Below are 109,977 nucleotides of genomic sequence, written 5' to 3' on the forward strand. Positions count from 1 at the left end.
CACATTATAACCATCTGAATGAGGAGAATTTCTCATTCATCTAAAAATGTATCAGTTTGAGAAATATAAAATATCTGAGAAATGATCTGGAAAAAGGGATAAATAATGAGGTGGCAAGGTTTGTAGACGATACAAAATTACTCAAGATAGTCAAGTCCAAAGCAGACTGTGAAGAGTTACAAAGGAATCTCACAAAACTGGGTGACTGGGAACAAAATGGCAGATGAAATTCAATGTTAATAAATGCAAAGTAATGCACTGGAAAACATAATTCCAACTATACATACAAAATGATGGGGTCTAAATTAGCTGTTATCACTCAAGAAAGATCTTGGAGTCATCATGGATCATTTTCTAAAAACATCTATTCAATGGGAGAAGCAGCTGAAAAAACTAAATGTTAGGAACCATTAGAAAAGGGATAGAGAAGATAAAAATATCATAATGCCACTATATAAATCCATGATATGCCCACACTTTGAATATGGCGTGCAGTTCTGGTCATCCCAGCTCAAAAAGATATATTAGAAATGGAAAAGAAAAAAGAGAAGGGGAACAAAAATGATTAAGGGTACGGAACAGCTTCCATAGGAGGAAAGATGAAAAACTCTGGGACTCTTCAGGTTGGGGAAAAAAGACGACTAAGGGGGATCTGACAGAGGGCTGTAAAATCATGAATGGGGTGGAGAAAATGAATAAGGAAGTGTTATTTACCCCTTCACATAAAACACAAGAACCCAGGGTCATCTAATGAAATTAACAGACAGCAGGTTGAAAACAAACAAAAGGAAGTACTTCTTCACACAACACACAGTCAACTTGTTGCCAGGGTATATTGTGATGGCCAAAAGTTAAAACTATAACTGGTCTAAAAAAAAGAATCAGATAAGTTCATGGAAGATAGCCATTGATGGACCTATTAGCCAAGATGGTCAGGGAAGCAACCCCATGCACTGGATGTCCCCAAGTCTTTGACTGCCATAAACTGGGACTGAATGATCACTTGATAATTGCCCTCTTCTATTTATTCCTTTTGAAGCATCTGGCATTGGCCACTGTTGGAAGACAACATACTTGGCTAGATGGACCATTGGTCTAACCCAGTATGGCCATTCTTATGTTATAATGTTTCTACAGCTGACTGACTTACAACAGGTTTTGCAAAAGGAGTATTTAAAAGTTAAGTGTATAATGATTTAATTTGATAAATAAAAACTACATGATATATTAATGTAAAGCAAGCACAACTAAACATCAGCAACCTTTTAGAAATGCAGTCTTAAGAGGGCAAGGGCATGCTAAAATTGCTTGCCTGAAATAATGAGAGACACACAATATTTTTATGGTACATTATGTGCTTTCAATACAATACTGAAGGGACTTTTCATACCTGCATCAGCTGGCAAACTTGTTTGGTCTTCTACAATTAAGGTGGTAGAAAGTAGTCATAAGCAAGCTGGGCTAAAGGATTGGGCTATGTATTAAATATGTTGATATTCTGTGCTAGCACAAGTGCATAGTTGCAACGTAATGCACTATCAAATGAGACTTGGTTTGGAGACCAGACTCAGATACTTGTGCCAGTACAGGCTAACCGCTCAATCTAAAGCATGAAGCCTGCCTCATAGCTTTCCAAGTACCTCTATAACACCAATGACCGCTCTGGAGAAACAGCTTGTTCTCCTTCATGGTTATTAGGTACTATAAAATGGTGATTATCAAGTAGTAGTAACTGTAGTTGGAAATAGGATTTACAGAAAGTGGTATAACACTGCATTATACACAGCACAAATATGCAGGTAGTTATTTACATACATGGCAACTATTGAAGGTAACTTTTACTTGGTAAATACAATGTAGCTACAGCAGAGCATGCATACATGTTACTAGGTACTTACAATGAGTAAGTTCAAAAGTAATGATCATGTATTCTGCACGCTTGTTCTGAAGACTGAGCTGAACATGTTGGCAGTGTATTTATCATGTATTGTAACTGATGATTAATATGGTAGTGTTACAACATCAGTGAGGAATACTTTTCAGAAAATGTGGGCACTACAAAATAAAGCATCACACATTTTTAAAATAATTAAGCATGTGAAAACTGGTGGTCAATGTAATGTTGCTATCTCCCCCTAAAGAAAAGAATAGCTACATGATTAGCAGCATCTTAGGAAAGAGGTATTATTCAATGAAAGCTGATCCAAAAAGACCAAACGTGGGTCAAGATGTATTTCGCATGTAACATTAAGAGTAAACTGTAGCTCTTGACATTTTAAAACCTTCTGCTTAGGGTAGCATCCCCTTATTCTTTTGAAGGGGGATTGGTAGGTGCTTTGAAATTACCCTCTAAAGGTCTAATCATATTTCCATTCAATAATAAAATAAAATATAATAATAATAATAATGAAGTCAAGAGAATTTTTCAATTTACTTCAGTGGAAACAGGATGGAGTCCTCACTGCCCCTCGTTAACTCTGACAAGATGGCAGATGTGAGTGTCTGGAGCGATGCAGAAAACTCCCACAAAAAGGTATATTTATCCTTTCCACCTAGGTAAATATCATGGTAGGCTTGCTCTTGGAAATGAGAAAGGTTGAGGGATGTCTGCAGGCAGGCAAACCCAAACCTGTCTCCCAAAGATTGAAAGTGTCTTCTCCACCTCCAATGCTGCAGGGTGGTAGGAAAAAGAACTTGCACATAGAACCTTTGATACTTTATACATAAAACCCACTTTCTGGTGTGTAGCTGCTGTGAATGAGTGTGTAACATTTTCTGAAATTTCTAGAACTTCAAACCATGAGCCAGAAGTCATGACTCCAAGGTGGAGATATTTTCTTTACAGAGCCAAAGTTACTGTGTTGCCTGTGAAACATAAGATCAGCCAATCCAAATATACCTTCTGACATACAGCATATCCCAATGGATTCCATTCCCTATATATTTCATGTAGTATATTTGCCATATCCATTTTCTTATTTAAAAAAAAAAAAAAAGTGTAGCTTTGGACCAGGATGAACTAAGTGCCATGTTTAGGGCATTTACAAAGATACCTACACCTCCATATACAGGACTGTACACTATACATTTTATGTGGAACTATTTTTGTAAGCTATTTGCTATACATCTTGTAATCTATATCCATAGATATATTAAATTAGTGAATGCCAACAGCTAAAAAGCATTGGATCTCCTTAAAGTAAATTGTGGGATCCTTCAATGTATTACAGAATTTTGTGGGGGACTTCTACAGAAATTAAGATACTGTACAGAGTCAACAGAGTGTTAATAACCATACTTTTACACAAGTTTGCCATACTTTTCATCTAATTGCAGTGGTAGTATATAATTCTGTGTGTGTGTAAGAGAAATACTGGCCCCAGAATGTTACCTAGGACAGTGCTGAAATTATAGACCACTTCAAAAACAAATTATATTTTCAAAACCTAATTGGACCAGGTACTATAAATAGCAGAAAAAAATGAGCACTGTATTGCTTATGCAATAAATTCATTTAAAATTCACTAGAGTAATTAAAAAGATTAAAAAAATATCAACTTACTATAAACAATTTAAAATATGTATAATACAACTTTGTATGCTCTTCGTAACATTTTGAATATTCTATGTAAACAGATTTGCAGAATTTACTTCACTCTTGCTAGTTTCAGTGCATCATTTTTGTCTGCCTCTCCCAAGTTTTCTTTAAAAGGACTGTAAAATGTTGTCCCCCGTTAGAGAACTGATTTAGTTTAGAGTCCCCTATTCCACAAAATGATTTGCAGGGAGAAGCAAGGAGAGGAAAGTAATATTTGGCCCCTTCTTTGCTCATTGTCCATTTTTGTAACTGTACATGGGCCCAATTTTTCCCAGTCTGACACAGTACATTTGTAAATATGTTTTTAAACACTGAAGACCAAGATGTTCTTTGTGACTTTACAGATGTATACAATTCATTAAAATAAATATATATATATTAAAGATATGGTTCTCCAAAAATCTTTCGGCATTCCATCACTCCAGTACTTGGTGGTCTATCGCAGTTGTGAGTGCTCTTCACCTGATTAGCTGTGAGACGATCATAGGCCATTTTGTATTCTCTGTCAAAAGCATCTGCAGAAATAAAAAGAAAATCTACGTATTGTACCATACTTATATAGATGCTAAGATACCAACCACCATAAGATGCTAACCACCTTTCTAGTTGCTGGTAACCAGATCCCTTAGGCCCCGCCCCTGCTCTGCCCCTTCCCCCAAGGCCTCGCCCCATCGCTAGCTCCTCCCCGCCCCATCGCTCTTTCCTTTTCCTCCTCACCCCCTGTCACTTGCTGCCTCCTCTCAAGGAGCCTGCCTGCAGGTAGGAGGCGGCCCCAGCTGAGCAGGGGCTGGCAGGGGTTAATGACCCAGTGCTTCCCCATGCCCCATGGTAACCAGACTTTTGGTTTGGGTACTATTTAGAGTTGCCAGGTCCCCTTTTTGACTGGACTTTCTGGTAGAAAACCAGGCACCTGGCAACCCTAAATCACACCCAGACATGGAAGCCAGAAACTGGACTGTCCAGGTAAAACCTGGACAGGTGGCAACCCTATGCCAATAGTATAGTTGTGCCTATTTTCATGAAATAGCTGAAGAGTCCTTGTAACAGTACTTATTTTTTTTTTTTATATATATATATATATATATATATATATATATATATATTTATTTATTTATTTATTTATTTATATTATTTATTTTTAAAAAGACACATACTAGGAAAGCATATTATCAGCAGTTTTCATGAACACTGCGCACATTCAAATATACCAAAAGAGATATTTTTTTCTTGAAAGCTGAAATAATGGTTTGTATAAATGATTAATCTACATATACCTAAATACAGTTTATAACTTACCTATATCAATGTTCTCTCTTCCTAGAGCAACAAGTGAAAGAAATAATATTTCTCTATAGAGGCTCCTAAAAATGTAAAAAAAAAAAAAAAAGTCATTACTTTTAATTCTGAAAGATGGTACCATTTGAAATCAATATTAGACAATCCAAAATCAGGCCAAAACATAAGTAAACAAACAGTACTTATTTTAACACACTGCTGAAAAAAATGCCACCTTGAAAATCATTATTTGTTGAGCCCCTATACTGTGTTTGGTGCTCCAACATGGAAAATGACAAGGTCCCTTTACCTAGGAGTTTATAGGCTAAGGGCCTGATCCAACTCCCAATGAAGTCAGTGGAGTCTGGATCAGGCCTTAACTGGAACATGCACATATGGGACAGACACAAAATATACTAGTGATAAAAGATATTAGAGAAGATTAAAAAAAATTTTTGTTACAAACTTCTTTCTGAAAAGTGATTTTTTTGAGAGAATTAAAGATTTTCCATGGAAACATTTTGATTCTCTAGATATGTCGACATTTTTTCCTAAATAAAACAAAATCTCATTTCTTTTCCCCCCCTTCTCCTTTTCTCTCACTTTTTTACCTTTTCCCACTGGAAAAGTGAAGGAAAAAAGTTTAAAATGTGAAATTAAGTAACATTTTTCTCCCTTCTTGAGACTCCTACTCCTATATACTTTATGAGGACAAAAAATGGGAAGGAAGGAAGGAAATAAAAGAAAGTGAGGAAAAACCCACCCCAAAATGAAAATAAAAATTCTTGAATTTTGTCCAAACCCCGCCCCGCCCAAAAAAACCAAAACCCAACCAACCAACCAACTTCCTGGAAAATTTGGAATGAAATAAAAAAAAACGAAGTATTTTTAAAATAAAGCTTTTGCAATAATAATTTTTAAAAAACACTGACCAGATTTAGTAGGTACTCTTTGAAGAACATTGCTGAACACCTTGAAAGGTTGTAAACCTCTGAACATACTGTTCATACTGCGATACCATGCTCATTGCAAAAGCCTGCTTCAATTTGATACAGGAGTATTCCTACCTCTGTCTTTTAATCTGTGGCCATTTGTTCAATCGCTCTAAGATTTGACTCATTGGTCCATAGACATCATTCATCTTAATACTTTTCACCATGCTTCTCAAGAGCTCCTGGTTAAAGGAGTCATCATCTTTTTGCAATAAATGGACCACTGGATACTTTTGGGCTGCCAAAGAACAGAAACACCGTAAGAAGAAATATGCTTTTTGTACAGCAGTATGGTATGAGAAAACCAAAAACAATGGAAGGCTATAAAAATGTGGATACACCCAATACATCATCAAAAATAATAATAAAGAAACAAGCGTCAAGTCAGAACAGCATCAGGGTAAAGAAAGAGAACAGGAATATATGAGACAAGCACAAATAAACAGCCATAAATGGGTCTACTGACCATTTGCAGGTCTTTTAGTAGCAATTAAGTACTTAGTAAAAAAACTAAAATTCTAAAACAAGAAAAAGAGGCTAAATGGATGGATTTATTGAAATGTTTTGTACAAACTACTGTATAAGTTTTGTGAATCACCAAGCACAATCCTACTATTCCTCACTCTCTCTCTCTCTCATAAAGAAAACACTGACAAGAAATGGTGGCCTACTTATACTGGAAAACAAAACTTGTTGAAGCAGTATGCTGGAAGCTAAAATCTACTTGTAAAACACTCCCCCCCCCCAAAAATAAATAAATAAATATCACAAAAAAGTTAGCAATAGCAGCAACAAACATAACACTCACTCTCAAACAAAAGAGTACGATTTTGACCTGCAAGACAAAAAGTGGTTTGATCAAAAAATCAGTTGTATATCTATATAGGATAACTAAAATGAAAAAAGATCTCTTTTCAAACTATGTTCTTTAGTTGCTGAAAATCAACGCTACTTTGGTTTTTAAATAGACAACTTACTCTGTGCATTCCACAGAATATATAGGGGCTGTCCTGGATCCTGATGCAACTTCATATTGTCCCATAGCATCTGAATGAGAACATATTTACTGTCCTCTGACATGCAGTTTCGTGGAATCTGAATTGGAAGATTAATACATAAGCCTTTGAATACAGAGAGAGTGTATGACTGTTGTAACAGCTGACTTTCCCAGTTTAACTGATACACACATCAGACCAGTAGGTCAGAAGATAACAGCTTTAACCTAAGCCGCTGTAAACTGGGTTGTTCATAGCAAAACCACTATTTCCCATTATAGTCTGGATCCTGGTAATGATGAAAGCCCAGGGCTCTGCAACAAGGCCTAAAGGGTTTCTTCTCCTCCTCACCTTTCCACAAACAAACACCTACACCCCCCCATTCCATTCAGCTCCTTTTTTTCTGCCATGAAATAATAAAGTCAAAAATTTTAGTTGTGAAGTCCCTTGTAGTTAGAATAGCACACTAAACTTCATTGAGGCTGCCACCCGTAGCTTACTACATCCAGCACAGGCACCACTGGGTCTAAGTTCAAGAGTTAAGGTATGGAAATACACTGGGCCAATTAAAGTAAATGGAGTTATAACAATTTACACTAGCTGAGGATTGGGTCCAGTTACTTGTAAGCACTAGCACAAGAGCTACTTCTACATACGGACTGTAGAATCAGATCAATCACTGAAAGACAAACATTCAAGTCCTCAGAATTCAATACTGCCCTATCTTTTTCCATACCTTTGAGTTTTTATTACAGTGCTCAGAAGAAAGTATTAGTCCTGGTAAGTTACTGGGCAAGTCCAGACGCCTGAAATACCACACCAGATTCCAAAACACGATAGGATGATGGTCTACAAAATCTGCCACTGTTATCACACGATCCCCTTCATTTTCAAGCAAGCTTTCAAGCTCTTTCCATACCACTAGAGGACTTAGGTAAGGAACAGTGATGGGGTCAGGACTACATAAACGCCATTCTAGTCCCAAAGACTCCTATTGTACAAAAAGGAAGAAAATAAATCACATGAAATGTAGCTCTCTTTATAAAAAAAAAAACAAAAAACAAAACACTCTTGTGACTGTTAATTGTTCCCTTCCAGGAATACCAAAGTCTACACACTGAAATTAATTTTAGTTCAAATTAAAATCATGAGATCTATTACTGCTTGTGACTTGGGAAGGTGATTTCAGCTGACATTAATACTATTCTGCATGCTGAAGTCTACTGCATATTTAAAACACTGTTGCTTAAATTATAAGCAAACCACTACACACCGTTGTGCCTTGCAAAGTGGTTGGCAGGCTGCCAGTGGGCACAATATGGCTGAGCTTCCAGCTTCCCTTCTCATCCTCTTCCAGTGGACCATAAGTACTGACACTTCTTGCTACAGCGTGACTTGGACATTCTGACCCAGCAATATTTTGTCTTCTTCCTGAAGGGATTTGGATACTTCTGGCACAAGAGCTGTCCTGTTGTTTAGATTTGCTGAAAAACATATGGTTACAAACAAGACCAGCTTTCACATTTTTCTTTTAGTGTTCAGACATACTGGGTGTTAAATAAGCAAAGATGTAAAACAAAAACCTAACTGGACCACTACTCATTGGCTCTCGACCCTCATTATGACTGAACCCCAGGCCCAAAGTAGCACCTCAAACGCCGCCCAGCCAACCACACTGTCCATGTCACAAGGAAAAGAGACACTCCTCGCAAAGAACAGAAACACCATAAGAAGAAATATGCTTGTTGTACAGCAGCATGCTATGAGAAAACCATGATGGACATGGGCCCCAGTCAGGGACTACAGCCAATGTTGCAGCATTATGGATGTGACTTTCTGCTACAGAGAGGGAATGGAAACAGTTAACACAGCAAACCTGCCAAATGTCCAACTCACACGGGGCAGTGAGGAACAGTAAGGAGGTCCTCATGTTAAACAGACTTTTCTTCTATCTTTTCACATTTTAATCGCTTTGTAATGAAATTTATTTCCATTAGTTATGAACTTACTCATGCCACTGAATTATTTCAGGTGAAGTATCGGTCAATAGAAAATGCACATTTACCATTTTGAATTAAAATCATCTTGAACAGGCATTACGGATGTAGCAAGACATGATGTGGGAGTAGAGATACAGGACTTTCCTGTCTGATTTGAAAAAGGTGATGGAAGCTGCATATTCTCTGTAGATGGACTGGACTTCAGAAAGTACCTATGAGGAAATGAAGTGTTAATGTGATGTAAGAAACTCTTAAATTAAAATTTGAGCATATAAAACCTTGAGTGAGAAATCATATAACAAATTACCTCCCAGGTCGCCGCAGATCTCGGATTTCAATATTCAAAAAAGGCAGGAATAGGTTGCCACAGAAGGGACATGTGGTATTGAGATTTGAATCATCTGCAGTCCATCCTGCCATGATTTCTTCATCATGAACCAGACAGTCACAAGTTCGACATCGCGAACAGCTTGAGATGAGTACCTGCGTATAGTACTTAAGTAAGAGGAGTTCTATAGGGGCTTCAGAACTTCTTTGCTCTTTGTTACAAAGAAAATGCACAGACGAGAACAGACTAAGGCCAACATGTTCATGCTTAGGTGCCGAAAAGCTTAGTACCTAAATCTATATCTAGGTACCTAAAAGTAACATAACTGCCGAACTTCAAGCATTCAAGATTGAACTTTTTGGCCTCAATACATCAATATTAAGCTTCAATCCAAAGTACATTAGTGTTCAGTTGATGCTTCCATGGACCCATCAGTGTCATAGGGTGAAACAGAAGTGAATGATGGAATGAATGATATATCTCAGAGAAATTAATTACCTACAAGAATGAGTTTGTGAAGACTCAGATCTATTGTAATGTAAACAGATTAAGGCCTGAATTAATTTGCTCATGCAGTACACAAATATATTGTAGCTGAATTGGTTGGCTTCCCTTCTTACTGGTCTACCAGGATAGCTCAAACCTTACAAACACTGATGTATCTAGAATAATAATGTGGGCTTTGTTATCAGTTTGCTCAAGGGACATTGTAAGTTGTTTAGGCCTAAAATGTAGGATTTATTAACCAAACCAAAAACCCAAACACCCTAATAGTAGACAAATTATTTTAACTAAACAACAAAATAAATAACTGCTTGAATTTAAACACTCCTCTGTAAAGATGGCTAGTACATGAGAACTAAAACCTAACTGAATACAGAAAAGTAACTACCGGTAGTCTATTTCATTGTCCAAATTAAATAAAATGTAAAAAGTACATAAACAGCATTAGAGATAAAAATAAATCACATCTTAAATATTCTTTCAGTATCAATAAAGAGAAGTTACTTATCTCAAAGAACTCCAGTTACTAAAGGGACTATTGGCCACATGGATCTTACTGTAGGTGTGTGCGCCCCACCTGTGCAAACCTGGAACATTTTAGCCAGCAGTGTCTGTGGGGGCTGTACATGCTCTCTGCACATCCTTGTGCCCCGAAGTATAAATGGTGCAGCAGCCTTAATTACCATTCAGTTCCTTCACTAATAGAGAAATCCAAATAAAGGACCCGTATCAGTGAGGAAGGAGGGTGGGTGGCTTGTGAGAACTGCATAAACTAAAAGCCTCTCAAAGAACTCCAGTTACTGTAAGGGAAATAACCATCTTCTTTGAGCATTTGTCCACAAAGATTGCATGGTAAGTGACTGACTAACAGTTACCCCTCAGAGAGGTGGGTGACAGCAGTCCTATCTAAAGAACAACTTTAGGACAGCCCTGCCAAATAGATCTAGAAGCTGCCACAATGGAGCAGTGTCTGGTAAACATATGAACTAAATTCCAAGGAGTCATCCCACAGATCTGAGAAATAAGGTCTCCCCTAGACAAGCTACAGACGTCAACTGAGCCCCAGTAGAGCATGCCCTAACTCAAGAGGGAGGAGGTGTGAATGAGTAGAAAATCTTAAGACACTGGGCGGCGGGTGGCAACAAAATACCCTGGGCAGCGAGAAGGAACTGAATGGTCCTTGGGGCTGCTTCGCCTTTCATACCCTCCCTATAGGAGGTGCGAGGGTGTGAAGGATGCGTGTACAGCCCCAACAGGCACTGCTGGCTAAAAGTTCCAGACTCACGTGCATGGGGCATACACACCCATAGCAGGTTCTGTGTGGACAAAGACCCAAGGAAGAAACTAAAATTAATCACACAGTTACCATTTAAAAAAAAAGTATATTTTTTAAACTGACAGAGTTGTTTAAGATGTGTCACTGTTGCTTTTAGATGCCCCAAATCCCATGGCAACTAATTTCCTCCTGGATCCTTTGAAAATCCCAGCCTTATTCTAAACTAAGGGATTGCAAGAATAATCAAGACATTTTTAGAGCAGGATTTCAACCTCTGTTATTGAAAGCATTTACCTATTTACTGATTTCCATATACGGAGTCTAACTTGGAGTTTTAACTGAGTTTAAAGTGGCATTTCGTCTTTACTTGGAATATGTTCTTTTGTTTTTATTTGGAATATGTCTAAGAAATACATGAAGAAAAGTTGTTTCTTTTCTATCCAAATTAAGATGCTATAGCAAGACACATCATACTATACCTCCATAGCATAGTTCTGAAACATACTGGTGCTGCTTGTGCTGCAAGAAGACATCAACTCTGATTTGTCAGGCAAGGGGAACTTTGAAAGGGAACCTATTAATTGATGATAAGCAAATAAAAAAAAGTATTTGTTACTACAGAATATAAATTTACAGTAGAATCTACATTGGTCTTTGACCAAGTGACTTTACACAGTAAAGTATGTTTAGGGAGCTACAGCAGGTCAATTATTATGCTGGAGATGCCTTGGAACAGAGTGAGTTGCTAAGACAGGGCCTGAGGCTGCTGCCAACACAGGGATAACAGTGAGTTGCCAAGCATGGAAACCCAGTATATGTAGATTCTGTGAAAGGAACATGTTAATAGCTAGGAACAGGTTCTAGTGGTTCCTGCATGAATCAAAGCTAAGGAGGGATGAAAGATACTGCTACGGAAGCAGCTAGACAGAACCACAATTACAGATGGGAAAAATGAAGTACAAGGTGGTTAAAATCTCTCTCACACCAAACACCCACCCTGATAATTCACTAAGGGAGAACTTGATGATTACTAATGACATCTTACGTGTGCGTACCTGCATGTGCACATACAGGAAAGTGGTAGAGTGGGAAGAGGTTTAACTTGTTTTGGTCTAAATCCAGTTTTTTTCAATTCTTACTAAGAAAGCCCAGCACGGTCGCCCCTAATAGAATGCAAATAACCCTAAGAGTATGCCGTCCAGCTTTCACGTCCTGCAGCCTCGGTATGCCTGTCATCCATGCACAGACACTACTCAAACAGTTACGCTGCTGTTTACCTCTTTACCTCTTAAACAAGAAATTACTTCCTGCTATAAACCCATTTCCCTTCCATGCTCCAGTCCCCTCCTTGCCCCATATTCACACACCACCACTCCAGAAACACTCCCCATTCCAGCAGCAAAATGAAATTCTGTCCCCTAGGTCCATTCCTGTGAGACCAGCAGCAGGGCTCCGTGAAAGATATTTGAAGTTTTCCTACGGTCTGCTGTCCAGAAAGAGACAGACATTTCTCATCAGAAGGGGTTAAATGAATGGAATTTGTTTTTTGCAGGAAAAAAAAATGGTGATACTAAATGACTTGTTCAACATCAGACAGTCTGTGGCACAGCCCCAAAGAGAACACAGCACTCCTGATTCCCAGTCCCATACTTTCCTCACTAAACCATGCTTCCTCTCACTCTGGTTGTAGTTAAAATGGGATTCTCTGTCATGACATTTATGCGGAAATCTGTATGTTACACAAAAAACAACCATTTAATCTCCTCTAAAGATTAGAGACAATTCAGTAAAATACCTGTCTTGCTCTCTACATGGAAACACGTTACTTTTATTAAGGATTTTTATTATTACTATTAAGAAGAAAAACAAAAAAGCCAGGAACAATAAAATGAGATACCAAAAAGCAAGCCTTGTAAAAGACATTAGCAGGTTATATAATCCTCTCTTAGCAGAAAAGAGCAGTTGTCTATTAGCCACTGAAGAAATTGGGGCCATACAAGATCAACTCCAGTAACAGTAAGGTGGAATATAAAGATGTTCATGAGATCATCATCATCATCATCATCATCACCATCACCACCACCACCACTATTTGTACTCCCCAGTCATGGATCAGAACCCCATTGTACTAGGGGCTGTGTAAACGGAACAAAAAGATGGTCCCTTTCCCAAGGAGCTAGTAATAAGAACACACATTGGTGGGGACATGCATGCAGTGTGGTAGTAGTTTGCATACATTTGCTTCCCCTCACAAAAAAGGCTAATCTATCTACTGTGATCCCAAATTATGAACTAAAATTATGAAAAAAGAGGCCACAGCTTTCAACACTATGGTTTTGAGCAAGTGATTGCAAATTTAATGAAAATATAAAAAAACCTCTTACCACAGTGATAGAATTGCTTGGATGAGCCATCATGAGAAGCTGAACTTTCTAGGCTTGTCCTACTTAGACCAATTCCCTTCATTACTGAGGTGTCATTGTTCTCTTGAGGAGAAGAAGTACCTTCAAAGTCATTGCAGACATCTTCATCAGTTAGAGAGGTAGATTCTGAATCCAGAACTCCAAGAGATGAAACACTTGCTCGGTCTGAATTTTGATCCTACAAAGAAACAGTGATATTGTCATTTTCTATGCTCAGAAAATTAAAGGCAAATGGAAACATTTCTGAAAGATAAAAATATTATTTTTATTTTATTATGAGAAGTTGGACGCCCAAGAATTTCTCCCTGATAGATAGTTCAGCTCAGATTTGTATTGAGAACCTGGAAATGACTAAAACATAAGCCAGTCTTTATTCAGTATTTAGTAGAGCTCTATGAGCTCCTTTTAAAAAAATCTTTGGGTTAGATCCCCAACATCCACTGGGAGCCTGTCTACGCTAGCATTTCCACTGTTTCTATGACTGATACAAGTTGAACCAGTGGCAGCGTTGGTGGGAATTCAAACAAAACAATTTAACGCAGTCACAGCTTTAGATCAGCAAATTATTGAATATAAGATGACTTCCATTTTTCAAATTAACGCTGGAACAATTTTTCTTCAAATTGTTTCTGTTCATTTTAAGACAGACAGAAGTGTCTGTTAAACGGACATATACAAAAAGATACTTGCTACATAAAAAATACTGCATCATTCAGACTATTTGAAAAAGCATTTTCCCAGGTGCACACTATTTAAGATAGTTTATATAAAAAGTAAAGGGTCTAATAGCTGTAATACTGTTCATACATGAAATGTACATTTCGAAGTTAAGTTGCATTTATCTGAGAATTTCTTGCTTATGATGGACAAGCTTTCATTTACTTCTCTAAAGTAAAGACCAAAGACACTTTTCCTAGTCTCAGTAACCACTATCCTGCTCCATAAAGACATATGTTAAATAAAAGCTGCACATATTCTAGTCCGGTACTGGAAAACACAACACATCTAGTTCCCAAATATAATTAGTAAAAGATTTACACGACAAAGGAAAGATATCTGTTGGGAGCCATAACCACCAAATTTTTTTCTGTCCTTGTGCCAGCTAAGCCTAACTGAAAATGTTCAAGAATCCCCTATTTTTCTTCACATTACATTCCCCCACATATTCACAGCAACCGCTTAAAGACACCATCCTTCTGGTAGCTGAACAAATCAGATGCCCTTCCAAATCCATCAATATTGCTTCCTAATTGACAAGAGTTATCCAATCTGCTCCCTCTCCAGGGCACAACATACTATCTTTATTGCATCTCCAGACACTTCTGGTACAGAAAGTGAGAAACGAGTACAGCTAAATACTAGAATTCCTTGAATACATACTGAATCTGTAGATCTGCTGTTGACTTTCTAGTCAAACTTTCTAGGACCTTCAATTGCTTTGAAACTGTCAGTCACTGCATTTAATTGAATAATGGTCTGATCCAGTACAGTAAATCAGGTTCTAGCAAATCCCATTTCATCACTAATGGATGTTGTGCATATACTCTGCCCTGATGTATGTTAGCCAACTAGGCCTTTTCCGCACACAAGGTTCACTGTTTCAGCCTCTACAGAATTATGTCCTTTCTTCATAAGAATGTATCTTTTGAAAAATCTCAAAGTAATTGTGAAAGTTTACCTTTGAGGATGCAGCATACATAGTAAACTTTGAATACCACTTGCTAGCCTTCTCAGCAACCCCTTTCCCAGCAGAAAACATGCTGCTTTTCAGAACATCAAATGTAGGTGTTAATAGCGTATCTAAGTTGAACGAAGGTGGAGACACTAGAGTTAATGCACCAGCCATGTCCTGTGACTGTTCCCTTGCTGGACTGTTTGGAGTGTATGATGGAGAGGACCAAAGCCTGTCCCTTGGCCTTTCTTCATTTTTTATGTGATAACTTTTGGATTTGGTAAGACTCACTGGCCTGGGGGAGTATGGGGGAAGGCTGGATCTTCTGCATGGCTGGGTGACTGCTGGACTCTTTTTACTAACATTTTTGTCATCGTATGTTTTTTGCAAGTCAATGCTTGGTGCACGGCTTGTTAAAGGGCTACTCATGTTGTTCATGTACATCACTATTTCTTCAGCTAAGTCTCGCCTTGCAGATGGTGTTGAAACACTTTTGTCATCATCGTCTTCATCATCTTCTTTCTGTTGCTCTGTCTCAGCAACCAGCATTGAGAGGGGATCAAATCCAGTTTCCACATCTATTTTTTCAACTGGTTTTATTAGAAAGCTGCTAATACGCTGTAACTTCTTAGGCTTTTCATTAGCTGTGTCAGGTTCAGCATCCAAGTCTTCTAAATCAAAGATAACAGGAGACTCTGTTTTATCTGCAAAACTGCCATAGAAAGGTACCTCTTCATCACTAGATTCCTTCTCCATACTTTCTCTCTTAGACCCTAAAGATGACTTCCTGATGTCAAGACTATTTGGCCTGATGCTCTTCTGGAATACATTAGATAGTATTTTTGCATCAGCTCCTAATTTTTCAACAATGTCTTCAGGGCTTGCATTCTGGTTAATTCTATTTATCATGAGTCCCATCAGGGCATCTCCACTCAGATTACGGTTCCTGCTTCCCCATGCCATCTGTTTTAGGTCAGGTTCCACAGCACTTTTATGTCTCTTTCTTAAGGTTTTACTTTGAATAACTCCTGCTTCATTGGTATCCTCAAAAGTGGATGTGAACAGCAGCCCTGCTGGGCTTTCTGAAAAAACAGAAATGAGTTACTTTACTTTTGTCAAACAACAAGAAATGAAAAAATGTCAAAATTAGCAAAAAAATTAAAATGTAAATCTGCTTCATCTTTCAAACTGGTAATGTATCAGCTTGTGGATACTAGGGCTGGGTTGGCTTGACTGCACAGAGAGAACAGGCACAGCCCATAAAATGCACAGATGTCCAGAGATATTCAGGGAGATCCTGCATATCACTGGGTACACCCAATGTGACGGTCAGCTTCTTTGTGCCAATGCCTGGGCTTCCCCCATGTGGCAGTATGGCTCCTTCAGGTGTTGTGCAGCCATTGCCTCCCTTCTAACAACAATCCCTCCCCTCTAAGTTAGGGGATATTGGGGAAGAAGGGGAAGGAAGCAAAATCATGGAGTGGCTAATATGGTACTTGACTATTAAAGAATTAAAGGAGGGTAATGTAATTAATGCAAAATCAACATGGCTTTACGGAAACTAGATCCCGTCAAACAAACTCGTTATATTTTTGGATGAGATTACCATTTTGGTTGCTAAAGGAGTAGTGCTGATGTAATAGATTTAGACTTCTCTAAGGCTTTTGACTTGGTATAATACAACATTTTGATTAAAAAGCTAGAACAATATAAAATTGACAAGTATGCATTAAATGGATTAAAAACTGGCTAACTGATAAGTCTCAAAATGTCACTGTAAACGGGGAATTGTCATTGAGTGGGTGTGTTGTCAGTGGGGCCCTACGCTATTCAACATTTTTACCAATGACCTGGATGAAAACAAAATCTTCACTGATAATTTTGCAGATGACAAAAAAATTGGGGGAATGGTAAATAATGAAGACAGGTCACTGATTCAGAGTGATCTTGACTGCTTGGTAAACTGCGCAAGCAAACAATATGCTTTTTAATGCAGCTAAATGTAAACGTAGATACATCTGGGAACAAAGAATGTAGGCCGTACTTATTGGAAGGGGAACTCTATCCTGGCAAGTGGTGACTCTCAAAAAGATTTGGGGGTCATGGTGGATAATCAGCTGAACATGAGCTCCCAGGGTTACCCTTTACCCAGAAGACCTAATGTGATTCAGGGGTGCATTAAGAGGGAAAGTAGAGAGGTATTTTACTTCTATATTTGGCAAGGGTCTGAATGCTGCGGGAATACTGGGTCTAGTTCTGGTGCCCACAGTTCAAGAAGAATGTTGATAAATTGGAGAAGGCTCAGAGAAGAGCCATGAGAATGATTAAAGGATTAGAAAATATGTCTCATAGTGCGATTTACAGACCTCAATCTATTTAGCTTCCCAAAGAGAAGGTTAAGGGCTTACAGTAGCTACATGGGAAACAAATAGGCTCTTCAATCTGACAGAGAAAATGCATAACATGATCCAATGGCTCAAAGTTGAAACTTGGCTAATGCAGACTGGAAAAAAGGCATGAATTTTTAAGGGTGAGAGTAATTAACCATTGGAACGATTTACTAAGGATTGTGGTAGAGTCTCCATTACTCACAATTTTAAAAATCAAGACTGGATGTTCTTCTAAAAGATCTGCTCTAGGAATTTCTGGGGGGAAGTTCTATGGCCTGTGTTTTACAGGAGGTCAGACCAGATGATTACAATGGTCCCCACTTTTGGCCTTGGAATCTACGAAGGGGAGAAAAGGGGAGCTCTCCCTCTGATTTTAGCAGGAGGAGGAAGGAAAGGAGTTATGTTCTCCAGAAGAACGCACACAGCTTCCCCGGTACACTCTAACCCATGGATGTCAATACACCATAAAAGGGGTTGAAATCTGAACTGAAAGAGAGCTGCCCGTAAAATGATTTTTAGAAAAACAGCAGCATCTGTCAGAGGGCCTCTAAGTCACAGCATCCAAGAGTATTCTGAAAGCAGCAGCAAGAAATTTCAGACTCGTGAAATTAGGTTCCCATTTTACGGAAATGGTCATTCACTAAGAGATTTGATAGCTGGGGTCAACAAATAGAACTGTTTCTGAGGGCAAAAAAACACAATATTTTTAAAAGTCATTAACTAGAGCCAAAGAAAGATGTCTGAATGTTAAAGCAGATTCCTTAGTTTTGTCACTACATTAAAATCCACAGACCTGAAAACATGACACATCACACTATTTCAACCACAGCCAACAGTGTTAGAACAATTAGATTTGACATTACCAAAGGGCATGTAAAAACAGTTGGAAGCTTCATTTAATTATACTGGTTAGACACCTCTACTCTGACCTGAAAGAATTTGATAGTTGCAGGAGGTCACATGTGAGAGACAGAAGAAAAATGCCATTTGTTCAGTTTTGGGTGTTTCGGAGCACATGCAAAAACACGAACAGAAAAGAAAAGAAAATTCTGGAAATCCAACCACAATATTCACAAAGTTGTCTCCTTGACACAAGCACTTACAGATGATACACCCAATCTAACTCCTGACATTACTGAAAAGAGTTTCATTTACTTCATCTGCCATTGGATAAGCCCCTATTTTTTTTTTTTAATTATTTTTTAAAATACAAGTGGTGGAGGCTACAGAGTTGCTACCATGATTCAAGACAAGAGTTCAGGTACAACCCCACCACTTTTACTTTTCAGACTAATGAAGAATACATTGTCATGACGGTAACATAGGTGATGTGCAGACGAAACAAAGACCCTCGTGGTTCAAGCCCAAAGCAGTATTATCATGACCTTGGAAAGCAGTATACAATTATGTACAAGTCAGTTGCTATAACAGCAGCCAGAAACTTTGGTGGTTAAGGGGGGAAAATAAAAGGAAACAAAAACTAAAACCAGCGCAAACAAACATAAAAAGTTGGCCCAGAGAAAAGAGAATTGTTTAAACTCCAATACTTTTCCCCCCTTCACCATACTGGTGTACATAAAAACTAAAACCTAGCAGAGACGCAGCTCCATGACAAATAATGCAAGTTATGCTCAGATTAAAAAAAAACAAAACAAATACCGTTAAATAAAGATGAAATATAACTATTAACTCACCAGTGCTGACTTCCCCAGCTGTACTGTCAGCATTATCAATGGTACCATTGAGTCGTACTATGTTAGAAGTGGCTTTTGCTACTTGAATTGAAGTGCTACTTGAATTTTGATAATTTAGCTTGGAAAGACAGTCACCACTCCCTTTTGCACTCTCTGTTTCAGACACTGTGTGCATAAAAGAATACATGCAAAATTTCATTAGGACTGAGGTAACTCTTAGAACAAGTTTCAAATTCCCATGATCTATAGGTTATCTATAGGCAATTTTTTTTTTTACAGAATTAGTTAAGTAACTGAATGACAGCATGTAGTGATACTGACCAATTATACCAAAAGTAAGCTGAGATGTCCCGTGGCAATATTAGCAAACATTACTGTACCAAAGAATGGCTAACTGAATTGTTAAATGATACACTTCTAGAAGAGCTCAGTGGAGAAAACACCATCCAAATATAATTTGTAATCTTCAAGATTCCAAAATGCAATGACATTATAATGCTACTAGGAGAAACTCTATGGCTTGTGTTATGCAGGAGGTCAGACTAGGTGATCAAAATGGTCCCTTCTGGCCTTAAGATCTATTAATATGAAACAAGACTTTCTAGTGACCAACTACAGTCTCTCTTTTTTTAAATATAATTTTATAAAATTTTCTAAATGAGAGTTGCTGTTTTTTAAAAAGAACAAACATTTCAAACATCAGATCTCACAACAGCAATAAAATTTTAATGTCAGACTTATTGAACTCACAAGCACACATTTTAATGCAGCAGTATTACATGTTTCATCTCATTTGGAACCAGTTACATATATTATTAAGTAATGCTTAATTTAAACTAACTCATATCTGTGTTTCAAGGAAAACAAATACAAGAGAGGTTCCAACCACATCCTCACTCAGCAAAAACTGGAACACACCTATTAACTTGGGGCAGCTGATAATTCAGTGAACACTTCCACTAAGAGCAGTAGTTAACAATATATTTGTCTAAAATATATTTAGTTGTAAGAGCATTAGCGCCTGATTTTCAGAATTGCTGAACACCTACAACCCAAATTTAAGTCAAAGGGAGCTACAGAGGTTTAATCACCACTAAAAGGGCATGTCTACACCATAAATTAAGATGTAACTGTGGTGTAGGTAGGCATACCACACTAACTTTAATCTAGCTAATAAGGGTGATAGTAGTGAAAATGCAGTGGCACTGGCTTCAGCAAAAGGCTAGCCAGTCATGTACAAGCCCACCTGGGACCCAGGGTACTTACTCTGATTGCTAGACTGTATCAGTATTCTCATTTTCACTTATCAGGATAAACAAAATTATTCCGATATATTCATCAGCAAAAACTGAAATGTCTTGTTACTTAATTAGCTCTGAAAGTTGAGTTACCAATTCTTGGAAATTTTCCAGGTGCAGACCATTTAAGTCTTGAGCGAAACTGCAAGTTTTTACTTTTATTAATTTTTGGGTTAGGTAACATAAAACTGATTTGTCCACAAGGGATTTTAAAATAACGTAAATTCAAAAGACTAGGATATTAACCACTTGCACAAGCTAAAAGATTTTGATGTTTCTGTGCTAGTGCACATTTGCTCCACTGAACATTTCATCTCAGTTTGTTTGATAATAAAAAGGGTTGACAAAGAAACAACACTGTGTTAAACAACAATTGTCTCTCTTCCATACCCCTCCACACACACACAGTCAGAGAAACCAGGTTTTGTGTGATGGAATAAATGGTGTTTGGAGAGGGTAAAATGGAATTAATCCATTCAATCCAAAGAGAGGACTAGGAGCCAGAATACAGGCTGCTACCCTTTCATATCTTTGTGCCACTGGATCTGCCTCAATGCAGATCCAGCTACTTCCAATGTCCCTCAAGAGGTAACTAATGCCAGATCTACGCTAGAAAGTTAGGTCGACCCAGCTACATCACTCAGACAGGCCTATGAAAAATCCATACCCCTGAGCGATATAGTTAAGCCAACCTAACGCCTGGTGTAGAAACTGCTAGGTCGACAGAAGAATTCTTCCGTCAACCTAGTTACATCCTCTCAGGGCGGTGGACTAACTACAGCGATGAGAACCTCTCCCATCACTGTAGTGAGTGTCTACACTGAAGTACTATAAGCAGTGTAGCTGTACCATACAGCATTTCCACTCAACTCAAAGCCTAACCAATTATGTAATGCTGCAGTACTTACAAGCACAGAATCTGTATTTGTTTTAGAACTGATTTTTCCAAAAAGACGTATCAGAATTAAATGCACAGAGCAGGCAACTGCACATCTAACCAGGAGCTCAAGTGCACATGCGAGCAACTGACCATTTTCAACAAGTGGTACTTACAAGTGTAAAACATTTTCCGCAAAGCTACTGGTGATATTATGTTTCTAAAACTAATGTAAGTGATGAACTTCAGGTGACCCATCTTAACTGTGCATTTTCAGAGCTGGCATTTCTGTTTTGTTTTTTCTGAAATTCAATCTTAACTCAGAATTTCCTGGATGTCTAATGCTTTGGCTTAAAAATACAACACTCTTAATTTTTTTCTTTAAGTAACTGATACCTTTCCTTTAACTTAATTTCAGCTTAAATGTTTCTTATTTAAAAAATATAACAAGAGCTCTTGCTTTATTTGGACCGTCACTTCCCCAGATCCTGTGAATGATCAGCAGAAGAGAGTCCCTGACTTCACCACTTGAGTGCTTTCTAGGAAATATAGGATGGCAATGAGGAAGCATCTTGTGATGGAGGGTTTCAGAAATCCCCTCCTTGGAATCCTTTCCGAGTCTGGAGGACATATACATATGAGGACATATTACTCCTTTTTTGTATGTGGATAAGCAGGGGGTCTCTAGAGCTTGCAAACTGGATAGGTACTCCTGCAGAGATTATAAAGTATGCATGGACTCCTGCAAAGAATGCAAGTTCTGTTCTTTACAAGCCCTCTTGCAAGCTCTGCAAGAAATCCTGTGGACCTTATTTCTGGCTTGACATTTGCTGCTTAGGAATCATGTAGCCTTTACTTATGAGCTATCTAAACAGCACAGGGCACGGATGGAAGCATGTAGCAGACCAGTATGCATTGTCCAAACAAGTACAAGTGGACATGTGATGTACAGAACATACATTGAAAGTGCTATTAATAAAATAATAATTCACTATAAAATTAGTCAAAGGTACTCAGTAGGGACATATTAAACTAAGTCCAGAGCCTGTAGGCGTAGCCAAGTTATGACATTATTAAATAATTAGAAAACATGCAAGAAGTGAGATCACCTTGGTATCTTGGGCCCCCCATCTCTCTAAACCCTTTGTCCAATTTGCGTGAACATTGCCATGCAAGTTCTACCCTGGCATATAAAATGGTAGGCCAATTCCTTTAGGTTTGATGAAAGTATGTAGATGGAGAGGAACAGCAAAACTGTACTTACTACAGAAGGGACTAATAGGCTCCCCACAATGCATCCCCCTACTGGATATCAAAGCATCACCATTTATACACAATGAACTGGACATCAATATTTATAAAGGTACATACAAGAACTGGAATCACTCTCTCTCTTGTCCTCTTTTTGTTTGTTTATATCTTGAACAGACGTTTCCCCTTGCCTAAATTCTTCTTTAGATAACAAGTTACTGCCAAGATCTGAAAGTCCTCCTATTATAACAGGAGGATTGACAGGATAAAGAAAATTAACTCTATATTTCCATACAATGAAATACTGTGTAGAAGAACAAATGAAATATCCATAATAATATAATAATTTCTTTTACTAGGTAAATTCCACCTAAAAATATTGAACACTTTACCACATAAAAATTGCCACAGAATGTCAGGACAAGTATAGATTAATTTAATACAACACTGGTGCCACCAAATGTACATAAAATTTCAAATTATGTCAATGAAGTTCAAAATAAGCCAACCAAAAGCTAACCAAAACTTATCTCAACATTCTATTTCAGTTCATTTCCTTAGAAGACTGGGTGTTAGGTTTTGTGCTCAACCAATCCAAATGTCACTCTCTTAAAAAGTTAAAGAGGTATTCCACTGTACAGTAAAAACAGTTACCTACCTTTCGTAACTGTTGTTCTTTGAGATGTGTTGCTCATGTCCATTCCATTGTAGGTGTGCGCACGCCTACGTGAGCAGTTGTCAGACTTTTGCCTTAGCGGTATCCGTAGGGACAGCCATGGCACCCCCTGGAGTGCTGTACTCATGTGTCGGTATATCAGGAGCCACCGTCCCTATACCCTCTCAGTTCCTTCTTGCCGACAACTCCAAGAGAGGGGTAGGAGGGTGGGTAATGAAATGGACAGGAGCAACACATCTCTAAGATGTTATGAAAGGTAGGTAACCATTTTTTCTTCTTCAAGTGCTTGCTCATGTCGATTCCATTGTAGGTGACTCACAAGCAGAATCCTTGGAGGTGGGCTTGGAGTTCACAGCTTTGCAGGCAACTGCACATCTAACCAGGAGCTCTGCAGATTGGAGCACTGCTCTGCCGAAGCCAGCGTCATCTCAAGCTTGCTAGGTCAGCGCATAACGTGAAGCGAACATGTGGACGGACGACCAGGTCGTAGCCTGACAAGTTTCCTGGATTGGTACCTGAGCGAGGAAGGCTGCCAAGGAAGCTTGCACCCTAGTTGAGTGAGCCAGCACGACCACTGGCAGGGGTACCTTTCCCAGCTCATAGCAGTAGCGGATGCAGGCCGTGGTCCAGAATGAGAGGCTCTGGGCTGACACCGCGCAAACTTTCATCCTGTCAGCAACAGCCACGAACAACTGCATTGACTTACAGAACAGCTTTGTTCTATCAATGTAGAAGGCCAGCACCCACCTGACGTCCAGGGTATGCAGCCTGGCCTTTCTGGCCCCCAGGGTGTTTAGAGGGTCCAGGCTGCGTAGACTGGGTGATGAAGAAGAGGGGTGATGCCGACTGAAGCTACTGTCCCTTCTTCCAGAACCTTGGCAGGGCTGCCAAGGTCCTGGTGGCGGGGACAGCCGGAAGGGCTTCGGAGCAGGCTGTGGCATATGTATGCCAACGAACGAAGGGTGGCCTTCGTATCCTTCACCCCATACAGCGTGGCATCCATCTGCTTGGAGAAGAGACCAACCCCGTCGAAAGGGAGGTCTTGGATTGAAGTCTGCATCTCCTGCGAGAGGCCCGCCGTTTGTAGCCACGAGCTACGCCTCATTACTACCGCCAATGCAACTACCCGAGCCACAGAGTTTGCCGCATCCCAAGCCATTTGTAGGGTGCACTGGGCTGCTGCTGTGCCTTCCTCAACCAGGGTGCTGAATTCCTAGGCTAACCCTTGTGGGAGGGACTCCTGGAACTTGAGGAGGGTATCCCACAAATTAAAGTTGTAACTTTCCAGGAGAGCTTGGTGGTTTGCCACCCAGAATTGTAGGCTGGCGGTCGAATAAATCTTTCTCCCAAAGAGATCCAGCCTTTTGCCCTCTTTATTCTTAGGAGTCAAGGAGGTATGGAGCGGTTTGTCCTTTTCATTGGCCGCGGAGACGACCAATGAGCCCGAGGGCGGGTGGGTGTATAAATACTTGAACCCTTTAGCTGGCTCAGAGTCTAATATCCCACTCTTTCCGAGTTCATGGCTGAAAGTGCTTAAAAATACGGCACTTCTTCTTGACGTGCAATTCGCCCAAGCACTTGAGACAGCTGCTGTGGGGCTCACTAACAGGAATAGGCCCGCTACAGTCCGTGCAAGGTTTGAACCCGGGGGACCGGGGCATGCCCCTCCTGGGGCAAAGTCCCACTAGTGACTATCAACTAACTACAACTATCCTACTAGAAGAAACAATTAAAACCCTAAGGCTGAAGAGCTCTTAACGAGGCAAGAACAACCGCTAACCACTTGCAAAGAAAGGGAGAGAGGTGCTCCGACTAACCACCAGGGGTGGTAAGAAGGAACTGAGAGGGCGCAAGGACAGCAGTGCCTGATATACCACGCCATGAGTGCGGCACTCCAGGGGGCGCCATGGCTGTCCCAATGGATACCGCTAAGGCTAAAGTCTCCGATGACTGTGCACCTGGGCGCGCGCACACCTACAATGGAATCGACATGAGCAAGCACTGGAAGAAGAAGAAGAATTTTTTTAAAAAAGACGAAACATGTAAAAGTCTCCTGGTTTTGTTTTTAAATTGAAAATGGACTTTTAAAATAATGCAGCATCAACTGAGATTTTCTTTACATGAAAAGTCTTTAGTCAGCAATACCCAGTAAAATCACATGAAAGCCCATATAGTTGGCAATTCTTGACAGTCATCCTCAGGTCAGGGATGCCAAGTATAGCTCTGGCTGAATGAGTTAAAAAAACAACAAACAAGGGATAACATTTCAACACAGTTCTTCTACTCCCCCCCCCCCCCCCGACAGCTTGTCTTTTACCAACAGTAGTTGGCCCAATAAAAGATATTGCCTCACCCACTTTGTCTCTCTTACTTATGGAAAGCGATGCCCTATACTAAACATAATAAGACCCCATTAAAACCTAGTTATTAAAAATAAATCTTTTAATTTCAATGTGTGCCTTCATCCATAATTCTTTCATTATAATAATCAGTCCCACAAATGTCAAGGTCATACGTCAAATGAAATGAATGTGACGGTTTCAGTAGCACAGAGACCCTGCAAATACTGGTCCGAGGTAGAGAGCGGGGCCCATGACACATTTAAAATGAGTAGTCTCATGGACCATCAGGGCTTAAATCAAATGCATCACTCCCTAGGGTTAGAAGCTCTGTGACAGACTTTTCAAAGCAATGGTCCTGGACCAGTGACTAATAAGAAAAAATTGATTCCTGGAAACATTATCCAAGTGCTATGGTTTTCTAACATAACATGCTTAGTTGCAGAGTTGTCGTCTTTTTTACTTAGAGTTGTAGGCAGTAACTAATGATTCGTGAATTTTGAAGAGTTAAGGTAAAGAATTGTAAAATATAACTGCTTTAATGACTCTTCAATACTTAGTTAAAATAACACATTTTACATTTAATTTAATCCAAATACTCAGACTGGATGTAACAGTGTAATTCACCTCTAATAGGTAATGTATAAAGTTAAAAGCAAAATAACAGTTAATAAGACACCATGTCAGATGAAATAAAGTACAAAGAAAGAATGCATTAGCATAACCTTATATATATATATATCATATCTATCATGCACACATAAATCTATACCAGTTAGCAGCAGCGATACTTTGACTAAATGAATACTGAAGTGCATCTGTTCCACAACGTTTATGTCACTAAAACTAACTATGCTCCCATGACTAACAGCATCCAGATCTCTTTAAGAACACAGCATGGTAACATTTTACCAGTCATAAAGACATAAAAAACCAAAACCAATAGTCTGTCAATACATATTTGTTCAAGCTAATAATTTAGAAGTACATTATTGGATTGACTGGCTGTGGAGCCTCAGCCCAGTCTTGTGACTATACAATTTTACACACTCCATCCTGCGTACATGCTTTTTAAACACAAAAGCATGCATACAATAGTTATGGGTTCTATGTGTACAAATTCTAACACTTGGTTTCTAAATTGTGCATACGCATCACCTAGCTATGCAACTGTTAGCATGTTAAAAGTATGCGTACAAACTGACATTGCCTGCCAAATATCTGACCTTAAGATCTGAAAAAAGTGAGTCACATAATAAAATATATGCTACATTGAGAAGTGTCCTAGTAACATGAATGAAGTAAAGACAGATGAGCATTTGGCATTTTAATTGTAAGACAGGAAACAAATTTTTTTATTTAAAAATATTTATGTTCATGTAATTTCTATTAAATAACTAATATATAAGTAATTCAATTCTTTGACAGATTTTTTTAAAAAATACAACTTGCTTATCAACGTAAGGTAATATAAAAATGTATGAATACTCTACCGGAAAGAGCTGCTTGTGGTGTGTTGACAGATAGTTTTTTTAAAGCTTTTTTAAACTGCACTATTCCTAATACAACATTTCTTATCTTCGTCCATAGGAAATAGCCACTTCTGTTACTTGAAGGCCAGGTGCTTTCCAAAACAGCCTATTCAATGAACAAAGTCAGATTAAATGATTGTAAGAAGTCCTTGCTTTCTATTACAGATTTGCTTAAGATTTTTAAATGCAAGGATGTTCAAAAAGTAGTTCGCTGACTTAAAATCAAACTGGCAAGAAACATGCTACATTAGTAAGTAAATCTTAGAATGTGAAAAAAAAACCCACAGCAATTTTCTAACTTATTTCTATAAAAAAATATTCCTTCAGTAATTTTTGCTTGCTATTTAGTTATGTACAATGATAAGAATATATCAGCCTTCTTTCTGTCCTCCGCACAAAACACTTACCTTATTATAGTAACCATATGTAATGGCATTAGGGTCAACACCGGCTTTTTTCATTTCAAAAAGGACTCTCACTGCAAGCACAGGCTGGCCATATTGCCCACATAGCTGCATAAGCACCCGATAACATACCTGAAAACAGACATTTTTAGCGTTTCGTTTTATAACAGAATTTATACAAAATTCAAAACAAAACTCCCAGATTTCACTTTTTTACCTCATCAGGGGGATCTATCTTTTTGGTATGCATTTTTCGCAGCACATCATATGCAGTTCTCAGAGCCCTGACTTTTGAATGGCATACTTTCACATACGCAGGAAGGCAGATAAACCATAGGCCATAGCAGTGACGCAGCAAACACCTGGACCACATCTGAGGAATGGAGGAGTACCTCTTAGCTATCTTATGGGCTGACTTTATTTCCTGTAAAGAGGCATTCAGTTAGCATCTTTAATATACATATTCGATTTTTTAGAAATGAATCAGTTGCTCATAAAAGACACACTGAAATTTATGCCAGAAGATGGATGACAGACAGGCAGGAGAAGCAGCACCACACGAGGGGCTCAGTTCTCACCGGAGATAAGCAGAGATGCTTCTTGTAGAATCAGCTCTTGTGGAATTAATAGCTGCACACAAAAAGGTTACTTACTTCTCAAAGACTTTATACTAAATTACTGAAGCCTTCTGCTTGCATAAACAAATAATTGACTCTCCCCCAGCCCTCTCTCTCTCTCTCACACACACACACTGAGAATAATTGAGAATGTGATTCAAGGTGGTTAGCTGTCCTTATATATATATATATATATATATTATATTGCATATTAGGTCTTGGAAATTACTCAGTTGTCAGCACAGGCCTCCAAGTCAACCCAGTTTTCAATAGTTTTCCTTTGTCCATTCAGATAAAAAAAATAAAAAGTTCATCATCTATACAATGATAGCTTCTCTTTCCCTCCCCCTCATTTCTACCTTCATCATTTGAGTAGTGTCATGGAAAAGTACTCATGATTCTAATCAAAAGCATCTGATTTATAATCAAATATTAACATACATTTGTGAGACTAATTCAGAATACTGACAGGTACCAAAAAGGAATTGTCCAATTCCAAATGGTGACAACATTCAAAGTAAAGAAAACAAAAACCAACCAAACAGAAGATCCTAAATCTTGTGCTTCTTTCTAAACAAGTTTCAAGCATCCACTATATTTTGTAGATGTTTGCACACTCAAAAGTTAGGTGGATGGGGTATGCCAGCAGCCATGTCATTTTGCTATGATCTTGTCAGATTTCATGAATTAAGCATAATTAGATTAGGTCTAAATTTGGAAGGAGGTCTCAAAAGACCATTTAGCTGCTTTACCTGGATCCTAGGAAACAGCATTATCAATTTGACATAAGATTTTTTTTTTTTTGAATCAGTACTGAGTCAAACACCCACCATGGTCAAAGAGCACCATACCACAAATGGTGACTTCTTTCAAAGGAAATATAGACCCTAAGTTCTGTCCACTTGTGGTTATTATAGATCCTAGGGTGTTTTCTTGCCAGATTACAACTCAGGTATTGTATTCTGCCTACTTACAACCCCCAGGCACTTCCACAGTTGTATACCGTATTCTTTACTTACTATCAAACTACTATGAAGTATTGCCATATACTATTTACATTGTTAGAACATAGAATCCTAGAATATCAAGGTTGGAAGGGACCTCAGGAGGTCATTCAGTCCAACCCCCTGCTCAAAGCAGGACCAATCCCCAACTAAATCATCCTAGCCAGGGCTTTGTCAAGCCTGACCTTAAAAACTTCGAAGGAAGGAGATTCCACCAACTCCCTAGGTAATGCATTCCAGTGTTTCACCACCCACCTAGTGAAAAAGTTTTTCCTAATATCCAACCTAAACCTCCCCCACTGCAACTTGAGACCATTACTCCTCATTCTGTCATCAGCTACCACTGAGAACAGTCTAGATCCATCCTCTTTGGAACCCCCTTTCAGGTAGTTGAAAGCAGCTATCAAATCTCCCCTCATTCTTCTATTCCGCAGACTAAACAAACCCCATTCCCTCAGCCTCTCCTCATAAGTCATGTGTTCCAGTCCCCTAATCATTTTTGTTGCCCTCTGCTGGACGTTTTCCAATTTTTCCACATCCTTCTTGTAGCGTGGGGCCCAAAACTGGACACAGTACTCCAGATGAGCCCTCACCAATGTCGACTAGAGGGGAACGATCACGTCCCTCAATCTGCTGGCAATGCCCCTACTTATACATCCTACTTATACAACAGCTGCCGTTCTCTACACCAGAGAGTCTTACATTGTGATGTTTAATTACTAATACTCCTACAGTAAAGTGCTTTGAAGTACTCAGAGGGAAGATACTGTAAAAGTACAGAATCTTATTATCACAAAGTTTTTGTTGTTGGTGGTGGGTTTTTTTAAACCTTTTTTTTTTTTTTTTGGTGTCCTTTAGGTTTCAGTCACCAGGAACAAGGAGGAAGGAAGCCCTGTTTTCATCCAGTTTCTCGGAAAAGTCATGAAAGCCAGCCTGGAATAATTTTAAAACCTCTACATGCTAAATTAGGTGAAAAATCATAAATGGGTTCCAAAGATGAAAGATTCCTAATACCAAATGAGTTCTTATTAGCAGTGCTCTTGAATATTCCAGTTTAATTCTCTCTTTCTTAATGATTCATGCAGATCAGGAAACATGGGGACAAACCAGTAATTCCTTTTATCTGACAAGACAACCAAGCTTTGTAGAAGAATACTATGAAGGCCAGTGAAAGCACAAATACTTTCAGCTTTTTTACACTCTGGATGCTACTACACTATGATCTAGCACTTACTGTGATTTTAAGACCAGACCATTGCAGAGGTTTGGTTCTTCAAGATGTCAGAGCTTAGAATATTGGTGAAAGTCCAGCAAACTGTTTTTTGTTACCAATAATTCAGTTAGATCTCTGTGAAAAGAGACTATCCATCAACCAGCTACAAACTGAAAATTCTGAACATGTTATCTTCGGATGCTGTCTATATAGGTAGAAGAAAATGGACAGTATTATATAGCAAGGGTAAGAAGGAGGCTGTTCTGTCAAGGCATTTTTAGGACCAAAAAAAGAGGCAAAAGTCCTGGAAATAAAAAGTCAAGAGGCCTGGCACTGTTTTATACCTCAAGAAACCGCAAGTTGTAGCCGGAAGTGGGAAAAAAGCATGTATAAATATAGTAGGGTCAGAATTCTACATTTCCAAGGATAAACTATTTGTACTGCCAAATGTTAATGATTTTAAAAGACATTTCATTACTACAAATACAGAATGTAAATATTCATCTGAAATGTAATTCTCAGCACTGTCCATTAGAGGGGAAAATAAGCTACTTAAAATACTTGTTTAAGTCAGGAGCATGACAGATCATAAAAATCAAGACACAGTGAACTGAATAGTGATCAAGCGAGCTCTGTAGCAGTAACGACTGCAAGTGCTCACTCATTAAGCAAAAGTTGATTACATGACCAAATACTCAAAAGAAATTTTCATTAATTAAATTAAGTACAATGTGTGCATGCCCCTGTACATCCAATTTAGTGCTCATCAGTAATTTGTAGAGCAAGAAACAAGTGATTAGGTGATTTATCAATACTGTCAGACTGTAAAACCTACTAGAGAAAATCTGTTTTTAAAAACTTGTATTACGATTTGAAAAGGCCTGGACATTTCTTTTTCAGATGTTTGTGAACAAGCCCAGAGAAGAAATGTTGAGCCATCTATAGCAATAGGTGGGGAGGGAAGAAGAAATAAGGTACTTCAATAAAGCTGTGAAAATGGTCACCACCTACTATAAGGAACACAGCCCAATCCGCCCAGGAATTTAAGGATATCATCAAATCCTTCCCCAAACAACTCCAAGAGAAACTCTACAACCTCATCTCCCACAAACTGACCCCACTCTTCCTGAGCTGGTCCCTGAGACTGCCACCCTCTCAGTGGAAATCCCTCCTGAAGGCCCACTTCTATCAGGCCTAGAAGAAATTAGCTGACATTCGTCTAGTTATCTCAGTTATTTATCTGATCACTGGACCGCACCTTTATGTGGAGGGAAGAGATTTACAGGTGGGAGAAAGGGGTGTGTAAAATCACTAGAACTGTAATAAGGGGAAGATAAGCAGGGCAGAGAGAAAAAGGGAGGGGAATTTACTGAGTCTGAACATGCACATGTAATAAAAAAAAAATGCGTACCCGTTACCACTCTCATCACTTTGCTTGTAATTCTTTCCCCCAACCTCCCATTTAAGTTTGTGTATTTGTAGACTGTACACTCTTTGGGAGAGGAACTGTATCTCCCTGTGTGTTTGGAACTCATTTACCCATCTGTAGGTGCTATAGCAATCTAAATAATGAATACTAATAGAATGGAGATTGCCCTAAAAAGAGAGTGTAAAAGTTTGCTTGGTCATCCGATTTGATGACACAGGTGGCACAAGGCAGAAAGCAGAAAAAATGTCCACTTCTTAAACAACTATGGGAGAGGAAGGTGAGAAAGGTCCTCGTGCCCTTAAGTAGAAAAAAAAAGAATTGTTTAGAGATAACAACTCCAAGTCTAGCGGTCTCTACAGGAAATTATGAGCTACAACTGGTATATATAGTGGGGGAAAAAGGAAATATGGGATTCCTATACTAGTGCCATGTCTCCAGGATGGCTGAAATCCTCTTTACTTTTCAGTGTGGGACTCATCCTTTCAAGAATCGGGAGCATAGGGACACTCAGGGCTCTCAGTGGATATGGCTGGCCAACAGAATCCAAACTCACACGACAACAGAATATATGTCAGGGGTAGGCAACCTATGGCACGCGTGCCAAAGGCGGCATGCAAGCTGACTGTCAGTGGCACACACACTGCCTGGGTCCTGGCCACCGGTCCGGGGGGCTCTGCATTTTAAATGAAGCTTCTTCACATTTTAAAAACCTTATTTACTTTACATACAACAATAGTTTAGTTATATATTATAGACTTATAGAAAGAGACCTTCTAAAAACGTTAAAATGTATTACTGGCACGCGAAACCTTAAATTAGAGTGAATAAATGAAGACTCGACACACCACTTCTGAAAGGCTGCCGACCTCTGATATATGTGCACAAGGAGTTGAAGAAGAATCAATGTTGCCCAAGTTAAGTTTCTTGGTGACGAAAATTATTTTTAGTTGCATCTACAACCATGGTAACCAAGGGTATTGATGGCTAAGCGTGGAAGCACAAGGCCCTTATAAACTTTTAAAACTTCTCTAGTAATTGAAATATTTCAAAGTACCTGTTTTGTTCTCCTGAACATTGGGGATGGGCTGTTGGGACTATTGGCTTTTGAAGACAATTTGTTATTTGGTGTAGTCAGGAACCCCTCAGGTGGGTCAAACAAATCTAGTTTCAGCACAGGAAATCCACTATAGCTATAAAAGAAAAAAATGCCATAATCTAACCTTTATAAAGACAGTTTCAATCAGAAGTGAACATAAGGTCTAAGAATGTCAGTCATACTTTCCTCAGGTAAAAGGAACAGAGTTTTTTTTACTGAAAGTTCTGGATGACTTGCATAAACACACAAGCTCTCAACTTGTTGCATCCACTTATGTAACCAATTTTGAGTCTTAAGTAACAGTTTTTCTTTATTAGTATTCCAATAAATTAGCACAAGTCAAATGTATTAGTATTGACTGTACTTAGTAGAAGAAACTCATGTGCTGATTTAGTCTCTAATGAACAAAGCAGAACACAGAGGTCCATAAAAATCAATATACGTACTACAAACCCTTCTGAAAGATAAAATTAGATTACTAAAAGTCCATTTTAATCTAGCAATGTAACAAAGATCCCAATAGAAATAATCTAATTTGACATGTAATTACTAAATTAATAACCTCAGTTTTCACCCAAGGGCCTGATTCTGAGACATACAGTAGCTCCTGCAAAGAAATAAGCATCCTCAGCTTGTACTGAAATCAATGGGAGCTGACAGACACTGAGTATTTTACAAGAGGTTTTCTGTAAATTGCAGACTGTGACCCTGAATGTTCAATTTTAAAATTTAGATATCAATATTAACAGACTAAGATTAAAATACTGAATAAAGTAATTTGATGTCCACACAAATGAAAGTCATTAAAGCTTCAGTTCAGCTGGCACAGCAGGCTTTTCACATGTAAGCTTTTTTACAGAATGAAAAATTGTGGGACTGGAAAGTTGTATTCTATAGGTATCACAATACAGCTCTATAAATTAGCTGCAGAAAGGCAACAGGGCACTTTTTTGTTGTTGCTGGCAATTATTTTATGCTGCTCCCTTGAGTACCTGTACTGCAAAGGGTGCTCTTCGCCATTAGGTAGGTGAGGGATCTCAGGTGGTGTTATGAAAACTGTGTGTTCACTCTTGTAGGACTCATCCAACTCTATAAGCCGTGTTTCACCACTCTTGTCCATATCTATCTGCAGAAATTTAATTACAAGAAAAGTGTGTGTTAAAGTTATGTTTGGTTACAGGAAATTAACGTTAAGTCTACTGCACAGCACAGGCAAACACTATGCAATGTTAGCATAGAAGGATTGTATTTGGGAGCTAGGAACTCCTGGCAAGGTGATGATTAAGAGGCACAGTTGTTGGGGGGAGGTTAAATGAGGACTAGCTATGTAAAGTTGATGTGTCTTTTTGCTAAAGCTTTTTTCCAGTCTAAATTTAAATGACAGCCCCCAAACCAAGGAAGGAACGCTGCTAAGAAAACACCTTTTGACACTTGGATGCTTTATTTGTAACTATTTTTAGCACTTCAAGACCAACCTGATGGTCAGCTTTGAGATATCTATCTCAGAACATTTATCTGTTTAGTGACATATTTGTTTTTCATTCATATAATAAGCTCATAGCCATTTTGTTTCCTCATGGATCCCTTTAACTGTCCAGAGGAGTTGTTTTTGTGAGGACCACCACCTTTCAGAGGTAAGCCACTCTAAACTTGTGTGCAAACAGAAGAAATTGCTTCAACTTAATTTTCCAATATGAATATTTACAGCTATTCTTCTATTCCAACTTGATCGCTGACTGGACTAGTAACAGAAGCCTGATCCAAATGGTGTAATTTAGTGAAATCACACAGCTCTGCACAGCAATTTCAGTTCCTTACATAGTAATTAACTTCTGTAATTGATATAAACTAGCAAACCTTTCTGTCTGCTTAGTGTTCACATATTTAAAGAGATGCCAGATTTAAGGCATCTGACCTATCCAAAGTAATGGATGTTGCTCAAACTTTCTGCTCCCTGTTAGACAGGAAGAATTGGGCTCAGTTGTAACATTCAATTAGGCAAAACAAAAATTGCTGTTCTCCTCAAGAACCAAAAGGAAGTAGAGGCTGCCTAGCAATATTACCAAAAGCTTCTCTTTCCATTCCTTGAGCCACAGAAACAAAGTGTGATTGTTTCACTGGAGAGAAGAGAAGAAGAACAAAAGAAGAGAATTTTTACCACATACCAACAGATCTTCCTAGCATTATAGTTTGAATCATTTGTGTGCATCAGCAGCAGTTGCGCTGGAAACTGTAGAATTTCAGATGGTTCTCAAAACAACCTACTCAATTACTATTTCTCACGTGGGACACATTTTATTAGCCCACACCAACATTTAAATTCCATGAATGGCCGTGTGGCTGTGAAACGAACTACTGCGATAAGAACGAGCAGGGGACTGGACTTGAAATTAAAGTCATGCCACGTGCCTTCATCACGTATGTCAAGTATATGGCAGGCTCCCTTGGCTGTAAGGCAATGAACAGTACTGGATTTTTACCCTCAGTCTTTTCTCCTTGAAAGACAGTTATTGAGCACATACCTAAACTTAGCCTCCTACTGTGTAAGCTTTCAGCTGCTTTTAATAAGCTTATTACACATAACGGATCTGTAGGAGGATATATTCTTTTCCTTTAAGCATGCATTTCTCTATGAGCACAGCACAAGAAGGATGGTAAATCTACCCACTTCAGGGAGAGACGAAAGCTTCATTAAGTCACTATGGGCTGATTTTCAGATGCACTCAGCATCCCCAACTCCCGTTAAAGTCAATGGGAGTTACAGATGCTCAGCAGCCCTTCTGAAATTCGTACAGTTTGCAGTGAGGATCCTAATGGCCAAGTGCGTCACGTTTATACAAAATACAGGGAAGAATGTTGAAAGGAAAACTGGAAGAAATACATTGTGGATAAAAGCACCAACAACTCATCTGAAATGAGTCTGACTGCACTTTGAGGGCATAACACCAGCAACCTATACACATTGTGACACTTACTAAGTCTCTCAATCCTATCACTAGTGCCCTACCAAATTCAAGGTCCATTTTGGTCAATTTCATGCTCATAGGATTTTAAAAATTGTAAATTTCATGATTTCAGGTATTTAAATCTGAAATTTCAGGGTCTTGTTAACTGTAGGGGTCCTGACCCAAAATGGGGCGGGGGGGGGGGTTGCAAGGTTATTATAGGTATGTCATAGTATTGGCACCCTTACTTCTGTGCTTCTGCCTTCAGAGCTGAGCCCTCAGCCAGCAGCTGCTATTCTCCAGCCACCCAGCTCTCAAGGCAGCAGCACAGAAGTAAGGGTGGCATGGTACAGTATTGCCACCTTTACTCTGTGCTGCTGGTGGGGTGCTGCCTTCAGAGCTGGGCGCCTGGCCCGCAGCTGCCACTCTCTGGCCACCCAGCTCTGAAGGCAGCACAGAAGTAAGGGTGGCAATTCTGTGACCCTCCCCCTACAATAACCTTGCAACCCCCTGGAAACCCCATTTTGGGTCAGGACCCCCAGTTTGAGAAACACTGGTCTTCCCGATGAAATATGTATAATATAGGGTAAAATTACACAAGAGACCAGATTTCATGCGTTTTTCAGGGCTGTGAATTTGGTAGGGCTCTACCTATCACAGACACAGAAGGGAACTGCACTTTTACTGTGTTTGGATGGCAAGCTCTCTTGCAAGAAATGCTGACTGGTCAGATGAACCACACCTCTGCCACGCTCTCTTCTGTAAAAATTAATTATCCTGTTGGATCCAACATCACTCCTGGCTTATTGTCCCTGCAACGTTTTTTTCTGCTGGTAATGTGATGTACCTCTCCAACATCAATTAACTGACATCAGGGGAAGTCTGCCTCCTTCCTAGGACATCGAAAATGCTCAATTTTTGCAGCGGCTGTGTTCTACTCAGATACCATGGCACCTACTTCACATTCATCACAATGATCTAAAAATGTGCTCTTGCTCTCTTTTGGAAGAGTAAACGGCATGGTCTTCAAGTCCACTTTAAGCATCGTAGTATCAGAAACTGCAAGGGCACATTATGTAATTCAGATTCAGAGTTATCTGTAGAAATTTCAGAATATTCGGACATGTTCTCTGATTGTTTCTGATATAACTTGCTACAGACACATCTTCTACATCATAGCCAGCAAATATAGAGTGAGCTGTACCTGGCTGAAACAAAGTGCAAATGTTTTTCTCCATTAACTCCCCTAAAAAAGGAATCTCAAGTGTAAATATGTATCAGCAGCTAATGGCACTATGCTTATATAGATTTTAAATAAATAAAAACTGCACTAAAATTCAGGAAGATTCACACTAATTATAATTGTTATATTTTAAAAGTACATTTAAAACCAAAAATTTAGTGCCGGTCAAAAGTGCCAAACTGAAGGGCCTACAGACTGAAGTCTTCTGTTTATGCACACAAGCATACCATGAGCAGCAGTAGTATAGGCTTCCCTAAACTGCTGCATGCCTGACCTCGAGGGACCTCTCCAAGGGATGAGTAGGCAGTCTATCCTCTGCAAAGAAGCTAATGAGTCACTCGCAATGGAGACTATACAGGTAATATGTCCCCTAGAAACTGGACTCAGACACTATTCTGATGAATTTACAATTTGGTATGGTCTTGGTCTTCCTATATATTGTGGTCAACACCATAATACCAATAAAACAACTACTGAGTCACTTCACATAGGCTGTCAATTACTAGCCTGAGCTGGATTTCAACTGGAGATCACTGAAACAATTTGTCCATGCATCCTATAAGTCAAAACACCTACCATTCTAAATATACAACACTAGGAAAATGATACCCTCTGAACCTGGGCTTTATTTGTACTAAATTGTCACCTACTACAATGCCTGCTTTTTAAAAGCTTAGCAAAAGGCATTTTTTCTATAGAAAAATACTTTGCTGAACTTGAACTACGAAACCTACAGATTGACACTTGATTCCTGGAAGTTTAGCAACTGTAGATTCAGGTACAGAAAAAGCTGATTCCTCCAGCAACATAAAATTAAAATAATTTCATAGTTTCTCTCTTTACTGTGTAACAGATACATACATAATATAGTTTTGAAAGGATCCTTGAAAAACACATTTAACATTTTATAAACACAGCTTTTTTGGTACACAGAGATGCTCTTAATTATGTATTTTACTGCATGAGACAAATTGAGAGGATTAGCTATTTAATCATCTGAACAGCAAACATTTCTCTTTAAAAAGCAGAAATAAATTAAACTTTACTTGATAATTTAAATATTTCTAAAGATTTAAAGAAACAAGTTTTTATTTTTGGTTTCAGCAACAAAGTATGTTAAACTCAGAAGTTTATATGGATTGAAGTATTTCTGAATTATTTCAGGAAAAATGAGATCTTGTGAAAAAATTTAGCAATGTCTAAGGCCTTACTTGTATTGCAAGCTAATAGTAAAATATTGTAGCCGAGTTGTGGACAAGCCATGGAAAATTGCAGAAAAATAATAATGGACCTTATTATTTGTGGTAATAAAGTTCATTATTACTTTTCTGTGATTTTCTGCAGTTGGCTGCCTGGGGCTCAGAGTGGGGGCTTCTGCTGTTGGCTGCCTGGGATTCCCACTGTCAACCCCTCACACAGTGGGGCTCCCGCTGTCAAAACTACAGTGGAAGCCTAATATTGTGGAATCCATAATTTCCGCAATACCGCAAGTTAAGTAGCAATATCCTTTTATTATACAAAATAGATAATCAATAAAGAACTGCTTCTGTGTAGGGGAAATTGAGATGAACAAGAGACTACGCCTTGGCTTGAGATGCTCCCATGGTGGGGCTTTGGAACAGGGCCATCATACTGGCTCCAGTTGTACATACCATAAAATTGGTTATCTTAAAGATGAACAAGATGGTGGTAGGCAACCTCATCGTTCAGTTGTGTTCAAAGACAACCACACAGACACCTTTGTACTGTTCCAGTCATGGACAGATGGCCAATATAAATATCTGGTTATCGGAGGGGAAGGAGGAGAATGACCCAGCTAACTGTTGATTTTCCTATAGTATAGTTCTTGCATTTTTAATTTTAGTAAGCCTTATATCATAAGCCCAAAAACAATGTCAGGGGTACAGGGGCCAAGAAATACAGTGTGAAAGGACCTTACTATTGCTCTGACGTTGAAGAAATCCCTTTGTGAGGATCTATTCATCCTACTGAGAAAAGTCTGGCTGGGGGAAATTACTCCATGGAGATCAGCAAATCCTAGGTGCGTAATAGAGTTTTTATGTGCCTCAGTTTCCCTATCTTTAGGAGTAGCTGCCCACTTTTGTAAAGTTCATGGAGATTCTTAGACAAAAAGCACAATGCAAGGATTATTATAAAGCATTGTATAAGACTTTTATTCTCACAACATCCTGGTGAGACAGTAAGTATTATCCCCATTTTAGAGACTGGAAACAGACATACTGTAGACAGGTTTCCCACAGAATGAAGCGGAGAAAGAACCAGGACAGGAATAAATAAGTTCCAGGCTCTCAGCCTTATACTCAAACACACTGCCATTTTCTTCTTTTCTAAAAGTAGAACCTCTTGCTTTGTCTTAAGACCTGCATAGACTATTTGCTGACTGTATAGTGGCAGCATCAACAGAAGAGTTACTCCTTCCGAGTATTGCTTGAACTCCCAGAACAAATAATAATTTTAGCTAAGACACTGATTTATGTGCACACTGAAACCATTCAATAAAATAAAATGAAATGTAACAGAGTGAACTTGGCATTTGTATAATAAACTCATTTTGAATAAAAGCCCTATTTAACATTAAGAGACACAATTAGTCTGCACTGCAATTATATCTGAATGCTGCTCAGCAGTGTTAGCCACTAGAGTACATTCTTGTCTGTCTGCAATTTTCCTTTTTTAAAAAGTTTAACATGGGTCACATGCTTCACTAGAAAGCCAGTTCAAGATTTTTTCTGTTAAATTGTGAAGATATCTTGAATGTTTAATTAAATGAATTCATGGTCTACGAACATATACAATTATGCTTTCTTTTATTAATTTGTTTTTGGATAACTATGAAAACCGACCTAAGGCTGGAAAAGCAGATAAGGAGAATTGTGCAAAATTACAACACTTTATAAAATACCAATCAAATCTTTCTGCACAATAAGTCAGATCTGTTCTCAGATTTTTTTTTTCCCCCCAAAGCACGGATTCTTCAGTCAGACTTTCCTTTGCTTTGCCCCCTAACAAGTAACTATTCTAATAATCTTCAACATTAATTCCTGTGGAACAAACAGCAGGTGACCTACTTTACAGGAAATCCTAGACAACAGCACGCATTGCTTATACATCAATGTCCCAGAACAGAATGTTCCAGGTACCTAGCAAGACAACAAACAGATCTTATATTTCCACCACTATTAACAGGAACTTTTTGTTACTTTAGAATATGGCCAAATAATATTAAAAATTGTGGGTTGCAATTTAATCCTTCCTAAACAGATACACACACTTCTAGCATAATGCAGAAAATAAGAGGTAGACTTTTCAGTCAAGATCAAGCCAATTTTGTGTACTCACTTTTGCACATGGAACTAGCTTCATCAGTAAAAGTGCATACATAAGTGGTTTGCCTGTACCAAAGCCATAACATGGCAATTGAGTGCATGTGCATTATTTTGGGCACTATCAACCGTATGCACTAAAACAGAAATTGGGCTTAAAGTCTGGGTGAACAAATTTACAAACTGGCTAAACAAATTTACTTCTGCAAATGATGCACAAACAAACCTACTTTGACATGGGAAGCTCAGCATTCTGGCTGTAAAATGACCTGCCACTATGAGCTGAATCCAGCAAAGCATTCAGACCTTGCCAAAAAGCTAACGTTAGGGCTTGTCTACATGGGGAACTCAGAAAAATCAATCTAATTAAAAGGTGTGAATTTAAAGTGGATTGGTTAAACCACATTAAATATCTAGGTGGACACTCTTATTCAGACGTAAAGTGGCCTTAATTCAGTTTAGTTTAATTCACTTTGGAAATGAATTACGATTAAACTGAATTAAGGCTACTTTAATTCTGAATAAGAATGTTCACGTAGGGGCTTAATGCGGTTTAACTAATCCACTTTAAATTCATAATTTGAGTTGATTTGGATTATTTGCTTCCTGAGTGCTTCTGTGTAGACAAGTTCTTAGTTACTGGTCAATAACCTGCTGAAAGACACCACTCATAATCCTGGAGTACTCCCACATGCCCTTGACAGAATTATCTTTCCTCTTCTGTGTGTGTTACAGATATCGAAACTGCCTGGCAGTAAAGAAACTAGAGCAGCAGAGAGTATTCCATTAAATGCAGTATGAAGCCATGATGCTAAATTAATGCTACCCACAAAAATGTCATAAGAAAACTTGATAAAGATTTTTCAAAATATATAATAATGTATTGTGCTAGCTGAAGAATTCCATGCAAGATACCCAAGACATTTGATAGCAAGTCTGTTAGGAAATATCCACAGGTAAAAGTAGAATATTCATAAAAGAATTAGATTTAAAACAGCTACAAGAGGAAGAAGGCCTATGTTTTATGGGAATCATATATAATTGTTGTTGCCTAGGAGTGTAAAGAGTAACGATACATATAAATGTTTGCTCATTATACATCAGAGGGTCTATACTAAAACAACTTTTTAAAATTAATAAATTAGAAAAGCTGCAAGTGCTGAGGTAGAATTGATTAAAAGAAATCAACCTAATGTTAGCAAAGATCAAGTGGATCTTATGTTTACTATATAAAAAGCATAAAAAGTAATTAATTGATACTATTCAGTTTCTTATGATGCTCATATTCAGTTCCAAACAATTACATAAAACATCACACATCCTATGAAAACTAAACTGCTCTTTAAGGAATGTGGTATTGTCCTGGTGAACTGTAGGAAGAACTACAACTCAAATGATAAGGAATATCATATTTCCTAATATGGATCAAAACTTTCAAAATGTCGATGTACGTGCATGTACAAATCACAACCTGCGTGCATGCACTATGCATTGCGGATGCATATTTGAATACTTGGGCTATCTAGCTATTCACTTTACCAGAATTTGCACTTCAACATCGGTAGAAAGTGACTCTAGAGTAACAGTTACACTAAGGCACCAGAAAACAGAAGTGAAACAGGAAAGAAAAAGCAGAAATGGAAATAAATTTATAATGAAGCTATATCAAGCTTATTACAATTATATAACAAACATATTACACTATCTACAGTACCTGTGGAAGTGAGCAACGGAAAAAGATAAATCAAGTACTACAAACGTACTAAAAACACACTTACTTTATTTACACAATCATCAAAAAATGCAAGGCTTGCATCCTTATCACTAACAAAGGAACATTCCTCAATGAAGCGAATAAACATTTGAGTTTTGGTCATTGATGTGTAGAATTTTTGATGCGACCGATCTCGACTTTTTAAGAACCCTTAAAACAAAGTATATGCATGTAAGAACACTTTGAAGCGAAGGAAACAGCACATATTTCACTAACAAATAGGATAATAATTACAGAAGTTATACAAAAAGTTATCTTTAAAAACTAGCAACTGTTATGAAACATCTCTATTATTGTGTTAACAAATACTATCAATTAGACACATTTTACCTTTTCAATACTGTTTTGCCAGTGGCATCATATCATTTTTACCCACTACCATTACATGGTATTTTGATTTTTTCCGTACAGCACAGTAACAAGAAAATGGTTTCTTCTTCTTCATCACCACCCCGGTGAAAAATAGTTTTTGCATATTTTATTAGCTTATGATTAAAAATCAAGAATATGAACCTTTACCTTGTAGTTCAAAGAGGGAACTTGCATCTGTGGCGGTCTCAGAAGGTGCCTCTGTTATTGGCCTTAGGTATGACCTATAACCTTTTAATAATGAAGCCATGAAACAAAGAAATGCCTCCTGGATCTCCATATCTAACAAATGCAACTTCTTCCCCGAATTAAAATCATAGTCATTCATTGCTAATTCCATTAATGCATCTTCTCTTGGTCTTTGCTGCACTGTGAACAACAACAGTGTCAAAGCACTCTCCTAGATCAAAAAAATTCTCAGTGTTGACCAAAGCTATGATTTCCTTCTTATCTTATTTGGTGATAAGTGAACTCAATAAGATAAGCAGCCAATATTATAATTGTCTATATCTGGTTTAAACAGAATAGTGAACTATGATGATTAATTCAGCATGACAGCACACAAATTACTAGTCTGTGGGTTTTACAAGAGGCAGAGACACAAACACACTTACCTTTTCAGTACAGTTACTATGGCAACAAAGACAGAATTGGTATGGACACTGCTTGGTGACATGCTAATAAAAAGGGTAGTTTATGGAATCTGTTGAAATTTATACAATTAGTTGGCAAAATAAATGAGTTTTTAAGAATATGTTAATCACACATATGGGATGCATATATATTTTATAACGCCTTCTTTCCCAAAGTGCCAACAAGAGGCTTATTGACACTATATATACACACACAAAACCACTGAAATGCATATGGCAATCAGCAGCAGCACAGTACAGTGCACAATGAGGGCAGGGAGAAATGGGGGCACTTTGGTAAAGGAAACTAGCACAAATCCCTACTCTTATGAAATGTGTCTTTAGTGTCCATACAAAGCCATTACGACCCTGATTCCCAAGGCTTCTCTGCTTTTCTCTCCCCTACTCACAGAGTGGAAACATGCTAATGATGCCCACATAGAACAGAAATATGGTTTTATTATTGTGTTCCACTGTTCCAACACATTATGGTTGCAGCCATAGCCTCCATTAGAAACTATGCTTATATGAATTTAGACTTTGGTGACAATTCAAGAAGGAATCCATTTTATTCTATATTATATAGACTATACATATTTTAGAAATTGCTAAGAAAATCCTTTTCCGACTGCAAGGTTATATGTAGCCATTAGGAAACTATATGATCTTCATAAAAGTTTAATCTTAAATAATACATACTGCCAGTTATGCAGCATGCTGTTTTTAGTAAGTTCTGAACAATACAAGACATTATTAATTTCAGATATCCTCAATGGTCACGACTGTCAAAAATGGATGCCTAAAATTAGGAACCTAATATTCTATTTAGGCCCCAAAGTAAGTGGCCTGATTTTCAGAAGTGCTGAGCACCCACCCTAACTTTAGATGCCCATTTTTAAAGATTTTGGCTAAGGTATATTAACTTCTACAACATATTAAACATGCCTGCTTTGGACCGACTCCATCCCCTTCCTATTCTAATCCATGGCTTAACCACTTGTTATATCTGCCAGTGCAATTTAGTCTTGTATGACTTTCAGACACTTCTACTTTTTAAGGCCCTCATCCAAAGCCCATTAAAGTCAACTGAAAGACTCCCACTGACTTTAATGGGATTTGGATCCGGTTCTAATTGCCAGGAACTTCAAAATGCTGCTAAGATTTCCCTCTCTTTATGGAACAGGGTCATATTACCTCCATCACATCAACTGGTTTCCTAACAGTCTACAAGTCCCATTAAAAATTGCCCTCCTGATTTTCAAAACTGTGGATTTGGTCCATATTACTACTCTAACCTCATCTCCTGCTTGTACACGTCAGTCCTCTAAAAACGTTAGTTTTCAATGTACAAAACATAGCTATCACAGACCCCAGCAGCAAAGCTTTATGCAGTCCCACTCATGGCCTTTGGCACTGGCTGCATGGGAGGAGATCGAGGGAGGAGAGTGGCAACAGTGTACACTGGATTTCAGCTATTCTAGTTTCACCGCCACTACCAGCCTCACGACAGCAGCCCTGGCATAACCCTCCGACTGGAGCTGCCCCAAGAATACAAAAAAAAAAAAAAAATGTAAATGTCACAGTAAAACCGTGCACAGGAATGGCACAATGGAGAATCAGGATAGTAAGCTGGTGTGCCCAAAACTACCTCAACTGTCAAATAAAGGCATGAGGAAAATTGGGTGGTCTGTAATGCACAATCTGTCAAGATTTTTATAGGTCTTGGCCTACTTTTTGCTCTTCTGTCCCCCCTCCTCATGACGCTTCACTTAAGAGATGTCCTTTCCCTAGTGCTTCATCTCTATTGATGTTCCCCCACCCTAAAAGGCAGTTACAGTAGAACCAAAAAGATACAAGCACCAGAGTTATGGACTGACCCATCAACCGGACACCATGTGAAACCAGAAGTAACCGATCAGGCAGCAGCAGAGACCCAAAACACCCCCCCCCCCCAAAAAAAATTCTGTACTGTGCCTCTATTGCATCTTAAAGATAGGTACATCTGGGCTGCCTGTCCCCACCCCACCCCACCCCCATGCACGGGGCAGCCACTTACAGCAAGACACTGGAGCTGCGGGCCCAAGACAGCTGGAGCCAGCCAGCCAGAGTAGGAGTGGCACTGGGGTCTGCTGTACCACTTTTACCCCTCCCCCCGCCAGGAAGGGGATGGGCTGTTTTTACCCCCCACCCATCCTCCAGGAGGGGAACATGCTGTTTTCATGCTCTCTCACTACTCTTCCCCCCCACAGTCTTGCAAACTCAAGCAGGCACTGAGTAGGAAGCTCAGCTGCTGCTGAAACCTGGCCTGCAGCGTTAGCTGCTGGATCTGGAGCCCAAACCGTGCTTTGTTCAGAGTTACAACATTTCAGAGTTTTGGACAACGTCCATTCCTGAGGTGCCTAAATTTGATTACAGTGATTATTTCTAATCTTTAATTTTATGCAAAACTTCTCCTTTCTGTAAAACATTTTGTGATATTTATCACGAAGGATGCCTTCAGCAAACTGGTAGATTTTAGTTACAGTACAATCTGTTAACATTAGCTACAATGCACCACAGTTAGTGAAAATCTTGTTTTATACTTCCCCCACTCACATTCTGCCAGTTGTTGATACAAGTTATTTAAAGTGTTCATCAGATTTTTGCAAGGTTTCTTTGGTAAGATCTTCCATGAAATAGTTTTCTTATCTCCAGTTCTAAAAAGGGAAGAAGAAAAGTATTACTATTCAGAGACCATCTTTTTGTTCTATGTTTGTATAGCAACTAGCTCAATAGGGTCCTGGTCCATTATACCAATAAATAAAAATAATAAATGGAAAATATAGTTCTACACAGGGTCTTCTCCAGAAGGACGTAATCCTATATGTATAAAATAAAAATGGGTGTGCATTAGCAATTCACTATATGAAGAACGGTCTTGAGCAAGGGAGGGAAAAGTAGGGATTTAATTTACTGTATGGAAATGTGGTCATAGTCATCCAACGGGTTACCCATACATTCTGATAATGATTCTGCAGCCAAACCCAAGAGTGACGGGAGAAATTATGCTTTAAAAGATAGAAATAGTAATGCATTTAGAGCCCATGAAAACAGAGTATTAGTAACAATACCTAATGCCAACCATAGTGTGGGCAGAGATTAAATATATTTCCCCAGAAATTTTCACCGGTGCACCTCAATCTTCTTGTTATTTTACTCCTGGGTCACTGTAGTACTGACTGCCAATGATGCACAGTAGGGCGTAAACATTTTACTTCAAACGATCTAGCTCAAGGACCGAGCCTAAAAACCATGGCAAAAAACCAGCTAATGAAAAAACCTCCATTGCCATGCCGCATTGGCAGCCACAACCTTTGCCGTTTAAAGAGGCAAAAAGGTTGCATACTATTTATTGTGCTCTGTATTTATCAACTTTCTATTTCATAAAGTTTAAACGTGGTTTTTCTGCACAGAACAGGAATGGTTTAAACCAGGGATCGGCAACTTTTGGCGCACGGCCTGTCAGAGTAAGCCCCCTGGTTGGCCGGGCTAGTTTGTTTACCTAACGCATCAACAGGTTCGGCTGATCGCGGCTTCCACTGGCTGCGGTTTGCCACTCCAGGCCAATTGGGGCTGCGGGAAGCGGCGCGGGCTGAAAGGTTGCCGATCCCTGGTTTAAGTATTATGAAATATGGCAACTATATATGGTATTTCTAAACTGTGGTGACTTAGATTTGGAAGGTGGGAATGACTGGAATTATGCAATGACTGGAGTTACGCAATGACCTGGATAAATTAACACATGAGGTGAACTCCACTTTGCTGGAGAGCTGAGGTAAATGTGACCTCAGACAACATGTTGTTGAAGTGATATAAAAGTTACACAGTTTCACCATCAACAGAGGGCAGTGGCAAGTCTTTTAGACCATATCAAAAGGCACAAAAACCACAAAAATCTCAACCATTTGTCCATCTGCTTTTTGCCAAACGGTTTATGCATATGATATCCACAGACTTCACATGCTCAAAAAAAAATGCATCTGAAACTAGTCATTGCCAGGAGAAGCATGAGGACAGCAATAATGAGAAGCAGAAAATAAGAACCTGAATCAACAAGCATGAAAGTAAAGAAAACTTAAAATATTAACATAAAAAGACAGCAGTGGGAAAAAAAATGCTGCTTTCTATGGAACCCTTCCTTCCCCCAGAAAAAGAAAAAACCCCCACAACAAAAACAGATCACCACAGTCCAGTCTCAACTGACTGCCAAAAATGCAGAGTAGAAGAGAGTTGTACAAAATCTCCGAGATCAGCATAGGTGCCTTAACACAATCTTTTTTCACAAAGATTTTTTTTAATTGTGGCCATAAATTTGCACACAAAAATTAGACAGAATTAGACAGAACCATCCTATAATTATTAATGATAAATTAAAAACAAAGAAAGGTTAATGAACTCACCAGCTTCTTTAGTTAAAAATAAATGAGAATGATACTGACAAGAAAAGCTATCAGTCAGAAAACATTAAAATAAACTTGAATTAGACTTTTGGTATAAAAAAAAAAGACTATTCTTAGAATTTATGAGCTACAGATATATTTAACTGATCTTGAAGAATACTGCTTCCTTCTGATTTTTGGTGTCTTAATACTTTTATATTATATAAAGTTTTATTAAGTGCACAATAGTTCCAAAGGTCTTTTTAGAGTAACTTAGTATTAGTTTGTTTCAACTCTGAATCATTTTATTCAAATTCTCTCCTTAGGACAATATTGCTCAAATGGTGTGTCTCATCTTTATGGGTTACCACAGAGCAGTGTACCAGGCTTAATTTTTTCAGTGCAAAAGTTCTCGCTGGTGGACAATACGTGGACACTGGATTTATACACAAAAAGATACACAGACCTATTTGTTTCAGCAACATCCAAATTATCTCTCTAGCCTGTCTGGGCCCCACTTAGCCTGCAAATGTCTAAAACCAAACTCCAGACCAAAGAGTGTTCACCTCATGCCTTGTGTCCAGCCTATAATCATTATGCCTATAAATTACGCCTACATTATTTCAAAAATTGACTACTGAAGTTGATATCACCTCCCATAGTTAGAAATTCTCTGTGCAAGGCTTCATTCCCCCACCCCTTAAAAACAGCCCAGTTTATGTATTGTTTGACTATTCTTTTGTGGACCATGTAACCATGATGGAATGAACAGCTACATTCTCATTTGAAGAACACAGGAAGAATTAAATCAATATTATTTACCCAAGAACTGGAATGGCTGATATGTATTCTTGCAGTTTTATCCACTTACCAAGTCTTCCCTTTGGGTAACCTGCTAAAAATACACTATGGGTATGTCTATACAGGAAAGAAAAAACAATGTCTGGCCCATGACAGCTGAGTTGGGCTCACAGGGCTTGGGATGCAGGGTTGTTTCACTGCTTGTAAACTTCTGGACTCGGGCTGGAGCCCAAGTTTTGGGACCCTCCCACCACACAGGGTCCTAGAGCCTGGGCTCCAGCCCAAAAGTCTACACAGCAATGAAACAGCCCCATGGTCTGAGCCTCTGTGAGCCGGAGAGTTTTTCTTTGCTGTGCAGACGTACCCTGTCTGCACTCATCCCCTTGGCTCCCAGTACTGTTCCCTAATGGTTTTAAAAGTGCACTGCTATCACTTAAATCTCTTCAGCAGCTGGCTTCTGATTATTTTTGAGATCTGCTAATAACAAATTCCAAAAGCTTTTAAAAAAACCTTAGAAATAACCAGTTCCTGAATAACTTCTGAATATATGTTAAAAAAATCCCACAAGGCTCCACACAATACTTAAAAATCATTAAGTGAGTTATGTTTATTTTTGGCATATCTTATGGAAACGGAAACCCTTGCGCCCTCCTCCTTGGCACTATAAATGGCTTCTACTTAGCTTTTATCAGGCACACAGAAACTACAAAGATAAACAACCTTGTTCTACTGAGTGATAGTCTTATGGGTTGTGAGTAGTTACAATAGAATCTCCGATCTGCATTTGAGCTTTATTCTTCTGGTTTAGCTTTCTTTATTTTGCAGAGAATTTTCTACATTCAAAGCTTTTTCACATTAGAGACAATGCGGACTAGTCAACAGAACACGGGATTTCAAGGTAGGGACTTTTGAGTCCTAATGCCATCTCTTGCCCTGACTCACCACATGATCTTGAGCAAGTCACTTAAACTCTCTCTCTCAGTGTGCCAGCTGAAAAACTGCACTAATACGCATTGACCTTACAAGCAGGGCTGTGCAGATTAGTTTGGTAATATTTGTACTGAGCACTCAACTTGACAGCAATCTACCTGCTAAATATTAAGAGGAGAAACAAGTTGGGTGACGTAATGTCTTTTATTGGCCCAACTTCTGTTGGTGAGAGAGACAAGCTTTTGAGCAACACAGAGCTCTTCTTCAGGTCTGGGAAAGGTACTCCAAGAGTCACAGCTAAATGGAAAGTGGAACAGATTGTTTAGCATAAGTAGTTAGCATATATTCTAAGGGACCATTCCAGGCAAACTGGCCCATTAAGACCTTTGCAGTTATAGGAAAAAAGAAGGGGTTAGTGGGTTACAGATTGTTGTAATAAGCCATAAATCCAGTGTCTGTTTTCAGTCCAAAATTTTTAGGGTGTAGCAGAGTTTTGAATTTAATTACTTATGCTATATATAGACAGACAGATAGATGATGCCTGGTGATGATGGTAAAGGAAGACTCTGCCTCCTTTCTGCTGAATAGGACAGCAAATATCAATGAGCTGTTGCTTCTGGCCAGAGAAGCAGATCCATCATGGAAGAAATAGTGTTAAGATGCTGCTACACAATTGAAACATAATGGGTAAAAAACAAAACTTCAAATGGAATCTCTCAGGTTTTTGCCATAGGAAATAAAACAAATATCACAAACATACAAGAACATCAGTAATAAATACTTACTGAGAAATGGTGTTGGTATCTAGGTCAACACAGCTAACATCTGGAGGGGGATCATACAGATCAAAGTATCTTGAATCAATTCCTACTATGAATGGACATGGTGCACTTAACACATCTGCCAGTGCCAAGGGGCAAAGAGGAATGTATGGGCATGGCCAGTGGAAAGGAAATATCATCTTAAAAAACAAAACAAAACACAATATTCAAATGACATTTATAGAAGGATACAATCTAGAACTGTTTTCCACATTATAAAAACATTTAACATGAAAAGTAACAGCATATGATTGAAACTGTAAACTCTAGTATTAAATAGCTGCTGTCAATTAAAAAGGCAATTTAATTTTTCTTAATTTTTAGTTTACTTAATCTGTAAAAACAGAAATCTTCTGCATACTAGCCGTTTCTCAGTAGACACACTAACATTGGTCTGTGAGAGGAAAGACATATAAAAATAATATACATCTACAAGCCCTCTGAGAGCAAAACCGAAGAATATAGTCCTACCGGGGGCATTTAGGAAATTAAAGAGTTCCTGCATTTACTGCCTACATACGATAGTGACTGGCACAATATTGTAAATAAGCAAAAGTCAAAGATAGGCTTAAATTCTACCCTCAACTCATTTAACCTCACTTACTTCTGTGGTATCTCAGAGGGGAAATCTGGTCCCTATTTTCTAAATAACACTTAAACCCAGAAGTAGTACTATATATTTGTTTTACAGTTTATTTGAACAATATTCTTTTTCACTAAAAGATATGATTAGGAAGAGATAATGCTACTTACCGAGACTAATGCCTCTGTCACACTAGTAAGGACAGACGGTCGTAAGGAATGGATGAGAATTTTATGTTCTGTTACAGCAAATACAAGTAAAGTTACTGCATTCTCGGGCCCTAGGTTCTGAAGCAGTGTAGAAAACTTGCCACCACTGTTACAAAAAATAAAACATTGGTGAGTATCAAACAATTAGGCAGAAAAACATTATAATATACTGCACCGAAAATATGAACACACATGAATGAAGAATTCATAACTGAATTTAAGCTGGGGTGTTGTAAAACACATTGCAAACTTAGTTTTCCATTTGTTTCTATTTTTTGCATTCTTGTTAATAAGAAAAACTCAGCAATTTCATTTAGTTTCACTATGCAGTAAAAAACACCTACTTATCCTACAGTACTTGTGGTTGAGATGTTGTAGTCAGTGTGGATCTCACTGTAAGTGTACATACACTTCAAGCAGATGAGATGGGGGGAATCTTTTGAATACTCATGTCAGTCCAGGCCACACATGCATCTTGTGCTCCTACAGAATGGCATAAAAGGTGGGGCATCCACAACCCCCCTCTCAGTTCCCTCATGATTCAAAGCTGTTGCTGCTGAGGACTCCACAAAGTGGGGATGAAGGACTGGGCAGAGGATCCGCACCCACTACATCATCTCAAAAAACCACAGTTGTTGGGTTAGTAACTGTCCTTTCTCCAAATGTGTCAGCGTGCATCCCAACCTAGGCGATTAGTAAGCAGTATCCTCATTGGCTGGTGGTAATGACGAGTTCTAGCTGAATCTAATAATGATTGAAGCACCACTATCCCAAACTTGGCATCTGTCCTACCCGCTAAGTCAAGGGCATAAAGTTTGACTAAGGTTAGTGGGTTACTCCGTGTTGCTGCCTTGCAGATCTCAGATACTGGCACAATCCTGAAGCAGGCTGATCCTGCGGCCTGTGCTCCGGCAGTATGCACCTAGACGTTTGGAGGAAGAGGTTTGCCAGCTATCTGATAACAGGTGAAAATACACCATATGATCCACTTAGAGATTCTCTGTGACAAGATAACTTGACCTTTTACAAGGCTGGAAATGGCCACAAAGAGATGAGGAAACAGTCTGAAAGGCTTGGTCCTGTCAGTGTACGAGTAGAGCCTGGGGAAATGCAGTGTGTGTAGCTTCTGTTCCTTCTTGTAAGCAAACTTAACCCAGAAGAAGATAAGCAGATCAATCAATTGGTTCAGGTGGAATTTTGAAATCACTTTAGGGATGAATTTGGGATGGTGTCACAGCACCATCATGTCCCTGTGAAAGGAGGTACAGGGAGGACAGGTCATGAGGGTACAGAGTTCACTGACCCTTCTGGCTGAGGCAATAGCAACCAGAAAGACTCTTTCAGGATAAAACTGTATAAACGGCAATTTGACAGCAGTTCAAAAAGAGGCTCCATGAGCTGTAGGAAGATGAAGATGATGTTGAGATCCCCTGCAGGAGTCAGATGTCTAATTGGTGGGTAGGTACGCAGAAGGCCTTTAAGGGACTTGAATATCTTTGGGTGAGAGATGACCAAACACAACGGTGTCAGAGCGTGACCCATCAATATTATTGCAAGATAGAGAGCTAAATGTTAGGCAACATCCCTCAAGTGTAGCATGTAGTCAAGGATCTTTGATAACAGAGCCTCTGCTGGGTCTAGATTCTGCTGAGCGGTCCATGTGGAAAACTGTTTCTATAACTTTCTGTTTTATATGAGAATTTCCTGTGCTTGTCAGTAGCTGTCTCTTTTGGCAGTGATTAACCGATGAAAGTCCAAGCAGCCAGGTGCAATGACTGACTATGGGTCTGGCTGCAGTACCTGACATGATTCTGAGCTTTTGAGTCTGAGCAGGATGTGAAATGAATCGGGGGGGGGGGGGGAGGTAGGGTGCAAGGCTGACCAAACATCTGCAGTAGATGCAACAGCCAAAACTGCATTGGCCAGTAAGGAACACTGAGGACCAACACGGCCCTTGTCCCATGTGATCTTGGATATCAACCTGGGGGGTTAGATGATAGGAGGAAAGGCACATAAGGAGGGCTTAAGTCCCTTATAGCAGGAAGGCATCTGGCTACAAACCCAGGTTCATGCTGCCTCTGGAGCAGAAGTTCGAATAGTTGCTGTTGTCTTTGGTGGAGTAAAGGCTTTTTGCAGGACTCTCTCCACTGATCAAATATTCTTCTATGATGGACTTCGGCAGGGACTACTCATAGTTGGTGACTGAAAGTCTGCTCAAGTCTGCCAGGCAATTTGTGACTCCTGGAAGGTTCCGAGTCAATGGGGCTATGCCATGGTGACGACCCCATATCCATCAGCTGATGGCAGATGGGTGATGACTGAGCATCTGCTTGCTTATGTAGTGCATTGCAGATGTATTGTCAATTGAGATCTGCACCTTGGAGTTCCACAGAACAGGCAGGAATGCCATACAAGACAGTCTTGATAACCCTGAGCTCTGGAACGCTTATATGGAGTTTCAAGATGCCCTGCGACTAGGACTCCTGCATTTGCAGATGGCTCAGGTGGGCTCACCAAGCCATTCCTGGTGGGTCTGTGATGAGTCATTTTCAGAGAGGGAATCAAGAATGGAATTCCTTTCATGCTTTCTCAGGATCTAGCCACCATCTCAGCTTTTGCAAGACTTGGGGTGGGACTTTGACCTCTTGCTCATGTGTTGTCTGAACAGGGAGTACACTGACCTAGCCAGAGTTCAGGGGCCACAGGCAAAGTCTGACAGAATTTAGACGAAGAGACTTTTACTCCCAATATTTCCAATTGTGAAGCAGAAAGGGGGTCTTCACCTTATCCTATCCAGATAACAAAGAAGTCCGAACAGGGTGGGCATAAAAACACTCACAAGCTTTCTACAGGACTTGATACCACTTTTCTACTCTTTTTGCTGCAGCCAAGATAGTGACAGGTGTTTGCCACAGAGCTTTAGTGGGGTCATACAGTCCTTCATTTATCAAAAAAGGGCAGTTCTGGCTAGGCCCAATGTCATCAGTGTATCAAGCAATTTAGGATTTATTTTTTTTAGTAACTGATGTGCCTATTTCTAGAATGTCCACTATTCACATAAGCAGACGTTGGAATGTCTTAAAATCATCTGGCTCTGGGGCTACTGCTTTGCCTGATGATAAGGTCTTTGGGAGGCAAGGCAAGATGGCATTGGTCCTCTGGTCCCATGTTGTGCAGTTCCTGGCATTCTTCCTAGCTCGGTGCCAGTGATCTGACCATGGATGACACTGGGAGTGCAATCTCCTCTTCCTGGAATTGGACAGGCATCAGCTCCTGAAAATGCACAAAGGAGAATCCCAGTAAGCCCAATACAGCATGATGGCATGCCACCGGATTGGCTTGTCTGATGATGGCCAGTCTTGGTGCAGTTGTGGTGGCATCCTGTTAGGAGAACCATTTGGTCTTTCCATAATCTCAAGAGAGCCAGTTCCCTGCTTGCGGAAGATAAGAATGTATATCCTGCTGACAGGGAGGAAGAATAGATTTCCTCTAAGAGTAGCATTGAGAAATATGGTGCTCTCAGTACTAGGATCCACATCAGTGCTGGTTGTTGCCTGGGTGCTGAGGTAATTTCTGACACTGGTCCAGATTCCTCAAAGGATGCATCAGCAGTACCATCAGCGACAATACTGCTGGGGTCAATGCTGATGGTTATATCATCACCAGTGGAGTCGGTGCTGGGATAAATTTTGTGGATTATCACTAGCCCTAGGTTCAGTGTGGGGTTTCACAAGTTTTTTCCAAGGAGGCTTTATGTGGCCTTTCCCTATGGGAAGATACCAACCTCTGCCTACAGTCTCTGCCATGATTTCTCTCGGTGGTAAGCTTCAGTACCAGCAGTATTGGAATCAGCGCCAGTGGCACTGGCTTCAGTGTCAGGGTTTTTCCTGTGCTGGCTTGAGAACCGCATATCTACCTAAGGCGGGGCGGCACTCATGGATATAATATTCTCCAGTACATGGTTGGATTTGTTACCTGACTCCTCAAGGTCCGAAGACACACTTATAGACTGCTCTAGCAAGCAGCACTTCAGTTGAGTGTTGCAAGACTTGAGAATCTTGGAAAAAAGTGTTGTCATAGCAAGCGTCTGTCTGGTATTCTGAAACCTGTCTGGTATATGGCTCTCACCAAAGGAGAAGAGGCATCTGATATGTACATCTGTTAAAAGGTTAGTCCATCACAGAAAGGATAGGTCTTGAAGACTGAGGACTTAGAGTTCATCACGAGGTGGAAGTGGATGAACCACCCTACACAGGTGGGGGGAAGGAAGGTGGTCTGACTGCCAAGAATAAGTCTTGATGGGTCATGTTTGTTTGTTTAGTTTCCTAGAGCAAACAGATGAGAGTTCGGAAGATTTCTGAAGAGTTTAGCCAGAATGAACGACAAGTGGGTTGAATATTCACTAAGTTCTATCTCTGCCAGTGGCAGCAAGAGGTAACGGAGGGAGGGTCAAGGCTGCACTGCCTTTTATGCCCAGACATGGGCACATGATGCAGCACAGGGCAAACGTGGGCCCTGACACACAGGGCTGTTCAAAAGATTCTTATCTCATGCATTCTTATCTCATGAGGCACGTGCACACCTACAGTGGGATCCACACTGACACATACTCAAAGATTTAAAATTATTTCACTAAAAAGCTGAAACAATAAAAGCTGCTTTATACATAATATAGTCTTATTTAATTGAATACAAATCTAACCAATGTCTTCAGTTACAGAGTACTTTAAAATGTGTGACTAATACTTTGAATTAGTGCGTTGATATTTCCCAGACATTAAAGAAAACTTTAATACCCAGACACAGTGACATTTATGAAACAGTTCTGTAATTCTCTAACGAATGCCAGAGGGTCTAGTGATTTTCCCTCAATATAATGGGAAATGCTCAGTTCCTCAGGTTTGTGCTGCAAATCACACAGCGATTATGTGAATGCTATTCTACTAGAAAGAAAGTTATCACATTGCTAACTGAGCGTCATGGATTATACAACAATATACATCTTTATCTCCGCCAGTCAAAAATGAATTCCTCATGTGAGTTAACATTCAATATTAACAGCATCTGTACTCTTCATACAGAAAGTATGGAGTATTTTTGTTTAAATGAATATTTAGAAAATATTATAGATGTTACATAAAATATATGAATTAGTAAATACATAGGTTTCAGAGTAAATACATATAACTTTGTTGTGAAGCAGTTAGGGTTCACATACACACACACACTCACTTGACATAAACCCACAAAAGCAAGGAAGTGAAAAAGTTAAACTACCTAAGAGTACATACACTCGAGTTCTCCACACACAAGCAAACACCTTTACCATTACTGCAACTATAACACAAATCTCTCTTTGCATCCTGAACTCTACCTCATTTTGCTCCTTCTGTACACATTTTACCAGATTATTCCTCCCACACTAGTAGTTGGTGATATTTGATCAAAGCTGGAGGGGGGGGCGGAGGAGGAGGGACCAAAATGCAGCTGCTGCTGGAGAATATTTTATTTGTCAGCAACTGCGCACAAAACCTCCTTTCATTTTAGGAGAAAATCTGCCAGAAAAGTCATTACTGATGGAAAAGTATTGGATGTGTCTGACTCCCTATCAAAACAGGCTTGTGTTTATATGGCTCCCTATCATTCAGGTTTGCGTACACAGCACAAACTTTCTGTTACAGCAACATGGAGAATAGCTAAATAATGATCCTAAATCCAACATTAAAAAAAACAACCACCACCAAAAACCCAAAAGCCCACAGACAATACTCAGAATCCAGCTCTCTACCAAGTTTTGTGTAGGCAAAATGTTTTTTAAGAGATTATTGGTCAAAAATGAAAAGCTAGGATTGCAATGGACACATCAGATAGGAAGACTTTTGAATTTTGGCCTTATTAAATATTATGAAGAGAAACCAATCAAGAACAACACAGAAAATTCAATGTGCAAAAAAGTTAACCTTCTGTGTTCTTTTCAGACTAATTGGCCACCTACTTTTTGACTAAATCAGGAACTTATGCCTGATATTAAGCCCATTTAAGAACTCTATCCTGACTATGGAGTCACTACCAAGGATTTCCATAATTTATATATATTACATATGATTTTCATAAGCTATATGGACTATGAGGTTTCTGCAGTAGCAAGTGAGATTTTAAAAAAATAAGGCAAACTATTAAATATGAAGTACCAAAATACCTTTTTGTTATTGTTGCAAGAGTGACTTACAGTATTTCAGATAGTTATAAAATATAAAGACTTAAAATTAATACCGCTATAAGACAGCCAATTGGTTAAAAAGGAAAAAAAATCGTATCACTTCCAGATACATCAATTACAAAATATAGTAGATGTTAAAATTACTTCATATTTCAAAGCTTTAAAGCTTCATGTCACTAATGGATCAAGGTACGTTTCACAATTAAAACAGAACTGTTGTTCTACTTGCCTCAGTGGTAGAGGTGATGACACTGGCTGACTAAGAATCAGGTTATCATGTGGCGATAGCTATAAAAAAAAATTTCATATATACTTTTTATTTTGGACCTTAAAAATATTTAACAGAAATTGTACAACAGTCAATCAATTATAATGTGAACTTTTTAAAAAAGTCTATATTAAACATTATGTAGCTCAGGCATATGTGAAATAATGAAGCAATAAAATGCAAAATCATCATTCAGATATTTTACTTATAGATAAGTTATAGGTGACACTTTCTCTCCTCCTTCTGCACTTAAACAGAAAGATGATCCACCATATTACCTATCTTAAAAAGGGATTAAAACTAACATTGATTAACCCTCCAGTTAATTAATATTCTGGGATAAGTGAGGAGCCACAGCTCAGCTACAACATTTTTTCTCTCAAGTAACATCTTCTCTATAAGAAAAGAGAACCAGATCCTCAGCTAGTGTAAACCAGTTCAACTCCATTTATTTTACTGGAACTAAGGGCAGATTACACCAGCTGAGGATCTGGCCCAATAATGTATTAATACATTTATCCTCTTTTCAAAGACTTCAACAATGGCATCAAGAGAGACCATACATGTACTCGAAATGAAGATAGGAAGATTATTTTCATTATTATATTACACTTCATATTTTATATATAGGGTATCTTTCAGTAATCAAACTCAGGAACTACACTGCCAGAAAAGAACAATTACTTACCTACAGTAACTGCAGATCTTTGAGATGATGTTGTCAGTGTGGATCCCACTGTAGGTGCATATGCAAACAAAATCAGAATTTGTTTTGCATTGGGGCCAGACATGTTCTATGCCTCCTCAGGTTCCCATGTAAGGGTATAAAGGGCAGAGTGGCTGCGACCTTGCCTCAGTTACTTCACAAATCAAAGACTAACTGAGGACTCCTAAAGTGGAGAGGGGCAGGTCACAAAATCCACACTGACAACATATCAAAGAACCAGTTACTGTAGGGCAAGTAACTATTTTTCCTTTTTCTAGTATGTGTCAGTGTGGATCCCACTGTAGGTGACAGGCAAGCAATATCCCCTCTGGATGGTGGGAATTAGGAATATCAGCTGAATCAGTCAAACAACGATTGAAGTACTGCTCTCCCAAACTTGGCATCCCATGTCAAGGGCATGGTGTTTCACACAAGCCAGTAGGTTACTCCACATTGCAGCCCTGCAGATCTCAGAGATCAGAATGTTTTTGAGGCAGGCGGTAGATGCAGATTGTGTTGTGGTACTATGTATCTTGATATTCGAAGGGAGAAGCTTGCCACCCAGCTGGTAGCAGGTGGAAATGTACTGTGATATCTATTTGGAAATTCTCTGCAAAGAGAGGAGTTGGCTTTTAAATGGACCAGAAATGGCAACAAAGAGCAGAGAGACTAATGAAAAGGCTTGGTCCATTTAAGGTAATACATCAAAGATCTGGATACATCCAAGTCATGCAGTTTCTTCTCTCCCTGCATCAAGTGTGAGAAGAAGATTAGCAAGGAAGTCACCTAGTTCAGGTGAAAATCCAAGACCTCTTTGGAGACAAAACTGGGGTGTGGTCTCAACACCACTGTCTCTATGGAAGGATGTATAAGACAGTCCTGCCATGAAAGTCTGGAGCTCACTGACTGAGCTAACGTGATGGCCACAAGACCACCTTGATAGTAAGGCAGTATATGAAACAATATGACAGTGGCCCAAATGGAGGCTCTGTGAGCTTCAGAAGGACAATATTAAGGTCTCATGAGGGAGCCAAGTCTCTGACTGGAAATTAAAATATGGAGGCAGCCCTTAAGGAATTTTGATAACCACTGGGTGCAAAAAGACTGAGTGAGAACGCACAAGTGCATACCACGTTGATATTGCTGTAAGGTGGATCTTGAGAGATTTGAATGCCAGGCCTGCTTGTTTCAGGAGTAGCACAATCTTTGATATCAGTGTTTCCACTTGGATCCAGATCATTCTGAGCTGCTGTGATGGGGTGTACAAGCCCCACTCTGGTGCGGGATGGTTAAGGAGCAGCTCTGGGCCCAGAAAGCCACACCCAGCTGCTCCTGCACACAATGGAGGTTGAGCTCAAAGGGGAGCAGCTCAGCTTGGCGGACAGAGAAGGAGAGCAGTTGTGTGGTGTAGGCTCCTGCCAAGAAGCTGCTGGGGCCCCGCATGGCTGGGACCAGGCCCCACTGCCAAGCCACCACAGGCCCTTCAACCATGGCGGATAGCAATGACGAGCCCCAACTGAGAGAGGAAGACCGTCCAGATCACGACCAGAGAGAACACTTGGAGGGAACTCGGCAGTAAATCAATGGCACCAGCAGAGGAACCAAAGCCAGAGTAGGAAATAGCCCAGGGAGCAAGCATAGGGGTGCCCACCCCCTACGCCACACATTTTGAATTATTGTTTCACTGGGCCCTGGGTGGGAACCCAGTGGAGCAGGGAGGGTCCGGGTTCGCCTACCCTGGCCATTGACCCTTGCCACTGAATGAGACGGCCACAGACTCGCACTGCTAGGCGGTATTGCTGGACACGGACACCAAAACACGCCCCCTCCCTCGACAGATGTCCAAACGGAAAATTTCTTCTACTTTAAGCACAAGTCTTCCTAGTGGAGGATTTTCTGCTTTGTATGAGGAGATCAGAATTTGATTCTGAGATATTATGTCCGGGCAGGCCAGGAGGTGAATGGGAGGTCGCGTGGACAGCTGCAGCAGGACCAAAAGATAAAACTGCCTCAGCCAGCAAGGGACTATTATGATGACTGTAGCTTTGTCCCTCTTGAATCCTGGACAGTATCCTGGGGACCAGGGAAATCTGTGGAAAAACAGGAGCCCTCAAGACCACTCATGGAGAAAAGGCCAGGGAGGGAACATAATATTTACCTTCGGCTCTTCTTGAGGTGGGAGAAAGGGACGAACGAGTTTGTCATATTGACTTAACAGGCTCCAAAATTGCCTTATTAATTGGTAAGGCCACCTGCAATGGCCTGGTAGTAGCCAAAATGTCAATGAGGCAATGGGAGGACTCCCTAACCACCTCCATCTGGATCCCCAAAACCTGAGGCAACCCTCTTCAGTAGCTCTTGGTGTGCTCCATAATCAGCTGGAGGGGGTGAGATGCCTCCCAAGGAAACAGACTTAACAGGGGAGGAAGACAATGAAGTCAGCAAAGTTTGAAGCTGTCCTTCCTCCGTTAGCAGTTCAGCAGACTCCTCCTGAACCACTTCTTCCTGCTCAGTGCCAGGCCCAGTACCAGACTCACAAACAGATGGCACCCGGCGAGTACAGTCCCCATGTCTCCCCTAGGGCACAAAGCAGGAATAACTTGTGTAGGACCTGGAAACTAAGGGGAATCCTCATGGCTTCCAAAAGGCCACTGGACAGGTGTTGGACCCAATGACTCCCTGGCCACATGCCCGATCTGATGCCAGCTGCAGGATCTCAAGGTAACCCTGGGTAGAAACACCTACAGGGGGAATAGTGCAGCTCCAAGGTTTGGAAACCTAGGTGCCAACCTGAGATGCCAACTTCAGAGTCAAGCTTTCCCTTTGAGGCTGCTGATGGGTGTGAAACATGAAGCACAGGAAGTTGTTGCAGTACCAACTACTGCACTGATACTGGTGCCGCTCAGTCACTGGTAGCAAGAGCACAGTGTCCTGCACTGCCAGGGATACCAGTACTGATAAATTCAGCGGATTTCTTGCCGCCACAAATGCCTCAAGTATGGTTGGTCCCAAGACAGTCTTGGGTTGCTGTGGTACCGCAGATGAAGAAAGCTCCACTTCAGGCTCCAGAGTTTCTGCACTACCTGAGAAGACATATACTTGGATTTTGGGTGCACTGTACTCTTATCCACATGCTTAATGGATTTAGGTATCAGCAATCTTCCTCTCTCAGAGTGTCTTAGGTACCAGAGAAAGAGAGTAGTGCCAGGCCTCAGGCTGCATAGGAGGCGCATTCCTAACAGAAGAAGTCAAAGTGAAAGCTATGCTCTGAAGGCAGTCTCAAGGCCACCCTCATGAGGAAAAGCTTCAGCCTGGCTTCTCTGTCTTTTTCAATCTTCGGCCTGAAGTCTTTGTAAATTTGGCAATGATCCTGTATATGAGTTTCCCCTCAAACACTTCAAGCAGTCGGAGCACAGGTCACTCAGAGGCGTCGGCCTAGAACAAAAGATGCAGGGCTTGAAGCCCAGTGACTGAGGCATCCCTCCATACCAAGAAGCAGAAATGTGAGAACCGGGGACCAAAAAAGAAAACTAATCTTACACTTACTAAGAAACTACAAAACTAGATAACTATTTACGACAAGCACACCGAAAGCACTTGCTAAGGCAAGCCAAGGAATTATAATGACCATCACAGGTGGTACGAAGATCGTGGTTCGGAGGCAGCTCGGCCCTTTAAACTGACGTGTAACAGCCCAGCATACTCAAGCCACCCTTAGTGAGTGTGTGTGCACCCAGAGTGAAATGCACATGTGCAATCACTCAAAGAAGAGTTTCCGATCTCGCATGCATGAGATACATGCCTACATCCACACTGACACATATTGAAATAAGGGCCTGTAATGCTAAACAGCTACTTAGTTAAAAGACTTAAAATACTCCTTCGGGTTTTAGATTTTCCCCCCACATTGTTAAAGAGATCTTAATTTTACCATACTTGTTAAACTAACCAATTCCAGGGAGCAAAACTTTCCCTAATAATACTTTTAGTTTATAATTGCTATGATTCAAGCATTCCCTCAGATCCACTCAGAAAAATATTTTAGATTTGAATGCATGTGATTTCACTACGGCACAGTGCTAATCACTGTGTTCTCTGTAATACCAACATACATCTAGAGTAACTCTATGAAAGTCCCTCATTAGACATCTTGTAAGAATTATCTGGCTATGGACATTAACAGTAATTTCTATTAAAGCTGATTTTGCTACTTGTGCTAAATTGGTACGTGCATAACCTTTTGCCTATATCTATGGTGTTATGTAAATTCATTTAGATGTAATGTGTATGAATGGCTCACACCACACAGATTTCTTAAAAGTTTGTTCCAGGATATTTTCATAGATTTCGGCTAATTGGGAATATTGCTTCAAATGTCTTTCTAAAATATGCTAAATTCTTCTATATGCATTTCTTTACAGATCTTATCTACAATATTTTATCAGGTGTGACTAATGGAAAAGAACAGGATTTAAATATACTGGATGTTTAATCAGACTTTAAATATTTATTGTAAAAATTGTCAAGTGTGGGATATACTATGGGATATTTGTTCTCCAACTCCTCTGCAGAAATATAGTAGCCAAATTAATAAACATGCCCTTAGACATCCTTAAGTCTCTTGGTTGAGATTTCTAAGAATGTTTAAAACACCATTTAAGGAAGTTGCCTCCATTTTTACTAGACTTTATTCACTGAGAAATCTACCCTAAAGGCTGTGGATATCACTTCAAGTCTCAAGATTGCACTGATTCCTTTGCAATGTATTTTTCAAAAGAAGTCACTGAAGATCAAATACCATTTGAAACTTGGTCAGAACAGCAGGACTTGGTTCAGTAATTTTGACTGTATGGCTATGAAATGAGTTTATCTGTTCTTTGCTCTAAGTTTCTAACTTAACATGCCTCTATCCTGTTTGCCTCCTAAAATAATAAAATTTTCCTTTTCCAGTGGGACGTAACCTAATGAGGCGGCTTAATAGCAGCTCCCTCACAAAAATCCTAAATTAGAGGTTTCCTTACCCCCACCAACTCTGCATATGATTTAAACAGAGAATACATCTTTGATTGACCTCCAACCCCGATACCACTTTTAAGGCTGGACATAGTAAAGATTACCTTACATGAGTGGACAGTAAGGCTCTGTGACTTCGGCAGCAGCTGATGCAGATGACCCAGGAGCCGCCTGAGCAGCTCTGGCAGTTGCACTGGCCGCTGCTGAGGCAGTCTCAGGCCCCCCTGGCCCCCAGCAGCAGGAGTTGGGGGGGCAGGGCTGGGGTACAGGGCGGTGCTTACCTGGGGGAGCTTCCCGGAAGGGCAACAGGAACTCCCCTCCCTCAGCTTTTAGCTCCACATGCTGCCTCTGCTCCACTCACAGGCACCGTCCCTGCAGCTCTCACTGGCCACGGTTCCCAGCCAACGGGAGCTGCAGAACCGGAGCTTGGGGCGGGGCGGAGGCAGCATGTGGAGCTAGGAGCTGGAGGTCACTGCTTCCCAGGAGCCAGGTAAGGAGTCTGCCATTAATTTTTGTTTACTGCCCGTGACCTGTCCATGACTTTTACTAAAAATACCTGTGACTAAAACGTAGCCGTAGTCATAAGTTTCATAAATTGTGCCTCTTGAATGCGCATAATTCTTGTATACTTCAGTGGAAACCATACACATGCAGAGGACAGAATAAGGCCTTTTGAAAAAAGTAGTCATGAAGAACATACTCCAGAGGTCTAGCCTACAGATCTCACTTTTGTTTAAGCTGAATAAAATAAAAAGACAAAAATATTTCACGAACTATGAGGGACTCACACAGCTATCCTGGCTTTCTGCAATATATCCCTTAACTAGCACATAGCGTTTTTTTTTTAAGTACAAAATCAAATATGCCTCATGAAATATAATGCCTAAGAAAATGTTTTAGTATACTCCTAAATTAAACTGGAAACATGCAACATCAATTATTTCTAAGTGTGAAATATTTGTGAATTTGGCTGTAGATGTTTTCTATTTTATATGAATATTTAAAGAAAACTGTACTATATTTTCACATACAAGCAGCCATATAAAATGACTGATACTGGAGATAGTTAAGAAAGATTTTAAACTTACCTGAACTAAAATTCTTGGCCTCTGAGGGGATGGAAAAGGAACTTTGTGCATAAAATGCGAAATATGTCTGAAGAAAAAGAAAATGCTAACTTTAAACATACCAGTAATAGAAATCACAACTTGAAAACTATTTGTGAAATGCTGTACATCACTTTGTGTGCTTTTTGCAAGCAACATGAAAAGTGGCCATATAAAAATGGCAGAATCTTGCTCAGTATATTTGCTTATTTTAATGATTAACATAAATTGTTGACATTTATTACTCTTGTTAGTACTACAGAGCCAACAGAGACTGAAGTAGATTCAATTTAGGTTCTTAGTATATCCTGATCATTGAGGTATTTGAACACCTTTATGCAAGAAAACTCTTGTATTAATTCCTTCTTGTTAATCAACTCACCTGGTTATAAAACTCCAACCAAAGAACCACTCTCTTACACTTGTGCAAGACCACTGAAGGCAATGGGATTACACAAGCATCCCAGAGAGTGTAATTTGGCCTTCAGAACCTATATTGCTGATGTTGGTGTGCAAGATGACAGCAACCCAGGGCATCTTTCAAATTCCAGGGTTGAGTTTGCAAGCTGGCAGTTACAAAAATCTTTCCATTTGTAAAGTAAAAATATTTGATCTTGAAATCTTTATTGTCATTTTTATGCGGTCACTTTTCAGAGACAACCGTAGAGTTGCCAACCTTCCAGGTTGCCAACCTTCCTGAAATCTCCAGGAATTAAGATTAAACTTTAATTAAAGATGGCATGTGATGAAACCTCCAGGAATACGTCCAACCAAAACTGGCAACCCGAGAGACTAAAACTATGACACTGAAATCTAGCTAATCTATTTACTTTGTTAACACCATTTGCAAATGATCCTTGCACAGTAACATTAGATAAAACCCTGAGGTTAATGAACTTCGGCTTATTTTCAAACTTTCAGACGAACTGAACTTAAAAATCAGTAACAGAAAAAAGAAGTAGGACATTATGTCTCATTCACATTGTAGTGTCAAATGCAGGACTATAAATCTATTAATTTTTTTAAACTGTAAACTGAAACTGTAAATTTTTTTAAACTTTGCAATCCTGGAAATTGTTCAAAATGGAAATAGAAAATTCTGAGGGAGCTTGTAAGAGTTTTATGTATTTCACAAATACTTGGAATTTTCAGATTCATTGATCTCTATATTGCACAAAGAACTAAAGCATATACTGTACTGGGATTTCCTCTTATTAGCAGCACTGGGAGAGCTTCATCAGTGTTATCATTCTCAGAGGCTAACACAAAGAAATGGATTTTGGCATAAAAAGGCTGCATTTAAACTGCCACAGGGCTTTCTCTCTGATCCAGCAAACAGACAGGACCTTCTGTTCAAGAGGGGCCCCGACCTTTGCAGAACAGTTGGAAATACTCTGGCTACTAGGGCCCCATAAAACTGATGGGTGACTCCTATTAGGTTTAGTGTGTATTTAAATCTGTTTATTGTTATGTTTTCTTTGTAATGATTTTACTTTAAGAATAAATGTATTTGCTTACAAAGAGCTGTGTAGTAACTTGTAAGAGCTGGCAATACTGTTAATAGCACTCTCAGAGAAAGAGAAGCACAGATACTGGCCTATAGGTAAACTGGCCTGCTGGGGCTATCACAGTGCAGGCACAGAGCTGTGCATCCTTAAAAGCCCCAGTCAGGAAGGAGAGAGACATGGGTCTCCACCCAAGACAGAAACCCAAGTGGGTGCCCTCAAGGAACCATGGAGAGGGAATACAGGTGCAGTTACCCTAAACTGTGAGAAATATATAAAATTCTTAATGTAAATAAGATTACGTTGAAGTTTAATTGGAAAAAAGAACGGTGATATACAGGCACAGACTTTAAAGGTATCTAGCATTGCTCTGCTCAGCACTGCAACACCCAACTGACTGAGGGGCTCATAAGTTCTATTTTCAAAACTGACTTAAGCAGTTAGGCGCTGAAGAGACTTCTGAGTGCCTAAGTCACTTTTGAATATAGAACTTCAGAACCTAAGTCAGCTGGATGTTGCAATGCTGAGAGGAACAATGTCTAAATATCTTTAAAAAATCTGAGACACAAGGTGGACCCATTTCTCTGGGTGAGAGACAAGTTTTTGAAAGCTTGGTCCAATAAAAGATATTACCTCACCCACCTTGCTTCTCTAATACCCTAGAGCTGACATGGCTACAACTACACTGCATTTAAAAATCTGGGCCATAGTCAGAACAAAGCAAGTATTGGCTTCGATATTTTCTGTTATGCTGTAAACTTCGCCTAGCCTAAAAGTGTCTCCTTCAGGTGTGTCTACACTATAGAGCCCATGCTAGCCTATGATGGCTATGTCAACATAGCCATGCTAGCATAGCCCCCTAGTGTGATGACAGCCTGCACCGACAGGAGTTTTTCTGTCAGTGTAGGAACACCACCTCCCCAAAAGATATTACCTACGTCAAAAGAAGCCCTCCTGCCATCGACATAGCCATGTCTACACTGGAGATTGTCAGAATAGTTATGTCAGTCAGGGATGGTTTTTTCACACCAATGACCAATGCAGCTACGGTAACATAATTTAAGTGTAGATCAAGGCTTAATCTTCATTCAGATTATAGATATTACTCTTTAGGTATAGGGAGTCATATCACACTTTAAACATAAAAGGATTATTCTCACTTGTGTTAGAATTGAGTTCAACAGATTAATCACTCCAAAGGACCAAAGATATTAGAAAACTAACTCCTAAACATGCAGAGGTGAATAGGCATTTTTATAATCTTTTTGACCAACTGTATCTGACAAAAGCACAAAGGGTTTATAATCTTTGTTCTCCTAAACAAAACATTTAAAAATCCTGGAGCCACTTAGACAATCTTAAAAAGAAATGAATGGCTTAAGAGGTACGTAGAGAGGAGATAAAATACATTTTAAAAACAAAAAGAGGTTTTTAAAGAAAGGGTACATCAAAGAGATAAAAGTTTATCCATGGGAAAAATGAGCATTTGATTCACCATAATAGCAGAATTGAAAATTAAACACAAAATACTTTAATATATCAAAAAGCCATAATCAATTATCAAAGTAACATGGAAAATTCACAACAACTTGAATTATCAGCACGAATTCTTCTGTGAAACAACTTACTTCTCAATAGGCAGGACATGAGGACCAGAGATGGAATAACGATAAAGAAAGGTAAGAAACTTCTTGAAAGCATCAAAAAAAGGCCAGTGAGAGAGCAGACAAATGCATTTGTTAGTCTGAACTGTTTTGGAGTTATCTGACTTCCCATCTCCAGTAGTTGCTAACCCTAACTGAGATTTCTGTTTTTCTGTGAGATTCTCCTCGGGATATGGTTCATAGAATTGAATAGCAGCACCATATACCTGCAAACAATAATATATTTGATTACAGCTACGTACATCTGCCTAAATCTTTAAAGCAAGCCAACATATCCTAAAGTTGCAAGCAAATCAAGAGTATTCTATAGTGGCATAAACTGGACATATGTATCTTTTGAAATTTCTTTAAAAATATTCTTATGATCACATATAAACCAAACCCTTTTAAATGAATTTAAAAAAAACAAATATAAAGCCATATGTGAAAAGGCAAGTTAAAACAACTGTTCTTAGGGTAGACAAGGAAATAATGATACAGAGTACAGCTGTCTCTGTAACTGCCATTTAAGCTACTTTTTGGGCTGCTCTATAAGCAACTCAAGGCAGTAGACATAACTCTTCAATAAAGCCCTCCTGAAATCCATTTATATTATGTGACACATACATGCATGGGACGAACAGGGTTGTTCCCATACTTTTACAATGTGAAAATCCAGGCTGCATCTATGCAAATTTACTTTTCTCTCTTTTAGATTTCTGTTTTTAATGTAGTTGGAAAAGGGGGAGGAAGGGAATTTTATTTTAGGGGCTGATCCAGAACCCATTGAGGTCAACAGAAAGACCCACTGTTGTCTTTAATAGTCTTTCAGTCAAGCCCTTAAAGAACAGGATTCAAGTTTTTTAGTTATCTGTGTGAATGTCTTATTTTCACTCGTAACAAATGTCAAATTGTGTAACAATGTTTTACTGTTGTGATGTAGTTTTCTTGTGCTTATAATCGGTTACCTTTCTGAATATTAACTATTCAAGGTTACAAAAATCAATCACAAAATTTAATATTTGTTAATTTTTTTCAATACCTTTTCAGCCGAAGCTCCAGTTAGTACAAATGTAGAAAAAACCGGAAGGGGGTATTTACTACTAGATGGCCAACACTCAATAGTTGCACCCATGGGTAGACAAAAAAGAGGCACTGATTCTGGTAATGGGAATGACTCGTAGTCTTCTTCAGGATATCTGCATATTAAACCTAATAAAGCAATTATTAAAAAGGCAGTTACAGAACAAATCCTATGTTAGAAGTGTGCGTGTATGACCTGATTTCACACAAACACATTAACTATATAAAAGTATAAATGCACGTCAGGAGACCTAGAAGAAGTTTCAAAATGTCAGGCTTACTGTATGATTGTCAGGTTAACAGCACAATTCCAAAGAACTAATAGGAATCACATGGATAAGCACAATATTGGGAATTATTTGATTCTCTAGGTACTGCACAGTAAACAATCTTATTAACTTTTCTTTTTTCATATCTACAGGCTTAAGTACATTTTCATCTATGAATACTATACTTTTTTTAATCACAGAGATCAATGAACAAATTAAATTTCAGATCCATGAAGAAAAAGAAAAAAAAACCTCTGAATGTGATGAATAAAGGTAATAAGCCTTTGAATAAAAATTACTCTTCTAGCGAGATTCAACAATGTGTTTAAAAAAATATAGGGAAAAAACTTTAATGGTAATTATATTTAAAAAAAATGACATTAAAAGTCAGAGAGCTCTTCAGAGGATATAAATGGGCATAGCTCCATTGACTTCTATAAAGTCATGCTGATCTACACTAGCTGATGATCTAAGTTTTTAAGATATATGAGACTAACCATTTTTATTTCTAGCTACAACTTCAAAATACATCAAGTTCTAGAGCAAAAGTTTTTCAACCTGGGGGTTCTGAACGAGTGTCAGGGAGTTGCAACTACCTGTCCTTTCCCTATTCCTAGGGAGTTGGGAGCGTTTGGGAGTCACAGTATGGAAACACTTGAGAACTGGTGTTCTAGAGAAATATGAAACCCTATGATACAAGGCTATTCTTAGGAGTATAATGCACTGTAAGTTATCATAAAATATTTTCCTTCAATCAAATTTAAACAGGAAAGCATTTGTGTTTTGTATATTTATTACTAGAGCCACAAAAAAGTATGTATTTTTTTACATTCGTAAGTACATATTAGCCAGAGGCCTAACCTACACGAGTATATGTGGGGCATATTCTTACCACATCCTGGTAAAAACACAAGCTTTATATGATATGGTATTGGTTTTTGCCACAGACTATTTATAACATAGGTATACTGCTGAGCCCCACTGTAAGAAAACACCACAAAAGTCAACTCTTGTTATCTTTCATAGAGTCATGTCCTAGTAACACACGAATTACCATTTTAGATCAGACCCAAGGTCCATCTAATCCAATATTCCAATTCTGACAGTGGCCAGAAGCAGATGATTTAGAGGAAGGTGTAAGAACCGCACATTTAAGACCTAGTTCTGCATGGTAAAAAGCACTCCCATCTAATGCTGACTTCAGTGGGAATCAAGGATGTTTATTCCCATGCATTATCAGGCCCTCAGTGAATTAAATTTCCTCCCCAAAACAGGAAAAATAATAATGAAGATTCAAAACATGGTATAATTAAACAGATCTCAAGCCAGTTGACCTTCAGGGAACTAGGTAAGCCTCTTCTATTCCCTTCAACTTCTGCCACAGGCAGTGTGAATGTGAAAGAAACATTTCAGAATTGAGTTCATTTATTCTGATTTGGTCAAAAAGTCTTGGAATATGCACTCAGGGTTACAGTAGGAGGGGTTCATGACAAAATGAAAAAATCAACTATATTTTATTAAATAAAATTACAAGACTATTACAAAACATCGGGTGAAATCTTGACCTCACTGAAGTCAATGGGAGTTTTGCCATTGATTTCCATGGGGCCAGGTTTTCAACCCAAAAGGTAATTATAGTACCTTTGCCATATTCTGCAGCAGAAATGGTAATTTGCAGTAAGATGATGAGAGCACTACGATGAATTAAAAAGACACACACAAAAAGACGACTAAACCTATATTTAATACAGATTTTTAAAAATGAAAGACATAATGGTACAAGACAGCAGTCTGGATGTTTTTGGGTTATTTTTATTAGAAAGCTCTTTGGGTCAGAGGCTTATTTTATTTTGTACAGTGCCAAAGGCAATGCCTGTATTTAAATAAATAATTCTCAGACAAAACTATTGCAAGATGAAGTTATGGCTGAGTGTACATATCAGTAACTTAAGAGAGCAACAAAGCTATAGAATAATTACTCACCAGCTTTATATGATATGGTATTGGTTTTTGCCACAGACTTTTTATAACATAGGTATACTGCTGAGCCCCACTGTAAAAAAAAACACAAAAGTCAACACATTCTTATTGATTTATTTGACAAGGTGTAAAAAAAGAAATGAAATACAGAGAAAAGAACTAGTTTAGGAAAGGACTCCTCACAACTCTTGTTATCTTTCATTGAGTCATGTCCTAGGAACTCAGGAATTACCATATTAGATCAGACCCGAGGTCCATCTAATCCAGTATTCCGTTTCTGCCAGTGGCCAGCAGATGATTTAGAGGAAGGTGTAAGAACCACACAGGGAGCATGTGAGATAATTTGCCCCCCATATTAGGTCTCCTCCTATCTCTTATAGTTAGAAATTGGCTTAAGATCCAAAGCATGAGGTTTAACACTCCTTCCTAATTTTGTTTAGAATTAACTATAAAACTCTAGATATTCTTGTTCCCCATATGCATGTCTAATCCCTTTTGCTAAACTCTTGTCTTCAATTATGCTACTTTACTCACACTTACAGTCATGCTGATTTCAATGGGAACTACTCACATGAGTCAGTATAATAGCATGATTTGACCCATAAAATAATAGATTTTTCTCTGCTAGCTTTTCCACTAATCACGCTGTTTCATAGTCTTTTAATGGGCTTGCTCCACTTAACCTGTAATTTCACACTCTGTGAAACATTTTTAGCACAAGTGTCATAATATTTTACAATTTTCAAACACTATATCTCTTGTTGGTAGTGATTTTTTAAGTCACAATAATTATAACTTTTCACTTAAAAGAAAGGTTTTTTGTGTCCCAATTCCTAAATGGGCATGAAAAATAAGAAAAATGGGAAGGCCTTAGAAATACAAGAGCCAGGTCTGCTAATGAATATATGCAGAACATAGAAAATTTTTCAGGGAGGAAGCATGCAAGTTAGCTCACTGGACATTTAAGTGTCAACAATCTAAAGCCGACAGAGTGACTTTGGTAGAACTAAAAGGAGCAATTTTTAAATACCTGTTCTTTAATAAACTTCAGTTGATAAGGCAACATTGAGCATTAAAAGGACAATCAATTTAAAAAAACCCAGAATTTATGTTTTTAAAAATCTGCTACTGTTAAAAGTAATACCAATAATTACTTTAGCACAGAGATCAGAAAAAATGTCTGATTTTTCAGGGTTTTTTTTTTTTTTTTTTTTTTGTGCATATGATAGCATTCAGTGTACAGAGTCAATATTTTGCGCTTGTTTGTGTGAGGTTTTTCCCCACAAACAACAGTGGAGAAGAGAAACTGAAAAAAAAACAAAAAGAAACAGGAAATCTAGTTGTAAAACCACAAAAATTGGCAATGGGCTTAGAGAAACTACTTTTAAACTTGAAACTGACAAGATTTCAAGTTGACAGTGTCCCTTTAATACCAAGAATGCATATATTGTTGCATGTATTGTATATAACGGTGCATCTAATGCACCATTGTTACTTGACCCTACATGCTGATTATTCACAAAGAAAGCCACATTATACTCAAATTTTAGCAGTCATCTTTCCTGTGAAATATTCATTGGTCCATGTTTAAGACTGTAATATGGGCACTGGTACCCGGTATTTCCTCAATCAAGAAACTAAAACTCACCTCCTCTAATAGGAGTGGAAAGTCCTGTCTTACACAGATGTGTAACCATCAGCTCTTTCAGAGTCAGTCAACTGCTTTTAAGTATTTCTTTGCTGTCATACCAACATATATCATGCAGGACAACAGCAGGATCACAATGTGACACAAAGGTCACATTTAAAAATAAAAAGCCTTTCAGCACATGAAACCCCATCTTTATGTCTCTACCCAATCTGCATGCTCAAGCATGGATTTTCATATATGCAAATTTGGAGGCATAATGTTACATTTCATTTTTGAAAATCTGATCACAGCATTCTACCTTCAGAGTAAAGAGTGGATACAGCATACAACAAAACCCAGTATGTTTGGCTCTTATACACCTGATGCTGTTTCTGCACTGTTAGCTACTATTTAAGGGCCTGAGCCTACTCCCATTGAAGTGAATGACAAAACGTCCACTGATGGGAGCAGGATCAAGCCCTGAACATCAACTTACATAAAGTCGGAGGGCTCGTCTACATGGCACAGTAAAGTGTGATAGAGGGTTGTGATTTGTAAAACGTACTAACACACTTCACTCTAATTGCCTCATGTAGACCCTGCTGGCACACTCTAAAAGCTACTCTGTTTCTGTTAATGTAGTCCTGTTTGAAATGGGACTACATGAACACAAACTAGGTATCTTTTGGAAGGCACCAACCAGGTCTACACAGGGCAGTTAGAGAGCAACACTACACTCTACAAATCAGATGCCTGGCGCTGCGTAGACAAGCCATTAGAAAGTTCTCACATGTGGAAAAAAAAGGAAAATTCTGGCCTGACCACAAGCCACAACATGAAACTGTAGAACAAGCAGCATAATGACATAGACTAATAAGGTTAACAGTCTGCTGACAGTTATTAATTTAAGCTTCAAATAGTTAAATCATCAACTATCATAACAGCAGTGTTACTCAGTTTCTGGATTAAAAGAGAGTCATTCTTTGAAGCAGCTGCCCCAAAAAGGATCAAACACTGCTCAGAGAGAACATACCTCTGCAACATTGAGCAATAAATGAGCTCATCTTTTATTAAAGAGACACTGTCAAAGTTGGTAGGCCCAGAATGACCTATTTTTCTTTTTTGCAAAGTCCATGAAATGGTTTTTTCTCTTTACTACTATCCAGAACATACACCACATACAAGATCCCCCCCAAATCAAAAGAAGTATAAATAATATATCAATAGCTATCTTTACACCATGCATATCACTGTGGTATCCGAGTGCCTTTACGGACAATAAACTAACAAGAAATAAGAAGAACTTAATAGTAACATATACCAAACTGTATTCAGTCTGTAAGTTAAAAAAAAAAAAAAAAGTATGCAGCTGTTTAGTTGCGTAACAGACACTAATAGATAGAGAAGCAGGATGCTTTCATCCCTTTATAAGTGTTCCGCATTCACCACTTGCATTATCCACAGACTCACAAACTTTGGCATTCTTTTATGCAAACACTGTCAAATTTTCACTCATCTCAGAAACAGAAGAAGATTTACTGAACTCTAAAGCAAAAAAATTAATTTTTGCCTTTAATTTTGCCAACCTGCAGTTTAAACACTAAAATAAACTATAACCATAATACTGGTGTGGTCACCAACATTATGCCAGACTTAATCATCAGTTAGTACCTATAGAGAACTTTTCATGTCTCACCTTCAAACAGAAAGGTGGCTGGCATCCATGACCAGAACCATGAATACATAATCTCCTTTTTTTAATTCAGCTAGTTACTTATTTTTTTTCTTAAATATTGGTAAACTGGCAGAAATAAAGATTCAGTTCAGTTCTTGAATTGATTAATGAATCCTGTCTTATTTAGGTAATTAAACAGAGCCTCTACCCAAATGGGGATCAAAACTGCTAATAAAAATTTTCCAACATGGTTACTCCTAGCAGTAGTCTAACATGGAACAATGTGGAACAAGATTTTCTTCTGAGGATAGTGCTAGTGAAACTGCTAGAGAGGCTACCTCCACTACCCATCCCTTAGTCTATAGCATAGTTTTGTAACATGGTTAAAAAAGTTCTCAGAGTTAGAAATCCCATTCTACATTGAGGGTAACTATGTTAGAAATCTCACTACATACCACCCTGTCTGTAGAGTTGTACACGACTGTACTCTAAGGCCTGACCTAAAGCCCACTAAAATCGACATATATAATCCAGCATTTTTAGACATTCCCACATAGGGACAAAGGGAAATGTTACCCCTTTTCAAAAACACCTTTTAATTACTTGCTAGAGGTAAATCAGTTCAATTATTCACCAGCGTCTCACAAGGCTTCTTGGTATAAATCCTCCATAAACATTAGAGCATTGAATGTTAACTGAACAAATCCAGACATGTAATCTTACCATACTGTTATTAAGATTCTTGTCAACCTTGCAGAATGTATGTGGAGGGCTTTCTCCCTTACTCGGTATAATTATACATATATCTGTGACAGCCAAGGTGTTTTGGGTCATGTTTTCGGCGGCTCTTCGGTAAGTGATGTATACTCTTTGTGATGAGGCACTGCCACTAATGTTTGCAGGACGACCATATGGAGTGGCTTGAATGATTTCACAGCCCTGTTTTAATCTCTCTTTCCCATCATATAAAACCCTAGATTTAAAAAAAAAAAAAAATCAAAGGGCAAAAGTAATTGTTTAAACACAGTGAAGATTGATCCAGAACTGTAATTTAAGACTATACATTTAAGAACAAATCCTGTCGTGCCTCTGATCAGAATATATTTTCACTGAAAAGAAAAGCTACTTCAGTTCACATTATATAAAAACATGTTCCAACAGGAAACTTCCATTCTGATGCTAGATTCCCATTTTCTTTGTGTATAATTACTTTAATGTGTATTCACATGCACTGTTTTCAATCACTAAAAGCCTCCTAAACTGTAGCTAGAGCTCTCATAATTCAACAGATCACTCTATTCATGACATATGGGAGGGAACCATCGCCCAGTGGCTTGCACATGGGTGTCAGGACTTCTTTGGTTCTATTTTCAACGCTATTACTGCTTTATTGTGTGATCCTATTATGTGAGGCACTTAGTTTGTGCCTCATTCATGTATAAAATGAAATATGATGTTTAACCTATCTAAAGAACGTGTTGTGAAGCTTAATTTTGTAAAATGCTATGAGTCCCCCCAAAAGCATAGAGGATTATTCCTGTCACTAACTAAGGGCTTGTTGACACGAGCGCCAGACTTTTACTGAACTGTAGCAGGGTCACACAGTGAGTTAGTACTGTACACAGCAAACTGGTGCACTGTAGATTCACACCTCAGCTTGCCGCACACTAACTCGCCACACAGACAAGGCCTAGGATCCAACATTTACTAAGCATGATGTTTTTTTTACAATATAGGCCAGATCTAAACCCCAACTGAAGTCAACAGGACCCCCTCTTTTGAGGGCTTTGGATCAGGTCCTACATGTATAAATAATCAAGTTCTTAGTATTGTATGTATTTTTGTAGAGCTTGTACTATTTGTTTGTTAATCATTAGTACCACTTAAAATTACTAGAATCAATAGCACTAATAAAAAAAATTACTCACCCCAGATCAGTAAGTGGAGGCTTGTCCCTTCCTCTCCTGTAGCAAAGGAATATCTGTGGACCCACAAGACTCCCATTATTGAGATCTCCTGATAGTCCTGAAGGAGTAACATCTATGCATTTATATCCCTGAGGCACTTCCTCCCCCAGAGATTTAATAATTACTGTCACATCAGTGATAGGTTCTTTTGGTTTAGCTATTTTATGGCAAGCATCATTGAAGTGGATTTCTTCTTCTAGTGGTTTTGAAATATCTGTCAATCCTGCTACAACAAAGTAGTCAGCAACACGAACGCCTTTGTCTTCCATCTTCCATAACAGAAAGTAATATCTGGTAAGTAATAAATATAGATATGTTTTTGGAAATAGAAAATTCTCAAATATGTAAGAAAGGCACATTAAGCAATAAATACCAACACTATAACTATATAGTTTAAAAAAAAAATCAAGAAGTTTGCATCATAATATGAACTACAAGCCACAATATGGAGTATACTAAAAAGAGACACACACACCTAAAAATAACTGCTGTAACATTTTTCATTTCTAATTACCAGTTTGCAACACTTACGAATTCTCACATTTTGTCTGTATTGATTTTGGCACATACTATTTGACACAGATTTTTATCTCTCTAAGGAAAGGAGAGCTCATAGGGCCTCTTTTTGTTACTTACATACTAGAGTATCAGCATCATCAGTGAAAGCAAGAATGTGCACAGTTTTGGGAATAGCTTATTAGTTAAATCCCAGAGCCAAACGTCAGTGCTCACATATTTAGCATATGCTCACATATTTCAACATATATCACACAAGTGGATTTATTTTTGTATAATCTACATCAGTTAATGTACTTTTTAAATATATATACACTCGGGCAGGAAATGTCCTCCATATTCTAAACATAGGTAGGTTAAATTATGTTTTAAGTAATATCACCTTGTACCATGAGCCCATCAGATCTTACAACGTAACCAGGATTAAGGCCAGACCTGCAAGGAATATTATGGTGTGCTAATAATTGGTACCAATTCAGTAAATGATACAGCTCCCTTGGGTCTATATTCACACAGAGTATCCAGAATACAACTAGGTTTACTGTGCAGCTGGAGAAGTGAGCCTTTGGATGACATGTAAAACCAAGAACCTGATTATCTAGCCCCTTCAACACTCAAATGGTCAGGATAGAAAAATTAAATCAAGATAACATGGAATTTTTCATAACAGTGGGGGATGCTAATCCTGCTGTTCTGGCAAGATCCCAGTTTGGGAAATTACAGTTTATCTACCTAAACTACCCCGTTATATCAATTGAATAAGGAAAACTTCACATCCAGTCCTAATTTGTTTTGCATAGTATTATTTGCAGTGTTTAAATAGCTGTCATTTTCTACCCCAGGGTGGGTAAATTTTAGTGCAGGATGAAGTGATCCCTGCAAGATGGAAGGATAGCCTTGAAATTAAGTCAGGAGACGAGATGTCTGGAGATTTAGATTCTATTCCCAGCTTTTTGCCATCGACTCCTATATGACCTTGGGCAAGTCATCTAACCTCTCTGTGTCTCAATCTGCAAAATAAAGATATTAATACTGTGTGATGGGTCATTACAGACTATTACCATAAACCTTTGGAAAACTGTCTAAAAATCATTTATCAAAGTCACACTAGAAACCACCCAATGCATGCTGAAACCTTGCTGAAGCTTGTTTCAAGAACTAGATTTCTGTCACTTTGTTCTGGGGCTGTGAGGGGAGGCATGTTCTGAAATTACTCAAGGTCCTCTTGTTTTTGAGCTATCTGTGTCAGGAATGGCACTGGAGGACTCTGTAAAGGACTGCTGTGAAGAACCTGGCAGAAGTTGGAACAGCACTGGTCTTCAGTTTATTTTTTGTCAGTTTTGTTTTGATTGCTTTGTGGTTGTCTTTTCTTTTGCTTTTCATTATTTTCTACTCCAGGTTACGGGTATCAAGCCTACTGAACCTCAGGCCGTGGTGTTTATTGGGTCTTACTCACAAACCTTAGCTAGTCCTAAATTTGTTTTGCTTGGTCATCTAGCATTGGAAAGAGAGGAGAGAGAAGTGAGATGACTCTGTCCAAAGTTGACACTGTACCTTTGATCCAGCTTTTCCAACCTGACTTCAGATGACTAGAGGAAAGAACCATAACAGCCTGAAGTTGAAAACCACCCCCACCATCCACCTGACCAGAAGAGAAATTCAAATTATTTTTTCCTTCTCCCATCATCTTTTCTGTGTTCAGGTGGAATAAATGACTTGACCTATTTATAAAGTTGCATGTAAACTGAGAATCTTGATTGTATGCAATGTTGTAGACATGTTGGAAGAGCTCTGCACAAGCTCAAAAGATACTACTTCACCCAGTTTCTCTCTCTAATCTTTTGGTTGTAATTTTCATAATTTAAAATAAGGGTTGTGAAACAAAGCTGGCTGCAACTTGCAATTTTTCCTGCATACTGAGTAAATGAAGTAGAAGAGTTTAAAGTCATGTATGGTTACTGAGAAACTAATGCCCACAACTGCAATAAAGAATCTTGAGATATGGCACTCATAGTAGAGTGCAATAGTTACATTTAACTAATCCTTAAAGTATCTAGACAGGTATTGACCTATATCAGACAATAAACATCTTTTTTTTTTTTAGTTCAACCTTCAGGACTAATCTGATAAAAATAAATCAGGTTTCCGGTATAAATAATAGAATCAGGAGAATAAGAGAGATGGTATTGCTAACAAGCTATATATGAAAGTAATGACTCTATAAACTCAGTCAGAACCTGAGGCTGAAGTAATACATCTGAGGATTTACAAGTTCAACAATAATATAATATAATATGTGCTGTATCTGACGCCCTCAATAAAACCAGCACAGGCTAGCTACAGTACTTAGAGAGATAAGGCGATTTAACACAGTGTCTCTAACCTAATTTAATGTCCAAACACTAATATTTTGCAGTTATGCAAATTCAAATCAAGTACTGTATATATTGTCACACTATTATCCTCTATAAAACTTACCTATTGTATATTAAATGTTAACTGACATGAAAACTTTCTCCCTTTACCAAGCAGCAGCCACTCTGAACCAATGAATGAATGATCACATTTTTTAAGATACAGTGCACTGCACAAACATCTGTTTCTATCAGCTTAAAAACATACAGAAGAGCTTATGCAGTTGCCTAAAAATATCAAATCATTTTTGAGAGTGCACTGAGTAATGTATCAAGAGGAAAATGCATGCTTCATAATGGAGATCACCAAGTAATAGTGGTCAAAGACAGTCTACCAGGTAAATAATAGAAAGGATTTCTTGAAGAACCAAGAAGAGCAAGGGGCGCTGTGGGTGGAAAAAACAGTATGTGATCATGAATTAATGTAAGTAATGTGATCATGTAATTACTGCATACGCACAAAGGGGCCATATTTAAGGTTGCACAGGACTTAATTCTGGCATTTTCTACTTTCGAGTGCTTGACTTTGCAATCTTAATAGCCTTTTAACATAGGGGGTTTTTGTGTGAGTAATATTATACATAGTTTGTAATGCATTTTGAGATTTACAGTGCTAAATGATATGTATGCTATATAAGGCTATTAATAAGCTAATAAAATCTCATCACCATGTCCTAGTATATTGGTGTTGCTGGATAGACTAGAATGAAGCTACATCGCACCTCACAGGCAACACATTAGACTTAGGTTACGTAGCAAAGAACATCTCCCTGAATTTATATTCCAGTGTGCACAAAATTTGGGCAGGCTGCTTCCCCAGATGCAAGGCTCCTACACTGTGCAGGAATGTGGCTATGCAGAAAGGAAAACTGTAGGATAGCTTGTGGCACCTTAGAGACTAACAAATTTATTTGAGCATAAGCTTTCGTGAGCTACAGCTCACTTCATCGGATGCATGTAGCTCACGAAAGCTTATGCTCAAATAAATTTGTTAGTCTCTAAGGTGCCACAAGTCCTCCTTTTCTTTTTGCGAATACAGACTAACACGGCTGCTACTCTGAAACCTGTAGGATAGCCGTGTGAAGAAGGGAGAACAGGCAGTTGTCAAACAGGCAAAAGCACGGAAAGAGAAGGGGGAAGTGGCTGCCAATCAGGGCTTTGGAGCAGAGCCTGCGGAGCAGCTACGGAGCAGTGGAGCTGCAGGTTTTTGCCAGGAGCTGGAGCAGAGCCAGAGCACAGCTCCAAAGCCCTGGCTGCCATCCAGGCCACACACATTTACACATGCTCATTAAATAATACAAATGACTGTTTTTCTGCAATGTACATTATAAAGTATTTTTTAAAATTCAAGAAAGAATACAAAAATAAATGTTTATTCTTTAAGATCAATCAACTTTTAAATGTAGTATAAAATTAGCATAGCTGCTGTGTTGAATAATCAGTTAAGCAGAAAAATAGAGGACACTTTCTACTATTACCATCAGTTTTATAAAAGAGGTCAATTTGTAGTTGAAAGTAATACGTAAGTTAGTGAAAGGTCTTTCATTTGGATATGCTGGGAAGTGTCACTCAAGCTATTATCAACGCAAAACAGAATTGAAGTAGCATTTCCCAAGGATTTTATGAAAATGTGGTGGTAACCATGGTCAGAGCACTGACATGAGGATCTGGGCCTGTCCTATAGAAAGGGGTTTTTTGTTTGTTTTTTTAAATGTACATTTAAGAAGCAGACATGTATTTATCAATGTTCTCCTACCTATGCTTGATTCTATATTTATATTGCCATTTGGCTGCCGGAGTTCTTGCCTAGAGCAGCTCTCTGAGCATTCTACTGCCATTGAAGTTCTCGGCTAGGGCATCTCCCTAGAGTGCTGTTGGTACCTGCAGGTGTCAAACCAAGGATTCAAGTCAGGGAAGCTGGGCCATAGGAGGATGCTGTGACGATCACAGCTATGGTCGCTGTCACTTGGGATGCAGGTTGTTCCAAGAGAATATTTTATTAATCATATTTCTTATGTTAGTGCCTAAAGGCCAACCAAGAATGGGTCCCCGCTCTGTTAGACACTGTACAGAGTAACAGAGACCCACGCCCTGAAGAGCTTACAATCTAACTAGATAAGAGAGACACAGGTTGGGGGGAAATGGCTATAACACACAAGCAGAGTAAACAATGTGTGATGGAAAATGGCATGTTAGTGCAATAATTTTGGGGGGGAAGGGAGGTTAGATAAGAGGAGAACAGCTAAATGGAAAGAAAAGTGAAGGGAGAGGGACAAGTCAGGAGAGAACAGGATGAAGGGGGCAGGTGTGGAGGGAAGGTGAGGTGAAGAGACTCTGAGGGGACAGGAGTGGAAGCGTTGGAGCAGACAGCCAATCAGCATAGGGCAGAGAAAGCCCAGTCAAAACTGCAGAAAGTTCTCTACGTCTAAGACCGAAAAGTGTTCTCTGCCTGCTTCTGCCCCTACTGACTGGAGTCTCTGCCTGGCTCCTCTCTACAGTTTTCCCCCACAAGGCCACATTTTTGGGAGGGCACCACCTGGGTCCTAGTGTCTGAAAACTGGGAAGGTGTCTGCTGCAAAGTTCTGGATCCAGAGGGGTGGCCCTGGCACTGGCAGAGCTCCATTTTATCCCCTCTGCCCCTAATGCGACAGTACCTGCTTTGGCTTCTTCTGCCCATGTCAGCTGGAGTCTCTGGCTGCTTCCTCTCAACAGGTTTCCATGTCAAGGCTTATCTCCCCCCGCCACATACTATACACCAAGTAGAGTGTGAATTTATTGCCCCCATTCAGCACAAGTAGCATATAAGACTCATTGAGACTTCTGTAATTTATCTGCAACTTTTGGAAAAATAAGGCTGTGGGATGCCCCCTAAATTGGGTGGGATCCTCCCCTGCAAAAATGAGATCGTTGAGACTTGGCTGCTACCACTGAACCTAGTGGCCAAACTGAAAACGGTGGATCTTTGTAAAGGTTAGGGATATTTTTCATTCATATTTTGTTTTAACAAAATTGGGAAGGATAGTGACCCCCCACCAGACAACCATTTTTGGAGTGAGCAGAAAGGAACGCTGAACATGTACTTCCAGAGACTGAATAAAATTAGCACAAAACTAGATTTGAACTGAAATTTAATGCTTGCTAAGGAGCTAGATTTCTGAGTTCTGTAAATTTTACGGCCTTGTGTCACCTTCAATAGCAATTTGTAGTGCTCATTTATAGTGGAAGTATTGAAATGTTGCTTTATCATATCAAACAACATACACACTATGATTGTTTCAGAGTAACAGCCGTATTAGTCTGTATTCGCAAAAAGAAAAGGAGTACTTGTGGCACCTTAGAGACTAACCAATTTATTTGAATAAATTGGTTAGTCTCTAAGGTGCCACAAGTACTCCTTTTCTTTTTATTATGCTTGTTAAAACTACAGACAGATTCAAAAAGGCAGAGGCAAACAGCTTTCCATTTATACTACACATTTTCTATATAAATCTTTTCCATGTCAAGGCTTCTCTTAACCCTCCCCCCCACACATACTGTATGCCTAGTATAGCCTGAATTTATTTCCCCAGGTCAGCACAAGTCTTGATGATTCTTATATGCTACTTCTGTAATTTAATTGCAACTTTTGGAAAATTAAAAAATAAGTCTAAGTGATGTTACAGCTCCCCTTAAGATCTTAATTTTTCTTCATACAAAGCCTTGCAGCTACTAAATATATGATAAAACAAACAATAGGTCAAAAGTTAATTCAGTGGTTGATTATTCAAACAGATTCTTACACTTCCATAGATTTGCTGAGAAGGATTCAAACGCAGTTTTTGATGTGATGAGATTACATGAATTGTACACTTCAGTCCTCAAAAAGAGGAGAGAAAAGGGTAATACTCAGCTAATGTAGAGTAAACAGTCACTGTGCAAATATCATGGTACACACACAAACAGCTGAATCTGAACAACTGTAACAACACAGCTAACAGAGTAATGAACATTTCTATAGCAAATTTCATACCAAATGACTCGAAAGTGCTTCATAACTATATACATACGATATCATTCTGCAAGTAGCTCCCAAGGAGGGGAGGAAACAAGGTACAGCACACCTCACTGCACAACACTTGTGGCTATGAGCACATTGAGACAAAGCTCTTATGACGAAAGCCATAGGGTCTTAACGGAACCTGTTACAGAGCTCTCTGGAGGTAACTATGGATTCCCACTCCATTCATGCAGCCTCTACAGCTTGAAAACAGGCCTTAATTATAAAGATTTGGGATATTTTCCTTTTAAAAAATGTTTTAAAGTGAGAATAGAGCCCAATCAGAGGTTCAACACATATACCTAAGACTATACCAATAGAGCTTCTTTTTAAGGTAAGGAAAAACTAACAGTAACAGGTGAGAACAACAAAAGGTGATATTCCCCAGTGCTAAATACCCTGCTTTATTTTTTAAATGAATCTATTTTTGGATTAACGCATAAAGACATTTTTTTATTTTATAGTTAAAAAGCAAACACTATTTCTCAAACAGAAAGCAGCAATATTATTACTGACCTGTTGGCAATTATGCAAAAGGAAGAGTCTTGAAAAGATGAAAACATTTTAAGACTCATTAAATGTATGTATCTTATTTTAGTGCTGAATACTGAAAACGGTCTACCATATGTACGGTGTGAAACATTCTGAAGTTATAAACAGATGCTTAGAGGTGTATGACAGCATAACAGACATACTTTTTCAGCCTTAATGACCAGGAACTTAACTAACCTGAAAAAAGTAATTTAAAAAATCATGTATTTTCAGAAACTACCAGTAAAGAATGGCAAATGGCAAAACACTACTGCAATACCCATCATACAGAAAAAGCTGACTCTTTTAAGACAAGTGAAATATCACTGGGATTACAATGTACTGCACACATACTAGTTTCACCATTACACTTCCAATAAAGTCAAGATATGGTTTTCTGTTTTTTAGAACTGTTTGCAGCTTCCATTCAAACAAAATGAAAAGAAAAATCATAAACAAAACAGTAAAACTAGTGGGTATCCAGACAGCATGCTGGCTCTCAAACCAGTTAATTTCTTTCTTGAGAATGTATATAAAGAAAAAATGTTCACCAATTAATCGATCTTCAGTAACAGACATATTTAATACTCGAAGTGATTCCACTGAACTTGCAAGATCATCTTTTAATCTTCCTGTCCTGATTCCCCTTCCTGCCTGCATTTTCCTTTAAGAATATTCAACAGCTTTTTATTAATTTAATTTTCCTTGGTAGGGTCCAAGTGGTATTTGTCTCTGCTAAATATGTCTGAAGTAGAAGAGGTTTTGCTTTATTTGCCTAGCTGTAGAGTGATGTTCTACCAAAGAACAGGGAATAAAAAACTCCATTGGCAAGTAGGAAATTTTCTCTAGAAAGCATGGAAGACTACAACCTCACTTTCTGCACAATTTATACTTTCATTCTGGAAAAAAAAAAACCCACACAAGCAATTTTAAGGCCAAAGTTTTCAGGCATATTCACTAATACTGTGGTCTTAAAAGAAAAAAAACCCTTCAATTCGGATACCCAAAAATTGAGAAAAACACAAAAAAGTCAGTGGCTGCTTTTAGAAATTTGTCTGCAAGCTTCTAGTAGCTCTAGAGCCCTCCAAACAGGAACCAAATGCAATATTTTCTTCCTGAGCACGTAAACAGAATACTTCAGTGCCTTTACTGCTGCTCATAGCTTTGCCAAGCAGCAGGAAAATGAAATTAACAAGAACTCGTCAGTTTCACGGTGGCCATTCAGAACTATTTGTGGGCAGTAACATTGTCATGAATCATGTCACTAAGCACTGCAGCTTGGTGAAGCTATGAGGAACTGCAATTATTCAAAGCAAAGGACCCCATTTCTCCTGCAGCAAAAAAAAAAAAAAAAAAAAAAAGAGAGACACTGAGTGAGAGGTAAGAATACTAGAGGCCCCATCCCGGTAATCCCTTATCAGCACCCACAAGATTCTGGAAAGAAAGAGTATCAGAGCCGCTCCTAACTTGTCTCCCACCCCTCCCCCCAAAAAGGTTACAGAAGTGAAGCTTCAAACTTATTAGCCAGTGTTATCCAGAGACCAGAACAGCAATGTGATAGAAATACCATCAACCTCTCCCGTCCGGCTACCTATTCGGTTTCCTACCAGTGCTCTCAAGGCCACACTGTGCTGTCTTCACTGCTATTTTCAGAGTAGCAGCCGTGTTAGTCTGTATCCGCAAAAAAAAAAAAAAAAAAAAAGTACTTGTGGCACCTTAGAGACTAACAAATTTGAGAGTAAGCTTTCGTGAGCTACAGCATGGAAAACTGCATGCATCCGATGAAGTGAGCTGTAGCTCACGAAAGCTTATGCTCAAATAAATTTGTTAGTCTCTAAGGTGCCCCAAGTCCTCCTTTGCTTTTCACTGCTATTGTTATCCATGCTTGGTGTATTCAAGCTCGCTTGAGTAGGCTAGCCCATGCACAATTTCTGCTGTGTAGACATACCCATAATTTGATTTCACTTCTTTCACCGTCTTCTGATATCCCAAATGCTTTCATCCTATTCGGTGATTTTCTACCTTCCTCTGTGAAGTGTTTCTTTGCACTTATTTTAAAATGAAAGTGTTTGTTTTGGGCTTGGGTTAATATTCTTTCGAGTGAGAGCAGAAAACTGTAGGAAGAAACTCGTGTGTGTTTCAACTCAATCTTTCCATTAAGGAGTAAGGTTTGCCCTGCCTAAGGAATGAGTAAAGAATTCTGCCCCCAGACATGAAGTTTTCAGGACACTTGCAAAGAACAGCGACTACACAAAGCTTCCAGACCACTACTTCATCTGTGGGAAACAAGGCTCAGCGCACTGCCCCCAACATCCCCAAAGGAATTTTCATAACTAACACTAACACGCAGCTAGCGTAAGCTAATGCCCACGTAGTTAGCATTATCTTTTACTTCATTTCACTCCACCTTGGCTGGCAGGGCACTGACCCCAGGGTATATCTACAAAAGCCTCCTTTGCAGGACTGAGGGAAGGACAAGCATGCAAAGCAGCCGCTACAATATTCTGCACGGAGATGCACTTGATCCAGGTCACCTCTGCATCCAGTAGCAGAGGGCCAATAAGAGCTCAATTATGTGCATCAAGTCACCCACTCTGAGGCATGTGGGGTACTGAACAGTTAAAATGCAATTTAAACAGATGGATATTTAAAAAAGATAAACAAATGAGGCATAATTATAAAACAGAGCATGGAGTACCACATGGGGCCAATGGTAATCAAGATGCATTTTAAGTGACAGGCCCTATTTTTCAGAATGAATGTACGCACACTAAATGTAACTACAGGCAGTTTTGGTAACTGCAAATGACCAACTATATGCGTAACTGCTCATTTGTGCTATTTCCGCAACTGCATGAGCAATCACAATAAACATGCACGTTACAGCCAGATTCTCAGATCTCATTATGCCCCACGTCAATTAAAAATGGGAAGGGAGGTGATGTAAGTGTCCAATAAGATGAGAGAAACCATACTTTAGGGAACAAGTAAAAGCTTTATCATCTGCAGACCTTAGGTGCAATGGCAGCAGCCTTAAGAAATGGGGGGTGTCAGAGTGCAAACAGCCTCCTGGAGCTTTGATATGTTGGATGGGTCAAACCCCTACCTTTCCCATTGAAGGCTCTGAAAATCAGCAGGGACAGCTTAAAATTAAAAACTTTAAGCAGCCCGCAGTGTAGAGAAGCCAGGGTAATATGATCACTACAAATGAAACCAGAGAGATGTGCTGCTGTGTCCTATACATAAGAACGGCCATACTGGGTCAGACTAAAGGTCCAACTAGCCCAGTATTCTGTCTTCAGACAGTGGCCAATGCCAGGTGCTTCAGGGGGAATGAACAGAACAGTTAATCATCCCCTGTCCCCCTTTCCCAGTTTCTGTCAAAACAGCGGCTAGGACACCATCCCTGCCCATCCTAGCTAACAGCCATTGATGGACCTATCCTCCATGAATTTACCTAGTTCTTTTTTGAACCCTGTTATAGTCTTGGCCTTCACAACATCCTCTGGCAAGGAGTTCCACAGGTTGACTGTGCGCTGTGTGAAGAAATACTTGCTTTTGTTTGTTTTAAACCTGCTACCTATTAATTTCATTTGGTGACTCCTAATTCTTGGGTTAAAAGAAGGAGTAAATAACACTTCCTTATTTACTTTCTCCACATCTGTTATGATTTTATACACGTATCATATTCCCTGCCTTAATCATCTTTTTTCCAAGCTGAAAAGTTCCAGTCTTATTAATCTCTCCTCATATAAAAGCTGTTCCATACTCCTAATCATTTTTGTGGTCCTTTACTTAACCTTTTCCAACTCCTATATATCTTTTTTGAGATGGGGCGACCACACCTGCATGCAGTATTCAAGATGTGGGCATATCATGGATTTATATAGAGGCAATATGATATTTTCTCTTACTATCTATCCCTTTCTTAATGATGCCCAACATTCTGTTTGCTTTTTTGACAGACGCGGCACACTGAGTGGATGTTTTCAGAGAACTATCCACAATGACTCCACGATCTCTCTCTTTAGTAGTAATCACCAATTTAGACCCCATCATTTTATATGTATAGTTGGGATTATGTTTTCCAATGTGCATTACTTTGCATTTAACGACACTGAATTTCATCTGCCATTTTGTTGCCCAGTCACCCAGTTTTGCAAGATCCCTTTATAACTCTTTGCAGTCTGCTTTGGACTTAACTATCTTGAGTAGTTTGGTATCATCTGCAAATTTTGCCACCTCACTGTTCACCCCTTTTTCCAGATCATTTATAAATATGTTGAATAGTACTGGTCCCAGTACAGACCCTTGGGGGACACCACTATTTACCTTTCTCCATTCTGAGAACAGATCATTTATTCCTACCCTTTGTTTCCTATTTTTTAACAGTTACTGATCCATGAGAGGACCTTCCCTCTTTTTCCATGACAGCTAGTTGCAAATAGCAAAATATGTCTGCTGAAGCCCAGCTCTGAGGAAGTTATACATACAACTCTTCGCAGTCTGCTTTGAACTTAACTATCTTGAGTAGGTGGCTTTTACCTATCAGGTAGGCTAACAACGAATTCACATTGCCATCCTTCACCACCCCAATGCCTTATTTTCACCCCTATGCACCAGATGGCTTGTCCCTGAATTCCTTATGTACCTAACACCCTTTCACTACGCATTGTCTACATTTGCTTTTTTCTTAAAATTTCCTACAGTTGGACTACATTGCTGCAGCTCCACAAGTGGTAGCAATAGGGAGAAGTACCAACACAGACAGAGCTCAGATGGCCACTGTTTGTTTTTAAACCACTATACTGTATAGGTCTCCTCTGAGCAGGTGTCCAGCCTACACTAAGCTCCCTCCTCCCCAATGCTGAACTGGAGGTGGAGCTGCGGGAAGTTTTAAGAAATCCGTTAGTATACAAAGAGCCAGTGAGTAGATTGACAAGCCTGCATGTCAAGTTGTGTGTAGCTCTGTAGGACATTTCTGCACCCCAGCAGAGTACATAACAGTCCAGGCTGTGGGAATGTGTGAAAGGTGGCCTGCATGCTTGAATGTCACATAAGATGAGTTCAGATCCAACCTCGACTTAATCCAAACCAAAGTTCAAAGGTAAAGCTGGTTAACATTTTTCAAATGAAACTTTTTTAAAAAAAAATTTAAAGAAGGGAAGAAAAGCACTGTACTTTTTGGTTTTCCTTTTAGTCCCTTTTTCAGGGGCAAAATGGACAAAAGAGAAAAGGAAGGTGTGAGGAAGAGGGGGGAAACCCCATACCCCAAGTTTTCAAAACTAAGAACTCAATTTTTTTCAATGTTCTAATCCTGTAAAACAGATGGGGGGGGGGCAGGGGGTGTGTGCAAAAAGACTGAAAACGTCTGCCATTTTCCACTCAGCTCTATCGGGAGGTGCATGTGAGGGTTGAAATAGAAAGTCTGTTTTGGTCAATCTCTTATTTTCAGTTTAGTAGCTCAGTTACGGACAAAAATTTGCATGTGTTTTTTATCTTCTGTATTTTTCAATGCACACTGCCCGGAACTTAAATTCACCCGACACCTTCGAGCCAGAAGCAGAAGTAAACATATACAGCAAGGAAAATATACGCAATGTCCAGGGTCAAAGCTGTAGTGGAAAACGCACCCTCCAAACACTTAATGAATGTGAACACACTTCCTAAAATTTAACTAAGTACCCCTTCATCATTCTCCATCTTTGGCCAAGAATAATGATCTTCTGAGTGTGTTCTTTAAAAGTGATCCAACGGTAGGAAATTGGTGAAAAATCAAAAGGAAACAGTCCTTCTGTAGGGGCTTCCTTCCCTGGCCTGAGTAAGAGCTCAGCATGCAGTCTGACTACAGGATTGCACACTAATTTAGCAGAACACTTTGTTTCTACATATAGGTTTGGTTAGCATGACTGTAGTAGGGATCTAATTACTTTTGCACTTGCAGCATTTGAAAAGAGGTTGTTGTTTCCCCTCAGCCCTAAGTTTATACAATTATACAGTAAAAGCTGCCTACTTATGTAAACTGACACAGCTCAGAATCTGACCCAGTCACACAACTGTGATTTCAGAATAATTCCATTGAAGGTAATGAGCTCATTCTGAACTTACAGAAGCGTAACCAAGATCAGAATCTGACCCAACAGTCATCTTCTGCTTATTTGTATAAGTTTGTTTCAGCAAAAGGGGGTTTCCCTCTGACTTTTTTTTTTATTTACATACAAATTAATCTAATTTCATACCTTACACTTATTGCTGGGCTATTTCTAGCAGCGCTGTGACATGGGCAGTGTAGACACGCTTTATCACCAGGGGAGAGCGCTCCCTGGCAACAAAAAAAAACCCACCCATCCACTGAATGCATCCGATGAAGTGAGCTGTAGCTCATGAAAGCTTATGCTCATATAAATTTGTTAGTCTCTAAGGTGCCACAAGTACTCCTTTTCTTTTTACAACAGCAAAGAATCAGAACAGAAAACTTGAAAGAAAAGTTGGATAAGGATAGACAAACTTGCCCATTGTTACAGCTGTATCCTGTTCATTTTCCTCACACACTCCATTCTCACCTCATTAGTACTAACTCCCTTTCCCCCTCTCCTTCGCCTACCCTTGGCTTCATGCTCTTTAGCTCCTCCCTTAACTCTCAACCCCATGCTGGAAAGGACACCTCCCTTCTTTCAAAAAGCAGCCTTCCTTTCATCTGAAAAAGAATCCCTTTTCTGAACCCTGCCATTGAGCTCCATCCTCCTAACCATTTCTGCACCCCATTGTATATGAATTATCTAGAGTATTACTTATGTCTGAGCAACGTGTATGCAGGCCCCGGACATTGTATTATGAGACACTTATCACTTCCATAAAATATAGCTTGTGGTGGGCTGGTATGGGAAATATTGAACCAAAACACACCTTCTCTCCCCAAAAAGAGTAGAGAGGCAAATGTATTCTCTATGTAACAATTTGTGGTAAAATGTGTTTAAAATATTAGGGCCATTCTTCACCTCCAGGAAGAGAGCAAATTCTGGACCCAGATAGAAAAATGTTTTCACCAAGAGTCAGAAAAACAAATAATAGTTACAAGGAGTCTGGAAAGGTAAATCACCTACTAAATAATGGGACAGTGACTGGTATTATTTATTGCAAGTACATCTTGGGTTGGCGTAGAAAATGAGCTATTAAAGAGGGCAGAATCAGTTTTGGAAAGTAGGGTGTAAAACATCACATTTGAAATCATATTAGTTAGGGCAAGTACCTTGATATGTAGACGAGGGCGGGTTTCTTTTAAAGATTACCATTAGGCCTCACTCCACCCTATACCCAACCTTTTGCTTTTGTCACATGAATTATCATCAATCATGTTTATTACAATAGTGCCTCTGGACCAACCAGAAATGCCCCCCCCCATTGTATTAGTAATCTGCTTTGATCTATTTATTACCCCTTTCACCACTTAAAATCTGCCTTTTATAGCTAATAAAATTTGTTTTGTTTATTATTAAACCCAGTTTCTGTAATTTCTAACGGGGCGGGTGGTGGGGAGAGAAAAGAAGTGTGCACAGCTCTCTCCACATTGAGGGAGGGGGTGAATTTCAGAATATATCTTTGGGTCTGTACTCCAAGGGAGGTGGACATCCGAGTGCTGGAGCAAGTCTCTTAAACTGAGTCTTCCCAAAGCTGATCGCAGCTGGGTGTGGCCCTGCCCGTGTGTATTAGAGGAGGTTTTAAGAGCCTGGCTCAGCAAGACATGTTAAAGGGGGCCCATGCTGGCAGAACAGGTAGACTCAGTGGTATCTCAGCACATCCGGTGGCTTCCCAAGGGGTCCAACCTGTCACATATATCTTACTCAAATCCCTCTTAAAATCTACTTCTTCCATCAGGCAGAAAACTGTGCATTAATATCACTATTGCTAATAGTAAGTGGCACCATAGGACAGAGAAAAGAAACTCATTTCAATCCACTATCCTGTATTGTCATCTTTATAGGTGTGGTGTTAATTTTAAGGGTTGGCACTTGTACGGTACACGCATTTAAGTTAACAGGATTTGTCTGACCACACTATTTTAGAATTCTTTTTACAAAATTAGTTGTTACATTTCCTTAATATCGTTTTACTAAAAACATGCATCAGTAAACGACTACACATTGTCATTCCAAAAGTTTGTTAAAACTTTTTATAGAAATCCTAGGAAAAGCTATGTACTGTTAGAAACTCAGAGTTTATTCCATCATGACATGAAACTATTGAAAGTATTATAGCTTCACTTAGGCACCTCTCGCACCCACAAAGCTGGGCAACCTCCAGTGCAGCAATATATTTTGGGCTCAATTTGAGGGGTATGTAACAAGAGAAAAAGATCAGAGAAAGGCAATGCCCATTTACTTAAAGAGAAGCACCTACTTCAACTGAATGTCAAAAGGAGCACTCATGCTAATCCCTCCTGTTGAAAGGCTGTGGAGCATTTACATCCACCCAATAGGGAAATGAGCTGGAGTTGAAGAAACCAAAAAAACTCATTCCATAATGAATGGATGAGGAATCCTAAAGATCTCATCAGGGTCAACAGCAACCACACTTATGGCAAAAGGCAGCTATCATTAATAAAGTGAAAGTTGTTTTTTAAAGGCTAGCCCTAACAGCACTCCTGAAAAAGGACAGGTGGGATATATTTGAATTTAAGGGCAAGCCTACACTGCAAAATTAAGTTGACTTAAGTTACACCAACGTACAGCCACCACAGTAATTAAATCGCTTTTGCATGCACCAATGTCCACTGCTTCTGGTGTTGGCAGTGCGCACGCTCACCAGGAGCACCTGAACAGATTTAACTGTCAGTATGGTTCATTGTGGAATGGCTTCTGAAAGGCAGCAAACGATCGATGTAAGCAACACAGTGTCTACACTGACACTGTGTCGACCTAATTACACTGACCTAAGCATTACATCTCTCGCAGCAGTGGTGTTATTAAGTCGGTGTAGTGGGAAGTTACGTTGGTTGGAACTACATTTTACTGTAGATGCTTAGAGACTTAGGTTGACATAATCTGCCTAATGTTGACTTAACTCTGTAGTGTAGACCAGGCCGAAATTCAGAGGTATTTGACACATTTACTAGTCACCTGGGCCCAGATTTTCAGGAATGTTCAGCTCACATTTAATTATCTAAATGAACCAGCTGTTTTTGAGAGAGAATATAATTTAGGATTTTGTTTGTAAATGAATTAAGGAGCAAGCAAGTTGCAATCAGGTTCCCTGAAAGGTGTGTCCTTAAGATAGCGCAGACAAGGCTTTAGACTCTGGAGATCTTTGACAGGGTGGTACAGAGAAGTTTGCACTGCTGGTGCTGCAGCTGCTCTATGGATAACTAAAACTGTAGACTCCAATACTGTGATAAATTACAATCAATGCCTTAAGTGCACACTTTGAAAAGTGCTGAGAGAAGTAAAGCATATGAAAATATTGTGTTCTATTAAGAAATCTCAAAGCATTTTTCAAACATTAATAAAACTTCACAACAACCCTGTAAAGCAGATATTATCCCCAATATTACATATAGGGAAAAAATGAAAGGAGCTGAAGTGCTGTTGTCTAAAGCCACCCAGAAAGACTATGGCAGAGTTGGGAGGGAAGGGGGGAAAATAATACCTATGGCTTAGTCCTTTGCTTTATACCAAAGCATCATCCTTTTCTATGCCAGCATAACCTAATCTTTCTTCAGAAATGTTAGGTCTCCCTCTTGGCTTATAAATCAGCATTGAGGTAAACAGACTGTGGTTTTAGTAGACTTTTTGACAGAAATTGTGACATTTTCCATGTTAAGATACCAAGTCTCATCATAATCAGTTATTTTTAAAACTGGCTATCCTAATTATTTTAAGGAATAGAAATTATTTTATTTGAGCACCACCACTTATTCAAAATCCTGGTTTCTTAGAAAAACCAAGTGGATCATAACAAATCATGCAACTTTTAAAGACTGGAATAATTTGCAAAAATAGGGTATCTGGACAATTCTTCTGAAATTTTCCTTTCTTGAAGAAATTTATCAATTTTCCTACCCTCCCAAAACACATCAGAACAGATATCTAAAAATCCATGTTCACAGGGCAGTAGAAGTTATACTACTTAAATGCCCTCCTATGTCAAACAGGAAGATATTAGGAAACTACTATTTTGCTACTGGGAGCTAATCCATTGTATCTGAACACATATTACATCATATTTTTCTTTTTTATTAGACCTGACTTAAGTTGTGCAATCTGTTTTAACCTCCAACTTTTCAAAAGCATGCTGCCACTGTGCTTATAAATATGTTCACAGCAGAGTGAATAAGTGGGCATCTAACAAAACAGAAGATTTTCTGTACATATTAGTTTCACTAGTTAGCAGAAGTCCTTTCAGAATCTTTCTACTTTCTGAAACATACCAATGTAACTTTCTCCCTGGATTACATTGGCGTCTGTAGCTACTGTTTTATGAAGTATTACAACTTGTTCTGACTTGCAAAAGAAGTTCCAATTCTCAACAAATATCTGTAAAGGGAATGGAAGAGGAGAGATTTTCTAAATTTTCAGTATAATATTTGTTATAACGTCAGATTTCAATTTTAGAAACCTATTAATCCAGTTACAATTATTCAAATTAACCACATAACATTCAGACTAGAAAATGTGCATATAGATGAATCAGTCAGATAAACTATCTCACCCTGCAGCACAAATGCATGCTATGGTAAAGAAATTGTTTAATGTATTTAATTGTGGTAGCTCATGTCAAAATGGTGGTGGCCACAGTTTGCAGTGGAAAAGTGATGTGGGATGGCAGCATTTAGAACTTTCCCTGGTGTACCTTTAATATATTCACCAAAGAAACAACAAGAATGAACTGGGGCCCCTATCCTCTCCAGAAAAAGAAAGAATGGTAGGCGAGACGTGTGTGTTTGCTGCCTAGCAATTATTTTAGAACAGAAAAATTGTCCCCCAGTGCCCAATGCTATCACTAGGTCAGCTACATCAGTGGGAGCCCTAGTGTAGACAAGGCTCTGTCAATTGTGACAAGAATAAAAGTGTCAAAAGCTAAGTCTACTCAAATATAGAATTTATATCTATTACCTTCACACAGACAGAAATTGCCCCAGAGATGTTTATATAATCACAAATTGAAGAGCAAGCAGTCTGCAAGAATGTTGAAGTGTGGTTGATACTACAAAAGTAACCGAAGAACTCCAGCATATGAATCTTCTTAATATAGAAGTATTTACCAACAGATAATTGTTACTTTTGAATTAATACTGAACAAGAAAACCACAAATAGTTCTGGTCCTACAGTAAGCCAGAAAACCTTGTCCACACTAGTTTCCAGTAAGTGGATACTGTCGTAACCTGATTAGACTCTTTTAGATAAAATTTGCTCCAAAGGGAGTGGAAGCTCCTCAGCACCTTTGCAGAAGACTCTTCACATCAGTGGGCTCTTAAATTTCAGACTACATTATTAAATTAATGATTAAAAGATGTGCATAGTAAAAACTCTAATAATCAGAAACCATGCAAAGGCTGTAGGTTGGATTATCCTATTTTGCCCTTTGTATCTCTTTGCAGACTATGTGATTCTTTGCATGAACTGGACACAAAAGCTTTAAGGCTCTATTTCCTATAAATAAATAGGAAGTCAATGCCAGGAATCATGAACAGCCCAATGAAACCTGAATGTGTTTAGACGGACTAAGCTGTCAAGGAAACAGTTCAGTTTTCACATTTATTTTACAATAAGATTATACTGAATGCATCCGATGAAGTGAGCTATAGCTCACAAAAGCTTATGCTCAAATAAATTTGTTAGTCTCTAAGGTGCCACAAGTACTCCTTTTCTTTTTACTCCCTACTAGTTGACTGATTTTCAGCTGCATGATTCTGAACACATATAGGTTAAAAGATTGTTGCAAGGCTGGACTGCACATCCAATACACAAACCAAAGTTCACTCATGTACTTCCCAACCCCTTTCTTGGCTAGACTGATTCAAATAGTTTCCCTAAACCAGAGTACCTAATAGCAATGATTAAACACAGAAATATTTAATAGTTCAAAAAGTGAAAGATTGTACATTTTATTTTTTGACAGAAAACTCTGGCTGAGCAACAGTTCAAGAAGAAATTGTGAAATGAAGTAAAAAGCTGTCCAAAACATTACTCTTCTAGTCAGTTTAATGCAAACATTAAACGTCAGAACTAACTGCCAAGTCTACATCTCCTAATTTCCATTGTAAACAGACACATATTGGGGTGCTGAGACCTAGTGCATACTTTAAACAGAATTTGAGATTAGCCGTGGCTCAAAGCCATCAAAATAACTAACAATCCATTAAACATTTTTAGCATGTGGCCCACTGAGTCTATAGTAAATTCTGACATTACCACAGTACAAAAAATCTCAGGGCTCTAGAGACTACTTTTTTTACCATGACGTTGGATGTGTTGCACTAATCCAGCAAAACTGATATGTAACCAAGGGGCAATCATGGGGGGGGGACGGAATATTATATATCTATGTTTGTAAACCCCATTAGCTATCTAGTAAAGTGAATGGGAATTTACAGATGCAGTGAACAAAAATCTCAACCCATTTCTTCCTCTGCAGCCGCCCAACGCCAGGTCTGCTGGTCCTGCCCTGCGTTTGTAACATGGCAGGTCAGCAGAAGCTCAGACTCAACCTGCACACGCGACCTCCAGCAGCAGGGGATCACGGCCCCTGCGTCTACACAGCTGCGTTACACCAGGGCCATTTTAACGCCCGTTAGGGAAGTCACACGCCGGTCCCCATCAGACAGCGCTGCGGCCGCGCAGCCCGACACCCGCCCCAGCTCCCCGGGGCGCAGCAGCCCGAGCCGCCCACCCCCCGTTTGCACCGTCTGGCCGGGAATGGCCCGGAGACCAGGAATACCGAAGGAACGCCTTGCTGGGTGCACCAAATCCGCCGCAGCTAACGGAGCGGCACCACTTCCCTTCAGTCGGGCGCGGGATACACACAGACGCCTCCAAGCCACCCCCCCCCCATTCACGCCCGGGAACCCCCCGCACTGCAGGGGCGGCGGGATCTAGGGGATCCCCCCACCCTCATCGATAGCCCTAACGCCAGGGAGGGGGCCGGACATACCCGCGTATCGCTGCCTGCCCTAGGGCTGCAGCCCAGTCATGCCGCCCAGGGTGGCCCCCTCCCCGTCGCCATGCCGGCTCCCTCGGGGGTTGCTGCCCGCCTCACCGACACGGCCCCCGCTGCCCCGGCCCTGGGATAGCACCCGACGGTGACAGCTCCGCACGTTACCCCCGCCGGCGCGGCGCGGCGCGGCTCACCTCAGGCCGGGGCTGCGCTCCCTCCTCCCCACCCGCCCTGCGCGACGGAGAGAGCGAGCGCGTCGCGAGCCAGTCCCGGCGCCCTTATCTCATCCTAACGGGAGCCCGAGCCGCCGTCTCGCCCGCCCGGGTGTCTCAGGCGGGATCACCCCTCCCCTCAGCACCGCCTCCTGCCGCCGCCATCTTGCCTGGCTGGAGGGGGGGGGCGGCCTCCTTGAGGGGAGGCAGACCAGAGCTCACGTGGGGCCCGCCGGCTGTCGCTGGAGGGCTGCCCTCGGCTCCCCTCCCCGCCGCACGGGGCGAGAGCTGGGTTCAAAGGAGGGAAGCAGCGCCCCCAACCTTCCCTCGCCCCGCGAGGAGTGGCCCCTTCCCCCCCACCTCCAGGGCAAGCTGTGCCCCCTGCCGCTCCCCACGGCCTGGGGCCCCCCATCCACATGAGGACACATCTTCTAGCACAGGGGAACGCAGATCGCAGGGGCTCAGAGAACCAACTTAAGGATCAACAGTACCCAGAAGAGCCACAGTCCTGTGAATTCATACTAAATGAAACACTAGTACTATAGACTCAGATTTAAACACCATGAGAGGGGAACTATTTAGTTTTTATATCCATGTATATTACACTTACAATAATACTTGGCCAGTCAACTGTATCAACTACAATTGGTTAGTAACACAATAAAACATCCTGAGTGCTAATAATTAAGTCACAGTGTTTTAATATCATATTTTGCAAAGAACAGGAGACCGTAAAGCCAAAGTTCTCAAACTAGGGGGTCATGAGGTTATTATGGGGGGGGGGTTCACAAGCTGTCAGCCTCCATCCCAAACCCTGTTTTGCCTCCAGCATTTATAATGGTGTTAAATATATAAAAAAGTGTTTTTAATTTATAAGGGGGGGTCGCACTCAGAGGCTTGCTATATGAAAGGGGTCGCCAGTACAAAAGTTGGAGAATCACTGCCTTAAAGAGCTACTTGCAGCTCAGGTACCTCAAAGTCTGAGTATCAGTGGCCTAGCTGATGCAGTGAGAGCCCCTGTCCTGTTACCAGGCCCCTTCAGAGAAGTTTGGGGCTCATCAGTTGTAAAGTCAAGTCTACAGCTATATATAGTTCTCTGTATACTGCCCTGCTCCTTGAAGAGTCTACGCCCACTTAGTCTGTGCTCTGTGGAAAATACTGGCTAGTTTTTACACATTTCTGGGTTTAAGAGTGCATGGGGCAGGGACCAGGAGAAGGTGATAAGAATCAATCTTAAATTCACCTGAGACTTACTTCACCTTTAAAAGCATCCCACCCTTTCCTCATCATTCCACTAGCTGCATCATTAGATTAGTAAAACCTTCCTACAGCTGAATACATCAACAATAAAAGCAGAGGCTTCTGGTACCCACAGACCAGATATTAATGGCTCAGGGACAAGTAACCTCCCCTCTGTCCCAGCTCACTTACAAGAGCGGTCAGGACAATTATACCCTGAAATTTCACCCCAGAAAGATACTTTATGTACAGATTTCAGAGTAGCGGCCGTGTTAGTCTGGATTCGCAAAAAGAAAAGGAGTACTTGTGGCATCTTAGAGACTAACAAATTTATTTGAGCATAAGCTTTTGTGAGCTACAGCTCACTTCATCAGATGCATCCACTGAATGCATCCGATGAAGTGAGCTGTAGCTCACGAAAGCTTATGCTCAAATAATAATAAATTTGTTAGTCTCTAAGGTGCCACAAGTACTCCTTTTCTTTTTATGTAGACAACTAGAATTCTACTAGTGCTGTAGAGTCAAATGGGTTTGAGGAAGCTTTCACATAGTAGTCATGAATGCTATAGTAAGACAAGATGCTTTTCCCATTGCCCTACCTCTATTTATAGTCCTTGAATATACAAGGTAGAGAAAGTTTCTTGAGAGAAGCATACCTCACTCAACTTCAACACAAATTTCCCAATTCCTGCCCACGGTATCAGGGACCCCAACAGAACTAGTAGTAGTTCTTCTGGTTAGTCCCCAATGGAATTGCAAATGCTTTCTCAACAAAATTGCAGCAAGGCCTGGGGCAGAAAAACAAAACAAAACAAAACAGTCTCTCCCGTGTGGGAACAGAGGTCTTCAGGATCAAGCCATTCAGATAGATAGTTACACAGCTGACTATACTACTGAAGTTTTACATATGTTCTCTCCAACACAAAGATCTAAGCCTCTGAACAACACAAATGTTGTATATGACTCTTCATTATCCAAGCAGTTTCCTTCACCAAACCCCTTCCAAGTCAGCAGACTTGCAACTATACGTTAAGAAAAATACATGACAACATTTAAAATATGACTTATTGATCATTTCCCTGATTCCTATTTCTAAGGCCCCACATAGACAGCTGCTTCTTTCTTGTAAGAGATCTAATAAGATTGTCTCTAGCCCCAGAAGTGTTTATTGTGGCTTCTGAACTCACCTACTATATGGTAAAAAGAAAAGGAGTACTTGTGGCACCTTAGAGACTAACAAATTTATTTGAGCATGAGCTTTCGTGAGCTACAGCTCACTTCATCGGATGCACTCAGTGGAAAATACAGTGGGGAGATTTATATACATAGAGAACATGAAACAATGGGTGTTACCATACACACTGTAACGAGAGTGATCACTTAAGGTGAGCTATTACCAGCAGGAGAGCGGGGGGGCTGTAGCTCACAAAAGCTTATGCTCAAATAAATTTGTTAGTCACTAAGGTGCCACAAGTACTCCTTTTCTTTTTGCGAATACAGACTAACACGACTGCTACTCTGAAACCTACTATATGGTGAAACCAATCCGCACCTAATCAGGTGTCAGCTTTCTTCAATGCACATGAACAAGCAGCCAGAGAACCAGTCTTTGCAGTCTTAACAGCCCACATAGATTGTTATATCAAAAGTATAAAAGAATAGACACTGACATTGTTCAATTCTAAAGAGTGTAATAAATCCTTGTTTTGAGCAAGGAATACAAAACACCAGCTACCTGCACAGCCTCACCACAAAGACCTTTTAGGGCCTCTTCTAGACACAATGATCCAGGCCTATGGAGTCAATGGAAGTTAGGAGCCTACATACCTCTGAGGATCTGGGCCAATGGGACAAACTAAGACATCTATATCTAAAGCCCCTTGTAGTTTGCTGCAAACTGGATGAACGTTCTGCAGCAAGGTCCTCAGACTCTGTAGTGCTCTGGTGAAAATTCTTCAAAATTCTGTAGTGGATTAAGATATATTTTAATAATAGAAATGTTTATTTAATTAAATATGAACATGAATAACACAATGTATGCAGTTACCTATGTTACTTATTTTGATAATACACTGACTATTTTATGCTATCTGTACACACTGAGTTTTCAATGTAGTGTCATCTACAGGTTTCAATTAACACCTGATTGGGATTAATGGAGCAGTTCACACCTCTCAGAGCTATTGTTTCAGGCTTTCTGCATTCATGAAGACCATCTCTGCATTGATTCACATCTGGATCACCTCTTTGAGGTTGTCTGCACAACCACTAGTAGAAATTTATATTTGTAATGAAAGCTGAGATTCTGAAGACAATTCTTTAGCAAGGGGAAGATTCTATGGGTAATTTTGTTGTCCCTAGTCTCTGTCTGCCAGAAGCTGGGAATGGGCGACAGGGGATGGATCACTTGATGATTACCTGCTCTGTTCATTCCCTCTGGGGCACATGGCATTGGCCACTGTCAGAAGACAGGATATTGGGCTAGATTGGTCTGACCCAGTATGTCCATTCTTATGTTCTTATACATCTTGGAGCCCCCGCTAAGTGGAGCAGGACCGCATTGTGCAAGGCAGCATACAAATACAGTGTACACTGATCACTCCACTCAGCTCCAACCTGCTCTCTGACTTTGACCCACCTGCCACACTCAAATAAATTGGTTAGTCTCTAAGGGGCCACTAGTACTCCTTTTCTTTTTGCGAATACAGACTAACACGGCTGCTACTCTGAAACTCACTTCTTAGTCAGTCAGTGTACCCTCAGATCTGCCCAAGCTCTTTGCTACAACAATTTAGTCTTTTACTCATACAGTCCTAGGTACTCAGAATATTCTCCCTCCCTCTGAGCCATCAAGTCATCTCTCCCACTTTAAAACTAGCCTTAAAAACTTTTCTGTTTGGCTTGTCATTGACTTTCTCTACAAAGCCTTGTGTAATGCCACATGTGAAGACAATGAGTATAATACTGTATTTGTAACAATGATAATCAGAACCAGTGAGTAGAGTTACTGTACTGGCAGAGGCATATTTACTGTGTACATGGCTCTTGTAGGCTCATTACACAGAAGTGATTTGTTAGTCAGTTGTGCAAAGCCCTTCCCTTCAGCAGAACATTAGAGAACTCTAGGGAAAACTCCTGGAATTTCCTTTAGCCAGATCTTGCCCCCACATGAAATCTGATTCAAAGTTCATTGAGTCATTAGGTTCCTTACCACTTATTCCAGTGAGTTTTGGACTATGTTCTTACTGTGCATAGTAAGTAAACTGGGCAGTCAACAATCACCACATACTGTAAGTGGGCTGGCAACATGAGTGCCTAAAGTGGTAATACTTAGTCCTGCCATGAATGCAGGGGACTGGACTAGATGACCTCTTGAGGTCTCTTCCAGTCCTACAATTGTATGATTCTGCAGCCTCTGCATTTCAGATTCTGAAATACTGGGTGGTGCCTCATCAGTCATATTTAGAGTTCTCAACAGGGCAGCCAGGGAACTTCTATGAGCCAGCAGCCACAGAACCATTTCTTGTCCATGCTACAAACCAACATTTCTAACTTGTGGTTTTAAAGTCATTTTCAGAGCATGGACGTTATTTTAAGTGAATTTTACACATGGGTGAACTGCAGCGAGACAGAGGCTAAGTGGCAGATGGTCAGTGGAAGAGCCAAGAATACAACCGAGAATTCACGAGTGCCAGTATCCTGCTTTAAAAATCTTTATCCCAGTGTTGTGAGGCTTAACTACTTAATCTTTGTGATGGGTTTAAAAGGTGCTAAGAATGCACATTATTATTATTACTACTATTACTTCCCTATAGAAACTGTTTTTTTACTAGCATGACTACTTCAGTTTTTTTAACCAGGAACTTTGGGGCCTTATTCTGGTTACACTCACACTGGTTTTACTCCTGTGGAATTCAACTGGTTCTGGTATATATACTCCTGATATACATGGATGTGAAAGGAGAATCAGGTTCCAATATGTTGAAACAAACAAACAAACAAAACCTGACAGAACATCTTTTTAAAAGGTGTGATATATCCATAACCTTGGAAAAAATAACTATAAAGATAATGATAATGGATAATTATAAAACTTGTAACTGACAAAACAACATTCTGCATTTCAGATGGTAAATTACCATACTCTCGCCAGTAATCCACTTGCAATACAATAATGTATCTCCATCTTGAGGGTTATGCAATGAAATGAAGGTTTTGGCAAACTATATTCATACTGAAAGTTGGGCAGCAATTTCATGAAGAATTTTTTAAAAATAAGCCTGTTTGAAAATTTGGCATTGATCCCCTTTGACTTTCCCTGCTTGGAATGATTAAACTTTAGCAGGGGGTACAAAATAAAGTATTTAAACATTATGATGTGGCAGTAGACTGGTGCAATCACCCTTCCCTTGGTTGCTCCCAATGCAGTCTTTCTGAAAGGCTTTTAAACTGCAGGGACACTCGCTACCTATAAATGATAAAAGAGGCTATAGTATGGACTATTGTGCATGCAAAAAAAAAAAAAAAGATTTCGAACACTTCTCCAGATCTGGAAAGTGCTACGGCAGCTAAAAATGTGAAGAAATTAAGCAAACACAGGGTCTGATCCAAAAGCCACTACAGTCAATGGAAAGTCTCCCACTGATTTCAATAGGCTTTGGATCATATCCATATGGTTAAGACCATTTATGACATGAACCAGTTGATTCACAAAAGCAAAAATTCCTGCCTTCAGTGACACCTCTCTTGCCCCTGATTGCAGTGCAATTTGCATAAAGGTAACAGTGCAGAATATTGCCCCAAATGAGCAAGGGTGACACTCACCCTACTGCATAGGGATGTTGTGTGCTAAAATAATGAGAACCAGCAGCTGAACCAACACTCTGGTCATCCAATTAGTCCCACCCCCATGCATCCCAAGAGGGCCTGACTGAGGGAAGGAGTGGCTAATTACTAGATCAGCCTGAGCTAGGGGGACATAAGGAGATAATTAGCCCATTAACTAGATGAGTAGAAAAGGAACACAGGAAGGATGAACACAGGAGAGTGGGCAGTGAATAGTTAGCTAGGAGAGATCTTTGAGTGGAGGGATTTCTTCCCCTCTGGTACAAGGGGATGATAATTATATGTCACTGTAAATAGCCTTGTTGCATTGGACTGTAAAAGGGTGGTGGCTGATATAACACAAATAAGGTACACAGCAATCATAACAAAGTGGAGGTGTCGGAGCCATTTGTGCAGGAAGACAGGAGCGGAGGACTATGCCCTGTCACTGAAGAACACAAAGCCTGCTCCACCATTTAGTTTGTCAGGGTTTGGCCCTCCAGTCTCTGAACTCAGTGGTTGTGTTTGCTTGAGTAAAATGAGCAGATGTGTCCCCTTGTGAAAAGATTGCCTCAGCAAAGCTTTCTGTGGCGTACTGATGCAGGACTTCAGCCAGTAAAGGAGGCCACAGACTCAGACATGCAGAAGGACTGGGAAACACAAACAACAAGAAAAATTTCTCTAAAGTGACCTAAATTTCTCTGTCTTTTCTATAAACACAAGTCTGATAAAAACTCACTCTTGTTTCATTGTACAGTGAGGGTTTATTTCCTCAGACCTTTAGAGCAAGAGTCAGGAAATTATTCTCCACTGTTAAAACTATTTGCAAGCTGCTCCAGCTTTGCAGCATTCTCCATGCAAATGTCAGGGGGTCCAAACATACTGGCAGGATGTCTACACTAATGGAGAGAAAGAGGGGCCAGTTTTGCTATTGTGCTTGGCTTTGTGACTATGACTAGGACATTGAGCTAATGTGACACTGAGCAAACTGGATGCCATACATCTCCACTTCTTCTTGCTGTTGGCTTATGGTCGCTAAGCACCAGTGTGGCGCCTCCTGCTGGTTGCCCTGGGAATTAGCTCGCTTCCAGCTTAGAGCGCTCTCCTCTAGCGCTCTCCTCCAGCGGCTCATCTGCCTCAGGCCCCCATGTCCCTCCCAGACCCCAGTGCTCCTTACCCTGGAGTTCTGCCCCAACAGGACCCCCACTCTTTGCCTCTCCCCTCTCAGGGGAACCCCCAACCCTCTAAGCCCACCTCACCTCAGTGGCTACTGCCAGTCATTCTAGCCCCTGTTCACTGGGGCAGACTGCAGTGTAATGATCACTCATCATTGGCAAGGGGGGGGTTGGACCTGCTGCCTTTCCTTGCAGCCCAGTACCTCTCCAGGCCTTCCTGTCAGGCCGCAGCCTGGGAGGTCACCAGGCCTGAGCTTCCTCCCAGCCTTTTCTTATTGGCTCTCAGCCCCAGCTCTCTCCAAGGGCTGGCTTTTAATCCTTTCTGAGTTGGAGCAGGGTGACCGCCCAGCTACACTTATAAATACCTACAGCTGGACCATACTAATGGAATACCCCCTTCAGTGTCAAGTGACAGGGGAAGACCTTCCACTAGAATAAAGCAGCCTGCATCCACACCATCTCTGCTGTGCTCCTGTCAACTCACACAAGAAAGGCCAAGTCAGTATTGAGGTGGAAAACCATTCAGGACTGTGTGCTCTGGGAAGGCATGTAGGTGATTCATCAGGTGGCATTCTTTCCTCTGAGTCAGTAGAGAACCTCCTTCCCAGAATGGTGTTAGGAGATATTGTGCTGGAGATACCATCCTTTAGAGGAGATATAAAACAAGGGTTATGAGCACCTTTGCTCACTAAAGAGCTCATGCTTTTACTTCTTGGAAGAATGAGTCCTCACTCCAGAATCATGGCCAGATCCCAGTTCACGTAATTACAGTCTATATCTAAACTTTCCATGCAATTTCCATTGGTTAAGATAGTCATTTTCCATCCTAAACTTTTGTGCAGTGTTAGACTGAAATACTTTCCTCATGGATTGTATTTTCTAAATGGACAACCTACCTAATTCTGAATTACTGAGGGACAATCTCCACTCATTGTTATATTTTGCTTTCCACAACCAAATCTCTGTACAACTTTTCATGAGTGATATACCCGAGTATTCGGATTCTAATATCTAAACTGTATTGTTAAATCTATTCACCTAAATTTGGGTTATTGCTGATTATGTACTCTGTGTATCATATGACTTAACAACTAACTTTATATTTGTGGATAATCTAAGCACTATACCCAGATGTACAGACATCTTTTCCCAACCTACGTATTATATAATTTTTTTAACATTAGCTTTAATAAAATTTTTAAATAGCTGCTGCATTCCAGAGAATACTCTATATCACAATGGGTTAACTGAACTATATGTCACTTACTTACTTCTTAGAGATTTTATAAGGCTTAATTAATTAGTGTTTGTAGAACATGTTGAAATCCCCAGAAGAAAGCCGCTATAGAAGTATCATTATTAATTTACAATCTCCTGTTTATGAATAATAGGCTAATATCTTGGCAGACATGGGGAAAAGTGAGATGTAAAACTAGTTTTAAGTTTGCTCAGCCAAAAACATACTGAGAACCAGGTCTCCATTTACTACTACCGCTATGTGGTATGTTATGATAGTAACCTCCTGTTGTTCTGCTTTGATCGATGAACTTAAAGAACATATTTTCTTTAATCCATAAAACAGTCTCCACCACATGTATGGCATGTTAAAATAATACAGGACTCAAAATCAACTAATTAAATCAACTCCAAGACATGCCACATCATGACCTGTCTCTAATTTATTAATTATTCAGAGTATAAAGCACCTCATTTCTGTATATCTGGGGGGGGGTATAACCTGACAATTATAAACTCAGGACACCTAAAAATCAGACTGAGAGCTGTTACCATACAACCAGAGATCTGTTGCTGCGTTTTGATGTGAGACCCGATAAGAAGCCCTTTATTTTCTTCCAAACAAGCTTGAACAGGACACCTTATTGGAAACACAAAGAGCACTCCATCCAAATTACATCACTGAGCATAACAATTATTTTGTATGGCGAGAAAACACTGGGTGCCTCTTCTGACTAATTGTCATGGATGATTTCCAAGAAAATGCCTCTTCAGAATAAAATGCAACCCACTTATCCAACCAAAATAATACCATTACTTCCCCGCCAGCTCATCCCCACAAAAACCCAACCAAAGTATCCTCAAAATCCAGTCCCTGCTAACTGTAGGAGGGCAGTGCTTAATTTGTGCCAGGGCTGAGCCCTGGCACCTCCAGCAGTTCATAGCTATAGCACCGCTGGGCTTACTGCATCAGTTATGAATGTAAAAAAAAAATTGGCACCTAATTGCTTGATCCCTGGCACCCCTTGCATTACAAATTAAGCACTAGGAGAAGGAGATGTGTACACTTTTTAATTTTGGGAGGCACTCAGATACCACAGTTATGAACACCATATAATAGCACAGACAGACAGCGGTGTTATGGATTGATTAGTGAATGCTTGTACACTTCCTCAAACATGTAAAATTGGCTGATATAACCGCTGAGTATTATTATGCCCCCTGATTCAGGAAAGCACTTGGACATGTGTGCAAGTGTTCTGAATCGGGATGCTTTTGTGAATCAGGACCACATAGCATTCTGGGATACCTTGCACGTTGAAGGAGCTATATAAACTATACTTCTATCTGGTGAAGATTAATGGAAAAATGTGGCTTGTGTGTGAAACACATCCATCTGTTTGTGGCACAAAATTGCCCTGAAATCTGGCAAATTCCTTGAATCACAGTCTGACTTGCAGTACAAAAAAATATTAACTATAAATAATAATAGTGGGAGAAATGTTCTTGGCAAGTCAGCTTGTTTCATGCTGCTGATAGTTCCTGTTACTGATATGTATTTTTCTTACTGAGAAAACAATGGAAAACAGCTGCTAAAACACTAACAATGGGGCCAGGGAATAGCAGCTTTTCCAAAATTTGAAGCAGGCAGAGTAAAACCCATTTAAAATAGAATTAATTATTAAACCTACATCTTTTTTGGTAAAATGAAGCCCTCTCAGACCATCTAGTTTGTCTCTCAGTCAGTGCAAGACTATCCCCTATTGTACATTCACTAGTGGTTTGTCCAGTCTAAGTATTAATATCTAGTTTAAAATATCAGTTACGTACAGATATTCATTATCATTACCATTCATACTAACATTACCTTGCACTTATAGCATGCCTTGAATCCTCAAGACTCCCATGTGTGCAAAATGGATATTGTTATCTCCATTTTACAAATGGATAAGGCTGTGTGACAGGGTGTTAACAACTTTGCAAAAAGTCAAGAACTAAGTCAGTGAAAGAACAAACCCCAGAAGAACAGAACAGGAGCTAGGAGTCCACTGCTCTAACCATTAGACATTCTCCCAATCTAAATAAACTAGATTTCAGTGACTCCTACAGGACTGTTTTTGTGCAAAACAAGGTTCTACCATGCACGGTGCTGAGCGCTCTGGTCTTGATCCGGTAAAACACTTGAGTCAATGAGACTACTCACAAGCTTAAAGTTAAGGAAGTGCTTAAGGGCTTTGCTGGTTTTGGGGCTAGAGTGCTTAGCACCTTGCAGGATTGAGCCCCATGTGAGTTAGCTGTACCATTCATTCACTAAAGCAAGCATCACTAACCACAGCAGAGGAAGAGGGCTACTTGCATGCATTATAGTGTAGCATGCGTCATTCCTTATAACCAGGGCTTTGGAGCGGAGAGCGGAGCAGCTCCGGAGCAGTGGAGCTGCGGGTTTTTGCCTGGAGCCAGAGCACAGCTCCAAAGCCCTGCTTATAACCAATAAAAATTAAAATGTACATGACTATCTAGTTATTAATAAATGTCCCTATTAAGCCAAATCTTGGAGCTCAGCAACTCTACTGTAATTAAACTCCTGAAAGTCTCTCTGTTTCATTTAGGCACAACTTGGACTCTAGTTTTTTTGTGACAAATCTGGCCTTGTGCTGAGTACAAAGTTGAATCTCCCCTTCTCACACTATTGTGTGAAAGCTGGCCCAGTATTGCTGCTGCACTGAACATTCTCCAGACGAAGGGTGACATAACTATCAGTCCCCCTCTTTAATGTCTCCCAAATCTACTCTTTCCTCCTTGTGCCCAGTGCCTCTGTTGAACCCTTGACATTGTGCTAGTCACTTCCTTCCTTGATGTCCATAACCTTCTCACTGGCCACATCACCTCTCATCCAACCCAGTATGTCTATAAGGCATCTACTAAAGTCTTTCTCTCTCAATAATCTGATAGTGTCACTTGCCTCTTTAAACTCTTCCATATGCTCCCATTTGTAGATTTCAGAGTTTAAGGCCAGATGGGACCATTAGATCATCTAGTCTGACATCCTATACAGCACCGGCCATTCATTTTCTCCCAGACACCTCTATACTGAGCCCAAACACTTTAGTTAGACTAAATCATTTTAGTTCTCAGGAGACTAGGCTATTGTGTGCCTCAGACAGAGAACAGGAGAGACCAAGGTGCCACCAATGCCCAAGACCTCTGCAATGACCAGGAATTGATTAGGTGGGATATGCCCAGATGATCCCAGCAGGCAATCCATGCCCCATGCAGCAGAGGAAGGTGAAAAATCTCCAAGGTCCCTGCCAATCTGACCGGGGGAAAAATTCCTTCCCGATCACAAATCTGGACATCAGTTTGACTCTGAGCATGTGATCAAGACACAACAGCTGGACATCTAGAAAAATGATTCTCTCTACCACCTCCAAGCATTGCTCTATGTCATCTGGTTTCTCATCGCCAGCTGTGGCCAATCCCTACTGCTTCAGAGAAAGGCAGAAAAAAACACTGAATTCAGCTGGACAATTGTGTATTAGGGGACAAAATCCTTCCTGACCCATGTAGGTGACCAGTTGAAGCCCTGAAGCATGACATTTGATTATAGTCCCTGTGTTAATGCAGAGCTGCAAGTGGGATGGACATGTTGATGCAATGCAGGCACTCCTTTACTCCCCATGGACAGAGAACATTCACATCACATTCAAGCTCCGATTCCTCACCAGACTTTTGCCTCACCTACTGTACAGCTCTTCCTAAGCCTTCTGCTTTTCCCACCTTTTATGGTGCTTTCCATTATGTCTGAAACAGTCTCCTTGTCCACATCCAGCAAGTGTCCTCACTCCCCTGCAAATCCTTCCTCTTCAAACAGTCCCCCATCTCTTCTCCTCTTCATCACTAATCTCCACAACCTCCCTCTTCTCAATGCTTGTCTCGTGTCTTGTCTTGTACAAGCTTATCTTGTCTCTTCAGGGCAATGAATGTGGGTTATCTATAGGTCTGAGCCAACATGCTCTTAGGCCCAGATCCTCAGACATTTAAGCACCTACTCCCAGGCTTACTACCATGAACAGTCCCATTAGCTTCAAGGTAGTAAGCACTACTGGTATAAATTTGCAGGATTAGGTCCCATGTTTGTAAAGCACCATGTAGCTTTAATGATTTCATCAATACATGTCTACAGTGACAGTCAATGCAAGAACTCTTCTTCAAGGCTGCAGTCCAATGCCCCAGCTGCTAGGAAGGTTGCAAAAGTAAAACGAATTGTGCCCTTTCTCCTGATAACATCACGTGTAACACTATAAAAACCTATGGAGCAACAGTTGCCTGAAATCTCTCATTTCCCATGGGCAGAGTATAATCATGTCTACCAGACAGTCATGCCAGATACAAGATGTTATTTTTGGTCTCCAACATCAACCTCTGTCTACAGAGCCAGAGGAACCACTCCAAAACTATCTTTGAACTTAACTTTTAAAATCTCAAAGCAAAGAACCCAGCAGCAGAAAGTTTATGGCAGATACTTCCAAGAGGGAAAAGAAAAGTGTCCGTGAAGTGGTTGTCCTGATTATCAGCATGCTAGGAACATGCCTTGGTTTAACTAAATCAATTTAAAATCAGTCTAGGT

At 39.7% G+C, this 109,977-nt stretch overlaps 1 protein-coding gene across 3 annotated transcripts; it reads right to left on the reverse strand.

The window, feature by feature from the left end:
* Positions 1-204: 204 nt before the first annotated feature.
* DENND4A (DENN domain containing 4A) lies at positions 205-97,047 on the reverse strand. Of its 3 annotated transcripts, XM_074966577.1 has the most exons (32): positions 96,859-97,047; positions 80,704-80,828; positions 75,979-76,308; positions 74,774-75,023; positions 70,749-70,818; positions 68,456-68,625; positions 67,399-67,640; positions 64,248-64,314; positions 57,402-57,460; positions 50,914-51,058; positions 50,125-50,300; positions 45,786-45,886; positions 42,709-42,927; positions 42,194-42,339; positions 33,876-34,009; positions 32,842-32,977; positions 27,742-27,948; positions 27,528-27,656; positions 27,082-27,226; positions 22,694-22,813; positions 19,148-19,312; positions 15,070-16,145; positions 13,353-13,569; positions 11,448-11,542; positions 9,168-9,343; positions 8,926-9,072; positions 8,134-8,344; positions 7,597-7,851; positions 6,843-6,960; positions 5,941-6,103; positions 4,895-4,959; positions 205-4,113 (listed from the first exon to the last, which is right to left on the reverse strand). In XM_074966577.1, the coding sequence occupies exons 3-32, from the start codon at positions 76,284-76,286 to the stop codon at positions 3,977-3,979; spliced, it is 5,649 nt and encodes a 1,882-aa protein (XP_074822678.1). In that variant the 5' UTR covers positions 76,287-76,308; positions 80,704-80,828; positions 96,859-97,047; the 3' UTR covers positions 205-3,976. The 3 variants fall into 3 exon arrangements, with proteins under 3 accessions (XP_074822678.1, XP_074822677.1, XP_074822679.1); XM_074966576.1 differs by lacking the exon at positions 80,704-80,828; XM_074966578.1 differs by lacking the exons at positions 80,704-80,828; positions 96,859-97,047 and adding an exon at positions 85,122-85,185.
* Between the last annotated feature and the right edge of the window lie 12,930 nt (positions 97,048-109,977).

The sequence above is a fragment of the Natator depressus genome, chromosome 10 (assembly GCF_965152275.1).
Source record: "Natator depressus isolate rNatDep1 chromosome 10, rNatDep2.hap1, whole genome shotgun sequence".
In the NCBI taxonomy this organism is placed as follows: Eukaryota; Metazoa; Chordata; order Testudines; family Cheloniidae; genus Natator; species Natator depressus.

Excerpts from the sequence above, each read along its gene's own strand:
- DENND4A (XM_074966576.1), bottom strand. The coding sequence starts at position 76,286 with ATGGAAGACAAAGGCGTTCGTGTTGCTGACTACTTTGTTGTAGCAGGA. Across the intron at positions 42,340-42,708 it reads TTCCCTCTTTGAACTACAAG|GGTTCTTAAAAAGTCGAGAT; the intron begins GTAAAGGTTCAT and ends CTTTGTTTTAAG. Across the intron at positions 11,543-13,352 it reads CAAGCAATTCTATCACTGTG|GTTCCCTTTCAAAGTTCCCC; the intron begins GTAAGAGGTTTT and ends ATCAATTAATAG.